General features: G+C 42.5%; 5 protein-coding genes and 1 long non-coding RNA gene across 9 annotated transcripts; 2 read left to right on the forward strand and 4 right to left on the reverse strand.

Annotated features, from left to right (window-relative positions):
* Positions 1 to 10,352: 10,352 nt before the first annotated feature.
* Positions 10,353 to 56,541, reverse strand: hmcn2 (hemicentin 2). The gene is made up of 81 exons (XM_020093847.2): positions 55,531 to 56,541; positions 53,835 to 53,905; positions 52,769 to 52,927; positions 52,206 to 52,328; positions 48,614 to 48,785; positions 48,347 to 48,453; positions 48,136 to 48,256; positions 47,777 to 48,040; positions 47,513 to 47,657; positions 47,009 to 47,130; positions 46,501 to 46,773; positions 45,958 to 46,099; positions 45,557 to 45,684; positions 44,823 to 44,936; positions 44,572 to 44,730; positions 44,284 to 44,478; positions 43,317 to 43,412; positions 43,069 to 43,196; positions 42,836 to 42,980; positions 41,407 to 41,519; positions 39,762 to 39,921; positions 39,440 to 39,599; positions 37,052 to 37,179; positions 36,632 to 36,880; positions 35,273 to 35,356; positions 33,290 to 33,481; positions 33,068 to 33,198; positions 32,795 to 32,939; positions 32,238 to 32,364; positions 31,991 to 32,148; positions 31,024 to 31,302; positions 30,802 to 30,944; positions 30,187 to 30,337; positions 29,844 to 30,065; positions 29,627 to 29,740; positions 29,091 to 29,278; positions 28,897 to 28,993; positions 27,992 to 28,153; positions 27,767 to 27,880; positions 27,375 to 27,571; positions 26,497 to 26,578; positions 26,280 to 26,411; positions 26,051 to 26,194; positions 25,794 to 25,953; positions 25,189 to 25,313; positions 24,928 to 25,111; positions 24,727 to 24,824; positions 24,350 to 24,628; positions 24,074 to 24,261; positions 23,653 to 23,734; positions 23,031 to 23,167; positions 22,798 to 22,939; positions 22,560 to 22,704; positions 22,327 to 22,451; positions 22,005 to 22,161; positions 21,777 to 21,898; positions 21,530 to 21,694; positions 21,317 to 21,424; positions 21,068 to 21,202; positions 20,811 to 20,945; positions 20,365 to 20,634; positions 20,098 to 20,288; positions 19,799 to 20,012; positions 18,478 to 18,612; positions 18,183 to 18,373; positions 17,429 to 17,510; positions 17,128 to 17,298; positions 16,073 to 16,225; positions 15,632 to 15,769; positions 15,339 to 15,460; positions 15,001 to 15,241; positions 14,836 to 14,895; positions 14,606 to 14,725; positions 14,336 to 14,470; positions 14,032 to 14,151; positions 13,742 to 13,867; positions 13,111 to 13,239; positions 12,719 to 13,012; positions 12,164 to 12,283; positions 11,945 to 12,071; positions 10,353 to 11,847 (listed from the first exon to the last, which is right to left on the reverse strand). The coding sequence occupies exons 1-81, from the start codon at positions 55,784 to 55,786 to the stop codon at positions 11,469 to 11,471; spliced, it is 12,597 nt and encodes a 4,198-aa protein (XP_019949406.2). The 5' UTR covers positions 55,787 to 56,541; the 3' UTR covers positions 10,353 to 11,468.
* Positions 29,148 to 44,513, forward strand: LOC109633778 (uncharacterized). Of its 2 annotated transcripts, none has more exons than XR_002203017.2 (8): positions 29,148 to 29,288; positions 29,631 to 29,875; positions 30,229 to 30,375; positions 34,652 to 34,814; positions 35,235 to 35,428; positions 36,403 to 36,468; positions 36,591 to 36,692; positions 44,376 to 44,513. It is a non-coding gene; the product is annotated as an uncharacterized lncRNA (long non-coding RNA). The 2 variants fall into 2 exon arrangements; XR_011240938.1 differs by having other exon boundaries at positions 35,235 to 35,335.
* A 648-nt stretch (positions 56,542 to 57,189) lies between the features above and the next one.
* Positions 57,190 to 72,899, reverse strand: ncs1b (neuronal calcium sensor 1b). Of its 3 annotated transcripts, none has more exons than XM_020093845.2 (10): positions 72,711 to 72,899; positions 71,946 to 72,075; positions 70,815 to 70,954; positions 67,136 to 67,160; positions 63,435 to 63,573; positions 60,780 to 60,858; positions 60,146 to 60,234; positions 59,976 to 60,053; positions 58,925 to 59,032; positions 57,190 to 58,447 (listed from the first exon to the last, which is right to left on the reverse strand). In XM_020093845.2, the coding sequence occupies exons 3-9, from the start codon at positions 70,876 to 70,878 to the stop codon at positions 58,934 to 58,936; spliced, it is 573 nt and encodes a 190-aa protein (XP_019949404.1). In that variant the 5' UTR covers positions 70,879 to 70,954; positions 71,946 to 72,075; positions 72,711 to 72,899; the 3' UTR covers positions 57,190 to 58,447; positions 58,925 to 58,933. The 3 variants fall into 3 exon arrangements, with proteins under 3 accessions (XP_019949404.1, XP_019949405.1, XP_069380209.1); XM_020093846.2 differs by having other exon boundaries at positions 71,953 to 72,075; positions 72,711 to 72,879; XM_069524108.1 differs by lacking the exons at positions 71,946 to 72,075; positions 72,711 to 72,899 and having other exon boundaries at positions 70,815 to 71,829.
* A 190-nt stretch (positions 72,900 to 73,089) lies between these two features.
* Positions 73,090 to 88,048, forward strand: adamts13 (ADAM metallopeptidase with thrombospondin type 1 motif, 13). The gene is made up of 29 exons (XM_020094018.2): positions 73,090 to 78,018; positions 78,299 to 78,359; positions 78,496 to 78,629; positions 78,902 to 78,985; positions 79,216 to 79,340; positions 79,440 to 79,586; positions 79,689 to 79,823; positions 80,402 to 80,552; positions 80,636 to 80,740; positions 80,856 to 81,007; positions 81,101 to 81,164; positions 81,502 to 81,628; positions 81,725 to 81,873; positions 81,964 to 82,084; positions 82,878 to 82,958; positions 83,056 to 83,237; positions 83,369 to 83,525; positions 84,083 to 84,212; positions 84,307 to 84,486; positions 84,605 to 84,803; positions 84,873 to 84,975; positions 85,063 to 85,192; positions 85,286 to 85,474; positions 85,585 to 85,789; positions 86,206 to 86,488; positions 86,570 to 86,713; positions 86,807 to 86,986; positions 87,431 to 87,606; positions 87,723 to 88,048. Exons 1-29 carry the CDS (start codon positions 77,893 to 77,895, stop codon positions 87,882 to 87,884), a joined length of 4,182 nt encoding a protein of 1,393 aa, XP_019949577.2. The 5' UTR covers positions 73,090 to 77,892; the 3' UTR covers positions 87,885 to 88,048.
* A 64-nt stretch (positions 88,049 to 88,112) lies between these two features.
* On the reverse strand, positions 88,113 to 93,910 carry LOC109633867 (carnitine O-acetyltransferase). The gene is made up of 14 exons (XM_020094022.2): positions 93,717 to 93,910; positions 91,982 to 92,251; positions 91,719 to 91,837; positions 91,180 to 91,233; positions 90,929 to 91,094; positions 90,607 to 90,781; positions 89,890 to 90,068; positions 89,709 to 89,809; positions 89,513 to 89,632; positions 89,305 to 89,427; positions 89,091 to 89,226; positions 88,939 to 89,001; positions 88,713 to 88,850; positions 88,113 to 88,601 (listed from the first exon to the last, which is right to left on the reverse strand). The coding sequence occupies exons 1-14, from the start codon at positions 93,741 to 93,743 to the stop codon at positions 88,386 to 88,388; spliced, it is 1,887 nt and encodes a 628-aa protein (XP_019949581.1). The 5' UTR covers positions 93,744 to 93,910; the 3' UTR covers positions 88,113 to 88,385.
* Positions 93,911 to 94,252: 342 nt separating this feature from the next.
* On the reverse strand, positions 94,253 to 95,720 carry LOC109633676 (immediate early response gene 5-like protein). Its single transcript, XM_020093696.2, has one exon. The coding sequence runs from the start codon at positions 95,563 to 95,565 to the stop codon at positions 94,696 to 94,698; it is 870 nt and encodes a 289-aa protein (XP_019949255.1). The 5' UTR covers positions 95,566 to 95,720; the 3' UTR covers positions 94,253 to 94,695.
* Between the last annotated feature and the right edge of the window lie 13,362 nt (positions 95,721 to 109,082).

Consider the following 109,082-nt stretch of genomic DNA (forward strand, 5'->3'; position numbering starts at 1 on the left):
GCCAAAAAATCCCTTTCACCTTAATATTATACACTGAACCTTTAAAGTACAGTGTGTAGAATTTTGTGATATCTAGTGTTGAAATTGCATGTTGTAGCTGAACACCCCTCACCTCACCCTCTCCTTCCAAACATGAAAAATAATCTGAGGTAGCTTCAGTTGTCATAAACTCAAAAGGTGTCTAGTTTGTCCAGTCTGGGCTAATGTCAAAAATATGGCAGCCTCCGTAGAGAGGGTCCCCTCGATGCAAATATAAAGTATTTAAATATAAAGGGCCTTTTCAACAGTAAATAAAACTACAATTCATACAATTTACATGAAATGAACTAGTGAAAACAGCATGAGGATTATTTTACATTAAATTTGTGCCAATAGTTCGCTTTAACCTAAATCTTACACACTGGACCTTTAAGGAAAGGGAGCATACCATCTAAAAATCATCTTTTTGTCTTTCTGAAGTGAGAAAGAATGTTCTGGAATGGCATGAAAGCTTGAGTCCAGCTCTATGTATAGCAAGTAATGTGTAAAAGGAGTTCAACCTGTGTCATATGTGACTTAACGACATTCTCACCTTACTGTGGTGCTGGTTTTACTGTGTTGGTTTAATGCTTCCTTGAACCTACCTCTAATACCCTACGTGACTGACTTTATGGTCACATCCACACTACTATGTTTAGGTTTAAAATGCATCACCATTGCTACGTTGATGCCACCTGTCCACAGTAATCCAGAGTTTTCAAGGAGAAGTTTGTAAAGTCACCAATAGTTGCTGACAATCTGCTTCCTGGTTACACCGGCACACACATACCCAGTGTATGTGAATGGTCATGTGATTTACTTTTTAAGGTGTGTTGTATGGACGGTGGATTATCTTATCCTATATAATTATGGACGAATCTAAACTCTTTTGTAGACTTGTTTTAGTTTTAAGATGCAGTTTCAAAGGGAAAACATATTAGCATGGATGTAGACTATGTTCTAAACCTGCTCATTTGTGTTACTTGCTTTTATGGAGTGATGTCACTGACACATGACAGTTCAGATTTTATCAGTACATGTGAACAGTCTGGTAGACACCAAATGTTTTGCTATTGTTGTAGAGTGTTTGATCTTCAGCTGCTTCAGTGTCTGCTGAATTAGCAAAGGAAAAGATAGGATGGGAATGTGCACAGTCATATCTATGAGAGATGCCTTGTGTGAGCATACATATGCTCATTGTAGAACAGAGCGCTTCTCTGTTTTCAGGAGATATTCTTGGGCTTGCAACTAGTGCGATGACCTTGAAATATGATAGTGGATGAAAGGTTCTGGGCATGAGCTAAAACTGGTTCTTTAAAAGTATGAAACTCCTCCAACATCATTGCCAAAGTGTCATGATTTATCATCCACAGCTGACTTTCATTTCATCCATATCATTTAATTTTATTTGTTCATCTCTGTGGTCTCTGAGCACTACGTGTTCTTTGCAACAACAAAAAAGAGTAAAGCGGTTTTAGTTTATTGCTGTGGTCCATCGTATTTCATACATCGGCCACAAATTGTTAAGTTTCATACTGAAATCTTGGGTATTTGTTGGCGCGGTCTCTGTTGTAAAATGTGAAGGGGACAAGCTAAATATACACGTGTATTAGATTTCAAGAAGCGTGGAATGGTCAGTGCTGAGAGGAAAGCCAGAGAGCACGGTGTAGCCGTGCTCCACAGCGTGTCCCAGGGCACCAGCTGTGATGGATGGCTGTCAGCCCCTCCGGCACCACCCCATTTTCTTGGGGTCACACCGCTGGAAGTCGCGTCCCCTGAAAGTCAACCGCCAGCCCTCTCAGTTCCAGGAAGAAAAACTCTGATGCGATACATCCTAGACACTCATAAACTGTCAAGTGGAGCCGAAGCAGAAAGTGTGGATGTTGGAGTGGCGATAACTAAATGATGAGTGTGCCAAGACAAACGGACTTCGTAGCGTGGGACACTGTCTTCTGGTTTCACCCCAAACCCTCTGCTAAAAAATATACTGCAGTGAATAAGTCTTAGAAGTGGTAGTTCATGTCTTTATTGGACTCTTTTGTGTCTCGTTGTTGAGGCTCATTCTTTTCTCATGAGGTAATTCTGTGTTTGCAGTTGTGTATGTGGGGGTGGGGGCAGTGATGTCAGCCTGCAATTTGCTCACTGTTCTCTAGATTTTTTTGATGATCTGTGTAGTGTTGAACGTCTCCTCAGAGCCTGGAAATAAGCAGTTGCTGCAATAACTTTTTGTTGCTTCTGAAACATTTGTCTAAGTCTCTGTTTAAAGGTAAAACTGCTGCTACATGTATATCAGTTGTTACTTTTTAATGACCTCTTCCCTCCTGCCAACAATAACAGATTCGTCCTTATTTGTATTAACACCATAGTAGCTTCCTGATAATCACTTGACTATTTAACAACATCTCATTCAAAGCTCTGACGCAGTTACTCCAGAGCCAGTGTGTGGGAGGATCAGGACAGTTGTAGAGGGGCTGCTTTTGGCTTTCTCTTTTACCTCTGCCTTCTGCAAAGGTATTTATGACCATGATATTTCCATCTCATCTCATTCCAGGCTTGTGAATAAGTGTTAGGAGTGTTGTGCTCAGCCGGTTTCGCCTTGATAGTACCAATGCATCTAAGATGCTTGTGTATTAAAACTTATCTTGAAGTTGGGAAACACAAGTCTCGCAAATGTCTGAGAATACGAGAACAGCTGTTGAAAGCACTTAAAACGAACAACTTGAACTTTAAAAAGTTATTTTACAATGTGTGTGATTACAGACGTAGGCTGGTGGGGCATCTGGTTGAAAACAGGGAACACAACTGTGGTTTGGTTTGACTGTTTTCAAGTTCAGAGTTCTCACTCTTTTCACACACATGGTCTAAGACTGTTCTTTTGAAGCAGGGTAAGGAAGATTCTGAAATCAAGCATAATACAAGTATTAGCTCAGTATTTTAACAATTTATGCCGTTACCTGGCAAGTTATCCTTGATTTGCATTCTTATACTATATATTTAGATATAGTTTACCTGCTACAAAGCATGGCTTCATTTTATCTTGTGGTAGAGCACCTAACTAGTTGCCTCAGTGGTATTTTTGTTGATGCCCTCAGGTTCTTACCTTGTGGTTACTGCCTCTACAGTAGCTCTGGCGTGAGAAAGTACTTCTTTATCACTAGTGTTACACAGTATGGGTTGTGTGTGAGTGTAATCACTGGAGCAGGATTGACAATTACCTGTCCAACGGGGCAGTAAATCCCAGCAGAGTGAGAAGTGAAACAACTGTGTGTCTGGAAAATGGAGGCTTTGGCTGCACTAATGGAGCAGACGCAAAATGTCCTGAGGGGGCAGCAAACTTGTTAAGACAAATGTTGAGCGTGGTGGTGGAGGGGCTGATGTAATCGTCAAATTATCAGGAGCCTGTTGATTTACTTTTACTGCTCTTTTGTGGCCATGCGAGGACAGCAGACAGTCAGTATCTGTGTGCTGTTTGGTGCTATGATGCAGTAAGAGTGAACCCAAATGCTCATGTTCTGCTTTAAAGATCAAAACAATGAGCTGAAAGATACTGTCAGGGGAGTTTTGATAATCATCTGGAGGTTCATAACTATTAGCAACACATTACACTTTTTATGTCAGGCATTAAAAACATTTATTATAGAAGTTTTAATATAAAGTTTTATTTATCTTGAATGTTATTATGATACTTATCCTATTATTCTCAGAGTTTAACATTTTTAAACACTTAAAGCAATTGAATTCACTTTTCACTATTCCAGGTACAAGTCATCTGTCTAGGTGAAAATAGACAATAACTAACACAACTTTCACTGTGTCTGTTATTGCAGAATTCAGACATATAAAAGTTGAGTGTGAAATTTATGGACAAAATTCCTCAGCACACCCCAGATGCAGAGCCTGTATTTATAAAAGAGGAATGTGAAATGTTTGCACCACAGGCATACTACAGATTGTCATGTGTACACAGATTATAAGAGTTATTTGTGCATGATGTGAGGTGGAACGTATAAAACTATAATGTTACCTATAAGGTGAGCAATCTTGTTACAAAACTTGCTTTGTTAAGATTATTTGTTTGAAGGATTTTGCCACAGCACTGAGCCTTCATTTTGGGTCAAAGCAAATGATTCAGTGATAGGTTATTATTTAGGACGGTTAGCTCACATTATTCTTTAAGTATATAGGAAAGTATAAAGTGTAAATTGCTCAGCTGCCAAAGCTAAGTTGCGTCAGGTCAATGCTGCAGAACATCACCTCTCTGTACTCAAATTCATCTCTGCAGTTGTTGAGAACTTGTTGCTCTCTTTGCCTTTATGTGGAGCCATAAGTAAGATCACTGCCACTGTTCCTCTGCGGTAACATGTTTGAACTGTGAGAGGAATATTGGGATCAACTCAATCAAAGCAGTGATTGAAAAAGGAGCAGTTGGATATATTATGGGGAAATAATGCATATGTTTCAAATCAGTATTCTCAACATAACATTAATTTAACTGAAGAGCTGAGAGATGATAGCAAGGAGACATGTTTGTTTATGACTTATTTCCATTCACTTGTCTTGCAAAAAATCTGCTTGCCTTGGAGCCCTGATTATTTCATTTTAATTTGCTTGGAACTTTACTGTAAACGCTTATATAATAGTTGTTATTCATTTGAGCCTGGAGAGCCCCTGTACTTGGAAAAAATGTGAATGTGAGGAACAAGAAAACCTGGCGTCTGTAATCGGGCTGTAATGCCTGGGCTGATGTGAATGATATAAACTGTAGAGCCGAACCCAAAACAGTAGCTTTGAGACTGTGTGGAATCCAACCAAGGAACTTTTTTTTCCAGCAGGTGGTCATTTTACCTCTTTCCATCTGAAGCTACAAAATGTTTGAATTTGATGCAAGTCTTTTTTTTTTTTCCTCCTCCTCATCTGCAGTCCCCCGGTGTAATGGTAGGAAGCAGGGTTTGGCTGGCAGATTGGGAAGCAGGATGGATGGAACTACTGTGGTAAGCGTACTGCCGATGAAGTCAGCGTCTGGGCCACATTGAAAACTCAACCAGGCGCATGCACTCACACAACAGTCACATTCCAGCCAACATGTTCCGAACACATGGACGTGTTATCGTTAAAGAGGGTGTCCTTTTGCATTTCCTGTAGGCAGATATGATAATGAGGGAGCATTGCATCGTGGGTGGTTGGCAGAGTATGACTGTCTCTGTGACGTCATCACCGGCTGCATATTCTACAGACGGCCATGTGAAGCCTCACATAAGGCTGTAAAGGGTAAACACCAGTCCAACACTCACTGATGTTCTTGGCAAGCTGTAACCTCATGTGTGCAGGAAATATTGTCAAGCAGGCGGAGAAGAATGATGTCAAGGAGTATACCACACGATGTGCTTGTGTTTTTATTGCCCCTCTGAGAGCGGTGATAGCTGGGGGCTGCGCTTCATATTGGTACGGATGTGTGTAATGCAAGTCTCCATGAGCTCATGCAAGCTCTGACTCCTCTGCATCAAGTGTCAGCCTCTATTGATGTTTAGGATTTTTCATTTTTTTAAAAAAGCACAAATGCAATAGTGCAACACAAATGTAAAACGTCAGTGCCCATGCATTATAAATGACCAGCTCTTTAATACACAAATGACCCCATATTATTGTCTGTGTGCTATGCTTATGTTATTCCTAACTTTGCTTTTTTTTCACTGGCCTACTTTTTAAAAGATTTTTATAAATGTATGTTTTCACTGCTACTATGGCAACAAGTAAATATTATCATCACACCCCTTTTCATCTGTGCACAAGTAATTTCCAGCAGGGCACAGGGTAACGCTCTGTAAGAGTTTACTGCACACGGATGTTGATTATCACATTTATTGGCGGCACGGCCAGATGAAGAGAGAAACCCGATATGTCATCTGGAAAGTATACACACGTTTCATAAATTAGTCTCCAGTCCTCGAGTGTGATGTGGACAAACTGTGTGCTAGCAGATTCTGTTAATGGTTTTAAAACATGTTGCCAGCATCTTTTACATTCATACACAGTCACTCCAGTGTGCACCCTGATTACATTTGCATTTTTGGCACGAGGGAACCCTCATCTTGTGTGAATTAACAAGGAGGTAGAGGTCTGGCCCGCTGGAGCACATAGAGGGTTGTTGAAGGTGATTAGATCAGTCGAACTATTACTCAAAGCTTCCTTATCTTCAGTTATTGATTCTGTGCCAAACCATTCAGAACACTTTTCTAACAATGAAGTATATTTGTACAACATTGTCCAGTATTAACTTATTACCTTACTCATGGAGTCCTGACTGGCTCTCCACATCCTCATTAGTTCACCATCACCACATCACAGTATTACTCAACCTCCCCACACTTATTTACAGACAGTAGAGTTATGACCGTCTGACGCTGCAGCATTACTCATGTTCATTACTGGTTCGAATTCCAGTTTGTGTTGTTCCATCCCAGTGACTCTGTGTTTGTGCAGTGTCAAAGAGTTTTCTGCGAAATTTAATACAGCTTTTTGGATGAGCGATGCATGATCTCATGTAAAGTTTTTTTTAATAACATGTTGTTATGTTAGTGACGTAACTTGGCAAATCAGGGAATCTGCTCTTTCGCAGCTTGACAGATATGTAAAGGTCAAAACACAGAAGATTAAATTAGATTTTAAAAAACAGTGTACCTTGATTGATCCCAAAGGCAAAATTCAATTTCATACAGCAGAACTAAAATTGAGTAGCCTGGGGGGAAATGTAGTAAGAAATAAATAAGGAATAGAAACAGAATCCAAACTAAATAATGTAAAAATAGAAGTAGTATTTACAATAACAATAGACTTATTCTACATGTGCATTGTGTGAAATACAGAATGTTAATTTATTTGTGCAATCTTGAGGAATTGTACAAGCGCACATTAGCAACTGGACTTTCTTGTACCTCCTCGCTTTTTTATATACACTTGACCTGGATGACAGAGTGTCCCTTAAATCCAGATTCTGTACAAATGCAATATGTGCATAGCAATGATTCTACTGTGATTCTTGGCTTTACTCCTTAGACCGTAGTAACATTGTGCACACTGATGGATGATGGCATGAGGAGATCCCCAAGCTCTTTGAGGCGTGTGGCTGGTTGAGTCTGTGTTGTGTCAACTCGGCACAGAGAGGTATAAAAGGGGTTGTCTGTGATAACTGGCAGCTTTTCTCTCATCCACTGCCCTGTCACTGTCTCACTTGCAACATGCCACAACAACTCTTACAAATGTGTTTTCTAATACAGTGACAACAATAGACATTAACGTTTGAAGCTGCATTAGTAAATTGGCCATTTGTGGGCCGAATATTTTTTTTTATCAAAACCAAATAGAATGTAGATACACATATACATGCATACATATAAATACAATATTCTCATAACTATGTGCAAACTTTACATTTTACACATTTATTTTACACAGATACAAAAGTGAATTAAAAGGAGTTTAAAATTATTTGTGAACACTTTACACGTTAAAATGAATTTTAACTAATTTGACAAAAGTTAGGTGTCACTTGACCTGATAAATCTGATGAATCGAGTCATGTCAAGCAGAAGTCAACCCTGTGTGAATGACACAATGCTGGTACTTTTACAGCTTTACAATGTTCGATATGGATTTATTCAGACTTCTGAGACGGTAACAGAAAGAGTCATGGTATGTGTGTGGTTTTTGTCATCTGACATGTGAAATTAGACATCACTGGAAGTTATACATAACAGGTTCCTCTTAAGCTGCTTGGTTATTGTGTCTTCAGCGCAGATGGAGAACAGGTTTGTGATCATACCATTGACCAATTTCCAGCTGTTTTTGCTAAGTATGTTATATTATGTTGTCATTCAAAAAACTCAAAACAGCTCCTCTTTGCAGTCAGCCCTGCCGCTGAACAATGTCTGGAGTTAGGTTGCAGCTTTTTGAGCTTCACTTTCTAGACTGCTGTGATTTGTAGACAGATAATTTGACTATACTTTGTCATTTAGTATGCACCATTGTTGTGACTGAATTTGTCTCGACTTGTAACAGAAAGGGGTACACGTCCGATATATCATTTTTCTTCTCCTTTAATTTCAAAGGATAAATATGGCCACATCACTGCTTTTACCAACTACTTGCTAACTGTGTCTTGTCCGTATTTGGTGCTTAACAGGTGTCAGTAGTGACAAAAGAGCTTTTTGCTTTGAAGAGCTACGAGACTGGACTGAACTGGAAAATGTTGGGCTGGAAAACCAAAGTAGATTAGATTGAGATTAATTACAGACTCAGAGCTGAAGGGAAGCTGACATCTGGAGATAGTTGTCTGTGAGTTCATCGATAGGAGCGACACCTTTCGAGGTGCATAAAATAATACGTTCCAGTGTTCATATAAAAATGTTGCTTAGCAGCTGTACATATTCCTATGAAAGTGTTTATGGCCTATGAAGGGCCACAGATCTCAGACAGACTGGAGGACAAATAAAAATGTTTGCCAGGACTTTGACTTGAAGAATTCTTTTGTTTGTAGGTAGAATTTTTGAATGATTGTTCCGCTCTGATCTCCATTGCTTGTACTTACTAATAGGCAGCAGTGTTTTGCTCATTAGTGAGTGGAGCACAGCGAGTCCCCATTTCTCCTGACATCCTGACTGTGTAAAGCAGTAGGGGAGTTGGTAGTGGGAGCCATCACGCAGCCATAAGCATTCATTCCCACTTATACTTAGTGTTTTATAGAAGAGAGGAGAAGGCCCCCGGTCTGCCTTACAGTACACACACATGTTGCAGGGAGTCTGCAAAGCTTTATAAAGCCTTAATGAATGAGCAGCTTCCAGTTTGGTGAGCAGTCCTGCTGTTTTTCTCAGAAAGTAACATTTGTACCTATTTCCCTTCCTTTAATGCAATTTTTAGTTATTCGTGGTCACTGATCTCTCCATTTACATCCATGCATCTCTTATAGTCCTGACAGCTGAGCTGCTTTAGATATAGATGTAGATCACAGTGTTTTAATTAACGTCACATGTAGCATCAGCCAGAATAATTCAGTTTAATGGCTGTATGTTTAGAAACACCATTATCAGGAAGTGGCTTTGGGATACTTTCTGTGAAACTTAAAACACATCTGTCTGTGTCTGTCTGTCCTTACTTCCACTAACAGTGGAGCATGTGGATACTACTGTAGATTGAGCAACAGTTGTTGACTAACAGCAATAATAATAGTAATTGATAACATCCATGCTGAGCTAATAACCACATTACAGAAACAAAACTAAACAACTCCAGGCAGCCTGAAGCATCAGCAGACAGCCTCTCCTGACCCTTCTCTATTACTGACTTCAAAATGAGGAGGAAATGAGGAGCAAATACATATTTAACATTTATAACAGATGGGAAACAGTTTAGTTCTTCAGCCTTTATCAGTCACAAAAATGACCTAATTCCATTTAACAGTGTTTCAGTTGGTTTTTAGTTTCGTTGTGAAGCCACTCACTCACAGCCATGTGTCTCTATAGAAAAATGGGGAATGTTAGAATTCCGTCCTATAGAGATTGAGCTGTTAAATATTGTTTGTGTTGTTCTCCTCCAACAGTTATTACGACCAGCAGCCAAACACATGTCAGTGATGACAATACTGGAGGAAAAACTAAAAGCCAGACCATATTTTTTCTACATTAAACAAAGTCCAGTGATGGATATGACGTTCTGTCTTTGAGGATGAGTCTAAAATAGTCTTGATTTATGGAACATTATGAACAAGACCAGCTCAGTCCTGTTCTAGGTAGAAACACATTTACTGTAGTAACACTTCATATTAAAACAGCAGGTTTGTACTGATGTAAGACAGTGGTGATGAATATATTTCAGTTGGTTGTTGTTTGGATCACTTCTTGTCTTATGTTGATGAGAAATCTTTAGAGTACATTTGAATGGAAGAACATTCTCACCAGTCAAAGGAAAACACTGGGCTCTGATCAGATACAGACATAAAAAAAATAGAATTACCTTTGGTTAGTCACAACAGTGCGACCTGACTCACCCTTACCACACCTTAGTGTAAATAGCATACATCCTCTTTAAGTTGTATGACAGTTTACTGAATGTGCAGCAACAAGTCTGTTTTACTAGAGGTTAGTGTCAAAGTACGCAAAGGTAAAAATGATCTAAAAGCATCTGGTTGGGGTTAAAAATCAGTTCATGAATGTAGCTCCCACCCATGGTTAATAGGACATTGGCAGCAATATTGTCAGCTGCAAAATGCTGCCTGTGAATGTTTAGTCAGGGTTTACCCAAGACTGACCCAGACTATTGCATAAGAATACATTACACAAAAACAAAAGTGTTGTTCATTTTATTTCTACAAATATTTGACACTCAACGGAGAAATATTTGTTTAATCAGCAAACGTCATCTAACTGCAGCTGTGAGCGTGACATGGTTTTCAGATAACTTCCCTTCTCAGATTTGTACATTGATGACACATTGAGTTTGATTACTGAACAGCAGCTCTTCCAAATGTTATGTGTATCATCACGAATGCAGAGAAGCCGCCCTGCAGAATCTGTAAAGTCCAACTCTGTGGTCTTTCTTATTAACTGTGTGTTCTCTCTGTAACACTAGCACCACTCTAAGCAGTTGAGTACATTCAGAATAGCACTTTAAAAATGTTTTTCCACATGATTAAAAAAAACCTTAGAAAATAGTACAAAAACACATATGATAGATTAAACACTGTTGCTAACTCGACCGCTACAAGCCACTGTTACAACGTGCCACTGAAGGGTTGTCTGGTATAAGATCACACCGTCTGTGTCAGGAGGCAGTAATGTGTTCAAATGACTTCAATAAATTAAAACAAAAGGGGAAACATCAAGCAATATAATAGGCTTGTATTTCCAAGTGTGGGCAACAATCATACTTTCATATGAGAAGAAATCTGCCCCGGTATTATTTATTCAACATTTGAAACTAACATACAAAATGACAGAAGCAGAATCCTGATGGAAACTAAATAACGTCAGTGCTCGGTTGATATCATTTTTTTTTTTGGTTTTGTGCATTTTCAGATATTGATTTAGAGTTAGAGCATATGGTCAATAAAAAATGAACAAATAAAAATGTTCATCCAGCATGTTTGTCAGTTCAGATAGATGTCTTCAGGTGAGAATGATCTGCTCTATAATTTATTCACTTTTCCCACTGAAGGCCACTTTAAAAAAAAAAAAAAAGAAAAAAGGATGGTCTTTTCATTTACTTTTTCCATTGACTTTTTTGTCACAGAACAGGGGGTTACTCATCTTCATGAAATCCTCTATGTCCACCTAGTCTATATGTTTCCTCTTTCTTCGCGTGGCCTAATGTGTCCAAGGCACTGGGATTTCGGGGGGGGGGGGGGGAACTGCCTTGTGTGACAGTGGGTGGCAGAGTCATCTGTAAAGCAGCACAGAGGCTCAGTAGGGGTACGTTGAGATGGAGATGTAAATGATGAAGATGCTCTGGTAGGTGATGCGGCCCTGCAGCGAGATGGTGGTGGCCTGCACCTTCAGCCGCACAAGTCCTGCTCGTTCCAGAGCCCGCATGGTGAAGATGATCCCCCTGCCGGCCTCGTCTCTAATGCCAAACACCCGGCCCATTACACCCGTCTCTGATTGTTGCTCAAGTATGGTGAAAGCCGTGCGCTCTTGCAGGACGCCTGACTCAGAGAAAGCCGACAGTCGTACCACATTGTGATTAGCTGGAATGCCAGAGGGCAGTGTGAGCAGCTTGTATTGCAGGAGCAGAGGAGAGCCTCCTGTGGCACAGTCCAGAGAGCAGGGCCTGTAACATGTCCTTTAAAAAAGTCAACAGGAAAGAGCAAGTTGTCACTGACAGGTCAGGATTGGAGTGTTATGTCAACACTATAATACACTACAGTCATGCAATTTACCCAGGGCTTGCACCACTCTGAAAGGAAGCAGGGCAGGGTGTATCCAGGCACTGGTGTCCTCCTCTGGTGTTAAAACACATCTGATTGTGTCCACACTGGATGCCTTGTTCTTCACACTCATCAATGTCTAACAGTAGAGACAGAGGAGAAGTTTGCTGTAATTATGTAAATTAAGAAACTTAAGTACTTGGTTTGGAAAGAGTTTCAGTACGCTCTTACCTTTACAGCTCCTGCCATTGGGTAAGAGCTGATAACCCGGGGGACACTGGCACTGGAAACTGCCAATGGTGTTCCGACACTCGTGTTGGCATGGCTTCCTGAGCAGACACTCATCCACATCTGCACAGAGAGTGATGTGTTTGAGACTTAGTATCAACTTCTGTTGTGATTCGATGACAAGTGGTCAGTCTGAAATTAGTACATTCACACCTTGTATTGAAATATCTCCTGTGACCCCCTTTGATTGGATCTCACTTACCCACACTATATGCAAATAATCACAACTGTCATTTGTGTTTGTGTTTGTAAAGACCAGTGAAGAGTATACAAATCACTCAGACCACCTCAGCGTGTGGTCTGAGTGATCGGATCTCAAGACTCCTATGGGTGCGTTCACACACACTTAGCACTGACCACTTGTGATCTGATCAACCGGGACAGATGTTAATACCACATCTGTACGGGGTCAAAGAAGCTGACCAGACAGTATGATGTGGACATGCTGTTCTTTGTTTTGAATACTGTACATGTGAACTAGTGTTGATGCACACTCACCAACACACGTTCCGTCTCTGTTGGTGTACCCTGCAGGACAGCTCTGTCTGGTGATGCGAGATGCTCCGTGAGAACGCGAGAGGATTGGCCTCCCCAGAGATGACACTAGCTGCGGGCGGACTCTTGCCCTGACTCTGGTCCCATTGGTGAAGGTCTGCCCTCTCTCCAGCCCTGCACAGGAGCGTCCATCCCCAAGCAGCACAGTACCGGGTGGGCACAGGCACCTGAAGCTGCCAGGCACATTGCGGCACTGGAAGGCACAAGGGTTCGGTGTCTGCAGGCATTCGTCAATGTCTGGAAGGTAAAAAAAAAAAACACTCATGTTGGTTGTGCTCTTCCTCAGAGCATCATCAATGAGTTGTATAACAAAACACACGCAGCAGATATCATACCCAGACATGGAAGTCCTACTCCTTGTGTTCGATAACCTCTGGAACATACACATCCGTAACCGCCGATTGTGTTCTGACAGATCTGAGTGTAGCGACACATGTGACTTCCATCCTGGCACTCGTCAATATCTGAAAAATAGTTAGTTGATTACTTTTAAGCCAATCTTAAACAAAAAACAAAAAAAGCAGTTGAGACCATTGTGGAGATAACTGAGGACGACAGTTTCCTAAATGTGTTGCCTCCTGTTATAAAGAGGATCTTTGTTTCTTCCGTCAGAAGCTTTCTCTCATTAACAACTAGCTGACTTTTCAAAGCCTAGTGAGGGATCAGTAGTGACCTCTTGCTGTTTCATGTGCTTAAACAATCTTGTGAAATCTGATCAGGTGCTACATAACCTAAAAAACAGTTGGACGTTGTTAGAAGCTTCCAGTTTAAATCACCAATGGTCTTGTTGGCTTTTGCTGATTATGTCAATGAAAGACAAAGGCAGGGATTTTTTGAGGGCGAAGCTAAATGATCTTCAGAGGTGTGCTGCTGTCTCAGAATGGATGTAGAGATGGTTTATGTATGGTGGAACAGTACATTTAGCAGCCTGTATGAAAACAAAGCGGATGTATGAAAGCCATTTACCCATGCAGGCTCCATTGTCTGCTTTGGTCATGCCTGCCGGACAGCTGTCGAAACACTGGTATCCTCCCTCTGTGTTTCGGCACTGCTGGTGAGCCGGGCAAACATTTCTCATGCACTCATTGATATCTGTAAAAGCGCAACCAACAATAAAGTTCTAATTGTCAGAGATAATTTTGGATAAAAAATACTCCTTATTAGAACAAGTGTGGATTGGAAAGTTTGAATTGCATTTCCATGACAATTGTAACATCACTTTAACTTGGGAAAGTTTGAATACTGAGCTGACTGACCAATGCAGCGATGTCCCGACAGCTGATATCCAGGGTGGCAGATACAGCGGAAGGAGCCCAGAGTATTGAGGCACTGATGCTGGCATGGTGAGAGAGCAGACTCCTGGCACTCGTCCACATCTGAAACATACAATTCACACGTCTGGCTTAATAAATCTAAACTGGTACATTTATAAGAAGTGACATTTTTCTATAAATATTATAGGACAATAACAGTGTACAACACCCACAGTAGGAGATAAGTGGTTGTGCCTCCATCTGCAGTGTTGAGCAGACGCTTTAACAGTGATTAGCAGTGACTTGCCTTCACAGCTGGTTCCTGTGATGCTGGGCTTAAATCCTGGGCCACACTTGGCCTGACAGCGATACGTGCCCACCGTGTTGACACACTGCTGGTTGTAGTGACACATGTGTGAGCCCTGGGAACACTCATCGATATCTGTATGTTGGTACAGAAACAGGAAGTCAAATGTTGAGGTAGAGGATTCTATGAGAGCTAAAACTGGGACAGTGTCATAGAATACCTTGTAATTAATCACAAAACGTCCAGCAGACGAGTATTTTTTTTTCTCACCTTGGCATGTGTTGGTCTCTGTAGAGATGCTAAAACCAGAGGGACAGGCGCAGGTAAAGCCTCCCATGATGTTGTTACAGGAATGAGAGCAGGGAGACTGCAGTGCACACTCATCTTCATCTAATGAGAAAACATTTGATCATAACATAATAAGTGGCACAGTGACAGATGTTCAAAGATAAATGTTGCCAAGAGATAAATGAGGCCTTGAAGAAAGGAAAGCAGCATACCAGCACAGTAGGAGGCTGTGTCAAGAATGAAACCTTTAGGGCATGTGTCTCCATAACCGTCTGCAAACACAGAGTCCATTCAGTGTTAGTCGTATCAGCGTGTTAGATCCAGGATCTCATGTAATGTGGTCATGGTTTGAAATGATTGTAATGTGTTTCACAGACCTGGTATGAGTAGGCTGGCAGTGATGTGGAAGTCCAAAGTGAGAGTAAACATGTTGTAGACACCGTTCATCCCAGAGACCTTTAGCAGCTGGAGCAGAGGGCCCTGGCGCTCCTCCTGGTCCTCGTAAATAATGGTGTGATTACAGCGGAGCACCATGGGGTTTCCTCCTTTCTGGTGGGTCTGCGATGACCACGAGTACAGCTGCCCTTGGCCCGTTTGAATGTATGACTCATCAAATTCCTGCAAGACACGAACAAAATCAGAGTGAGAGGAAATGAGGACAAGTCAACACATTCTCTGGTGAGAAATATCTCAGGTCTTTGAGCAGTGAACAAACCTGGAGGCTCATATGAGACGAGGATAATGAAGGAGGAACAAATCCGTTAACTACGATGTCGATTAGTAAGACTCCCTCAGAATCCACACCCCGGGCCACGTGGGTCAGACGAAGGATCTCACCTGTTTGAAAAGATAAAAAGAAAATAGTAAATAGCTCACTGATTTACCAAGTAGAGGAAACATGGTGAAACTGGGGTACTAGCCTTCATGTGTCAACTCATGCATGTCAGTGGAAGTGTGTGCTGCCATCTGCTGGTTATTTAGCAAATTACAAATAAGTATAAAACTCACCAGTCTCGAACTCCAGCTGGGACTCCTGTCTGAACCGGCCCTGAGTGAAGGAGTAGCCGTTTCTGGCTTCTCCGCTCTGCAGCACAGTCGTCCAGTAGATGGGAGCGAACACAGACACCAGCACCCGCAGCAAAGGACCTGCAATAAAACAGCATCAACTCAGGGTCTTTTACAGCTCATGGGCATACAGAACACTCTAAACAGCTGGAGTATATCCCAAGATATATATAATATACATAATAAATATGCTCTAACTCTAAACTCTCTGCTGCTCACAGAAATCAAAAGTAGAAACAAAATCAAAACATGCTTTAACTTTTACCTGACTGCACGTCTAAGTAGATAGAAAATAAAGAAGAGCTGAAATTACGAAGACTTTTCTCTCTGAAAGTGAAGGATAAGGATATCAACCTCCAGTGGTTATAATGTGCGATCACTCACCCACGCTGGGAGGGATGTTGTCGAGGCGTGCCTGCACAGTACTGCTGGCTTCATCCACATTGTCTGAAATGTTGGCCTCCAGGAAGGACACGCCAAACTCCCTCTCATTCACCATGCCGATCAGGCTGCCTCTGGTCTTGCGAGGCGTCTCTCCTGTCATCATCAAACACACCAAGCAGAGAAGTAGTGAGTTTAAAGGCACTGACGTCAGTCATGTAATTCTTTCCAGTTTAGCAAGTTTAGCTCAGTCCATGTGTATTAATTACCACATATCTTCACAACAGGGTTTCGGTGGGGTCTTAAAAAGTCTGAAATTTAATAATCTGAATTTTAGGGAGTAAAACATCTTAAATATGATAAAATATTACATAATGGGCCTTAATACCTTTCTGTAGGTCTTAATTATGCTAGTGTTCCTTTAACGCTATTTGTGTTGTCCTTTCAAATTTTCTTTTTCTGTAAATTTTGTTATGTGTCTGTTTTGTTGTTATTCCTCAACAACGAAAATATTAGCGCACTCAGTATTGTTGTGTATAAGTTATACATTGGTTGTAGTTTTATTATAAAGACCCTGATCAAATTTATCTCAGTACACACTCGGTTTAGCTGTGAGAAAGACCCTGGATAACTCTACCTGGAGTTTATAAAATAATGTTTCATGGATTATTTTGTCTTGGGTACTTCACCTTATCTTCATGTTTGGGGTAAGTGTAAATCATTTTGGGACAGTGATATTCTTTCCCATTTGCTGTACTTGATATAGGTCTTATACTTTTAATATATTATACTATTAATTATGCTCTTAAAATGTCCTAAATTTAACTTATTGAAACCTGCACTTATGAATTATTAATAGCCATGGCTCACATATGGTAATGAACCTTTGGTGTGTATTCTGTATGTAAGGTCGCCTTCATAATGAATTATTATTTCATCCATACACACAAAAACATTCAGTAGGATGATGTCCTCACAGGATATGGATATGACCTGGACAGTTAAATAATATTATGTAGGTATATATTAAACTTAAAGAAGACAAAAATAATTTGCACCTGGACAGAGACCAGCATGACATTTCCTAGAATCGATACTGGGACCACTGCATGATCGGCCCCCATTGGCTGGTTCTGGGTTGTTGCATAATCTGATTCGTTCTTGGAAACCTTGTCCACAGGTGATGCTACATGGACTCCACTCCTGCCAGTTAGAGTAGCCTCCATTGACTGTGGAAGAGAGAAGACAGCATAATAGTTATTAGACTCTGTGTGAGGTACCGCCTTGTGTGTATTTTTTTTTTGAATAATTTCATGTTTCGTTAAAGTTGTTGTTTGTAATTAAAAGCTCAGAACTCACTCTGAACCTTGAGAGTAATGGTCCTCTCAACTGTTCCAGCTTCACTCTCGGCCACACACTGATACTCCCCTTCATCTGAAGCCTGTGGATCACACGAGTGAAGGAGAGTTTGGCTTAATTTTCACTCTGAGTGATTATCCTGACAGACACACAAACCTTCAGGACCAAACTGTCTTAGATCATCTATAGTTTTATGGTTAAAACTAGACAGTTAAAATTACAGCAAAAAACCCTGACATTTTCAAAGGAGCAGTTGATACTTTGGTTTCACTGAATTGTTTGTCATAATAGATATTATTGGACCAAGAAGAGGAAATTTCACATTAGAGCGCTCTGTGGGAAGGCCAGTCATCTGTCTGTGAGAAAGTCTTAGCTGCAGGCTATGCAATTACTACAGCTGTTAGAAACCTAACAAGGTTAGAGGCCTAGGTAAGAGGAGCAGAGTCTAGGAATATCCAGCTTTCTGTTCATCTCCTCCCTCTGTTGCTAATGCTGTTAGCCTCTGACTGAACTGAATCTGATTTAGTTGGAAACAGGACGCTGCAGGACAGTCACATGCTGTCCCTCTGCCCGAGGGGACTGCAAGTGAAGCCCAGAAAGGATGAGTGCTGCTCCGTTGTTCCCCAAGACATGAAAAGTAACAGTGTGAGTAGTGTCCTCAGTGAAACTTAATCATTCAAACTTGAATGACTTGGTTGAATAAAACTTGAGCTCTGCTGTATAATGTAGGAAGGAAAAGAGATTTTATATTTACTGTGATTCTGTAAATGACCAAAGATCCATTGAGAAGTGCCTGCATTCGGAGGGAACGCAGCAAGGGTTTTCCATCCCGCAGCCAGCGTAGCACAGGGCTGGGGTCTCCCTGGACTGGACAGTCGAGCATGGCCGAGCCACCCTGTACGGCTGTCTGAGACATGTGGGCTTCACCCTTCAGCACCGGAGGCTCTGCAGGAACAGTGCACATAAGAGTAGCACGCATATAATTAAGATGATATCATCTGTTGGAAGCTAAATGAGTAGCCTGGACTGATCCTTGACAAGTAGCTCACCTCTAATGCGGACAAATGACAGCGCTCGGATTGAGCCCACGCTGTTTTCTGCAATGCACACATAGGTCCCAGCATCACTTGTAGTCACGTTGTCGATGATGATGGAGCTCCTGCCGGCCTCATCCACAGTGGCACCTGGAACATTTTCAATCAGTAGTGTCAGAGGAATGTGGGCATCTACAACTATGCTTGTGATGACATTTGAATTCAGTCAACACAACCCCACAGTGCTGGGGTACATTAAATTCCAGTATTCTAGTCCAATGTGGTCCCTTGCTTTGTAAATGTGGGTTTGTAAATGAATGGCACTTCGAAAAACCTTTTGAATCAGTCCAGTAGATTTCCTCCATCAGCAGCTGTGGCAACAGTGTAATCTAATGAAGCAACTGTGACCCTCCACAAAGTGTTCACTAAAACTAAAAGTACTTTTTAACCACTGAAAGGCTGACATTGTTATTCTGGGTCTTTGTTAAGAGTCTGGCAACATTACAAATATCTCGCTCAATGGGAAGTCTCACTCTCAAGTCTCACTCTCAAGTCCCTGCTTGTTGTCTCTCTCTGTCTCTTTGTCCTCATTAGCTCCCTTGTAGGAGCTTTGTCCCTACACTCTGAATCAGACAAGTCAAGAAAAATGGGGGTGAAAACATGAGAGTGAGTGAGATTTGAAGAAAGTAGTTTGGATTTACTGAGGGAAACTTTCATGGCTAAATCTTCTGATGGTGATGATGAAGTGTAGAAGTGAAAGTTGTTTTCAACATTAGTTATCATTTTACCACATTTATTTCACAATGATCTACGAACACACATCCTCTTTATCTTGTGTTGTCAGAAATTCCAGTAAATCATGATGTAAGTTAAGTTACTTGTGTCAGGCTGACCATGTGTCCATACAAAATCTCTACAAAATTGATGGACCGGACAACAGTCTGCATGGTGTGTGATCAGAGACCAATCGGTTTGAAGTTATTGGCTTCCAGAAAGGCTATATAAGAAATATGTAACTTTCGTTATACGAGACGCTTGACTGACTTAACTGTGGTAAAATTGTCTCCATATATTGAATACACTATATTCTTGTTGAACGAGACATATTTAATGTTGCCAGACTCTTGGCAGAAATCTAGAATAACACCCGTTTTACTGGGGGAAAAAATGCCCTTTTAGTGGACATTTCCTGGACTTTCACACATTTATAAACATGACTCAGTTTGAAAAATACTGTAAATCCCCCTTAAGTGTCTCGGCACCAAGCTTTATTAACATGAAAATGACGAACACTAAAGACGTGGTGCTGTAGAAGTGTAAAATTTGAAAGCAATACCTAAGTAGGGGCTGTTGTTAACAGTCCAGGAGATGACAGTAGACGGTGTTCCCTGGGCGTGGCAGGACAAGGCCAGACTCTGTCCTTTGTTCAGGGTTACGTCACCTGGCAGCTCCTTGAAGGCAGGCCTCATGTTGATGGACAGACGGATGTCTTGTCTCGCTGAGCCTGCTGGGTTTGTGGCCACGCATGTAAACACTCCAGCATCCCCTGGCTGTGTGAAGAAAGTAATCACTGCTGATTCTAAAACCTCAGACTTGGACAGAGATGTTAATGCAGTGAAGAATAATGGGTCATACCTCAGCTCTCTCAATTATCAACTCTCCTGATCGCAGGACAGTGAATTTGCCAGGAAGGTTGGCCATGATGGCACCATCCTTCTTCCATGACACTCGGGGCTCCGGTGAACCCTGAGCAGCACACGGCAGCAGAGCCTGAAATCCCTGCATGACTGACAGCTCTGTCTGTGCAGGAGGAATCAGGGGCGGGACTGAAATGAAATAACATTAATTTATTGATATAACTCTTATAACTCAATATAATCATCTTGAAGAGCCTTCACTCACTTTGAATAACTAGTCTCATGTCCTGGCTGGTTCTGCCGGCAAGGTTTTTGGCAGTACATGTGTAAAGGCCAGCGTCACTGCGCTGCGTTGAAGTAATTGCCAGAGTTCCATTGGCAAAGATACGTATGTGTGTGCTGTCGACCACAGGCCTCCTCTCTTTGTGCCAAGTAACTTCAGGTTGCGGCTGCCCATCAGCTGCACACTCCAGACTGACTGGCTGGCCCAGCACTGCAGTGTACTCCACACGAGGAACGCTTAACACTGGTGGAACTGGAGAAATATGTGGTGAACAGTTATTCATTTCATTTATTAATGTTGAATAATGGCTTTTACGAGAAATAGGAGCAACTGGTTGCAATATTTCCATGAAAATTGGAGTTTTGTTTTTGTGCCTATGCTACTGTGATATATAATTTCACCACTTTCTTCACATCTGTCCATCTTACCTTGAAGGACTAACTTGGTCCTGCCCACAACTACGCCAGCTTCATTCTTTGCCAGGCACTGATAAGTCCCCGCATCACCAAGTGTGACACGAGAAAACTTCAGGGCTCCGTTTGAGAGGACAGCCAGTCTGTGACCTACGATAAAACATAAAGTTGCAAGCACGGGACAGTCTGACAACAGTATCTTCACTTATCAGTTTGATAAAGTATATCTTATATGGAGTAAAAGGCTGTTCTGATATTTTATATATTGTTACCTGCTGCTATGGGAACTCCCTCTCTTTGCCAAGTGATGGATGGTCTCGGGAAGCCTTGAGCCTCACAGGGTAGAACAGTTCCATGATGCAACACCACCTGCACTTCCTCTGCCATTGGCCTGATCTCTGGAGGCTCTACGGGCAAGGAGGAACAAGTACATTGTCATATGGGTTTTCCAATGTTTTGTTATAAGAATTCCGACACACAACATTCGCAGAGTGACCTGCGGCTGGTCTCTAAGAGCCCACCTTGCACTGTGAGAGACATATGTTTGTGTGCCACTCCGGCTGGGTTTCGGGCTGAGCATGTGTATCTGCCAGCATGACTTGGAACTGCAGCTGTAATCTCCAACACTCCTGAATAGAAAATTAGAGATACACAGTTGAGTATAGTCCTTGCACATTAGAACATGATGTATAATAATAAAAGAGCACTAAAGCTGCTCAGACATGTTGTCTTACCTGTGGGAAGGACACGGTATGTTCCTCCTCTGGGGCCCAGTTTGGTGCCTCCTTTCGTCCATGTGATGGTAGGCTGAGGACGTCCTTGTACGTGACAAGGCAACACCACAGGAGACATTTTCACAGCCGTCACAGTCGTGATATCATCTTCAATAGTCGGTGGGACTAAAAGAGAAAATAGAACGTCTATCAATTCAGCCAGCTGAATTGCTTTTCTACAGTCTGCTTAATGTACAAAATTCAATACCTTGTACAATGACCTCAATGACCCTGCGCTCCTCCCCAACATCATTAACAGCAGTGCACTCAAAGTAACCTTCATCCTCAATGGACGGCGACAGAAGAACAAGGGAACCTGAGGACAGACTCCTGGACAAAGAAGATAAACTGTCTCAGTTTTTAGACTTTTTACAGCTGAGAGAGATGTGATGCATGCATGCTGTGTATAAAAAGTGAATCCAGCCATAGTCTTTACCTGTATTCTCCTGGCAGCTGACTGATATCAAGTGGAGAGCCATTCCTCTTCCAGGACACCTTAGGTGGAGGTATACCTGTAATCTCACAGCTCAGCACAGCTCTAATCCCTGTGGTCACTGTCACGTTGAATGGACCTGGACTGATTGAAGGACCCACTGTGAAGAGATAGGACAGCTTTAGCTACAGCTATACAGTGCATATCTGGGTTTGAACATGGCTAACTATACACAAACAAACACAGGGACAGAACCATATCTCTGTTCTGTAAATGTAGAAAGTAAAAACCCCATAGAGTAACTATTTCCCTTTGCTACATTTACCAAACACCCGTAGATCAATCCCCCGGTGATCTGAGCCCGCCTGGTTGGACACGGTACAGTAGTAACGACCAGCATCACTCAGCTGAGCCTCATGTACGTGCAATGAGCCCTCTGATATCATGTATCTGAAACAAATGCACAGACAAGATGCATGAATGGACAGACACCCCAAAGTTTGAAGCTGTGTTTGCTTTCGATATGGCAGGTTGACCTATTGTTAACTTAGGACATACTTTTTGTCATCCAAAGACACAGGAAAGCCATCTTTTCTCCATACGACTGTGGGTGATGAGTCACCTTCAACTTCACAGGGTAAATGGGCATCCTGGCCCACATGGGTTGTCACCAGTGAACTGCTCTCCTTTATTACTGGCGGCACTAGAAGAGTAGAAGGGGACATCCATGTTGTTTTGACCTGGCTTTACCAAGCTGAAAAATGTCTGACTGTCTATTACTGACAGGTTGACTTACACAGAATCTCCACTGTGAAAAGCAGACTGGTGCTTCCAGCCATGTTGGTGACCACACAGCTGTACTGACCACTGTCGTCCGGCCTGACTTCCTGTATCTCCAGGTACTGACCCCCTGCCAACCTCTGGATACGACCCCCTGGCTAATGTCATGAGAGGAGGGTAAGAAGGAAGACAAAGTATGAGTCAGGAGATGGCTTTTGGTTCAATACCTGTGTTTCTACAACTCTGTACCTGCAGCTTGGCCTCATCCTTGTACCACTCTATATCGGGAGGGGGGTCACTATCTGCCAGGCATTCCAAGGTCAGGTGTCCATTAACTGGCACTGTCAATGTTCTCACATCACCAGAGCCAAGGAGGGTAGGGGGGACTGAAACAAACAGATTAAGTGATGAACTTCTCTAAGATGAATTATAAAAGGCTTCTAGTGCGGAAACCAGAAGAAAAAACTAAATATGCTCAATTCTAAATGAGATATGAGACGTGGAACAGATAAACTCAAATTCTTAACTTTACAAATGGAATGCAGAATTTATAAATATGGTTGTGTGTCATTACACAATTCAGTTTACTTTACGTGGAGCATTAATCTCAGCAGTTTAATAGGTCTGAACACCACTATAAAATTTTATTCATAGCAAATTTGCAGATGCGTGACAAGGGGGCTGCATGATGTAAAATAAATTAACTCTGGCGTTAATCAAAATAGAAATAGCTGGAATTTGCTGCCAAACCAAGACTGTTTTTATTTGAGTGCAGACACTTTTACTTCTGAAAGCACAGATCAAACCACAGGTGTTCACAAGCTCAGGAGGAAGAAGTGGGGATGACATTTAAAAGAACAGCTGCTGTCACCTTGGACTCGGACCCAGTGGTTTTTTCCGTCCTCTCCAGCCAGGCTGCTGGCCAAGCAAGTGTACAGACCTGCATCCTGCACCTATAAACACATGGCATTAATCAGTTTGAGTGGGTCTTGCATAACTTTGCTGCATTAACCTGAATTGATGCTGTTAAAATGTTTTTCATTTGTTTGAACATCTAAATTCTGGTTATTCAGACAAATGCTTGTGCCTTTTTTGTGTTTTTAGCATCTAAATCCCAAATCAAACATATTTGTCCTTTTGTCTTTTCTTTGAACAAGATAATCTTTGTATTCTTTATCTTAGCACAAAGTTACACCAGTATCACTTATTCTAAATAATCTGTGTTCAGAGCTACTGTAAACTTATTTGAACAACTTTGCAGTATTATCACGTGTTGTCAGTTTGTAATTTACCTGAACTTTGCTAATCCTGACAAAGTGTCCATCCTGCTGAACAATGTCCGCTCCTTCTAAGGGGAGACCATCTTTGAGCCAACTGAGGGTGGGGGGTGGGACGCCCACAGCCGAGCACTCCAGTTCCAGTGGATTGTCAACTGCTATGGTCAGCTCTGGAGAGTTGGAGCTGGAAATCTTTGGAGGCTCTGGATCAGAGAAATGAATCTGTTACGTCAGTTGTTGGAGGAGTTTAAACTGTGATTTAGATGAAATATTAGATTTTTGGGGGATTACCAAGCACGGTAAGGTTAAAGCTCTTCGTGCTGCTGCCGGCCTGGTTACTGGCCATGCAGCTGTAGAGGCCAGCATCTGAGGGCGCCACGTCGGGCAGCTGCAGCCGCGTCTCCTGCCCATCCAGCAGCAGGTTGCGGTGAAGGGACAGCGGCTGGCTGTCCTTCATCCACGTTAGTGTGGGAGGGGGAACGCCACGTGCCTCGCAGGTTAACGTGACCAAGGATCCTTGGACGACTGTAACTGGCTCCACTGGTTCAACGTGATCAACACCTGGGGGCACTTTGGAGCATACACACAAACATCTGTAGGAAATCATCAGATCCAAAATGCTGTAAAAGCTCTTGAGAAAATCATTGGGTGGTATGTTATGACTGTACCTTGGACCTGGACGTCATAGCTAAGCTCAGCTAGTCCAGCTCGACTGCGTGCCACACATGTGTAAACTCCAGAGTCTGACAGCTGCACAGGAGAGATCCTATTTTATAAGGAAGAGGGGACATTTAGCATTACCTCACCTATAAACATGGAATCTCTTTACAAAACAACGTTTGCTTTCAGCTTTCTTTGTCTAAACTGACCTCAGCACAGAGTCACCAGAGAGGAGGCGTGCACGGGGAGAGAGGAGCAGCGGACGTCCGTTCCTCAGCCAGCTGATTTGAGGCGGTGGATTTCCTGCCGCCTGACACTCCAGAGTCACTGCGCTGTCCTGTGTGACCTGCACCTCCTTGGGGACAGTGGTCTCCCCAGAGATGGATGGTGGGACTGCAGCAGGTCAAATTGAATTAAAAGGAATCACTCAGGACTAACACAAATGCACAAATATGAAAGTTCCAACTAACCTAAAACGAAGAGGGTGTAGATTTTGCTTTCCTGTCCGGCCGGGCTGAAAGCCAAGCAGGTGTACGTCCCAGAATCCTCTGGACTCAGCCTCAGTAATGTTAGCGTGCTGCCGTCAGGAGTCACACTGTCGGGTTTCAAAGACACATCATGTTTTTACATTAATACCATGTGTTGATCAATTCTTCCTGTTTCACCCAGCATCGATAATGTGCCTACCCAAGCCTCTGAATCCCTGAATTACTTTCCCATCATTATCATCATCATCCCACGATTTTCTCACGGTCACACACACACGTGTACATACACATGCACACAGACATTTTTTGTCTCTGGCTGATGTGGTTCTAATGACCAAATAAGCTGACCAGCAGCTGTAAAGCAGCTGCTCTTATGTTCCTCATGATGAAATTAGGCAAAGAACTATAAACGACTCCATCTGTCCACACATCCCTCTGTCATGCACCACATTATCTTTTACGTTGATGCTTAATATTGTAATTTCCTAAACCTCTAGGGGCGGGTGTTGATCGATCGATGCAGAATAATTGTTACACCTATTAATTCACACAGTTTCATGCACTGACAGTAACTGCTAATGACTTACGAGATGTGACGGCTGTCTGATCCCTCTAAAGTCACTCCGTCTTTCAGCCAGCTGAGGCGGGGTGTGGGGGTTCCAGTTGCTCTGCACTCCAGGTCCAGCTCCTCTCCCATGGGTGCACTAACGTCAGATGGGTGGTCAGAGTCCAGGATTGTGGGTGATACTAAGTAGGACAAAGATTCCTCTTAGATGGCTGTTTTATAAATGACATGTACAGTAAGCTCAAGGTTAAGTGTCTCATTTTGCAGAGAGTTCTTTACCCTGCACTTTGATTGTGTAGTCCTTCTGTGTGCGGCCCTCGCTGTTCTTTGCCAAGCAGGTGTATGTTCCAGCATGTGACAAAGTGAGAGGCCCCAGCTCCAGTCGGTTCCCTCGAACAGACCACTGCCACTGCAGACTGCTCTCTGGACAGCAAACATATTCACAAACACAAGCTGTCAGGCACAAGTCTTTATTGTTCCTTGTCATTCTGCATATCTTTTCTCTTACCAATAGGTGCTCCATCTTTGAGCCAGGTGATGCTGGGGGCAGGGACCCCTGTGGCCTCACATATCAGACCCACATGGGAGCCCAGGGTGTAGTTTAGAGATTCCTGGAGTGGCCCAGCAAGGACGGGTGGAACTATGGAAATATATTTGTAGGGTAAGACTAATGCCTTTTAGAGAAAATATTTTTTAGTTTGAGAACACAGCAAATGTACTCTCACCATGAACCATCAGTCTGAATGTCCTGTCCACCTGTCCCGCAATGTTTGACACTTTGCAAGTGTAGGTGCCACCATCTGTCATCTAGAAGCCAAAGAAGAAGGTTATTTTGGTGAGGGAAGCTGCATTTTGAGAACAGGCATTAAAGGGACATGGCTCCTTGCTGATGTGCTCTTTGGTTCGTGCATTGAATCAGGTGAATTAACTTATAACTAGGTTGTGTCTTGTCACATATGCAACTATGTCTCCTGCTCACCCAGTCTTTATTATTCTGTATATTATTTTAGAAATTTGCTTTAAAATACAGTGTTCCACCTGTGGGCCACTTTGGCCTTGGTAGCACTATTTTACTTTAGTTGTTTTGGTCAGTACTGGACTCACGTCTTTATACAACTTTGACAACTTGTTTCAAAGCTCTAAATCTCCTGCAAAAGCATTTTATGATCCCCATATCTCTGCAACAGCTGTTGACACAGAATAGGTTTCAGCTTGCAGCTATGGCCTTTAAATGTTTTCTGTACAAAAGGTACAAGAACAGGTCAACAGTTTTTTTCGTTTTTTCTTTTTTTAAGCCACACAAAAAGGACATGTGATGTTTGTGCTTATGTAACTTTGGTTCAGTATCTTTTATACTAAGTTCTTTTAAATTTGACCTATCACAGGTGACAGTGTTATGGCTGTTAATATTTTTTAAATAAACAGGCCGTTTTTTGTTTTGGGTACATTATTTTCAGGCTTTTGCATGATGTTGTTGCACAAGTAAAGGCTGGAAATCAGATATGACCCCCTTACTCTAACCTTGTCAAAAGCCACTCCCAAAAACTATTTTTATTGTTTTGTTTGCAGCCTCAAACGTGTGTGATGTAACATTTTCCCTGACCTGAACTCCTGTGATCTCCAGCTGGTGACGATCCATCTTCAGTCCGTTCCCTACAGCCAATTGCAGCCCGTTCTTATACCATGTGACCTCAGGCTCGGGAACACCATGGGCTTCGCATCTCAGTGTGACAGAGGAGCCCACCTGAGGGGTAACCAAGTCTGACTCAGCATCAAGTCGGGGCTTCAGGGTGGGCAGGACTGTTGGTTGGCAGATACACAGGGCATGATCTCAGTTTGATTCATTCAGAGTTGGTATGATTCACTCCTGGACTGTGCATGGTCACAGCTGGCCTGGGGTAAACAGATCTTTTGCCCAGACAGTGTTTTGAGATTTGATCATCTGTATATATATGTAGCTGAATTGTGCAGATGTGTCACCGTGTGTTTGCTCACCATAAACACTCAGGAGAATATTCTTCTGGTCTTGGCCTGCCGCATTGGTGGCTGTGCAGACATACTGCCCCGCATCCTCCAGTCTCGCCCGGGTCAACTGGAGCATCTGGCCACCTAACACATGAAAGAACGATATGGAATATAATTTCTCTGCTTGAATTTATTCAAACTAAGGAAACTCTCCTGACATAAAAAAAGAAATTCTGCACGTGGCCGCGGGCTGACCTGGGAGAACGTTGATGCCATTGCCAAACAAGTGGACCTGTCCGTCTCTGGTCCAGGTGATCTCTGGAGGAGGGTATGCTTGGACGTCACACAGCAAAGACACCATGTGGCCATCGATCACGCTAACTTCCTCTTCCTTGCTGCCAATTATTCTCGGAGGCACTGGAAGGGAATGCAACGGTTATGTTTTACAAGTAGAGCGCATGAGTTGTGTACCTCTGCTTCCTCCCACAGTCCAAAGGCCTGCTTATTTTAATGGGGGACTCTAAATCGTTTGTAGGAGGAGGTAATGTGAGTGTGAATGGTTGTTTGTCTCTGACTCTGTCCACGTCTGGGGAGTCAGTAGGGACGGAATGCAGCTATGTTGTGAAGTAAGATTTTACCAATTTAAGAGACGTTTCAATCATTGTGTGGGGATCATTGTTGATATTGGGGGATTGGCCAAAAACAAATCAACGTATGAGCACAGAGAAGAGTAAACATGCTTGATTCATTATGAAACTGGTTGGACGGTGGCCATCAGCTGAGTTCCAGGTCCCACATATGTGACCCAGGACACAGTTGAATTCAAACAGCAAAAAGAATGTGGCCAAATGTGTCCCAGACCACCTCCAAATGTGGTCTGAGTGATCAGATCTCAGGACACATTAAGGAGTGGGTGTGTTCACACCTGTAGTTAGTAGTGACCACTTGTGATCTGATCACTCAGGATGGATGTTAATACCAGGTCTGTGTCAGCCCAACTATATGCTGACAACCTGTCCAGGGTATAACCCACCTCTCGCCCAATGTCAGCTGGGATTGACTCCAGTCCCCCACAACCCTCAAAAGTTAAGTGGTGTAGATAGTGGATGGTTACATGGGAATCAGAATATCCAGAGAAGGTGTTAAAGCTCTTTTCTTACCTTGCACTGTCAGACTGAACAACTTCTCAACTGTTCCAACCTTGTTCTCAGCGACACACAAATACCCGGCCATGTCGGACACCTGAACACTGAGGAGCTGTCAGATGGGATTTGAGAGTTATTCTTCAAGGTCACACATCACAGTTGGATCTGTTTACGCACTGGTCATTGTGTAAAAGTGAACAATAGCTGACCTGGAGCTGAGTCCCATCCTCACTGATGTGGTGCTGTGGATCTGTGTGCACCGGCTGCCCATCTTTCAGCCAGGAGATGACTGGAGCAGGGTGTCCGGTCGCGTCACAGTGGAGGACCACAGTGCTGTTGGCCACTGCTCCCATCTCCTCCATGAACTCCTCCAGTGCTCCCGTGATCACAGGAGGGACTGAGAGGAGGTAAAACATAAAATAATTCTTCAGAAATTAAATTCATTACCACCAGTGTAAAATTTAATTACAAAGAAGATTTACATATTTAACTCTACTTATTTATACATCTTAGACAGTTTTACAGATACAGATCATTTTATTCTATTTTATTTATTTATTTATTCAATTATTTGCAAGTATTTTGTTATTTGTGTTATACTCTCCCCTTTTTACCAGCCTTTGCTGCTGCCACATCATAGTCATATTTATTACGTGGGTGGTTGGTTCTGTAAAGCTCTTTCTTACATTGTTAGAATGAAAAGTGCTGCACAAATGAAGTCTGATTGTTCAATGTACTTTCTTACCCAGAATCTCCAGTTCAAAGTGCATGTGGTCCTCTCCTGCCTCATTCACAGCCTGACAAGTGTATTTTCCAGCATCTTCTGTCTGCACTCGCGGGATTTGTAGCACCTGTCCACCTGACAGGACAAACCCATACGTACATCAGCAGATTCATCCGTGAATATAACTCCTCACTCATACATCACAACCACAGGCTTTAACACAGGAACGAGTTTCTACCTGGAAGTAGCACCACCCCATCTGCAGAGGAGGTGAGTTTTCTTCCATCTTTATACCAGCTGAGCTTTGGTGGGGGGATTGCATTGCTCTCACAGGACAAGCTGATCGGATGACCCAGGACCACCTCCCGCTTCTCTACCATGTCCTCATTGTTATTGTCATCCTCATGTCCCAGACCCCAGGCTGCTTCTCTGTTAGTCACCCGGTGGAAGATCGGAGGAACTGGCGAGACAGTGGAATGTTTGAGTCAGTTAAAGTAACTGAATCAAGAGGACGTTTGCATTGAGTTGAATTTCCCCAACCTGGATAATGAAAATAACTACTCATATTTAACCAAACACACCCTGAATGGTGACATGAAAGTCTCTCTTGTCCTCCCCTGCAGAGTTGGTGACCACACAGGTGTACTGGCCCTCATGGGACAGCAGGGCGTTGTCTATGTGGAGGAAATGGCCGCTCTCCTGGATGCCAGCATGTATGTTTCCATTCAGCAACTGTAGACAAAGAAAATACATCAGATGATAAAGTCGAGGTGAAATACTGTGCAAACTCTATTTCCACATTAGGCATTAAGATTTCCTTCAAAAATGTGTGACATTTGGTATCAGTGCTGATTTAAATGTCTGAATTTATGACACCTTATTTTCTGGCTGGAAGATGCAAACAATAAAACAATAGCTCCTTTCAATCTTACATTTATACAAAAAACCCTGTGATTTTGAGGCCCTGAACATCATGCACTCATACATACTGCACATATGAAAACCAAGGTGCTCAGAGTGATAAAGTAGCTCAGGCACAAAAAACTATTAAAACAGAGGTATTACAGTATTATTACATCATGATGTTTAATCAAAGAGAGTGGGGGGTGGCTTGTGCAAGAGGATGTAAAATCTGTTAAGCTTGATGTAATTTGCACTAGTTGCCAGTAGAGGCTAATAGAGACAAGAAAACCAACCTGTCCGTCTTTGAACCAATTGACCTTGGGCTCAGGGAAACCTTTGGCCAAGCAGGAGAGTCTTAAGCTCCCGTTGATCCGAACTTTCTCCTCCTGACCACCGAACTTCAAAGATGTTGAATCACCCTCTATCTGTGGTGGGACTGAATAAAAGAAGAAACATATTTATTAAAAGTTCTGTCTCAGCCACTTTAATGTGTGAGTGCTGCAGATGTCTCTTACCCAGAACACTGACAGAAATGTGCTTGATGGCTGTGCCCGCTGGATTCGTGGCCCTGCAGGTGTAGAGACCCGTGCTGTCTCCCTGTGCCGAGCCCAGTCGCAGGGCCTGCCCACTGCGGGTGTACGTCTGCTGGGGACTGGATACTATGGGCTGGTTGTCTTTTAGCCAGGTGATGCTGGGCGTTGGTGAACCCTCAACATCACAGGGGAGGACTGTGGGGAAACCCAGAACCACTGACACCTCCAAGGTCTCACTGGGGCCCTTGATGGTCGGGGGAGCTGAGGAGAAACACAGACAATACATGTATGTGTAACAGCCAGTTATATTTTCACTGGCTTGTAGCACAGAATGAACAGATCCACTGGGGATTGACCTGTTTGTGCAGGAGAATTTCTAAAACAGAAATGCAGTGTGATAGTTTTGGAGCTTGGAGCAGACACTCTTTCGCTGACACAAATCTCCACAGATCTGCACAAAGGAAATTCAGTATGTGCTCATGCGCCATGCAGTGTGTCATGCTGTATATGCTTAGTCTCAACATGAATTAAATGTTATGTGATGTCCAGTAATTTTATTATGAAAAGATCACAGCCCCTACGGCCCTGTTCAGATGTGGTATTAACATTTTTCCTGAGATCACAAGTGGTCAGTATTTAGCATGTTTGTTCACATCTGGTATTAAAATGTGACCGGATCTCACTTCCCCACTATATATGCAAATAAATACGTAATTGTGTTTGCAAAGACCAAATGTTGTTTTTACCCAGTGTGAGTTTACAGATGTGTCAGATGTCACAGTGTGTCTGTGTGTCGGCTCTAGTGTGAGAGAGGTTTAGAGAGTCAGGAGGGGCTGAATGAATCACACTGTGCCAAAGGAATGTGGCCACATGCGTCCCAGACCTCCTCCCAATGTGATTTGAATGATCACACCTCAGGATGCATTGTCACATTTGGGTGCGTTCAGACCTTGCACTGTGAGTCTGAACTGGCGCATCTGAGTTCCTGCGTTGTTACTGGCCAGACATTGGTAAAGCCCCTGGTCCCTCAGTCTGACTGACTTCACCTTCAGCACCTGGCCATCTTCCAGAAACTCCACATGGGGGTCTCCATCACGGGACAGGACCCTGGAGGGAGGAAGGATTGGAAGATCAAATCACTGCCATGCATTGTCCATCCTCTGTGTAATCAATAAGTGTGTTCAGGTGATGCTTACTCTCCATCGCGGCTCCATTCCACTCTGGGTGGTGGTTGTCCGCTGACTCTGCACTGAAAATCCACCTCCTGTCCGAGCACCACAGTTAACTCTTGTAGTCGGGACGTTCCTGAAATCACTGGTGGAGCTGGGAGAAAAGGTAGAACTGGTCAAGAAGAAGAAAGGTGGACCACAGATGTACCAACTGGTTTACAGAAAGAAATGTATTACAATGCTCAAATACTAAATGAAATACAGATCAATTTAAATTTATTATTGCAGTTGTGAGGACACAATATCAGTTTAGTGATAAATGAGGACATGAGCACTGATGTTAATGGTTAGTGGTAGCAGATTTGGGATGGCAACTTTCGGAATGTTTGGTACATCGAGTATTAAAGTTTAATCAGAGAGTTTAAGCTCTTTGGGAGCTTTAAACTGCTGTTCCATGAGATTTCAAGACAAATATCCCCTTTAAATCTCTACTTAATGTGGTAAGTATGCTTGCATCTGTCCTTTCCTCTACTCGGTTCTTGTGTCGTTCAAACACTAGTTTGAAAACTGTTGGATGAGCTCACCTTGCACCACTATATTGTACTCTCTCCTGGCCTCTCCTGCCGAGTTTTGAGCCGTGCAGGCAAACTGTCCTGCATGATCAGGCTGAACTCTGTAGATTCTGAGCAGCCTGTTTCCATTCTGCAGATAGACGCCAGGACTGTTCACCTGCACATATACAAAGCAGTCACATTGTAATAACAATGACAACCACTTGGTGGCATTATATAGCTAGATATCAACAAGATACACTGTACTGTGTTACTGTGAATATCAATTTGGAACAACAAACTCACAGGATGACCATCTTTAGACCAGGTGATTGTTGGGGAGGGGATCCCGAAGACATCACAGCCCAGAGTGAGGGGCTGCTTCAAGGTGACAGTGAGGTTCAGAGGCTGGTTATCGTTTTGGATCTCTGGGGGAACTAAAACAGTACAGGAAAATTATCATGATTTGTGTTGTCACTATGCTGCGGTGTAATTGGTTAAAACAACAGAAAACACTAAAATTCTCACCATTTACTTTCAGCCTCGTCTTTCTCTCCACAGAGCCCGCCTCATTGGTTGCCATGCACTTGAAATCCCCGCTGTGGCTGGCAGATGCTGTGCTAATTACAAGCGCTCCATCCCTCGCCACAGAAAACTCTGATTGTTCGGGGTGTATCTCCAGGCCGTTCTTAAACCAGCGCACTTTGGGGCGAGGTGAACCTGCAGGTCATGTGACAAGAAAAGTAATTCTGAGCAAGAGTCAAAGGAACTTTATTAATCACGTGTGACAGAAAGAAAAGGTTACTTCCATCTCTGTCCCTTGTTACAGGAGAACCTTGTAACAAGAACCCAGGCGGCCCAGACGAGAAAAAGCCTGCTCTACATTTATCTGTTGGACAGTGGGACAGCAGGCAGGACCCTGCCAAAACGTTTAGACTCCATGTAACCTGGAAGCTCAAGATTCCATGGTCAGAGTCGCATAAAAAGTAATACACAGTATGCTTCAGAGATGCAAGCTTTAAAATACTGCCATCAAGATTTATTACCAAACACTCAGGTGAGAGTCTTGACTGTTAGGAATGGGAGTGGTTGACGGAGCAGTTCAAAGGCGTGCTCAGGAGCCTGAAACAGATGTGTGCTGTGGATTACTGAGTGGACGATAGCTGGTGGAGAAGGGAAAGGTGGATTGGGGGGAGAAGGTGGAGGATTTGTACCTTACATAACAAGGTCACCCCTCTCTGTCTATTTACAGAGGTGTGACTAACAGAAACACCAAAGAGGAGGTAGGACAATTGAGCACAGCACCCATCCCCCGATTCCAAAAAATACTAAAACTTCAGGACATGCAGCGCAACCAAAGGGGATGGTATCATCTGTTGAGTCTCTTAACACATGTTCAGAGTTAAGAAGCTCTGACGAAAATTCATTATCTCATTTCAGGGAGGAAATATGGACAGATGTTGTGTTTTAGATGTTAACAGATCTCATTAGCAGACTTTTAATTCATTTTCCGGGGCTCACAAGTGGGAGATTATCTCAGTGTGTTTCTCAAATAATTACCTCAATCAAATGCATTGCAGTCAGTAAATTAATAATATCCTTCTGGCAGAGTGCGCTTTATCTCCTACATACAGACAGATCTCGAGAGAACAATGAGGGGGTCCTAGTTTCCTGGTGCCAGCTGCATCTCTATAGCATGGAGAGTGTCATGCATTTCTACATGGTGATCACTGAGGTCTGGTACAGCCTGCCTTCCTGCCGGTGTGACTTAGATGGAAGGAGGGCTTGTGTGGCTTCATCTTCCACTTCCTGTGCTTCATGGTGCACCTTAGACATCTCTGTCCTTTATCTGCAAGCAGCAGCCTGTAATTAGGATTCCTCTCCCAGCAGGCCCTGACGCAGAGGAAAGCAGATGTGGCTCACTGAGGCAGCAGGCGGACTGATGTTGCAGCTGTTGCTCCACATTAGACACAGTCTTCACCTTCTCAAGCCAAGCTTGTTACCATGGCATGGCTCCACACAAACAATACCTGTATGCATGGGCTCTCTGAGGGTGAGTATCCATCGGAGCATGTACAGACACTCACCAGCGCTAACTGTGTTCAGATCAAACGAGTCCTCAACAACCCTCCAGGATGCCACCGTGTTTGCACTCAGATGTTAAAATAGATAGAAAGCAGCATATCTCTAGGTGCTGCCATCAAAAGAGGCGTCCTTTCAAGATGACAAGGATGTTTTTCCCCTTTCGACAACTAAAAGTTTGCAGTGACAAAAAACATTTCTTTGATGGTGCACAAATACACCTCTGTCCTACATTTGAGGCAGAATTTTCTTTTGCTATGTCATGAAAACAAACCTATAAAAAGACTCATCCATTTTCGGCTGTTCTTAAAGCTAAAAAAAAAGAATAGTCACACTGGGTAAATTGCACCTTTTCTAAACACCAAACCTTCCATCGCCCTTTTCTTGTCAGTTTGACTGAGGCTGACTCATCTATGAATCATATCGTACCTTCGACGGGACAGGGGATGATGACCTTGCTGTTTGCTACTTTCTCCATGACGGCATCTCCAGGTTCTGCAAATGATGGGGCCTCTGTGAGGACATAAAAAACCATGTTAAATGCTGGTTCAAAGAGCGAGGACATGCAGCACACTCATCTAAAGTGTAATGAGTATCATTTATTAATAAATGTTCCAGTGTAGGTATTAACTGTGGGTATAAGAACTCAGGACCTGAGGGTCTGTTGTTGGTGTCAGATTTAAGACTTCTCACAGGCACAATTAAAAATCAGTTAATATCAGCCTGAGGCTAAGCATTAGTGAAACAGATCATTTTTGTGATCAGGGAAAATCATTCTTATCTGTCCTCACAAAATTACTTGTGGTTTCACACTGTTCTGCCTCAAATCTCTGATTCAGACTTGCTAAAACCAAATGAAACATTTGAATTTGTCAATATAAATGTATTTGATCTGATGTAAAACAAGTTTATGATGAAGTAGGAATCACAGGAAAGCACCAGAGGCAGCAGGGATCTGGGATACCAGAGCTGCACATGTTTATCATTTCTACAAAAGTGGATGTTGAAATACTGATGAGCAAGAATAATGTTGTTTACAGTTTGTACAGTGTAAATATGAACGGACCAAGAATAGAGGCCTGCAGCATCCCTTAACTGATGTAAGGAAGGTTTGATTCAGCACAGCTTGCCACAACTGTCTCTTATACAAGTTATACAACTTGTAACTGAGGCTTTAAGTGCAGCTTCAGGAGGTAATTACAACTGCTTATCAGATTGTCAAATAGTTTTGGACAATGTCTCCTCCCATGGTGGCTGAACATTTCTTTAATTTACCTAAACTGAAAGAGAGATTCACCCCCATTGCACACTTACCCGATTAGCGAAGGTGAGAAAGGCGCAAGGGTTTGAACTTAGAACACTCTCTAGCTCCCTTTTTTTATTCCCTGTCAAAACTATTTGTGACACTTTTTGGTGAACAGCTATGAATGTCTTCCAGAAGAGACTGTCACTATGTGGGTCACTATCTCTGTTTTGACACAGTATCACATCTGCTTTCCTTTGTGGCTGTCAGAACAAACAGTTATTTTCTAGTATAACTGGCCTTTATCCTCTTGCAGCATGGAGCTACTGTACCTCCAGAGAATTCTCCTCAAGACAGAGAGAGCGTCTAAAACTGGGACACTGTAAGTGAATACACATGTTCAAATGGGCAGTGCTAGATAATGGTTATCCAAATAGATGTTACAGATCATGATTCACAACATACTGTATAATTTACAAAGGTTTGTTCTGCTTATTCTTAAAGGGAACAACCACGATTTGAAGAGCAGAACTGCTGATATTCACCAAGAATTTCCAGCTTGATCTCCAGAGTCTCCTCTCCTGCACTGTTCCTGGCCACACACTGGTAGGTACCCTGGTCAGCGAGTTTGACCTGCTGGATCCTGAAGGGCGTCGTGTTGACCCCAACAGGAAGCCCATTATGAAACCAAGTTACCTCAGGGCTCGGCTCTCCCTGGACCACACATGGCAGAGTCACTGTCTGGCCAATCAGGGCTTTCAGGAGGGAGGGCGCCGGCTGAATCCTTGGCTTAGCTGAGGACAAAAACAAATATCGTAAATGCACCTTTCCACACATCTGTTAAAAGCCTATATATTTACATATCTCACATATTTAACATATGTTAGAAGGGATGTATTTACATGGAGTCAAGCAACATTACATCATTTACGTTTAAAGTTTGTAATAAAGCCCCGCAGAATTACCTTGAATGTGTAAATTGTAGCTTACGGACATGTTGCCCGCTGGGTTTTCTGCAGTGCACATGTAGAGTTTACTATCAATCAGGCGCACATCAGTGATCTTCAGAGAGCCTGAAGGCAAAACAGTGAACCTGGGAAGTGGTTAGGGGTCAAGGGCAAAGAGGTGGAGAAAACACAACAAGCCATGAGTCACTGAAGATTTACAACCGCTGTGTTTTGGAGAAGAGCTGCTCTTGTTTTCAAGCAATATTTTCCCCTAGTCTGCTATTTACATGGTGAAGCATGCTTACCTCTATATGAGAGAATAAAGAGTGAAATATTTACAAAGGCGGTCCTGTGTTTACAGTACTGGGCAGCCAATATTAATGTGTATGTGTCACTGATGTGTATTGTTGTATCAACCCTGACTATGAGGATGAATTTCAAAATGCAATTTTGTTTCTTTAACTATTTGTGGTAGAAGATGAGCTTATGAAACAGAAATATCGGTACAATCTGAGTACCAAAGAGTCATTAATGAAGTGAGTAATTGATTCATTTCCACAAAATGTGAGCATTTCTCAAAGGAAACACTGCCCATTGTGTTATTTGTACATGTGTTGAAATATATTAGAAAGCTGTGAAAGTTGTTAACAGCACTAAGTGGAATCTGGACTTTAGCCAGTGACTTGAAATCTCTTCAATGAGTTTTTACTTTAACAATCACTATTGTGCAAGGTAATTATAGAGTAAAAGAGCAGCCAGAGTTTGGCCTGATGATGTCCGTGTGGGAAAGGTCATAGGCCCAGGAAAATCAATGCGTGTTGTGCTGTTGGGAACAATGATGTTTGCAGAAACTACATGTTTATCACTAAGGAATTACGGATCATTGAAATTGAGCCCCAGTCTTATGGTGTCACAGACGAAAACAGTTAATGCAAAACCAGACATTTGTAATTATATACTTTTGGCTCAGACAGGGACAAGTTAGATGTAGATATGGCCAACACACTGCCGTCGACTCCAGAAACACAGCAGTAAAAAGTAGGGTAAAGTATATAAATGTAGGTCAGCATTGTTAAAGGCCTGCGTGGTAGCCTGAATTGTACCAGAGGCAATCCAGCTGTGTAAATGCATAATATGCAGAAATATAAACACACCTCTACGATTTATCTTAGATAAGTGTGTCTGCTAAGTAACCGAATTATAACAATAACATGTTTGTGTGAGTGGAAATGAACTGGAAGCACAAAGAGCTCTCTATTTCAGCCACACATGTGTAATGTCGCTCCCCCGCTTCCTCAAACAAGTCTTAGGAGGGGCAGCTACATTCAACACCGAAACCACACGACTGAATTTGCCGCGGTCAACCTGCGACGCGGCTACTCCACGGTGAAGACCGTCGCAACAAGCTCGAGCACACGTAACCCCCCCCCTCGGCCATCCATCACTCCCCACTCTGGTGTCAAGTCATCTGTGTACACAGTCTGACACAAGGACTAACTGGGACAAATTGGCCTCATCAGGATTAAGCCTGAGGTGACCCGAGCTCTGTCTCTTTTTGCTATGACTGGGCTAAATGCATGACGATGACAGAAACCTCACCACCCACTGATTTCAGATATTTCAACAATCACTGCCCCCTGGTCACTTCCTCTGACCCACACCCCTCTGAGTGTAGCTGGAGAGAATTAATCTCTCTTTACGCGGCCTGCCTGTATCCGCCCGTCCTGCATATGCAAAGCACAGGGCTTGTGTGGGGGTTGTTCACAGAGATGTGTTATTCTCATCAGACAGGACCAGTAAAGAGTCAGCATGTTGTTTTACTACTGGAGCCCCCCAGGGAATCCAAACATCAGGCAGACGGGGCTTGTATCTCTTCCTCTGTCAGTTCGTTTTCCTCCCCTCTTCCTGGCAACCCCCCCCACCTTTTCGCTGGCCCCGCACTAGTAATGCTTGTATCAGGGTCACCTCAGCTTTAAACCCCCCCTCTGTCTTTCGTCTATCTATCCAGAACCATTCAGTCTGGTGTCTGCCCCAAAAAGTGTGTCTGTCATCCATCCTCTGTGTCTCGACTCAGCCAGCCTGTCTGCACCCACAGTGACCACACATGAAAGCTGGGAGTCAGTGAACCAGGAGGGACCAGATGTTCCTGCTCAGTTTAGGCTGCACACAGCTCTGCGACAGACTGTAGCTGCCTCTGCTTAACTGCCCTTCACAAGGCATCAGCAAATAAACTCAAGCATGGGCAGGAGCTCTGACTTGCAGCCAGCTTCAGTCAGAGGCTCTTGTAAAAGCTGAGTCAGATGTTAGCTAAAGTCAGAGGGAAGGCATGGCGACAGTCTGTTGTTACATGATGTTTCACTCATTTTTACGGCATCGTCGCCAGAGTGACGTAAGACTTCCTCTTACCCAGCTGTGACGGGGGGGATGGGATGCCCGTTTCTGCTCCATGTGACGAGTGGGGATGGACTTCCCTGGGCCTCGCATGGAAGAACAACCTCTGCTCCCACCTCTGCTGTCATCTTCACTGTGTTGTCATGGTCGCTCACACCCATTATCTTGGGCATGGCTAGGGAAGAGGGCAAGAAGTTGTAAGAAAACCACAAAGGCTCTTACGTCAAACTGCTTTGTTTCTCCAAACAGGATTTTTTTGTCTGTGAATATCCACAGACAGAGGTCAGACATTGTTACATCAAGCCATGCTATGTTTGGGGCATTAATACGTCCTTACTGTTGACACTGAGCTGGATCTCACGGCTGGCGTAGCCCACAGGACTGGTGGCGGTGCAGATGTAGATACCTGCATCGTCGGCGGTGGGGTGGGGGATGTGGAGGTATCCATCAGGATCATACTGAAGCGAGGAGTGATCTCTGAGCACAGGCTGCCTACCCTGTAGAGGAACAGCAGAAACAATTATACTGCAGATAAAAGCTGTGCATACAATAACACAGGCACACCAAGTTTAGTTTCCAGTTTACAGCCTGACCTTTTGATGTCTAATGTAATAACTGAGCATCGCTCTGCATCCCTGTTTACATGCACATGAGAATGAAGTCTGATGTACACGCACTGGCTGTGAACATGAAATAGCTTTTACAAATTCCTTTTCCTGACAAGAAAAGAAATGAACTTGACTCTTGAGCATCACTATGAAAATGTTGGGGGGAAAAAAGGAGCAGCAGCGCAATGTTATATAACAAAGTAGCTGTTTATGTCTTTATGGAAAAATATCAAATCACTGCGGTTAATGATTGCAGTGCCTAAATTCATTATGCAGTCTTCTATATATGACCATTTGGAAACTGCTGCTTGCAGAGAAATCATTTGTGTCTAAGAATGATCATATTACTGGTTTATATCTGGTTGCCAGTTTGCCTTTTTTTTTAGCTTCTTATGATGTGACTTTGTTCACTCTGCAAGGGGTTTTAAATAGATTTCTAAGGTACAATAAAACATTGTGTGATTTCTCACAGTCAAGCAACAATATAGTAATGTTGCCATGGTTACACCCTTTCTTTTCAGGGTGATCAAGTCCTGATTGCAACAGTTATTGTTGTGTTCTGAGAAATCTGATCATAGGCCAGGAGGAAAAACTAATTTTATTAATATGCCCTATAGGTAAATAAAAAAACAGTTATGCAAATACTTGTATTCAAAGTGTTACGTACTACTAACAAATGTTTGTTAAAAGTGGAATGCAAAGATAGTCACTGGAGCCTTGTAAATTCAATTAAAATTAAAAAATATCAGAGTTAATTTTCATCAGCCATTTTCCTGTTTCAACATTAACGTTATTATCTTAATGCAATTATGCACATTTGTCAACACAAATCTGTCATATATAAGCAGAGGGTCTTGGTTCTAGACTTGAAATAAAGATGGATGACATGTCTCCATTTCGTCCCTCTACACTAAGAATGAAGCCAGAATATCCATCTGCCATCTCTTGATGTCTTTTCGAGCTAGATTCTTTACAGTAGTGAACATTTAGTTGAGCGAAGGTGTTGATTTCCCACCAATACATTAAATCATTACGAATATCATCACTATGGGTATACACATGCTCATTACATTAATAGCTAACATGAATGGTTTGGCTCAAACTGAACGAAAAAATCTAAATCCCCTCACCAGTACAGGCCTGGACATTGATCTTAGCTTTTGTTTGACCGTTACATGCTTAATATGTTTTTTAACTCAGCAGCTATTCACAAAATGGTAATAATGATTCATGTTAAGATGAACAGATGCCAAATGGGTTCCTCTGTAATGCTGTGGGAATCAGAACTAGCCGTTTAGTCAAGCATGAGTGTCTGGGATTCAGCCAATTTATATCATTTAAATGATGATTTGCACTGCAAGTGTAACATCCTACCTTGGACCAGACAACATTTGGCTTGGGAACGCCACTGGCTTCGCACGACAGTGTGATGTCCACGCCTTTGTTAGCTATGTAGTGGTACGGACCAGCGTTGATCTCGGGGGGCACTGTGGAAGAAGTAGATCACGAAGCACAGCTGCTGTCTGACTGGTCATGAAAAAGCGGACTCACAACATTATCACTGGCCACAGCCGGCCAGCGGTATCTGCGCTCGAGGCATTTCTTCATTACAAACCTGATGATGAACTATAATCTGGCCCGTCTGTCATTACGTGCCTATGAACAAAATGGCCCTTTCATCAAAGCATGCAGTAAATGAACCCTCTCACTATGATGACAGCAGGTGGTCAAGTCATTGACATAGTGTTGTTTTCCAAGCTGAGTCAGCACATAGTTGGCCTGACTGTCCATCGCTGTGGTCCAAACCTGCCAGTGTCTCTTACATATAGAAACTGTATTCAGGGATGGAAACTTTAGGAATTGCTTGACCTTTTTAGAGAGGTTTATTTAATTACCTCCTTTACCTAGAGGAGGTTATGTTTTCACTGTCGGTATGTTGGTTTGTTGTCGGCAGGATTAGGTAAAAACTTACAACAAGAAAGGATGGGACATGGGGAAAGAAAGGACTCATTAAACCCGTCGCAGATCTAGTCAAACAATGTTTTCACTTTCTTTTTAGAGCGTGTGTTTGACATTAACATTTGACTGTTGTGCTTTGGCAGTGTTTGCCCTGTACTTGGCGCCATTCTTGTCTCATTTATAAGCCTATTTAGATGTTAGATGAAAAGAGAGACCACTTTTATGTCAGTGTGAAGACTAAAGGCACATTCACATTATCAGAGCTATTGCATGTGTCTTCTCATTATCGTGTGCGTGGTGTGTTGCGACAGCTGTGTGCGGCTGCCTGTGCTCAAATTCGTCAAACGTTGTCAAACCCCAAGCTGTGATGACGTCTGGGTGCAGCCAAAGTGCTTCAACGGAAAGATGGACGAGAACCACATACGGTTTTGAATTTCCACAATGTGTGTTAGCTTTTACCCACAATAAGCCACATGTTTAGACCAGGCAAAAAATATATTTGCTTGCTGAAATATGAGCATGTAGTCAATGCAGCTGATTTGTGTCACAGATTCTCAGTGAAATATACCAATCTGCTGCTAGCAACATTAGCATTGTACCTTATTAGTTCTGAAGCAGTAAATGCTGAGGGGAGTAACAGACCTATCAGCACGTCTCAAGTTCACTAATATCTTTTGAACCAAAATTAGCGGATAAATGCCGGTTCTTTAAACGAGGGTAAACTTGCTAAAAAAGTGACTGACTCCTTTCCCATTTTTTTCCCCTGGTGTTTGACCTCACTCTCAGCAAGAAAGCATATAAGCTTTCAAAATGTTTTGTCTATTCCTTTAATATCTTCTCTTACCTTGGACCTCCAGGGTGACTGTGATGTTCATGGAGCCTGCTACATTCACCGCAGTGCAGACGTATGTGCCAGTGTCCTCTGGGGTAGTTCTTTCAATGTATAGACTGCCATCACTCCTCAGGAACATCCTCCCATTTAGCTGAACCTGTGCAGAAAGGTAAAAAGACTTTCTGTCACACAGGGAGACAAAGATTCTCTGTGTGATGCACAGTTAAGTTAAATATTAGTCTTACGGGTTTTCCATTTTGGGACCAATGTCTTTCTGGAAGAGGTATTCCGTCCAGCAGCATGCAAGGAATACTCAGGGACTGACCAACACCAGTGGTAATGATTGGTGCACCATGAGCCAAGACAGGGGGCTCTGCATGAAAAGTGAGTGCAAACACATATGTATGTAGTAAACAAGAGCAGGAAAGTATTTAAAGGTGGATGTGGAGTTCATGCCACTGTCTGTAAAATAGAAGAGAGCCTTTAAGCGTACCCAGTCCAGTGACAGTAACTCTGGCCTCAGTTTTGCTGGTTCCAAACTGGTTCTTGGCCTCACAGATGTAGAGCCCCTCATCATCCAGCCAGACACCTGCAGTCAAACACAGTGAAACAGCCCTTACTTCAACATCACTCTCTATATGTCTGAAAGCACGCAGCATGTCTTCACTCACTGACGAAGAAAACACTTAATCTCCCAAAAAATCCATGCTAATGGCAGTTAAGTCCTCTGCTCAATAATAAGTGGTATTATTGGTTTGACTTGGCTATAATTAAGAGTTAAAAATAGAAAAAAAGGGGATTAATGGGTTTGGCTCAGCTGCCGGCCTGCTGACACAAATGTCCCACTCTGTAAATTCCCCCTGGAGATCACATGTTGGAGGATGTACACGATTCAGTTTGTGTGTTTTGATAGTCGGACAGATGTTTTAAGAGGTGATAACAAGACATTATGCATAAAAGTAGAAAAAATTAGCAGAGACATTTTCTAAAACATTTGCAGGTAAAAAAAATAGACATATCCTGCAGATTAAGTTAATTGGGTCATTTGGCAGCCACAAATGGAAACAGTGACAGAATCAGTACATGCAAATATGTATGTTACTCTCCTGTGTAATGTTACACGCTCTGTCAACATTGAGTCTCAGGAGCACAAAGGTTCACCTTCAGATAATTTCGGCTACATTCGTTTTTTGGCAGGCTGAGCGGCCTCACAGTTCACAACTTGCACAGGTGAGATTCCAATCTCACACTGAAGGATACTACAATGGAGGAAGGGACAAGCTACTCTTGCAGGATGATTAATATCTCAAAAGTAAAGTGTCATTTTTGTCTTTCACAGAGCAGATGTGGTGCTTTTAGCAGGATGGATATTTAATGTTTTGAGACATCTACTTTGTAGACATCTACCCCCCAGTTAGACTGAACTTCTTTGCTCTGGCAGTTTTCAATAGATAACTCACTCTGGATTAAAAGATGGCCGTTCTCCAGCTGCATTGTTCTGCTGTGGCTGTCCGTCCTCGTAACAATCTGTCTGCCGTCCTTTCTGTGCCAGGTCACCATTGGCTGCGGGAACCCACGGGCAACGCAGGGGAGGGTGATATTCTCTCCTACGTTAGCTGCCACGTCAACCGGTGCCTCAGAGAACAATGGCCCCGCTGTGGAGGGAATGGTGGTGGAAGATGGATTTTCCTTTGCATATATTTGAGAGAAAAATAAGCTTCATGAGGAACATTGACATGTGGTCTAACCTCCAACCTCCAGAGTGACAGTGCCAGCAGAGCTTCCAGCAGAACTACTGGCCACACAGCTGTACTGGCCGGCGTCAACCTCCTGTACCCCTCGAATGTGCAGGGTGCCACGGTGGATGTCCTGCTCAACAAAAGGAGCAGAGCCCACCTCAAGCTCACCTGGAAACACAAACAGAACAAGCCTGTTGATCTCTAACATGGACATTCCCACAGTCACGTTGATGTGCACACACTCTTTGACCTCAACTAACCTTTGAACCAGTGGAAAAGGGGAGAGGGAACACCAGTGGCTTGACACTCTAGAGTGGCATCACTGCCGACAGACACAAGCACAATCTGCTGTGTCACTGTTACCCTCGGCACCTCTGGATTAAAAAGAAAGACATTTAGCATGAAGTTCAATTTAGTAAGGATTCTTAATTTATAGAAAGTAACCAGTTTTTACTGCAGTGTTACTTTAAAGATATACCCCAGTAATGTGAAAACTTACATTACGTAAACATTTTATGTCGACAGAGATGCTTTTGTAAAAGGCAGACAGCAGAGCTGAGAGAATGGAATTATCTATTTTACAAGGCTCTCGCTGCCTTGGAAGATTAATGTTGTGAGTCAAAAGTGTGTATAATACCAGCATGCCCCAGGAAGAGGCTGCCGCAGTCCATCAGTGTTGAAGTTTATGTCAACCACTAACAGACAGCCGTGACTGAAACTTCAGGCTTACAACTGTCAGCACTCACAAAGCAAGGAGAGAAATATCCTACTGTGTGAGACAAGGCAGCGTGTGGCCACAACTCGCTTGTGCTCTACTCAAAGCCAGAGCTCGACTCACACTGGATACTATTCAGGGATTAATTCAGGACAAATGTTGCTAAGGAATAGTCAACAACAAAGACAAAAAAAATACTATTCAGAACAGAAATCAAAATAAATGAGATTCCAAAACTGTTAATTCAACAAAAGCATTTCATCTGATCGGTTGACTTACCTGCAAAAGTAAGTGACACCGAATGAGAAGCAGTTCCAACCTCATTGGTTGCCAGACAAGTGTAATTCCCAGCATCCTCTGGGAGAGCCCCTCTAATGGTCAGAACTCCGTACTGGTTTATACTCAGCCTGCATTATACAAATGTGAGAACTCCCATTTGTTTCAATTCAATTCTTCTGCTTTACTGGGATATCATGTGAGAAGTTTTTTGAATACATCAGCTTTTACATATTCAGACATATAACATTTGTGGTTTGAGGGAAAAAAGACTTCGGATCAGTAGATGTAAATTTATAGGGTGATGCAAACAAGATGTGGAAGTTGATGTTGTTGAAGTTGAATATAATGACTCTCTGACTCCGCTGCGCCGGAGGTGTTGAGTGGGCTGAGAGTTCCCTTACCTCGGGCGATTAGTGAGGAACAGGTTTCCATGGCTCCAGAAGAGCTGGGGAGGGGGGGAGCCGGACGCCGAGCAGACAAGGCGGATCTCGTCCCCTCGGGAGAAAGCCTGGCTCTGTGGGTGAACCACCACAGAAGGAGCCTCTACAATTGGAGTCAAACAGAGGCAAAAATGTTGACAGTGACTCAGGGTCTCGTCAGTGCTGCATGATGTCATTTACAACTTCCCGATCAAGCGTTAAACTCCTGATGATGTGCGCTTCAATGCAGTTACCAAGCACTCCGTGTTTAACATGTGACTCGTGGATCATAGTGAGGACACGTTTCACATGTATTTGGTTATGTTTGAAATGAAGCCACTCTTTTCAACATGCATCACTTCGTTCTGATGGGAAACATTTTCTGATGAGGAAGTGGCTCGATCTGACTGCGAAGAGGTTGAGCCAATAATGGAAAACAGATGACAGGCGCCTGAGAGAAGCCATGAGGCCCTCAGTGCATTAAGCGTTTAAGCAGATGGCCTGCGGGGTATCATCCGACCGTACCTGGGACGAGAAGCCACACAGTGATTCTGCTGTCTCCGTGGGTGTTGGTGGCCACACAGTGGTACTCCCCAGCATCCTGAGTCCGCACCCCATTGACCTGCAGGGACGAATCCGCCAGCAGCTTCACTCTTCCTGCGTGGGCCCGAATGGTACGACCTGCGTGATGCCAGGTTAAGTTGTGGCGCATGGATCCCTCTACCTGGCAGGACAGCAGGGCGACGCCGCCGACCACGGAAGTCACGTTGACTGCTGGCTTCAGGACCGGAGGAGGCTCTGTTTGAAACATGACCAAAACATCAAACTCATGTTATCAGCTGTGATACAAACAGTACGGATAAAGTTTACTTTACATCCAAATGTTTGTCCTGGCCTGCTTTGTATCACGCCATGAATCAGAGACTTCAGAAAAATGGTTGGAACTGATTTCAAAGCTTTGCTGCAACTGCGATACATTTTTGCAAAACGCTGTGTGTGTGTGCGTGCGTGCATTAGTGTACGAGTGTTATACCTCGAACGGTCAACTGGGTTAAGGCACGTCCCTGTCCTGCGCTGCTTTGCGCAATGCACTCATACAGGCCCTCATCCCCGGCTGAGGCGTGGGCAATCTCCCATGATGCTATGGCAGAGTTCCTGATACAAAGACATGTTTGGTTCGTTGAGAGCCCATTTTACATCACATTCAATTAGTGTCTCTGGCATTCATAAACACACTGGGAATAGTTTTCACTGCACGTCAGCTTAATTTCATGAATGTAATTCAAAGCAGAGTGTCGGCACCAAGAAAGAATAGGCACTTTGTTAATTTTTAAGATGACACAATCAAACATGTAATGTTCACTAAATTTACTCTGTATACCTGTTTCCTGACATATGAGCCAATAAAGCTCGAGTCAAGCAGCACTAATGCTCTACAGACGTGCTCATGAGTGACCTAATTAGTGTTTTTACTGCAGGTAATGGGCTCATGAAGCTGCAGCATCTGGGGGAATCTAAAGAAGAGCGAAAAACTCACTGAAAGAACTTCTCCTCTCCCAGTGTAATCCCACTTCTGCTAAATCTTAGCCTGTAGGGAATGTCACTCTCCACGGAGCAGGCGATCACAGTGGGCTGCATGTAAAACCCCTTCACCACATCAGGCATGCTCACAGCTGGGGGATCTACACAAGCGAGGAAACAAAGGTTAAAGGTCAATGGAGAGATTGATGAGGTGTGAGAGACACTGCGGAGTGGCTTTGGTAAGATGTGTCTGCAGGGAGGTGGGGGGAAGCTGTCTTGCCTGGAACGATGTTGGTGTAAGAGACACTGGACAGCCTCTGGAAGCGGTAGCCCTCCTCGTCTTTGCCTGTCACCTTGATGAAGAAGCTCTGGGAGGGAGTGCGAAACTCCGGGAGACTCCACAGTCCTTGTTGGCCAAGGTCAGAGGGCAGCGGCACGGGGATTGTGCGCAAGGAGCGCCCTGAGCCTGACATCAGCTCCATGTGGCTCAGCTGACCTGGAGGCTTCAGGCCAGTACATTTCAGTAAAACGTGAGCTGGAAGTCCTGGGGTAGATGAAGAAAGATCACCATGACGTCATCTGCTGTGAGAATTCCCAGTGAAATAGGCCTCAAGAAACTAAAATAAATATGTTAGGCACCTTTTACTGGCCTTTCCCTGGTGTGGTTGAACTCAGAAACTGGTACACTGGAAAAGCCAGCCCGGAAGTCAAGATTGCTGACTCCTGTGACCCTCAGAGTATGACGCCCGCTGCAGCTCACCTTTAGAAATAAAGCAAAAGTATTCAATTAGGCAACTGTCATTAAACAGTCAAAGATACAAGATTAATGAATTATTCACCAAAGCAGTACCTTCAGTTTCCAGGCTCCAGGTCTGGGAAACTTCAGGTTGACAATACGTGCAGAGTTGGGAATGTTCAACATCTCTTTAAGGCCCTGCTCCACTCCAACTACACGACCTAGAAGAACAGGAAGATTTCAGTGTGAAATATGTTTTCACTTATTTTATGTAAATTAATTCAGGAACGAGGAAAATGATATATATATATATATATATATATATATATATATATATATATATATATATATATAATGATAATATATAAATATGGTGTCTACCAAATGGATCGCTGAGCTCAATTTGTGGTGCTGGTCCACTGAGTGACACAGTGACCTCTCTCAGGCTGGGGTCAAAGGGCACATCCCACTTGTTCTCTTGGGCACTTTCATGATTGGAGGATAGCAGGTGGACCTTCAAGGTCTGAATTGTCTCCTCAACCCACTTTAAAACCTGGCAGGAGGAGAAAAAAAACGCTGTCACACCCGTAACAGAGAAATATCATGCTGGTGGAAAACACATTTGTCGGTGGGGGAGACTGGAATCTTTCAAATTCAAACTTTCAGGGATCCTCTCTCAACTAAGAAAGATGGAACAAGCACAGGAAGGATGCAGTTAAGGCCTTTGCCTGAACCCCCGTCACCTCCTTCCCTGCCCAAACAGCAGGCTGCTTTTTGTCTTCGGACTATTCTTTCATCGCAGAAGTATCCCTCAGAGGGATTTTGCCTAAACAAAGGAAAAGTGAAACAGCTCAACTGTCAAACTGATAACATACAGTTTTCTGCACTCTCAAGCATGTATTCCCAGAAGAATGTCTCTCGCAGTGGAAGTCTGTCAAGCAGCCATCCCCCCTCCTGCAGCACAGCTTTCATGAATCATGAGGCTTGTTCCTCAGAATAAAAAGCAGTGGTGAATGTGGGAAGATGTGCCTTTGTTTTGGAAATACACTTAAAAGTTCATATTTCACAGCTTCGACCTGACTAATTTTAGGATCAGTTTTGGACAGAAATGGCTGTTTCCCCAATTTTCTGCTGAATCAGTTAAGATTCACAAGCCAGATGAGGTCAGATAGCAACACATTAGGGATGCGGGAGACTTTCATCTTAAATGAGTCCCTTCACCACTCTGGGTAAAGATTACCCTGAGTCTGACATTATATAAAATAATGTTGGACAGTTGTGGTGGTTTTCCAGAGAAATATCAGACGATATAGAATTTCTGTCTTGACAGGTGCTTCACCCTCTGGGTATTATCATCATACTATTGACTGAGAACACAGTTTTCCTTTTGTTTCCTCTAAAATGAAAACAGAAGCAGCAAAAGCTATTGGCATTTCATAGTATCATTTCAGTGGCCACAATGGACCAAACGTCTTCCATCTTCCAAACGCTTAACAAGCAACTGCTGTCTAGTATTTGTTTTGACCTTGTGTGGAGAGGCATTACAGCAGAGCTGCGTCTGCAATGAAACATTTCTTAAGTGGGTGCTAGGAGATGGAGCCAACAGCAACACGTTTTAAGACATTTATGAAAAACTGAAAGGAGGTAAGCCTTTGATAACTTAATTATGAGGCCTCAGCTTTTAGTCTATCAGGTCTGCTGGGTGCTGAGAGCAGCTGGTTCCCCTCGCCCTGTTTTTTTTTTTTTTTATACAATTGGAAACAGCTGTAATGTCTGCCACATGTGCAGCCATCACCAGCAGAGCAGGAAACTGCTCAGGAGTGACATACATCTGCCCCAGGACAATGTCTACTTAAGCAAGAGAGCAGCGGGCATCGCTCTGCCCTTAGACCTCAGATAAAAGGAAGTGCAGCACAGAGGTGGGGACGATGAGCTGTCCAGGCTACGGTGGGTCTCCAGGAGCACGCTGAGTTCTGCAGCCACTCCTTTCCTAAACCACAGGGAATGCAGAGGATCTTAAGTCCTGTGAAACATCATCTGGCGAGTCTTAGCTCAACAGGCTTTCAGGGCAGCTATAGGCAAGAGCCCCCTTTGCTATTTATAGAAGCAGGCATGACAGATGGGCCAGAGAAAGAATGGGGCTGTGGTGATGCTGTATTTTCCCTCACTGGCCCAGGTACGTTGCCAGCAGAACAAATAGATGGTCTGCGGTTAAGCAGAACAGCTTGACTCCAGACCTCCCGGTGGGCAGGGGTCAGCTTAGTCTCTCCCGGGTTTGAACACTGTAACCACTGGCATTTGCAGGAAGATGTCCAACTACAAATCTAGGTTGTTAGAGCAATCAGTCACAGCTGGACGCCCTGCTGCTTCTCAGTGAGAGTTTGGACACACCTGTCGAAGCCTTTCACATTTCGGTCTGTACTTGAAATACGTGGCTACACTTCGAATGGTGCGTTTTGTTTAATACACTCAGGAAGACAACTGAAGTTAAATGTTACCTGTTTCATTTTATGTCTGACAAGCATTACCAGCCCCTTAACTCACGACTGCATCCAGATAATGAGGAAACCATGAGGACGATGTCATAAATGACTCTTCAAGGCATTTGAGCTGAGCGTAGGGAACAACTGGCCGAGAGCCCACAATGCAGAGCTGCATTTTCATTTACATGCTGCTTTAAAAGCATGTTTCTGTCAGTAAGCAGACATCATTGGAAGGCTAAAACATTACAGCCCTTATTTCTGATCAGCGCCTCAGGCTACGGATGACTAAGGATGGCATCAACGCCGTGAAGAGCACAGATCATATTCCAAGTTTGACAGCAAATTCATGTGGTTTTCTCTTCTTGTTAGCAGCCTCTCTGGTTAATCAGAACCAGTCAAACATATAAAGAGTGTAAAGAGTGCGATACGTCAAGGTCACAATGAACTGTTGTGTGAGGCCTTGGAGCCAAACACCACTGGGCAGCTGTGTTGGAAGGAGGGAAGCCATGACAGATCATATCCTGGGATTAGAGAGTAAAATAAGCAGTCTGTTTTCTCTCCACTCTCCCCCTGGAGACTGCAGAAAGACTTTGTATATTTCATTTGGCCCCACTTTATTAAACTGCTATTAAGGGGGAATATTTTGGTTAGATCTGTAGTGCTTCTGAGGTTTTTAAGGATTAAAGGATTTGCATTAATTTGGTAAAAGCACGCCACCCAAGAGCTATAATCACACAGGTCTGAAAATGACTGACACACAGTAATTCAATGTGGATCCAAGAATTTTTTTTGTTCATAAGTATACACATGTTTACATGTAACCATACACCTCGAACACGTCGAAATACTCCAGGCTACTTTAGCACAAAGCCATCTGGGGTCGAGGTGCGACGGCTAGAGTGAGTTTCTCATTCCCTTTATACAGCAAAAACAAAATGACATTCAAACACTCCTTAAACAGCTAGCAGGATTATGGAGTGATAATGAACGGAGCTGCCACACACACAGCCGTCATCTGTTTAGCTACATGCAAGCATGACACAGAACAGTCCCCCCCGCCCTCCACACATACACAGAGTTCAGAGGTTCAGTGGGCCACCAGAGCACAAAGCGGCTCCAGCCTGGTGCTGCCCGGCCTGCATCTCCTGTGTTGACATGCAGGATACCAGTGTCTCTTCCAGAGGAAACTCTGGCTTCTTTTACGTCAGCCTGGGAAGTGAGCCCCTGCTGTCTTTGGCTTCTCAGACATGGCTCCTGTTACACACTGCTTCCGTTATAAAAGAGTCGCTCACCCATATCATATGACCAGGAAGTTTAATATCGGCATTGAAATTATTTGATTACACTAAATGAAACGGCTGTTAGTACATCAGTGGGTTAGACAGTGTTTTCTCACACACCACTGACTTCTGCTGCAGGGGTTATTAAAAAGTCAATGAATGTAACTTTCTCATCATTGTTGCTTTGCAGTGAGACTCTTGTCCTCTCACCTCGTTAACCTGCTGCTTGTCCAGGTGAAAGATTTGTCCAGAGGAAGTGGCCGCGATCTCCTCGTAAGCCCTGTAGCCGGGCTGGGAACGATCCCCACAGTCCCCGGTCAACACAAACACCACCTGGGAATGGAGGGGGCAGGAGAGTTAAGAGGATTACCACTGTGCCGTGTTTGCTTTCCACGGACTCACTTTCAGTTTAGCTCCAAAGTGACGCTAATGCTCATTGTCATGCTTAACGTAGGGGCTGAGACTGAGTTACTTTTGAAGAGACTTTCTCCTGCTCAGCTGACCGTTGGGGGAACTTCATTGGAATGTAGATCTTTCACAGCATGCCACTGTATTTCTTTAACTGCAGCATGTGATAAAGGCAAGATACTCTAAACTCTGGACTTTCAATCTAAACTTTTTCCTACATCAGATAAGAGAGGAATGAAATGTTTACTCTAACATTTTTAACATAATGTATATATGACTGAGGATGAACCCCCGTCGTACGTGATGAATGATACTGATATATTAAAAGGCCGTCAAACTGCCCTGATGCCCTTCTAGGAGCGTACCTGTGACTGACGGAGCTGCACCAGCTGCAGAACATCTCTTTTCAGGCGGTAGTCTTTGGCTCTGGCATCAGTGAAGACATAAATGAATGATCCAGGCAGAGACACCTCCAAGGCTTTCTTTATGGCTCCGATACTCATCTCAGGACAGTCGCCCCCACCCTTAGTGACAGAATCACACATGATCGAACACAGATGGAAGAAATAAACTGTAGATATCTCATCTTACACTTCAATCAGGATGTTTTTTACGCTTGAATAGCTCAAGCATTATTTTACCACTTTAGAATATAATTTACAATATAGTAATGAAACAGGTAAAGTAAAGTTTTGTACAGGAAATATTTAAAATATAATTCTCATATAATATCTCATTATTAAGCTACTGTCTTTTTTTTAAGGGGTAATAAAACAATACACCTTTTTAAAATTAAACTAAACATTAAATTCATACATAAAACCTTGTTCAATTCAGTTCACAACTCACCATTATAACACATTCCTGAGGCAGTTTGCTGACTTAATGATTCCTCTCTACTGTTACACTACATAATAGTGTCTACCATTATCACATAATCATCCCTTGTGGCTACAGTGGCTGCTGCTCAGTAAAAATTACACACCATAGTTTAACGCAACAGCAGTCCACATGGAAATAATCTGAATTCATATGTAACTAGAATGGCACTCAGCAGAGTGCATACCTCTGCCAACGCTAAACCACATTTAAATTTACTAGATCCAGATTTTTATTTGGATCTACACCAAATTGCACACACTCATGGATATGGATTTTTTTTTTTCATCAAGATCCATGAATTATTCTGAGAGATCAAGGAAAATGTTGAAAAGGGTCCAATCTCACAAAGAAGTCCTGGATCCCGCCCCCCTGATCAAGATCTGCACCAACATTTGATGGGTTCTTCCCTGGGTCATGCCCCACCCCTCCACAAATTGGTAGAATAGTTTTGGAGCAACGCTGCTTAATAACTAAGAAACAAATGTTGATGAAAACAATGCAGTGGTTCCTCTCCTATAGAAGAATCATCCCATGTGTCCTGGTTCTCACCTGGACAAACAGCTCTTGTAGATCTTGCTGGAACTTCTTTGGGTCGGTGGTGATGGACACTGGGCCGATCTCTGCAGGTTTACAAATGCAGAATTGTTAAATCCCAAACTGAGACTTCTAAAGTGAACAGTTTAATAAGAGGTGCTGTTGTTCATATTTCCATCACAACCAAAGAATCTGGACCAACATGTCTGGATTCTTCTTCGAACTCAAACAGAACAACTTGATCCACACAAGAGATTTAGTTCTTCTCTCTGAGCCTCTGGGAATGAAGGAAAACGCCTCTAGAGCATCAGAATCAGCCCAAACTAATAGATCAGAACCAGAGTGACGTTCTGCAGCTTTTGTGCAAGAAATGAAAACCCCTCGCACACAACACAAGAGAGGTCAGACCGGTTCACTGACTTAATTAAATTGTTACGCTTTTGTTTTGCACAAATCGTTGAAATCTGCTCAGAGTTTGGATGATGACGGCACAATTATTTTTTGCAGCTGCCGTGACCTCCTCGGGTCTCCGACAGCAGCAGCGGCAGCAGACCCCAGCATGATGGATAAGGGACACTTAGTTGGACGCCTTCTGGGACCAAACGATGGAACAATAAACATTAAGCAATACACAGAGACGATTGTTGTTGCTGTAAAACACTGCTGTGCATAAACTCGAGTTATTACAGCGAGGGCCCCTCATCATCAGGTAGGGCGGACCCGCGTGATCTCTGTGCCCCTGCTTGTTATTCCAACTGTCAGATACCACTTTTTGAAGTATCTCTGTGAGACTAATGATACAGGGCTCTTGGAGACGTGAGTCAGCTGATGACATTTCTGACTCATTTTCAGTCTAATTCTCAACAGCCGAAGCTTTCAAGTCGCCCCCCCTCCTGTAGAACACTGACAGCACTGTCACGCCTCTTTGTCAGCCACTGTGGCCTCTTTGCAGTCTTGGAAGTTTACAAGGTCCCCAGGGGCAGGGCACATTAAACACAAGACAAAATGTGTGGTGTTAGTGCAGACCCACCACCGCCTCACCCCCCCTGGCTGGCTAAAACAGGGGTCTGTGAGGGTTTTTCCGGAGGCTCGGATGGAGGAGAAGGAGGAGCAGGGTGGGGTGAGGAGGGGTGAGTGAGTGAGGGAGGGTGATTGGGGTAATTACACACAAGCAGACAGCATATGCTTCTCATCAGTGCTCAAACACCCTCCCCCCATAGAGCACTCTTATTTTCAAGCTGCAGCTTTCCCATACAGCAGGAGAGATGCAGGGGGTGAGTGAGGATCCTTACCTGTCCCACTCCGACTCTATAGACTCTCATGGTCCAGCTTGGATTTCTTGTATCAGCTTGATTTGGTGCTGTCCCACATCAGTGCAGCTTTAATGAAGCAGCTATATGAGCCACACCATGTGCTGCAGGTTCTCAAATGTGTTTGCACTTTTGTGTTTGTGTGATCTTTGCCAGTTAAATTTTGCAAATGAGAGAAAACTCAAATCACATGAGGGCACTTAACACTTCAATACTGTGGGGTTGAGGCTGTAGTCTGCTGCTTTGCATGGGTCTCAGAAAGTCAGAAACTGAAACTTTGGCTTTGGAGCTGTTAAATGTTTCAATGGATCATAATTACGCACAATTCAGTGAAAATGTTCAAGAGTTCAACCAGTGTCACAGAAGCTGATAACTGCAAAGTGTGTCTGATGAATCAGTACCTGGGTCATGGAAGGGGACCAGCACAAAGTTTTTGATGGGTCTCGTCCTCCGGCTCAGGGTCTTCTCCAGGATCCGCGAGGCGCCCTCGATCACCTGTTTCAGATCGTCGTACATGGAGCCGGTAACATCGAACACAAAGGCCAGAGTCGAGGCGCTGTCACCGGATCCATCATCCTCCTCAACCCGGGGTACTGCCAAGAGCCTGTGCGCGCTGATACAGAGCGCCAACACCAGGCACTTTAACACACCGCTCATGTTTTTAGCTTTTCTTAGGATTTACTGCATCTGTCTGCTGGAGTGCGGCTTTTAAAGTATAAGAACGTTTTTTTTTTGTTTTTTAAGATTTCAAAGGGGAAAAAAACTCTTGGGATTGTTCCAGTCGGCAGAAAAGATCTCTAGAAGAAGACGCCTCGGCTGAAACGCATCGGAATCCAGAGTAAAATCCTTCCACAGGAGAACATCCGTGCGTAAAGTTTGGAGGAGCGTGTGGACTGGCTCCGTGTTTGAAAGCCCCTGGAGAGCTGGTGCTCTGACGCTTCAAACGGGGGCGGAGATGGGTATTAAAAGGTTCCCGGGACCAAACCTGATTTTTTTGTGAGAGAGTGTGTGTGTAACTCGACCCCACTGTGACTTCCAGACTTTAACCCTGTCCAACATTCCCCCTCTCGTTCAATCTCTTTTTTTTTCAATTCAGTTGGGCCCCTGGAGACGCGGTTTTGAGCAGCTTTACGCACATTACCAGTGAGCAGTCTGAACGTCGGACACGGCGATAACATTGTCTCAGTAACAGCCCGGCTCTTATAAATAGCCATCGTTTATATTCAGCTGACACCAAGCTAATTTTACACATAGAAATATCCCCTTGGCATATGAATGGATGCAATGGTGACCTGACGCGCCAGCCAGAAATGTCACTGTCCCTTTTATACTTTGTTGCTGATCCGGATATAAGTGTGTAGTTATTGATCAAACGTTATTTTCAGGGACTAGAAGTTTCTCCATGACACATCTTGTCTAAGGAGATAAGATGTAACAGAGGGAGCCAGCCCCAGATCTTATGAATCTAAATAATTCAGTGTCTCCTTCCAAAGTACAGTGTGTGTGGGATTAAACTTTGATCCTCTGTCTTTTGTGCTTCACTAAGTTTCAGATGCTACATTTGAAATCCATATAAATTACAAAGCTAATCAGGAGATGTACCCCAAAGGACTGACTCGTCCCCGGTCGAAGCTCTGGGCCCTTCCGTCTTCCTACTTCCATCTGTCGCTGATGAGGAGAAAAGGGAGAGCAGGTCTGAGCAGGCCCATGTGAGCACATGCACAGAGCCAGCAGCTTCCACACACTGAGCCTCATTAATCCCCCCCATCAACAGCAAGACATCACAGTTTTATACAGTTCCTTGTTCATTATACAAGTGCACAGTGCAGGCCTATACTGCAGAGCAAGCAGGCATGTACCATTCACTTTCAAAGCAACGTGAAATTCTTCAGGTTTCTTGTAGTGGCTCAGTGAGATATTGGACTGAGATTTCCTGTCAACAGGAAGGGGTCAATTGTAAGTGACAGTCATTCCACAAAGCAGCTTCTTAAATCATCCAAAGAATGGGAAAATATAAACTTAAATACATTTTCATTGACTACAAATAAACAATAGAAAAGTCAGCCACTTAAATGCATTTTATTCTGTGCTCTTATACTGCTAATCAACAGATAAATGACATTTATCATTTCGTAAATTATCATTTGCATAAGGCATAAAATCAGTGAAGCTGATAAAACATCATAATGCTCGAAAATCATCCAAGAATGGAAAAAGAAAAGGCATCATCATCATCATCACATGCTCCGGCCTCACACAGGACAAATACAAAGTGGACGACTACAACCACAGAGCTCGCAAAAAAGCTTTACAGCCAGAGTTGATGTCTGTTTGTGCCTCTCAATGACCGGGGCTTTGTGTTTGCTGAGGGCTGGCCGTGACGCTCACAAAAGAAATAATGAGCCTCAATTCAGATGTAAGCTGCGAGAATTCACTTGTGTTGCTCGGTTGAGTCGTTCAAGATACGGTGGCTGTGCAACGCCGCAGACACTAGACGCTGGTGCTAACGGGGGGTGAAAGCACAATGGGATGCACAGACTGGCAAACATAGTAAAATCCTCCATAGAAAAGCCCCACTGCTCCCAACACCACACAAATAAAAACACTGTTCTCTCAGGAAAAGGAAACTTCCGAATGTGAGAAACCAAAAAAGAAACGATCCCACAATAGTAATAAAAAATACAGTGCAATACATTTCAACACGTTTGATAAAAAATAAAACTTCATTCCATATTTATGAGGAATAAATTCCCATAAATGCAGCAAAGCAGAAAATAAATTACAGTTATATTTACATTATATTATATACACTATACTGCTTTGTAACTATAAGCTAGTGGAATACATTTTTCAAGATTTCCACGGGTTAAGAGTCTCTCCACGTGTTGAAATAGCAGCAGCACGTTCCTCTGAGCTCTTCTCGTGCATCCACTTGACACACACTGACATCTCCGAGCAAAGTCAGTTCCTTGGACTGTCCATGGGGAAAACCACAACACTGTGGCTCGCAGACACGCTCGCACACAGTCCACCACACGCAAGTGTGTACGCAGTGCCACACAGCTGTAGAAACACAGATAAATGAGGATTTTGCTGATATTTTTTGAAATCGGCCATCAGAGGATATTGTTTCATCACAGTCCTCGGTGGAAATGTAGACAAACAGCTACTTGACACAGATGCCATATGGCCGTGCGACAAAAGTTTGCAGTCCACGTCTGGGTGAAGGAGTTTGATGTGGCGTCCTCCTGTTACAGGTGTGATGGTGCAGGACTGGCGTGTGTGGTACTGCGCAGGAGGATGCGGAGTTGGATCCATCTGAGAGGTTAAAAGAGACATTTCCATTTGAATAGAAGACATAAAGCGGCGTCATAACACCTGGGTGAGTTCATGCATGCAAGATAACCAGTGAGCAGAGCTACTGCGTGACTAAAATCTGTCTTCACAAGCTCCTTCACTGTTGACAAAACGCTGAGCAGGATGTCAGCAACAATTGGCAGCGGCTGATGCATTACAAAAGGCAGTGAGTGGAGAGGGCTGTCTCGCTCTTCACTCAGCACTGCAAGACTATTTGATTGCCAGCAAACAAGTGGGCCATTTGAATAATTCATAAGAACAAACTGGCCGCAGCTTCTTCATTTTGCTTACGGCCCACAGACTACATTTCCTGTCTTATTTTCTGCTCTGATGAAAAAGGAATTACAGTTTTATCTTGCAGTTGAAGTGTGACCTGGGATTTGAAAATCACCCATGCAGAGAGGTATGCAGGTAGTAGCTCATTGATACCCCACTCACCTTACACCCCTACACAAGTCCGTCATACAGTGACAACGCCTGAACAATAGAGGGGTCGGCCTTTGAGCCCTCCTGAAACTCCTGCAGCGTCAGCTTCCCATCGGCATTCTGAGACGAGAACATGAGATCCAATGTAACTGAAGGCTGTTGATGCTTTAGCACAGAGCGACCAGAAGGGGGCAAAAGAGTCTCTCACCCTAAAGCCATGCTACTCTCCTACTCTGCTGTTGGACTGATCTTTGGTTCATTGCACTTGGAGGGTGGCCACTCTGCCAATACAAATCACTTAGTGCTGCCGTGCACCTACACCAATGGACTGATCTTGGCAGTAGCGGGTTGACAAACACCCAGTGCAGGCTGCGTCTCATCTTTCACTACAGATGAGAGAGTGTTGGGGGCTGAGGGAGTGGGCATAGCACAGAGGGCTATCAGTAGAGGACACTGCTGTATATGTGATGTTTATAGACTGCGGGCAGTGTTAGTGACGCTGGGATGGCTGCGGCTAACGGCTCTAAACTTAACAGTGTACATGTCAGAGCCCTGAGGGAGGGGAGGAAGGGAGGGAAGGAAGGCAGGGGAGGAAGGAAGACTTTGCCTTGATGGTGAACTAATAATCATAACTGCAACTGTATAAATGTCAGGTCAAGTTTGATGTTAAGCTGCAGAAAGTAACGTGAAATGATTCAACAGCTAGAGCAACTCTAGTGGCAGTTCTAGGACTAGGAGGTCATACATTTACAGAGGCCAATAATATCCATAATATCCATAATTCATCCATGCACATTTCCTGATCAGTAAGGTGCACAATGATTCCTTGTTCACTGTTAGCTCTATAACTTTCAGCAAAGACGCACATCATTGGATATATTTAGAAAATTGTTCCTGTTTCAAGTACAGACAGTACTTGTAAGTACAATGTACTTGAAAGAAAAAATTCTTAGCAAACTGTAATATTCTTTGTTAGTACAATCAGATTTCAGCCCCCCTGGTCCAGCAGCTGGCAATATCACACTTCAGACTTTTAATATTCTTTTTATATTAAACTTCTAACCTTGTCCATCATTGCAAAAATACGGTCCACTCGTTTCTCTGGTGTGTTTTCATCCTCTGGCAGTTCCACAGTGTTGCCCTAAGATAACATCAATATCATTACACATACAAATCATTACACTTTATACAACTAACAACAAAATACAAGTTTCAATCTTTCGTGACACTTACCACCATCTTATATATGGCATCCACGATGTTCAACATCTCATCACGGGTAATGTAGCCGTCGTTATCAAGGTCGTATAATTTAAAAGCCCCTGTGGAGAGAAAGATGTTTAAATATATGGTTATTTTTACTGCGGCAAAAAAAAAAGATTCACAACTGTTTCAGGTAGCTGAGCTCAGGTTGAGATCTAAAAGCTGCTGTCACCTCAAAATGTAAAACAAAAGATTAGAATACAATATATATTTTCATGGATAACAAAGCACGTAGTCTTTCATGCCTTTGAAAACAGTGACAACAGAGTGGAGACAGACTGCAGCCTTTCATGGTTGCTACAGTGGTGAATCTGGATCTAAGTAATCATCATCCTTTGTTGTAGATTAAAAAGTTATGGTTACTGCAAAATTTAAAGTTTTAAAAAATGTAAAACATTTTTTTTTAAAGTGTTTTATTCTTAAGAAAAAGGTTTGGTCACGACACACAGCTTCTTGCAGAAGCCGGCTGTATCTTGCTAATAATCTTTTATTTGCTGTTCTCTCAGAACCCAACAGTCCTCTTTCATATGCAACGCAAGACAATCAATTGTAAATCTTTCAATTTAAATGTCAAGAAATAAGGGAGGAGGGTGCACGATCTTACATCTCAACTTCTCATCCAGAGTTCCCCGAGAGGTCACGGACAAAGCCTGGATGAACTCAGAGAACTCGATGCGTCCATCCTACAGAGTGACCAAAGAGGAAGAGGAAGACATAGAGGACATGGGCCAAAGAAAAGATGAGTATTCTACATCCCACTTGCAGTACCTGTGCTTTCATGAACTCTTCGCTCTCCTTGTCTCTTCATGTCCTTCCTGCATTCTGCTGAAAACAGGGCCAGACGTTTGCTCCAAGTCAGCTGCTATTTTCTGCCCTGCACCTGGCTCTCTCTCTCTCTCTCTCTCTCTCTCTCTCTCTCTCTCTCTCTCGAGGCAGAAATATGTCACCGCAGGTCATTAGTAAGATGGATGCTACTGGCTTATAGTCTTAACAGTTACAGCCCACAAACATACAACCACTGTATATTGAGGATAAAGATGTTTCACTCCTTTCGGACAGATAAATCTGTCCAACAAGGTAGAAACTATTCCTCAGTGACACTTGGTTCTTCTATGCTTTGTTAGAGTCCCATGTACTGGATCGTACCACACAGGTTCAAAAAAATCCAATTAACCTTCCAAAACTCTGGCCTTCAGTGCTCCTCTGTGAGGCCACAGTTTGTACAGCGAAGAGAAACGTTGACAGTCATCGAATATAAAATGAAAAACTCAAAATGTGTTCAAATGGCGATGATTCAGACCAAATTGTCACCTTATGACCTCCAGCCACCAGCGACTGCATGAGACTCACTAAAACCAAACTGCGGCACACTGCATAAAAGAATTGCAATTCATATTCTAGGTGGAAACAACAGCTTGTGGACCACTAACAATGCATACAAATTGGCTGGTAGAGGAGCCTGCAGGTCTTTGGTCAAATTATATTCTCACATGCTACTAGAGGATTATGTTGCATCTCATTCTGCTACAACAGCTGCCTACCTGTAACCTCTGTGTCCAGCCATGTCAGTCAGTAGGAAAACACAAGCACTCTTCATAGCTTGAGGGGCCGCAAACTTTATCTCCATCAGACATCTGAGCAGCCAGACAATGCTCAAGTCATGCATTGCTGATTGCATAAGTCATAAAAACTGTTAAGATCAATGCACTCTCTTAACTGTAGGGTGCAGAACGTTAATGAAGGTCATAGATAAACATCAGACACAGGGGTTTTTCTCATCTTCCCCGACACAAAGCCTCTTAACCGAAGTCAATAAACCTCCCGAGGCTCACCAAGATCCCAGGAGCGGTTCATCCTCAGTTTGTCATCCTCAACACAAAGCGAATAATCTTGTGCAGCTGCAATAAAGTGGATTACTTCAGACAGATCTAGTTTATTACAGTTTACTTTATCAGCCTCGTCTCAAATCCTTAGAGGATAAAACACCACGTAACTATTACAACATCTTTATTCTGAAAAAAAAATACACATACACCTTGTGAAAAAAATATCACTCAGCTAATGGTGTTGTCATAATTACCCTAATTGTTGTAATTAATGACATTATCGAGTATGTCCCTCAGGTATGATAGACTAGTCGGTTACAAGTAATAATAATATAATAATGATAAAAGTCCTATAGCACTTATCTACATGCAGAGTATCAGTATACATGCATGATCACTGCACCACAACTTAAACTAGCAAAGCTGCCAGCAAATGCACGACTTAAGTTAAAATCAATGAAAAAAAAAGAACAGGAGACACCACCAGCCTGTCAGTAGATGTCGTTAGATTTGATTTCCAGCTTAAACGACAGTGAACAGTGTCAGAAATTGCTTGCCGATAAACAAGATCGACAACTAACTTGTTACACCATCTGTGAACCATCTGTGCCTAAACTGTTAGACTCATGTCGCCAAACTTTGTTGCAACAAGCAACAATTAATATTCCAGTAACAAGAGTGAGCCAGTCTAATAAAAGATTTTTATGCAAAACATCATGTACAAAATCCCACATAATATCTAGATATAGTGTTTTATCAGTATCACAGCCCCTTACACTCAACTTTAAAAATGATTTGTGACACAAAACTAAGGGTTCAAATATTTTTGCTATTGATGCCTCAACCGTAGTTCTCCTTAGATCTTGTCATGAAAAACTGTTACTTTTGAGGACAGAATCATTTTTCCTGTTGCAATATCGACTGAAAAAAGGTGCATGTAGTTATGTTGTTATCAAAATCCTCCAATGTGTGCAAAAATATATCAGAATTCTATTTGTACTAACATTAAATTAAATACAAAGATCAATTGTTCAAAATGATCCAATAAATCATTTGTCTGTAGTGTACACTGAAGATACAATTTCTTTGGCATAGAATTGTATTAGATTTTAATTTCTAAATCAAACAGCATTAATTTAAAAGAGCTTTGAATGTACATGTGTAGCTCCCAGCATCTTCTGTATCTGTAGCCTCTAGCAAAATGAAAAGGATTTCCACACCATGCAGCCCTTTTTCTTCTGTGCAACCCCCTGGCTGGCCAGAGAGAAGCAACTGCTCTTCTCACAAACTGACCTGAATAAAGACCCCTCGCTCTCCCCTCTAGCGCATGATGCCTTTAATATAAACTCCCTCACACAACAGGCAGTCAGAAACTATTTATCTGTCATTCTGAAGCAAAAGAGGTAACAGCACCTATAAATCTGAATACAAACCTTATTTTCATCAAAAACATTGAAGACAAAGGAGGCAAACTTTGTGGGGTCTCCGAAAGGGAAGAACTGCTTGTATATCTTCTGAAAGCCCAACGCGTCGAGCTGCCCACTGGGACAATCTTTGATGAAGCCTTTGTACCTGAAACATCAAGCACAGATAGAGATCATTTAAAGAGTTCAATACCATTCATAATGTAATGAGAACACATATTAAAGTGTCAATAATGATGATAGCCTGAGGCCACATCCACAGTCACACAGCCAGCATCACTGACTTGGTCTGAAAGATCAAAAAGGTAAAGTGCAGAGCTATTTGTCTTGTTCACAGATAAGACAATCGCCTAATCCAATAGCAAGCCCAGAGTGGTTAGCTCTAATCAAATTACTCTCTATTCCTCTTTTGATATTATGCATGGCTGATAGATAAGTCTGGGAGCTTCCGCTTGCCCCTGGAAATGACATATCTAGAGAGCGACTTAACATCTCTATTAGCCTAAATATAGAAGCATTTCATAAGCAATTTCAAGCACAGTCACTCAAAGGTAGGTAGTTTCCTTGCATGGCCTCTTAAAGGAACACAGCAGCCTCAGAGACCAACTACACTGTCACATGTCAGGGAGCAAGGGAGAAGGTTAGCCTTTAAAATAAAGGCTAGATAAAGAGTAGGAGAAGGAGGAAATAACGGTGGTTATAAAAGCATTGCAAAAAGCTTTTGCTCTTGATGAACAGCAAAAATGACGCAGGTTCTCACAGGGGAGCACTGCATGTTCATCTTTGATTCATTTAAAGCTGCTCAAAATGAAGCAAGCCTGTAATTAAGGCCAGCGAGTGAGAGTGTGTTCTGATGAAGAATGAAGGTCGGCAAAGATCTTTTCCACTGACGTTCTGGCTCCTCACTCCTCTTAAACACTTTATTTTTAATCTGCCTGGGAGATAATGAAGCCAGCTTCGTCTAGTCAGAGAGACGGGGAGAGGAGCTTTGAGGCGCAGCTGGGAAAAGGTTCAGCAAGTAGAGAAGCAGAGAAGAGAGCAGAAGCATGTAATTCTCACATTTAAATTATCTGGAGATGAGCAGGAAAATGAAAGCCTGGCTCCATATAATGCAGAATACCACCTAATTGGTATTCAAAGTGCAGAACACAATGCATATCGTAATCCAAAGCCGACCCATTTCACCTGAATTTATTCAATCAGTTTTTAATGTGTGACTGTGGAATATCTGGAAACTAATATAAAAGGCTGAACGATACTGTAATATTCTCTATAGCTTCTGTGTGTACTGTATGGTGCAGAAAATATATATTTAAAGATAAGACATCTCTATACAATGTATATGCCTTCGAATAACCACTGTTTATTTTGTTTTGGCATTGAAGACAATTGGTTCTCCATCGACTGTTTACTAGTAATTTACCAATATATTGTTGTTTTTGTATGTGTGGTGTTCTTGGCTCGGTGGAGCAGTGGTTAGCACTGTCGCCACACAGTGTTGTTTCCGTGTTGTTCCTGTGTCTTCATGTGATTTCTATTCGTACTCCAGCACAGTCCAAAGTCATGCAGATTAGGGTTCAGTTAATTGAGCTGTTTTCAGACAGGAACTCTGAAAAATTTATTTTTACGTTTTGCGTCCGTAGCATATTAGAATTGTTGTCAAGGAGCCAACTCACTCGCGGTGAATTCCTGCTACATTCTGACATGGGCTCATTCAAACATTATCCTAAAAACAAACATTTACTAAAACCTTACTGATGCTGAAATGCTCCCTCTTCTATAGTCACTTCATAAGGCATGGACTGCCCATAATAAGAATACATTTGACATGTTACCAGTGCGGTTATATAAACACAACATGCATGCATTGGTACAGTACATGTTTGTGTAGTGTCAGCTGTTCAGCTGTCAGGATCAGAATCTCCTTCATTTGCTGAGAACACATCATGTGTGAGAAGTCTGAGTTGGTGACACTTGGTGCTAAGACACATACACTGTCAGACTGTACTTGAAGCGGTGTAATAATGCAACCACGCACTGTACTTGCGGGGACATAGAAGACGTGACATTGTGCATCAGGCGCTACTAAGGGAGTCAGCATGAAGCTAACGTATTTATTACTGGCACCAGCTCCTGCTCCTTGGCATCTAGCGTGGTGGCTCGCTAAAGACTTGTGCAGGATGTTTCTCCTGCTCCTGCCTGGCTGGCAGGAACATCACTGTGCTATGGCATTTTGTTATTGATTTCAGGTGAGCCTCAAGCATACTAATGATGTTCCCTTAGAGGAGAATTCAAAATGGGGAGCGGATTTAATGCACAACACTGGTATTTATCTAACCCGGCTAATTCTTCTGTGTCTGTGCCTGTGCTCTAATTACACGCCATCTGGCATTTCCCCTGGTAAAATTCCCTCTCATCCCTCACACTCAGCCGTGTTGATTGCTGCTGATCTTCAAGTGAGGACTCATACAAACTTTCCTGTGAACGACAGTGAGAGTGATGGTGAGCTAACTGGCTGCACAGCCGGGAGGGGGTGGTGTGAGGGAAGGTTAAGAGGGACGGGCGAGGGGGGGGTATTCCGCCCCACTGCACTCAAGCAGCCCTAGAGACAGGCCAGCTCGGAGGCTCTGGACCTGCCAATGCCCAGTGATATCTAATGTTGCTGCTTCTATGTGGCTTTGAATGTGCCATGGCTCCTTCCCCTCGTAAAACATCGACCGGCTCTGGAGGCAGGAGCTCTTTTCATGCATGCAGAATTAGGGCGTGAAATGCAAAACCAAAGCAGGAGAACTCAAGTGTGAACACGGAAGAGTGATCACTTTATTACAATGCTCCCTCTTGTGACATACACTATTCCTTTCTGTTTTTCATTTCCAAAGAAACAATAGCCCAACAGCATGCAGCAAGCAAAAGCAGTGACTACCCTTTTGCTTGAGTCATCTCTGTAATGAAGATGAATTGTCTCTTATCTGTTTGCCAGCAGCTATCAAATTGTGGCTTCAGAAAAAACACACCTTAACAGTAATGATCACTCTTACCAAAGCACTGTGGCTTATCCTGGCTCAAGGTGTCTCCTTCATGTGTTTGTTTCATTTTGATATATGTAAGGACATGTTACAATGCTGTGAGAGCAGGCCAGGAGCAGACAATGGCTACAGCTCAACAAGATGATGCAGGTGCAGGTCATGCTGACTAATAGGTACAGAATCTGACAGGAAGGATTACTTATCGCCATCTTCGTGGAGCCTCTGAGGCCATGTAGTCATTAAGAGCCTGAAATTGAAATAACCTTCTGCTGCCGCCATTCTACTGTTATCAAAAATCCCTTTTTGCAGACTAAACAGACTAAAATGGTTGTTAAGGAATGCATCATGGAAATGTTTGTATCAGTGTTATCAGCGTCCAAAGTCACTCAGTCTCTGTAAGACTTCAAAGTCATTCTATTTTCAGAACACTTCTGTCTTCAGGGTAGTGTGAGGGAGATGGCTACAAATTAACTATCAAACCAACTGTAAAGACACTATAGACTTAAAAAATCAATCCTGGGCAAAGTATATTACTATGGCTTATGCAAATAGGCTGAGGTACGTCCCTCTGATTCCTGTGAGCTCCACCAGAAAAGCCTTCACAAAATAAATCAAAAGACAAAACTTAAGAGAAACAATAGGGTCCTTGTAGCATTCACATAAAAAAAAACAGAACTCACTTACCACTGCTGCACCTCTTTCTCCGTAACTGTAAAGTAAATAAAGAGTCACATTAGTTTTAAAAAATAGTTTTCCTTGAAAAAAAGAAGTTTGCCGTTAGGTACAACACAGGAGCCAAGTAGTAGCATTATTCATCTTGGCCCACTCCTTTCTTACACATATCTTTTGACGAAATAATCAACAGTGTCAACATGCCTTAACATTAAGCCAAGAGTTTGGAATTCACCAGTTCAAGCCTACTATGAGATGAATAATCATTTCTCATGGTCAGCACTGTTGAGTGGGAGTAAACCCCAGGGAGCCGCAAAAAGACAAATAAGGCTAAAGGAATGAAGGTCAGCAGCAGACCTAAGAACAAGAACAGTTGAGGAGGTGGGATGTGTTAACATGCCCACACCAGCACCTTTATCTGCCAGTATGTAATCAACCAGTCCTTCATGGCTTCCACTTGTCTCTTTATTTTCTCTCTAATAACCTATGCAATTTTCAGACACCTGGCCCCTGAGGTTACTAATGAAAACAAGGGCTGGAAATCAATAGCATTAGTTTAATCAGAAGGTCCTTTGAGATAGACTTTCAGAATTCATGCTGCTCTATGTCTAAAGACATATGCCAAATTACTACAACTTGTGTTGAGCCTGAGGCAAAACAAGAGGCCTATAAATACAGCAAATAACTAGTTAGTTAATTGAGGATTCCCCCTACTCTAATGTTTAACCTTGGCAGCTCATTGCCATGGCTACTAGAAAATACACAACTAAGGAAAAAAAGTAAACAATGTGTTTCAGGCTCTACACGACTATTTTTGAAAACGACGACTGTCCATAGGAGTGTTATGGTTCTGTATCAGTTTTAATCCTTGTCATACTAACACGCCTGAAAACTACTCATGTGCACTGGGCATGCACCTGCCACTGTAAACAGAAATTGCTTGAGTAATTGTTAGTCTCCTGTGCATCTAATCAGTTGTATCATTGTAAAATGCAGCGTTTAACTGCAGTTAATAAAGACAACAGGGTCACCAGCACTTTAATTGATTATCCATGTTCCAAACTACACTGCTATCCGAGGATCAAGCTGGTTGTTTTCTTCCAGAAGAACGTCCTGCGATAGGAGCTTGACTAATCAGCCAAGGCTACGTTGTGACCAAAAAGACCCAATCAACATGTGGTTGTGTGTCTCGGTCATGGTTTCCAAACATCTCATTTCTGCCCATCCAGACTAAAACGCAGCCCTGGATTTTCAAACTAAAACTTGGACAGCAGTTTCCAAACTTCTTTGTTTTAGTGGCTCAATAGCTCCAGAATTGTGTGGACACCAGATGTACGTACTGTATGTATTATGTAGTATGAGTTTAGCCTCAGGCTTAAACATTCACGTGCCATAAATAAGATGTTTGAATCTACAATTATCCAACTCTCTCACACTCGGAGAGACTGGGTAAAAGGGATTTTGGTGAACATTTTACCATGAGAGTTACACAGATTCCCATAATGAGAGTAATGGAGCAGAATTATACAGAGGAAATTGATAAGGAGGCCAGGTGAGTTAGCTTTCGCCAGCAATACCTTTGCCTCAATTTGTTCTGCTGAGCGTTTCACCAAGATACCCATGATGTGATCCTTTCCAATAAATATAAGGGTCTCACAAAATCTCACAATTTTTGGCCAAGCCACCATTAAATTGGCCTCAAAAGTCAATGCAGTCAGAAATTGTGGCAATTTACCATGGCTATGATTTAATAAAAAATGTATTACATAACTCAGTCAGAGGCAATAGGCAATAAATGCAATCAGCCAACTGCACAGCCCACTCTGCCCTGCAGGGTCTCCTCGAACACATCCAGCTTTTATTCTTTCACCGGGAGCCTCTTCATGGTTTTGACAACTCACAAAATCATTGTGTTATTACATGGGCTTAGCCTACAGCCTGCAGGCATTTTAATAGGGCTGCTGGTCTTTCCATGTGATGGCAGGGTGGATATTTAGGCACGCTGCTCTGGGTTGGGAATCGCTCTCTAAAGTAAAGGTGAGGCTGCCACCGTTTTCCACAGTTTTCACTCAGAAGAGGAAAAACACTGGGCAGCTGAAGCCTTTGCTCAAATTTGGCCATGGAAATGTATAATTAAAATGATGGTCATAGTAGTTTTCATGTGAATAAGCCTACATTTACAAACTGAACAGACCTTAATTCTGGTCCTGGCCTTGCTGGTGGCTTGTCATTATTTACAGTGAGAGAAAACACCCAACTCCTTCTACCATTAGAACAGAAAACATAGGCACATAGGCGCAGAGAAGTTTACCAAGTCCCCAATCTGTCACGAACCAAAGAAAGTGCTGACTAAAATGGCAGACAAAGCTACTCCTGGGACATCACGAGAAAGAGGCAACAGGATGAAGGCAGAAATGATAGAGTCTCAAGTAAAGCAAACAACAGAACAGAGGGAGAACGATCACGCTGGGAGAGAAAGCTCTGTGCCCCTCTCAGCAATGCTAACCAGATAAGATCCTAATTATACTATTCCATTCCCTGCTCAAAGAGGGCAATTAGGGGATGGAGCAGAGGGAGATAGGGTGAAAGGGTAAGGGAGAAAGACAGAGAAAGAGAGGGAGTGAGTAAAGGACAGCAGCAAACAGCCCAGCCCAGCACGAAGCCCAATCTTCCTCCACAGTAATTTCCTGCCACAACAGCCTTCCAAGTTTCTGCTGTGGAGAGATTCGCCACACAAATAACACTGTCATTAAGCAGCCAATGGATGTCGACTCCCACCCACACCTGCACACTGTACTCCTCAAAAAAAAAATAATAATAATAATCACGCTGTGCTCCAGAAATATGCCAGTGATGAATATGGTGTCTTCCAAGCAGACATGATTGTGGCGATTATAAATGTGATCTCTGCTCAAATTTGATGGAAGCTGTGGTGGAAAAATAATAAACATGAGTTGTTCAGCGGGAGATCATCAATAAATAAATAAGCTTGGGGAGTTAATGCTGCAAATCTGCAATGTCCTGATAAGACAGAAACAACTAGAATCCATGTACTTGCAATGTTGTGGACAGGCTTCAAATTTGGGCCATTCACCATTTATGTAAGATTCTATGCAGAAATTCCACTTATAGTTATGGTATGTAAGACAATTAATGAATTGATGTAGTCTATTTATATTTTATCGATCTGTCTATGTATGCATTTATAAATTATTTACATAAATAGAGCATCCATGAACTACATAATAAACCACATGCTCATCTCGAAGCGCCCCCACCCCAACTCCACACAGCCGATACAAACAGCCATCTCCATATTCATAAATCCCTTTAGCATGATATAAAGTCGCTGATTACAACTTTTGCCAGACCTTAACCAATTGCAAACTGAAGCACACCATTTAAATGTAAATTTAAATCAAACAGGGAGCTTACTCCCAGCTGACGTTTGGTTGTAGCTCTGTTGTATCGATAATGAGAAGAGTGATGAAGCATCGTCTCGATACATCCCAACATGCAGGGCTTTTTATAAAGCCTGTATGGAACACAGTGGGCGGAAAATATGATTGAAAACTGTAAAATTAAATAAATGTTAGGAGAGTGGCCAAAATGTCACTAAATTCTTCTAACTGAAAATAAATAATATTTATGTAACAATTGACAAGCCAAAAAAAGGGCTGAAGGTACTCACAGTAGGTTTTCCTTGTCAAGTCCTCCACCACCTCTGGCTTGAGCTTGCTGTTTGATTTACCCATGATCTTCAGCTCTCCTCCGCACCTCCAAATCCACCTTGGCACGAAGCACCTGTTACTACCTCCTCGGTCTGCTCCTCTGCCAAAAGCATACAACAAACGTGTGCCAGTTTAGGTGCAGTAACACCCGTGAAGTAAGAGAAACACACTTTTGTTTTGAAGGAAAAAGAAAATCCCATTCATGCTAAACAAGTCTATCGTCCTGTGCAGTTCATTCTAGCTGTGGCCATGATCTGCTCAGTGATCAGCCCTGACACTCCAGACAGACGAGTCAAACCCCAGGGGGCCCTGTGTGAAGAGAGGTCGGCACGTTGTTGAGCCTATACAAGTGCCACTGAGCGCCTATGTGTCCACCTCATTTCTTCACAGCAGTCCGTGGGCGATGAGTGGCGGTCAGATGCGTTGCTACCTTCATCCTTGGATACAAGAGTCACTCAGTGGCTGGGTTAAGCATGCTCTCTTCCTCACAGTCATTCTCTGTTGTTCTCACTCCTCCCACCCCTTCTTTCCCACCACTATCTCTATTGCTCTTGGTAAGTTACTGTAGAGAAGAATCCTCCCTCTTGACAGCTGAGATAAGGAGGTGTGGAAACTAAAATACAATGAACAGAGCTCGCCTTGGATGCACCCTGCTGCACTTTGCACTCTCTCAAAGCGTTGTATACAGACGTAACCGTCTAAGAAAAAGTAAAAGATTCAGTAATAATTTAAGGAAAGCAAGAAGGAGCCAGGTCTCTATATAGCTCTAGAGTTGTAGATGCCAGCTGAACAGCGAAAGAACCAGAGAGGAACTGGTCTTGCTCTTAAAATAAGTGTGTGTGCGATGTCTACTGAGCTCATGGGTGGATTTGAAGAGTGACAGTTTTCTTTTCTGCTCCTATTCTGACTCATAGCGCTGCCTCCTTGCTGGCCTCACGATTCCCCCCCCCCCTCTCTTTCTCTCTGTCACAGCAGACAGGAGATGAGAGATAATGGAATTTCTTTGTATCACAGGCCCTGGCATTGGCATGCACTGATGCCTCACCACAGCAGCTGTCTGAATGGCACAATAAGAAAACTTGTGTACGTACTGAGCACCTTCACTGGGAACATATGTTCTTCACGTCAATGGCCTGTGATGTCCTTTTGAGAGGTGGCACGCTGGTGATGACCATCCTGTAGTTTGATCACGCCTTGTTGTCCTTGGGTTTTACTTCGACTCTGTGACATTAACAGACAAGAGAGTGGTTATGAAGGAGTTGACAGACATTTTGACATATTTGACACAGTCTGTGTTTAGAGGAGATGGATTGTGATTTCACCTCGAGCCACAGACGCATGAGCACTTGACTGGAAAAACACTCAACAACAGACACCGACCTTTCCTACTGTCTGCCAGGGCTGCTGAGTGCAGCCGGCAGGCAGGAGCTAGTCAGTAGCATGGCTGTAAATTAGCACAAATAAATGTCTGAGCAAATGAACTGAAGCGTTAAGTCAAGTCCAGTCTTATGGAAACAGGTGGCTGAGAGAAAACAACCCAACTAAAACACATAATGACACAATGAAAGAATGACTGGCGGTATAACACACATGGAAGTGCGTTTTGTTTCTTATATTCCTGGTAAACAGACAGAACTGGGCTCAGCAGTGTGGGATGTTGCCTGGCAGCACCATAGCAACACAGTTTATGGCTACAGTGCCGTGGCTACCGCTTTGCTAGTCATTGAAGTAGCAACCACGCTGGTTCTTGTGGTTGACAGATGTAAGAAATAAAAACAGAATGAAACACTTACAAATGAATGAATTTATAACAAATGAACACATGAAGCCGCGTGAAGCTTCTTCGGGGGTTTTACCTGAGCTCCAGAGGCGGACACTCGCTCCTAGAGCCGCTGTCCACTGTTTCTCTTCCTCCGCCGAGTTCCGGAGTGAGCGGCTCGCTGTTCCGCGGTCAGTCCGTCTGCGGAGCTCTGATGCCGCCGTCAGCCGGTGACGTTGCTCCCGTTGCTGCCGGTCCCGACCAACCCTCGCTCAGCGCAGCAGAGACACTGACGTCGCGCCGCTCACACACTAAGTCTTTGTGCTCTGAAGGCGCTCACACGTGTCATGTCGCATCCACTGAAGAGTCCGCTCACATTTTCAGGATGGACTCTGAGGCGTGTGCCTCATTAGAAGTTAACACTAGATAGCTTTGTGTTTGATTCGGTTCTGACTGGAGGTGCTTGACCTCTTTATATTTTATGTAACTAACAATCTAAAGTCTGTACTTTTCTACTTGGGCTATATCTTTAGGCAGTGTGGCCAGTGGCGCCCCTACATTTTTTAATAGGGGGCCAGATGAGCCCCCTGAAAATCTTGTGATGGCACTAGAATGGCACTGGATAGAGTCCATGCTTCTTCTAAAGCCCAGCAGTCCCTTCATGAAACCACATCCTGTATACACTTTAGTATTTCACTTTTATTTTATCAGGGGACTCAAAATGAATGTAGCTTGCTTGTATTTCAAAAACACTATAATTTCCAGAATGCAACCCCATGCTGCTTTTTATTTGTCTAACTCTAGTAAATGTTGATATCTTTCAAATTCCATTCCCAAGGTCTATTTTCTGTTCATAGCTTAATTCAGAAGCACAGTAGACATTATACAGCTGTTCTAATATGGACTGAAAATAACTCATACGTAACAAAGTACTTAACAAGTAAACTGATCTTCATGTTTAAGATTAAAGGGTGACCTTCTAAGTCATTCAAAGCTATTTCAAAGTGTTGCTGTAATGTTTCTTTATAAAAAAAAAAAAAAAGGTCCACCTCTCAGTCTGAGACTAGAAAATAAACCCAGAAGCCTGAGAGTGGGATGTCAAGCTGAGAGTGCGCCAGCAAAAATCAGGTTAAGTCTATCCAAACATAGCCTCCTGTAATTACTGATTTGGAGAGCATAAGGCCAGCTGAGAAGCCATGCAGTGTGGGAATGAAGAAAATGGTTACCATATTTGCTAAAGGAGAAGGGCAGAAATTTAAATTGCTCTGAAGTGTAAGATTCATGTGCTGCAGTCTTCACAGATATTGATTGCTTATTAGGGCTGCAAGTAAGATGCAGAGATGAGTCATTTTTCCCATAAGTCTCAATTTATCACATTCGTTGCTTGCGCATGTTATTTATGTTCGTCGTGCTCAAGTGCAAACTTTGCAGTCAGACTTTTCCATGTGCAGCTTATTAAAAGTCAGCTCCCATCAGCAGCTGCTCACTTACAGGTTATGTCCATTAACAAGTGCCGCACTATCATCCTAAAGCCTACTATAGAAGCTTTCTGCACATTCACGGGAAGCTTGTATCTAAATAGGCTGTCTGAGTTGGCCAGCTTAGTATTCAGTGCCCTTCCCTGCAGTCCCTCATTGCAGTCAACTGCAGTTACAGTAGTCTCGTAGGAATAGAGGGAGCAAGGCACAGGAGAAAGAGGCCAAAGTAAAAGAGTGCAGGGTTTCTCATCTTTTTATGCTGTATATCTGAGAGCAGATGGAGTTTGATCCTTTTTTAAAAACATAATTTATCTTGAGTTGTATAGAGACAGAGGGTGAACCAAACTAAGGTAACTCCCTGTATCTGCAGAGTGCAGTTTATAACCACACATTGAGTCCCACATGGTTTGTAAGTACATCAGTTCTGATTATGTCAGTGTCAAGACTGGAGGTGGTTTGAATGGGAAAGGTCATCAATTAAGCCTGTTCTCAGATGTCATTTACATTTATCCCTCCATTATCTATGCCGCTTATCCTTCTAGAGTCAAGGAGGGCTGGAGCCAATCCCTGGACAGGTCCCCAGCATATTGTAGGGCTGATCTCTGCATGTCTTTGACTGTGGTAGGAAGCCAGAGTACCTTGAGAAAACCCACGGAAACATGGGGAGAACATGTAAACTCCACCCAAGCTAAGCTAGGAGTCAAATCAAGTATCTTCTTGCTTTCAGGCACCAGTGTTAACCAATGCACCACTGTGTTGTGTTTTTTAAAATTATCATTACCTGAGGACATTATCTATATTCCTTTTTGTTTACAGCTATGTCGCTGATAGAAGTCACGGGGGAAACGCATTTTAAGTTTTGTATCAGAGTGTTTCTAGCAGTGGTGGAGGAGATAATCAAACATTTCATTGTCAAAAGAAAACATACTTGGCGAATAAAGCTGTTCCTTAATGCAATGGTCTACTACATCATTATGGCTGAGTCTCAGTGATGACCTGTACCTTTCTTCAGCAGTAGGTGCTGCTGCTGCAGGAGGTCGGGTCTAATGTTACCTGCCCACTCTCCTGTGGAGAAATTCCCTTCTCATTATTGATAAACATGTAGTGGGGTAAGTACAGATATTTACTAATATACAGAGTGAAGTAAAAGTGAAAAGTACCTGGAACTGGAACTAAATGTAAAGTACATATACATTAACTTAAGCATATGTTATTTGTTAAATTCCACTACTCGACTAAAATATACCATCCAACTCTCATTCTTCTTTGCTTGGTACGTTAGTCATTTCCTTTATAATGTGTGGGATTGCAGACTGATGCAGAGCATGAATCATGCACAGTAATTTCTACTTTTCCTTCATCATTTAATAGCACAGAACAGAAACACCTCCCCTGAAAACAATTCTGTTTAATTACTCGCAGATATTTGTCCATTTACGAGAAACCTCACACGACGCTCATTAAATGATCATCGTCGGTGCAGGGGCACAATTACAAGCCCCTGCAGCATCTTCACATCACTGTGATCTGCTGGCATATGCAAAAACAGCTGGGGGACGACTGACAGGAAAACCACTACCTGGAAAATATTTGTATAATCTTGCCTGTGACTTTCACCACATTCACTATTGCGTTACATGAATGATTTACCATCAACAGTATATTTGTCTTAATTAGCAGAAAAACTCCATCAGCAGGAGGTAATATCCTTCAGTTTACAGATTTTCTCACATTAGAGCTTGAAGACAGAGCTGCTCATAAACAAAGAGCACAGTGATTGATAGGAGACATATATTTGAAAAGTGGATGATATGAGGCCATTTGGTGGTGATAATTTTATGCATGGCTGTAACTTTGATTCAACAGCTGATCCATCACTCTGGCAGTTTTATAAATAGTCACGCACCGAACTTTGAACAGAAATGCAGCTTCAGTGAGTCACACATGAAAGGTGCGCTGGATTTAACCCAGACTGTCTGGTTATAATAACTTGATATTGATATTGAAATTGATAATTCTTCATGAAAAAAATAAACAATCGTGGTCTCAGGTGAAGGATTCAATTATTTTATCGCTCAGTGTTTCATATATGCAAGTTACAGCTCCAGAAATTAACATCCTTGATAATAATAAACTATGATGGTTATCTTTAGGTGATTGGTTGTCATAAAGCAGCAGGTGAAGAATTTATAGTTTTTGTAGACATGAATATTTTACAGTGACAGATGGAGGGAATGACGAGCAAATGGACGAGAGTCTTTTCATGCACAAGCCCCAGCAACTCTGATGCGGAGAGATTGGGCTTTGCAGTACAAAAATCTGCTTCACCAAATCTTTTTCCAGAAGGTAGTAACAAGTTAATAGTTTAGGGGATTTTATTTATAGATTACAACTATGAAATAAGAAGGAATAGAATGACAAAACTGTATCTTTAACAGAATAGCAGAGATTGTGACTTTTCTGTGTCTAACTCTGTTCCTTCCACAAACAACTCCCTCCTTCTCCAGAAACTGCAAGCAAGCAACATTTTCCCTGAGGCGTCATCTGTTGTGCCCACTTGAGTATCCCATATGACTCCGTATATATAATTTAGGACATCATAAATATACAATCCCCCACCAGCTTTCCAACAGACATGGGCAAGAGGATCCAACGACACTTATCACAGTCTGTTGTGCTCGGTAAATCCAGCAGGGCATTGAGGTTTTAGCGGAGTGGCGATGCTGTTGTAATGCCTGTGACACTCAGCTATTAATTCAGACTGACAACGGGCAGATATGTGGCAGACTAATGGCAGATGGGCCTGAATCCTGGCTTTATGGAGATAAACTATACCCCCCTCAGGAGAGGAAGCCAGGGGCGGGGGGCTGTTGTTAAACACTGTCTGAAGTATGTTGAAACCCTTTAGAGTTTATCCAATAAGTGAAATACATTCTTGTTGTTGCTGGACATCTGTGTGATTATCATAGCAGGAGTAAAAGGTTGCCCACTAAGCAGTAGAGATGAATCAATAGAGCAAACCCACGCTGGGTTAGAAGTAGGACACATTCTGTGGGCCCTAGATTGATGCTATTTGTATTATCAGCATATATGGAAATATGGAAAATTGCTTTCTATCATATTAATAGATAATCTATACATATATAATCAGTGCTAATAGTTGAAACGAGAGAAATGTCTATTATCTGACCCAGTTTAAGAAGTAATAGAAAATGATTATGGCCATGATCGACAGGAATAGAGTTGTCAGTTATTGTGTCATTTCTAGTGAATCTCCTAACTTCCAAATAAGACATTTAGCATCAGACAATCTGTTATGTCTGTCATATATATATATATACACACATTTTATAGAGGAATGTGTGAGCATCTGCTCCCTCCCAGTTTTTTTCAGGATTGTGTCTGCCCTCTAATGGCCACATGAAGCAACAGCACTTAATCCTATGTATATCATAATAAGGATTAATTCAGCAGTGACTGCAGCTGTGAGAAGACTAAATGAGAAATGATGGGTACAATCCAAAAAGGTGGGTTTTGATGAAAGCATGCAGCTGCCAACACTGACTCCCTCTCTCGTTTATTGCTCAGTGGTGAAAGACTGTACTGACACAAATTAGTCATAGTGCTAAAAAAAGAAATGAAAAAAGAAAAACAGCCAATGAGAGATGTCCTCTTGGTCCCTAAGTTGAAAAAAAGAACAGCAAATACGTGTGTCACTCATCAACTTTGTCCCCCATGTTTACATAAATACATGTTACACATACTCCTCAGTGGAACTGTCCTGCCAGAGTAAAGGATCACATGTTGTCCTACAGCAGAGCAGGTAGACACACAGGAAGAGGGGGAAACATGGTTTTTACGACCCTGCTCTGTCTGCTGTTACTGCGGCCTGGCCTCAGCGCTCTAATGAGATCTCCATTGGTTGAGGTAGGTGGAAAGCTGCGGGTGAACAGGAGCACAGCGGTTAGTGATTCCACTGCCTGGGACTTCTGCAAAGTACATTGAACTTTCCCACTTTAATCTGTTTATCATCCTGTGGAAGTCCACGGCCTGGAGAGAGGCACGGCTGTGTTTGATAGGAATTACATGACGACCTGTACAAAACAAGTTGTTTTTTGTGTTTTCTTCAGTGGTTCTGGATCTAAATTTAGTGACAGATTTGATGTAACTAAATGATGCAGTAGCTAAAAATGTTTGTTCCCTTTAGAAGCTCTTTCATCACTCCTACAGTCCAAGAGGCACATTTTATTCTTCTCCTGATGCCTCTGGTATGTATTCCTATGGCAGGATGAGACACAATCAAGAATAATTAAAGTGCTGATATTGTTTGCTTTAATAAAAGTAACAATATACATGTGAAATGTGCTGGTTTATGTTTCTACTGTGTCCTCTTCTTGTTCTCAGAGGGCGTGCGGCTGCGTCGCTCAGCAGCGATGCCTGATATCACCCACCTAGAGCTGCTGGTGGTGGTTGGACCCGATGTCCAGCAGGTCCACAAGCAGGATACAGAGAAATACATCCTCACCAATCTCAATATTGTAAGTCTGAGCAAGGGAAGGAAGCCTCTGTTATATTGATTACAATGTAAGCTCTTTAAAACAACAGACTTTTACACTATTTACTACACTGTAAGGCAAAAAGAAGGTGATGTCAATAAATTATGAAGACAAGTGAAAATTCGGTTCAGATTTTAGTTTGTTGAAATGTTTTCATATCCAGCTCTAGAGAGTGTGCTGCAACACTATAGTCCCATAACACTGTGAACATCCTGAAATATATTAAACTGACTTATGGACCAATATCCACCCAGGCGTCAGAGCTGCTGAGAGACATGACCCTGGGCGCCAACATGCGCGTGCACCTGGTCCGCATGATCATCCTGTCGGAGCCCGAGGTAAGTTACATCTCGAGTTCACGTTAGAGTCAAGTTCACAAGTGAGCAGAGTGTAATGGTGGTATATATATGGTGTAATCCAAAAGTTCAGTAGCTGTACATGAAATCTTGAAATTCGGACTTAATGTTTGTGCAAAGATTAGAGCCAAAAGGGAAGAGGAGAAGAGTCATCGGCCACTTTTGTTTTGTTTGGAGTATTTCCTCTCTTGTAACTTTCCACCTTCTTCTAGCCAGAGATCCAAATGTCTACCAACATCATGTCATCTCTCAGAAGTGTGTGCGACTGGAGCAGGAGGATAAACCCCTCCAACGACACAGACCCACTTCATGCTGACCTGTTGTTATACATCACAAGGCATGTTGGCGGTATCTAGCCGGCTGTGTTACAAGTAGATGTTTCATTACTTATGTCTGAACATTCCATGTTTTACTGTGGATCTTGTATCACAAACAGGTACGACCTGGTGTTGCCTGATGGGAACAAGCTGGTCAGAGGAGTAACACAGCTGGGCGGGGCTTGCTCCAGTGAATGGAGCTGTGTGATTACAGAAGATACAGGCTTTGACCTGGGCATAACCATTGCTCATGAAATCGGCCACAGGTATAACAGACTGAAAAACATATTAGACCAATGTCTTTTTAGAAATGTGCATTACAACTTATTTAACTTAGTATGTAAAATTCTGCATGTCACTCCTCCCAGTTTGGGTATCAACCACGATGGAGTGGGGAACACCTGCAGCAGGAGTGGCTTCATGATGGCCTCTGATGGAGGCTACAACAGTGTGGATCTGACCTGGTCTCCCTGCAGCAGACAGCAGCTGCTCTCGTTCTTCAGGTGGGTCAACCTGTTCACTGCAGCTGTGCATGAAAATGTCTCTCATTCATCATGCAGACATGGAATTGTTGAGTTTTTTAATTTTAATCTTTCTTTTTTTTCACCTTAGGCTGATGGAAGTTTTCACATTTCAAGGATGTTTGATCTGATTTTATTGTGAAATTCTTATTCATGTTTTGAATTAGATTTGATTGGAATATGTTAGTTTAGGTTAGGTTGGATTAGATTAGATATATTTAGAATAGGTTAGGTTAGTTTAGAATAAGCTAGATCTGTAAAAATTGTCTTTGGCTTCAAAGAAAAACAACATAGATAACAAATATAATCTGTACATATGCAGAGCTCAAAGTTTGATCATAGTAAAATACAGTTGAACAGACTTATTACAAAAATGATATAAATTAAAGTAGCTTATACTTTATGATTCAACAATTCAATTGATTGTGACAGTTTAATCAATGGTCTGCTCGTGCCATAAACCACTCTTAACAGTTTTGTTTTATACTTAACATCCAACTGTTCATACCAAGCAACGAATAGTTTATGAATGAGATGTGATTTGCATTGGTATTCCCCAGTGAAGGGAAGGCTACATGTGTGACAGACCTGCCTGCAATGGGAGGCTCCCTACAAGACTGGAAGCCTGGTCTGTACTATGGAGTTGATGACCAGTGCAGAATAGCCTTTGGTAGCACTGCCAGAGCCTGCTCTTTCACCAATCCTGACCTGGTGAGTCCCTGTAATAACAACATGGCACCATCAGGTGTCGCTTAACATGAAAAAACACGTGTCTAAAATTTCTTTCCCATCAGCCAGCCTGTCGTGTTCTGTCCTGTCACATCAACCCTGATGATAACAGCTCCTGCAAACGTCTCCTGGTCCCACTGTTGGACGGGACAGAGTGTGCACCAAGCCAGGTACTGCTCTGTGATCACTGAGTCATTTTGGTGCTTTCTTTTTTTCCTCCCAAAGTATCAACATCTACCAGAAGTATGTAAGAAGTTTTTTATGAGGTGCAATCCTCTGCTGCAGTGGTGTCTGAAGGGCCGCTGTGTGTCCCCCGATGAGCTCAGCTCCTCTGTGGTGGTGCATGGCTCCTGGTCCAGCTGGTCCCAGTTCTCCCGCTGTTCACGGACATGTGGTGGGGGAGTCACTCATCGCACACGGCAATGCAACAACCCCAGGTGACAACTATGTTGCAAGCATCAGCCAAACATAGTCCCATCATTCTTTAATATTCCTGTAAAATCAAACATCTGTGATGCCTGTTTTTTCAGACCTGCTTTTGGAGGGAGTGACTGTCAGGGTCTGGATATCGAGGCTGAACTTTGTCACCAGCAGGTGAGTTCTGACTGGTTGTGTTTACAGTGGGTCTCCATACAGTAGGTCAGTACTGTTTGCTGAGTGCATCGTTCTACCAAGAATCGTCCCCAGTTTTAATGATTACTTGCTGGTAGTTTGCAGCCTGTGCTTCTCCAGAAATATAAGCAGTGATGGGATGATTCAGATAGTTGAGGAGGCAAAGAGGTTAAGAATAGAGCTGTGCTTTCAATCAATTTTAGATAAAGAGAAATGTATTCTGAAGCCTCTGCAGTGGTTTTTTGTCAAACCTGACACTAATTTAAAAGCTGGAAAAGTTAAAAATGCCTCGTTTTTCATACCACCGCTGTTGCTGAAGCCATGTAAGGGCACCCAGCTAGATTTCATGGCAGAACAGTGTTCGATGACAGACCTCCAGCCGCTCTACCTGCTCCCAAACACTGCCTCCTTCTACACATGGATCCCTGCTGTAGGCTTTGCACAAGGTGGGCCTACAGAAAATCTTTTATTTCTATGACTTAAATGAAAGTAACTACATCTGCTACATTTTCTTTAAATGTTGTCCTTATTGTCAAAACCAGGGGATGAGCAGTGCAGATTCATGTGCCAGTCAGACGGAGAGAACTTCATGGTGAGCCGTGGCTCTCAGTTTGTGGATGGGACTCGCTGTGAGTCAGACAGTCCGCCTCCCTTCGGCTCTACGGCTGCTTGTCTGAGAGGGAAATGCCAGGTAACAATGACTCAGCAAAACATGCTGGAGAGCAGATGCAGTTTTACTTTTCTCTTTTTTTTTAAAAATTCACTGTTTGTCTCTGATCAGCTGTTTGGCTGTGACGGTGCGCTGCATTCTGGGAAAGTGTGGGATGTGTGCGGGGTGTGCGGTGGAAATGGATCATCCTGCACTTTGACCTTGGACTCCTACAATGCTGGTCAGGCCAGAGGTAACATTGAGTCACAGGAAATGACCTGATTAATTGATTTAAATCATTGAAAGTGACACTGTGAAACTTATTTACATTAAAATAGCAGTTTCAGAATATTTTTGATGGCACACTGACTTGAAATAAGAACTTCAAGAGTAATGCAGATCAGTTAAAAAGATTTAGAAGTCAAAACTAGTGATTATCTCCAATATTTAGCCAGGAAACTTTAACTATCAGCAATTCTAAACAGAGTTTGGTGGATTAGTTCAGCAGCAGCTCTTCTGGTCCAAGAAGCTGGGGATCGTGGGTGATATCCACAGTTGTGTTTTAGTTCAGTGACTACACAGTCAGAGCTCTGGTCAATACACTGATAGATTAAACTTTTTCTCTCCATGAAAACCATTTTATCACTCGGACATAGAGCCCAACAGAATGAATCACCGCATGTGTAGCTGCAGAGGGCGCTGTTGCTCTGATTCCTACTCTCTAGTTCTCTTCACATTATACATGAATGTATATACATACACTGTTCAAACAGTTTGTCCACTGGTGTGATGCTCACTACCTTCTCGTGAACCTTACTCGTCAAATGTTTCAGTCATCTGTTGATGGATTATATTTTGGGTTGCAATTTCAAGGTTTTCCCGTTTGGATCTGAGCACTTTTTTCTTTGCTATTTTCAAACATTCACTAGACACAATACTTTGTCAGTTCATTACAAAACTAATCAATGATTAATTGATAATCATAGTTATAGCTCATATATCTGTACTGATTTCATTGAGTTATAATTCAGTGCTTTCTGTTTCAGATTACACCACCTTCCTCTCTGTGCCAGTGAACGCCACACAGGTTCATATTGTAAACAGGGCACCGCTCTTCACTCACATGGGTGAGCGTCATCCCTTTAGAAAATGTTTATGTTTCAACAACAGGTGTCACAGGACAAACTGAAACATGGAGTTGTTCTTTGACGTTTGTGTCCTCAGCTGTAAAGGTTGGGGGTCGGTACGTTGTCTCTGGATCCGGCAGCATTGCACTGAATACGACCCACCCCTCCCCAGTGGATGACAACCACCTAGAATACCGTCTTCACCTGACCCCTGACTTTTTGCCTGTGACAGAGGAGCTGCTGCTGCCTGGTCCGCTGCAACAGGAGATAATCGTACAGGTCAGGAATACACACGATCAGAATAAATCTTAAAGTGAAGGTTGTAGCTTTCACTTATACAGTGTGAACAAAAATACTCCAAAAACTGAAATGGAAAATCCCAACTTTTACACTGATTTTTCCCTTTTCAGGTCTATCGCAAATATGGAAAAGAATATGGTGAGAGGACAAATCCAAACATTAGTTACCAGTTCTATCTTCCCACCACAAACAGTTACTCGACAGGCGTCACACCTAAAGGCAAATGGGTTGTCTTTACAACACCCTGCTCTGTCTCCTGTGGATCTGGTAAGTCACTGTTTATCAAAAGTCAAAATGAAAAACACAAAATAAGAATATACACGTTACAGTAACATTTTCTGTGGCTGGTGGCTCTATAAATTCACAGACTGGCTTTTTTATTTTAGGAGTCAGTGGTTTTGCCTGGAAGGAGACATTTGTGTAATAGTGTGTAGCAATAATGACCTTTTTGAACTTGTTTTATCCCATTATCAGTGGCCATCTGTTACAAAAGCTGAAGTGTTAAATATTTTGCCATTGTTCTGATCTCTGGTGTTTTCAGGAGGAAAATGACACAAAATCCACTGAGCTGATTAACTGAAGGGTCATACACACTACAACAAATATAATTAAACTGTTGTTTAATATGCTGTAGGTTGTTTTCTTATTTCCATGTCCATACATGCTGTTCTCTTGTAAATTTCCTGCACTGCAATTTAAAACCATTAAAATTTAAATATTGCGATTCAGTCTTGTAAACTTGTGAAAATGTAACCACCTGCCCTGGAACAAAAATCATGCATTGTATCATTGAAGTTGTTCTACACATATTCTTTTTTCAACAGGTGTACAGACACATGTATATGTCTGTGCAGATGAAGATAGCAACAGCCATTTGGAGGAACACAACTGTGAGACGCCTACGTCACCTGTACCACTCCAGACAATCTGTCAGCTCTCACCCTGTCCCCCCTGGTACGCTCATGTCCTCTCTGTTTGTTTTTATTTGGGCTGACATACAATTACAGCTCAGCACAAATAGGGTCACAGAAAATGTCCTGCTTCACAGGTGGGATACAGGGAAATTTGGGCCCTGTAGTGCCTCTTGTGGTGGAGGAGAGAGGGTGCGTCTTCTGAGATGTGTTCAGAAACAAGGAGCTGATGTGATGACTGTTCCAGATTCTGAATGTTCCCCTGACACAGCGCCACCTGCTGTGGAAAGATGTAACCGACAATACTGTCCTGCCAGGTATGAAGTCCACACTGCAGTGTTGATCATTGGGAGTAGTGGGTCAAATAACTTTCCATGACCACAGAATATGAAGGAGTTCAGGTATTATCCATATAATCCTGACACATGTCGACAGATGGCGTGTGTCCGAACCAGGGGAATGTTCAGCAGTGTGCGGCCCTGGAGAAGCCAAACTGGCCGTGTCATGCGTCCGTCCAGAAGCTGGTCAGGATGTTGAAGTGGATCACAGCTTCTGTTCAAAGCAGATCAAACCTCCTGATTCTGTGCCATGTGTGGTGGACGTTTGTCCCATCGGGTGGGAAAGTGAGGGAGAGGTAAAGTTAAAAATGACTCAAATATTATTTTTAAATGAATCATCTTTAAACACGGCTTCACTTTTCCAGGCCCAGCCCGTGCTGAAGTCTGGTTTGCTGCCCCGCTCCAGACAAGCTCCTGTGTATGTTTGGAGCCCTTCAGTCAGCCAGTGCTCAAAGACCTGTGGCAATGGTAAGAGAAAATAATGTATAATCGCCTTTATTTCAAGATGGCATGTCCTCATCAGATAAGGCCAATCAAAGCCTTGTGCTCATGTAGGAACCCTGCAGGTGTGGTTTTCCTGTCTGGACCACCAGAGCAGACTGGGGGTGCCTGACTTCCACTGTGATGCTTCTTCCCAACCTTCTCCCCAGTCTGAGATCTGCAGCTCCTCTCCCTGCCCTCCCATGTGAGAAACCAGAGTCTCATATTTACTTGTAGTATAAATTCTATAAGTGAATTTTACCAAATGCCAGCAGTGAAATATTTTTTTCACTACCAGGTGGCGCTCTAAGCAAGGAGTCTGCAGTGTAACATGTGGAGGAGGGGTGGCCAACAGGGTGCAGTACTGTGCTCTGGAAACAGGAGGAGGGGAGGAGGAGGAGGAGGAGGTAGTGGAAGATTCAGAGTGTAGTGAGTCTCTCAAACCCACAGCAGTGGTTTCATGTAACACCCACAGCTGCCCGGCAAGGTACAACACACACACACACACACACACACACACACACACACACACACACACACACACACACACGTCCACCTCTGTAAGAAATGATCTCACTACCACTTTCACTTGTCCAGGTGGAAGGTGTTCGGGAGGTCCCCCTGCTCTGTGACCTGCGGTTTGGGTGTAGCTCAGAGGACTGTGTCCTGTGTCCAGTTTGTCGACGGCAAGGAGAGTGTGGTGCCAGAGGAAAACTGCCATGAGGTGGTCAAACCAGCCACCATGGTGCCCTGCCTGGTGCAAATCTGCATCCTTAGGTGGGAGGTGAAGTCTTGGAGCCAGGTACTTTTAACAGGACAGGGAATGGTCTGAAAATGTGAAGATTAAATTAGATTAGATGAATCTGATAATAGCTGAGAGGATTTGCTGGATTTAGTCAACTGGCAGAACATTTTAATCACTTGTATATCATTATGTGGTTCCTGCTTCTCAGATAGGGAGACTTATTGCCTTTTATATCACTCTAGATTAAATAACTTTGTTTTGAGCCATCGGTCAGGGAAAATATAACTTTTGCGTCTGCACGCGACATCACAAGGAGTAATTGGTTGTTAGATAAGAAAAAGAACTAACAACAGCTCTTAGGCATTCCCCCTATACCACCTATTACCACCTCTCCACCTGAAAAAAATGCTTGTTATATGATATGATGCATGATTTCTTCCCAAGTTTACTTCCTGTGTTGCATTACTCCCCAGTGTTCAGTACCTTGCGGATATGGGATCCAGTCTCGAGCTGTGTCCTGCCTGGGTCCTTCCACGCCCGAGCCCCTCAGCCCTCTGCTTTGCATGCATATGCCCAAACCCATCACCATCCAGGGCTGCAACATGGGCAGCTGCAGAGATGTGCTGCCCACCGCCGCTGCAACGCAGGCTGTCCCGATGGTTGACCTCACAGAGGGGCCTCTGCTGTCTCCCACATATCCAACAGAGGCCATAGCTTTCCCACACACCACCACAGCAGCCACCCCAACACCTAGAGGCATAAGCTCTTTGACTCCTGACCCATTTGAAGTGCAAGTTAGTTACAGATGCAGGGTTAACAGTGTGTGCTCTATTCCAGGTGCATGTGGACAGCTTCTCCTGGAGGAATCAGGCACAGTGGATTTGAAAAACGTAACTGCCCGCTGCACAGTGTCCATAGGTCGACCTCTGGATGAGGTTATTCACATTAGAGTGGAATCTAGCTCCCTGAATTGCAGAAAAAGTATGTTTTTTTAAATATGCAAAAGATGCTACTTCCTGTGCTATGACCATTGTACCAAAATAACTCCCTGTTCCTCTGTATGTGTTCCTGCAGAGGAGTATGTGGCATTTTATGACCGATTGGCATTTGTGAGGAAGTGTGCGCAGGTTGCAGGTAGTGAGCTGACTACTAGAACCAACGTCCTGCTGGTTCGTCAAAATATGCTCACTCCTGGAGGTGGAATTGTGTTCAGCTACACCTCAAAGAAAAACCTGAAGAGGAGCCACCATCAGGGTGAGACAGCGTGTTTGGTCACTGTGTGCAGAGCTGGGCTAAAGCAAGATACCTGGGATAGAATGTCAAAATACAGCATGTTTAATGAAAGAGGATGTTTCACTGGCTATTTGAATGGATGTAACTTTAAGTAAAAATGCAATCAATGTGGGAGCCTGCAACAAAAAGGTTAAAAACTGACAGTAGAGAAATATATGTAATAACAAGAACATGTGCACTCTTATGTACAGTGAAGCTGAAAATACTGAAAAGCTTACACTGTGACAAACTCCACAAACACCATAGAACTGAATCTGATGCTAATACTGTTTCTAAAAATGTTCATGTTTGGATCTTTATGTAAAATACTCATTGCACTGTTTGACTAATACAGGTGTTCATATGTATTTTGTTTACACCTTCGTATTTACCAAAGGTTAAGTACACATGGTCTTTGCCCCACAGACTGTGACATTCAGCTGTTCTCCCCCAGCGGTGACTTTGAGAACCCGACGACGTCCAGCACCAACCACACCTGTCGAGTGCTCATCAACGCCCCTCCCTCTGTGAAGATCAGAGTCCAAGCACTGCACATAGGATTAGCATTCAACGCCACCAACTCGCAGTCTACATACATTATGGTGCGGGCTAGCTCTTTAAACTTGTGTTGTTCTTTCAGAGTGCTCCACAGTGCAAAGGAAAAAAGTGAGAGTGTATTAACTACAGGGATATTTTGTCTTTTGTTGTTTTTGTTCAGATCCGGGACATGGACATCTTAAAGACCAACGTGTTTAAAGGTCAACAGCTGTTTCTGTGGCATTCCTCTGGAAATATGGCAGAGATTGAGTTCCATGGAGACTACCTGCATTCTAAGGGAAGCTTTAGAGCGGAATATTCCTTTATAAGTCCCAAATATTAATTTATAATAAATACCTGGAGGAACGTTTGATTTGTATGTTTCAAATATCTTTGGCTTAAAATAGGTATTCAAATTTATATGTTTAGAGAACAAGATCCTTTCACTTGATTTTCATATTTCTGTGCTAATTATTTTGACATGAATAAATGAAAACAAAATTGTCATTCTGGAAACTGGTTAACTATAAACAAAGGAGGACAAAAAAAGAATACAATTACAATAAGCAAATTGTGTCCATTTAAATTTTAAATGTATATAACACAATATATTAAAATATAGAATTCCCATCATAAAGATTGAATTCTCCTTTCAAAAGCAGTGTATAACAGTCACACATTCCCACTGTCTTCCCACAATCCTTCGTTAACAGGTTTCCCCCTCAGCTCCAACACACTCAGTACATTGTGAGTTGATGCCAGTGCGGCGCTCTGCCAGCGACTCAGTTCGAGCTCCTCTATGCCGCAGTGAGACACAAACACCACGGCAGGCTCCCGTGCGGGATCACTGCTCGGTTTTCGCCGTGTCTTCCAGCAGTGCCCTCATGTCCAAAAGAGCCTCCTCTACAGCCTGGGCAAACTTGGCAGCGTTTGTCTCCTCACAGCTGTTGAAGGCTGTGATGGCGATGTTGATGTGCTCATCCATGGGATTGTAACACACTCCATAGCCATCTGGCACCACTGGACCAAAGCACATCACGCAGTCTGTCTTGGAGCCAACCTGGACACGCAGGAGAGAGATGAGGGCAAATTCTTCGATAAACAAATATGACGGCAGATAATCATTTGCTCAGTAATAATAAACTGTTGGTTTTCTTTGATGCAAATTTACCTGGCTGGTGGAGAGATTATAATGCTGAGCCACAGCAAAAGATGTGTCCATGAATATCTCAGGCATGGAGGTCAGGTCTTCGATACCCTGGATCTTCAGCCCAAGGAGGTGTCTGTCTGTGGCTTGTCCATGAATCGCCTAAAAAAAATTTGAATTTGTGGAACTGAAATTAATCCGATGATTTCAGGAAAAAACAAACATAATATGGATGAAGTCCAACTCTCACTTTGTACGTGTTGTCCTTGTGTGTCTGAACAGCCTTCCGCAGCAGCTCCAGCGTCTCTGTGTTCTGTTGACATGGTATTTACTGTTCAGTCAGAGAGCGTGCATCGTTTTAACTGGACAGTTATTGAGAAAAGTCTTGTGGTTCAACAGCACCTGTTTAGCTGGTTCTTGCATTGCCTGGACAAATTTAAACGACTCAACAGTGGTTGAACGGATGGCATCCGTTCGGCCATATTTAAACATTCGTAGCGATGCACTCTCATATGTGGAGCAGCAGGTATTATACATCCTGGAATTCAAAAATAACAGGATATAGAATGCAGTGTATCTCATGCCTGGATTATCTTCAACTTTGAAAATGTCTTACCTGAAGTAGGCAAGCTGAAGAGCCATTTGCACAAAAGCATCTGGACTCAGCTTATGTTGCTTTGGCACATTTTTTCCAAAATGAGAAAACATAAGCACCTTCACATCTAAGTCGTGCACCATTCTAGTAAAACAAAGAAATATAGGTAAGTTGCACAAAATCCTAAAAGCTGAGATGCTAATTATTATCATGCCGGCACTTTACATACATGTTCATATTTTGTTTGGCTTTCTCAATGTCTCTCTTGACTTCAGGTGTGATGTTAAAACGCAGCTTCTGAGGCATCTGCAGGGGAACCATGGGGGAGCGGACAATTTCAGTCTTCTGCCTGTTGGGAAAACGTCAAACTGTGAGTTAATTTGTAAAGGAACAAAACGTTTATCTAAAAACTGAATGAAACTCACATGTATTTAACAACGTAGTCCACGAGGAACACGATGGGTGGACCCTCAGCGGGTGCATGTTCGTACACCAGTCCACACGTACCGTCTTCACCAACTATGAACTGTGGATTATACAAGTGCCTTTAAATTCTCAACCACCATCATACTCATATATATTTTATATTTGAAGTCTCTATCTGACCTGCAATGTTTTATCAAACCAGCGGTTGCCGCTGTTCCATCGAGCTCCTCCTCCATGTAGCATCTGCGCCGCCACACGGCTCTGATACAGCTCATCTGATACGCGCGGCATTGGGGCGTCCAAGCAAACGGTGAAGATACTTTTCTGGATGGCACGCACTGACTCCTTATTCGTCTTATCTGAGGGTGAATAAAATGGCTTTAAAGATCTAAATAATATCTTCTCTGACATGTGCTTTCAAATTAGAAAAATGAGAAAAGCAGCTCTAGTATCAGCTCGATACTAGAGCTGCGAACGCAAATGTTGCTCTGCACATTTTTCAGATATTTTGATGTTCGTCCCCAAGTAAAATGTCTGGAAAATGTGAGCCCATTAGAGGCTAATTTAAAAATATACAAGAATACAAATATCTCAGGATGGAAAAGAGGAGCTATACACAAAGTAGACAAATATGTTGACTTGGAAAGACAAGATTCGAGAGCTCCTTGTGATAAGGGTCAACGTGGGTGTTGATGTGCTGTAAACAAAAACATTTCCACAGCAGAATTTAAACATAATGTCCCGCCTCCTGCAGGTTCTACTCAGATGCCACACCTCGCCAGAATGTTCCAGACATTTTCCTGTTGTTGTGTACGTGTCTGACCGGGACAATCTTCTGCTGACATTTTCCAGAGTTCATGTCTGAAAAAGCTTAAGATGTATCCCTCCTCTGCTCACCCTTGATCAGGTTGTTGTAGGCTTTTCCCCAGGTGTTGCGGTGCTGTGATGTAAGGATGCCAATCGGCTCTTTGTTTGTTTGCAAAGACGAGTTCCAGATCTTCTCCAGCTGCATGTAGATCTGGTCTACTGTCAGTGTCGTGCCATCGCTGTTGTAAACGTCCAAGACAAAGAACTAAAGGAGACGAGAGCAATGTCAGGGTGATGCAGCCACAGAGCCAGTGTTTCTTTAACCACTGCACCAATGATAATGACAATCAAATTAGCTTATGATGAAATGCTTATATAAAAGAAGAAGCAGACCATCTGCCAGCTAGAGTACCTGGAAGTTGTGGACCACAGTGATGTGAGTGGGAGGTGTTTTCCCGATGGTGTGGTTTACAACAGTGTCTCTCTTTGGGCCGGGGACACGACAGGAGGACAATATCTGGTAGTACTGATCCATGCACAGCGGCTTGCCACTCAGGTACTCCACAGGCAGGGTGTCACTGTGACACAGCACCTCAAATCATCCATTTGTAGTTTTTAATACATCAATGAAAAACAGTTTATTTTAGTTTCAGACAAACTCACGTGTCAATCATTTTTTTAAAGTCCAGAACTCCTGTGATCAGTCTGGCAGCAAATCTGCAGGAGAGATATTTGTCACTGTCAGCCACCTTCTCTTTATTGTTTGTACATTCAAAACTGTGTCACTAGCTGAGAATGATGAGGCTATTGTACCCTGCATACTTCAAATTCAATCCTTGGCTTCACCGCAGTATTTTTCTATGGGGCCGACGTATTCACCATATGCAACAGGTCACAGAAGTCAAAAACAGCAGCCACTTTAAATAGCCAGCGTGTGGAGGGAAGCCTGTGCAAAGGTCAGCTTGAACATCCAGCCTCATATGAGCTTGTTTATACTGTGCTTCAGTGTGAAGTAAATCACTTTTGGAAACAACTTAATGACTGGTGCTTATTATTAGATTTCACTGTAATATCCGACATTCAGGGATCACCACAAATTGATGGCACGCCTTAAAAGTACTGGCTATTTTTTGGTGTGTTTTGTTTGGTAAGAGCTTAGCAACTGTGGTGGCTGGTCCTCAATATGGATGCTGCTTTCTCACCTCATCTGTCCTTGGCGATCATGGAAGCGCATTCGTGGCAGGACAACCCCGGGGCTGGTGTAGACCGCCACCGGCATACGGCAGTCCAGATAGGCCGACTGCATCCACCATTCTGAGAGCTACATAAACACAGCAGTGGTAAGAAAGCTGAATATATGATGTCTGATACAATGACTACTTCCTTAAGAAGAGTTTACATAAACTCATCATTAACAAAACTGTAACAGAAGCATCAGCAAAGCTTAATAACTCCAGATATCTACCCAGTTTTCTGTCTTGCGTGCCCGTCGCTCCAGGCCTTTCTGCAGCCTTTCTCCCACACCACCCTTTAGGAACTCCGCCACCAGCTCCTGGGTGTGTTCCAGCTCCTCCTGGCTGACAATGGGCTCCAGAGAGGCCAGGTAGTGCTCGCATGTCTGCTTCAAGGGCGGCACGGGCAGTTTGGGCAAATTCTCCTGGTGCACCAGGGACCTTTCTGGGACCTGTGTCACCGATCTGAGCAGGCGACACGGCTTCACCACACCTGACCGGAACTGGCACACAAAAACTGGATGAGCACAAACTAAACTAAAACCTATGCAGATGGTCAAAACCTATAAACTGAATGTAGAGTGGTAGTACAGTAAGACAGCAACATGGATGCATAAAGGCTTTGTCTGCTTTAATTTTGATTATCTGCTCTCGCTGAGTATTGAATGTTTATGTTTGCTGATTGTGATTGAGCTGTTTTTAATGCAAGATGGAATATTGCAGCATTTCACGAAATGTAATTTGAAAAAAAAAGGATAGGACTCAATAAGTATTCACTTCTTTCTGCTCCTTTTCAGACATGTTTTATTCATTTTGAACATTTGTTCTTGAAGTTCACTTGTTTGCTGCACCTTTTTCTTACCTACTTATATAGATATTTCCATCTTTATTTCAAACATGTTTGAAATAAAACATAACCTAACCTCATCTGCCCTTACAGATTACATAAAAAAATATTACACAAATAAAATACTATCACTACTCTTTGGCAAAACCTGGCTCACTGCATTGATATAAAAGAGTAATAACTGACATTTAATCTGAGTGATGACTGCTCTAGTTGAGCCAGAAGATTAATGGGACTGTTGCCTCACAAATCCAGGTGTCAACATGTCGTTAAATGTTGCGTGTACACGATTGAAGCGTCAAATAGCAAATGGCTTCAAGTGAGGACTGGACTCAGTTATTTACTTTAATATTAAGCAGTAAGATGAGTCGATCAAGTGAAATGTGACACAGTCACAGTCGAACACACTGCTGTGGACTGGGCCTTCTTAAAAATAGCAGGTTGACACAGCTGAACCTTTGGAATGAAAACAACAACAAACACATGAAACCAGAAATATATCTGTGCTGTCATGATCACTGCTGCTCACCAACACTAACTAGATAGATGTGTAAGATTAGGATTTATATAAAGGAGCAGGAGGGATTTCACACTTATAAACTGATTAACAGTGGGAGTTCAAATTCATTTCCAAATGGTTCACATGAGTGGGCATATTTTTTTGTCAAGTTTCCAGGTATTAAAAAACTTCCTGTGCACGTTTTCAAAATAAAACTTATTTAAACCTTAGGCTGTGTAAATGCCACAATCACTACTATAAAAACAAAAGCAGCTCTGAGTGGAGCTGTGGAGCCGACCATGCTAACACTGTAGCACTGTTTCCCATGTCCTCTGTGCAGCATGCGCATTAAGCTAGCGTTAAGCTAACGGCTAGGCTAACATTAGGTCAAATATCACACAGAGATGCAGAGAAAACAATCGAAAAATAAAACTCTGCCTTTGCAAACATGGCACCAGATATAAAACCAGGCTGCAGCTGTGGAAACATTCATTAACGTGAACCTGGACATCGGCACATTGTTGTTGTCCTGTTGGTGCGCCCCACCCCCTTCAGTCGGCCTGGTGCCACCATGAAGCTAAACACAAGCTCTCAACGATTCAGTCACTACCATCACACTCACCCCGGCTCGGACTAGCACGGCCCACATGCTGGCGGACAGACGGGCTAAGGTCTCGGACTGTCCCGGGCTGTGTGGACGCTGAAGCCTCGGGCTGACATGTCTCAAGGACAAACTCAGTCACCGTCTATTCTCAGCTGAGAGGGACTGCACCCCCCCCCAGACCCACCGACAGCTCCTCTTAAACTCACGCTTTTATCTGTGGAGTCTGGTCCATGTGCGACTGCTGCTTTAAACTGGTGATCACAACATGTCCCTGCTCTGTGAAAGCCTCGATTCATTTCCCTAAAGGAATAATACATCTCGTTGATAAAGATTAATGAACTTAAACTATATTTAAATATTTATTAGTCTTGATTGTGTCCTAGATTGTGTCGCAGAGTTTATATTATATTATTATAAGTATGATCCATTTCAAAATAAAGTGCAAGGTCACTATATACCCCATTCATGTGGCCTATCTATTATAAAGCCAATATAAATAATATTAGAGGTTTGCAATAATTCATCACATTAATTTAAAGCCAACACATCAGCAGTGTTTTTAAATGATGTTCATTTTTATTGAAAGATAAAATAATACATTTACAGACTGGTGATAATCTGTGTTGGTTGGTTTGGTGCATGAGCCTGCACAGCTCACTGTCGGCCACATGGTGGCGCTCGTCAAACATCTTTCCACAGAAACAGCGGCAAACTCATTCCTTCAGGAAATGTACAAACCAAAGACAGACTCCTCCAGCCCCTGCAACTACCCACCACACACATCAGTTTAAATGAAAGGTGCATTTAATCTGAAATCATATGAATGGACACCTGGAGCGTTAATGCGTAAAAGTAATTCACAATGATTGTGATTGCTCTGTACATCAACATTTTGTCCACAATAACAGAAGACAGAGAGAGAGAGGATTGCAGTCGTGTCATGGTTTATTTGAAAGCAATAAAATAAAGCGATACAAAGAAAAATCAGTCATACAAATCAAAACGCCTCGATTGCTCTGGTCCAGCCGCTGCCTGTCAACAGTGTGTGTTTTATACAGATTGTTTGCGCGGCGAATATTTGCTCAAGGTCCGTCTGCTGCCAACTCACAAAGTCAGAGAGTCCACCTGAGCCCAGCACTGAGATCAGGTTGGAGATGTTCGTGCTGTCCGAGTCTGAATAAGAGTCATCGTCAGTCCTCATCCTCTTACATGGCACCGGCCCAAAGTCGGGTAAATAAAACTCTGGATCAACAATATGATAACTTGTGTCCATCTTTCGCTTCTTGGTGTAGCAGTGCGCGCCCTGCGGCTGTTTTGGCTGCGCGCAACAGTCTGAGTGGAAGTATCCATTCGTGACAGTAGTCACCACATGCGTGTCCAGGTCCAGCACAGTCTTCTGGTTGGCCTGTGTGTTGGGGACAGGTAAGTCCCAGGATGATTTGTCCGCGCAACTCCAACAGGCTTCAGAAACCATGAGCTCAGAGTCATTCGGTGGAACCATTGCGCACGCTGATGCGTCTTGGTGCGCCACCTCTGCAGGCTGGCCGCCGGGCTGGTGCGCTCCGCAGTGCCAAGTGTCCGACTCAACCCCAGTAAAGTTGCAGTAGAAGTCATCGGCCAACTCCGTAAAGCTCCCGGTCAATTCGAGGTATTCTTGCCTGTCACGGACTGCGGCCACGTCCTCATAGTGATGCGTCCTCTGCGTCTGCGACAAGTTTTTGCTCATGTAAAACTGCCTGGCGTTTCTCAGAACGTAGGTTACCAGCAAGTTCTTGTGGAGCTTGATGCCTCCTCTCTGCGTCCTGGAGCTTTGGATTTTCCTCAGTGAAATGGAGATCAGATTCTGTGCGTCAAATGCACACTCCATCCTCAACCGGGCCGCCCGATCTCTCCTCGAACTCTCTCAAATCGTGGGTTCCCTCGCTGGAGAAATATTCATGTGTTTAGTGGAGATTCCTACTGGATTCGTGTAGACTGTGTCCATAGCGCTCCATGTCTTCCCAGTAAGGGCATGGACTTGCAACTCTCATCTTTCCTTGCCACGCCCTCACGCAGACATTGTCCAATGGGAGGGAGGCGGTGCTTCTGTTATACGCAAATATCACTACGAGCCTCATTCAGGATGCACGCAGGAGCGGGCATGCTGCATTTCACTAAATATGTCCTGGGCTTTTAAAATCTCAGTGCGGACAAAAATCATTAGACTTCACTGTCCGTGCACAAGTAGAATAGAATGGAATAAAGTGAAGGGTACAAGACAAACTGAGAATAGAATAGAATAGGCAGTAATAACACAGACCAGTATAGACTGAGCCACAGTAATACAGTAAAATAGAGAGTCACAGAGTAGACTAGGACAGACTAACATAATATAACTGAACAGAAAGTAAAATAACAGATGAGAAAAGAGAGTAATAGATGGAGGTAAAAAAGGAAAGAAAAAAAGAAAAGTAGGAGTTGAAAAGAACAGAATTGATTTGAATAGCCAGTAGTACCAATAGAAGAAAAATAGTAGAGTGAACAGTTCAGTATAGTAATAGAATAAACAATAGAATAGAACAGATTAACAGAATAGAACCAAACAGAACAAAGTAATAGAATAGAATAGAACAGAGAGTAATAGAGTAGAATAGAACAGAAAGTAATGGAATAGAAGATAACACAGAGTAATAGTATGGAGAGTAATTGAACAGGATAGAAAAATAATAGAATAGAATAAAGCAGAACAGAGAGTAATACAATTGAATAAAACTGAGTAGTCGAATAGAATAGAAAATAGTAATACAACACAGAGTAACTTAGTAAAACAGAACAGAGAGTGATAGAATAGAATAGAACAGAGAGTAATAGAATGGAATAGAACAGAGAGTAATAGAATGGAACAGAACAGAGAGTAATATAATGGAATAGAACAGAGAGTGATAGAGTAGAATAGAACAGACAGTAATAGAGTATAATAGAACAGAGAGTATTAGAATAGAATAGAACAGAGAGTAATAGAATGGAATATAACAGAGAGTGATAGAGTAGAATAGAACAGAGAGTAATAGAGTATAATAGAACAGAGAGTATTAGAATAGAATAGAACAGAGAGTAATAGAATGGAATATAACAGAGAGTGATAGAGTAGAATAGAACAGACAGTAATAGAGTATAATAGAACAGAGAGTATTAGAATAGAATAGAACAGAGAGTAATAGAATGGAATATAACAGAGAGTGATAGAGTAGAATAGAACAGAGAGTAATATAATAGAATAGAACAGAGAGTAATAGAATGGAACAGAACAGAGAGTAATAGAATGGAACAGAACAGAGAGTAATGGAATGGAACAGAACAGAGAGTAATGGAATGGAATAGAACAGAGAGTAATAGAATGGAATAGAACAGAGAGTGATAGAGTATAATAGAACAGAGAGTATTAGAATAGAATAGAACAGAGAGTAATAGAATGGAATATAACAGAGAGTGATAGAGTAGAATAGAACAGAGAGTATTAGAATAGAATAGAACAGAGAGTAATAGAATGGAATATAACAGAGAGTGATAGAGTAGAATAGAACAGAGAGTAATAGAATAGAATAGAACAGAGAGTAATAGAATGGAACAGAACAGAGAGTAATAGAATGGAATAGAACAGAGAGTGATAGAAGGGAATAGAACAGAGAGGAATAGAATAGGGAGTAGTAGAGTGAAATAGAAGAGAGAGTAATAGAATGGAATAGAACAGAGAGTAATAGAGTAGAATAGAACAGAGTTCTAGAATGGAATAGAATAGAGAGGAATAGAATAGAGAGTAGTAGAGTGAAATAGAAGAGATAGTAATAGAATGGAATAGAACAGAGTTATAGAATAGAATAGAGAGTAATAGAATGGAATAGAACATAGTTATAGAATAGAATAGAGAGGAATAGAATAGAGAGTAGTAGAGTGAAATAGAAGAGAGAGTGATAGAATGGAATAGAAGAGAGAGTAATAGAGTAGAAAAGAACAGAGAGTGATAGAATAGAATAGAACAGAGAGTAATGGAATGGAATAGAACAGAGTTATAGAATAGAACAGAATAGAGAGGAATAGAGAGTAGTAGAGTGAAATAGAAGAGAGAGAGTAATAGAATGGAATAGAACAGAGAGTAATAGAGTAGAATAGAACAGATTTATAGAATAGAACAGATAATAATAGAATGGAATAGAACAGAGAGTAATGGGATGGAATAGAACAGAGAGTAATGGGATGGAATAGAACAGAGAGTAATAGAATAGAATAGAACAGAGAGTGATGGAATAGAATAGAATAGAGAGTAGGAATAGAGTAAAAGAATGGAATAGAAAAGAGTCATAGAATAGAACAAAGGGTAGTAGCATGGAATAGACAGTAAAAGAACGGAACAGAACAGAACAGAGAGTAATAGAATAGAATGGAATAGAACAGAGTTATAGAATAGAACAGAGTAATAGGATACAACAGAGAGTAATAGAATAGAACAGAGCAATACAATACAATAGTGTAGAACTGGGTAATAGAATAGAGTAGAACAGAGAGTAATAGCATAGAACAGAACAGGGTAATAGAATAGGACAGGGTAACAAAATAGAACAGAACAAATAGTAATGGATTAGAATATGACAAAAGAGGAGGATAGAACAGAGAGTAGCAGAAACGCAGAGAACATATAGTGACATATTAGAATAGACTCAGAGAGTAACAGAGTACAATAAACTAGATATAACAAGATGCTGAACCCCAAATTGTCCCTTCTCATAGAGAAAAGTGCTGCACATAGATGCACTGTATGAATGTGTGTGAATGGGTAAATGCTTAATAAATAAGGACCATTTACCATTTACAATACAATGAAATAGGACTGGGTAATATAGAGTAATAGCATAGAATAGAACCTAGTAATAGAATAGAACAGAAAGTAATAGCATAGAATACAACAGGGTAACAAAAAAGAACAGAACAAATAGTAATGGAGTAGAACATGACAAAAAAAGAGAATAGAACAAAAGCAGAAAAGCAGAGAACAAATAGTAACATATTATAATAGACTCAGAGAGTGATAGAGTAAAATACAACAGAGAGTAACAGAGTAGAATAAACTAGAGAATAACTGAATATAATAGAACATTAGATTGATAGAATAGATAGAACAGAGAAAATAGAATTTAACAGAGTAATTAAATTGAACAGAACAGTAAGTAATAGAATAGAATAGAACTGAGTAATATAATACAATAAAGCAGGGTAATATAATAGATCAGAACAGAGAGTAATGGAATAGAACTGAGTCACAGAGTAGACTAGAACAGATCAATGGAATAAAATAGAACAGAGAGTTATAGAATACAAAAGAATAGAACAGATAGTTATAGACGGGAATAGAAAGTAATAGAACAGAAGAGAACAAAGAGTAATAGAATAGAACAGGGAGTAATAGAATAAAATAAAACAGTGTAATAGAATAGAACAGAACAAGGAGTAATTGAATAGAATAGAATAGAATAGAATAGAATAGAATAGAATAGATTAGACTCAGAGAGTAATAGAATAGGACAGAGTCATAGAATTGAATAGAACAGCAATATAACAGAATAGAATAGAGCAGAGCAGATATTGCTATAATCAAACAGAGAATAATAGAAGATAAAACACATCTGCAGAGCTAAGAGTAAAGAACTAATTCCAGCAGTTTACTGGAGCCATGTATGACGAGGAGAAATGAAAACACGTTAGCATGTTAGGAGCACCTAACTAAAACTGATGCAGTCTAAATACAACTGTCCTGCTGTGTTGTATTATACACAGAGGTGGGTCTGTTATGTACAGATGTGTTTGTTGATGCAGATGAGGTGAAAACAAAAAATAGACACAGCATCCTGCAAATTGACCACACGGTTTAATCAGCTCCTCTCTGAAACACTTCATGAGGGTAGGATCTATTGTATTACAGGGCTGTTGTCCAGGCCTCCATTCATTTTTGTCTGTTAGTTGTACCTAATAAACTGCAACGTAGGTTTATAATAATAAATAATGAAGACAAATAAGAAGAAACCAGGGTAAAACAGATGGGCAATAGAGGCAAATCTGGATAGAACATTTGAAAATGCTAAAATGTTCCACTTTCCTCCACTGCTTTGCTGCTCTGGAAGACTGAAGCAGGGCCACAGCTTCTGGAGGCAGCTTTGCCAAGAGGCAAACACAAAGAACATAAGGGGAGAGCAGAGGAGAGGAGTATTCAGTGATATTCAATGCCATATTATATTATAAAATGTATTAATACATACACTATATTGTAATATGTACATATACTATACCATACTATACATACATGTGTGTATATGAACATTACATGTACGTATAGTAGAGTAAATTATTGTATAATATAGCATATTATAGCAAAGTACAGTACAGTAAAGTGTAATAATAATAATAACTTTATTTGTAAAGCACTCATCTAAACAAGATTACAAAGTGCTTCACACAAATAAACCATGGCAAATGCACATTGAATTATAATAAAAGGTATTCAGTGCAGTTCAATTCTAAGGGCCAAATCATAACATAATAAGGTCAAGATCTTAAATGTATAGAGAAACCAACAGTTCCCACACAGTGCAAACACTTTGACGACTGTGGAGAGAAACAACTCCCTCATGTGAAGTAGATTATAGTGGAGTAAACCATACATAAATACACTGTGTATATTGAAATTCCATTTATGTTTAGGCTACTATACTATACCATACTATACTATACTATACTATACTATACTATACTATACTATACTATACTATACTATACTATACTATACTGTACTATACTGTACTATACTATGCTAGAATAGACTGGACTATACATAACTGCACTATGTCTGAATAGTAACATTACACTATCCATTAGTATAAAATACTGTACACAGACATACAGTAAAGTGTGAAGTCTGATCCTGACAATGATAGCATGAGGACTGCCCCCCCGGTAATAGAAATATTGCCAGTGCTCTCAGATGTGTGACGTAAAAAAGCTCTTTGTAGAGAGATTATCTGTCATTCGTGCCCCACATCTGTTTGTGTGTACACACACAGATGGCTGACATCATACCCAGCACCTGGATATGACTTTGATTTCCTGCCAAATAGGTGAATCAGGAGGACAGCCACTATTATGGTTATCATGCTCTGGTAATGGTCTAAATTGGAGTCTGACATGTGTGTCCTCTCAGGAATTTAGTTGAAATCACAGTAAGCAGGTTGACATCATGTTTCATGGTGCAGTGTGGTGGCACTGCATAAGTAATAAAGTACTATCATGGTACTGTACCTAATAAACTGCTAAGTCAGGATATACATATAAATAAGAGAGCAGTTATAAACTGCTCCATGAAACAGGGCCATAGCTCCACAAACACCTTCCAGAAAACAGTTCTATACTTAATAATTTAATGAAATATGTTGGGGGTTTTTTCACCATGGAGCATTTTTAATGGAATATTTAGTTATAACTGAAACAAATATGTAAGTTGAATCTGATGGTAACTAAATATAATGACGTTCTTGTGTCTTAACCTGATATTGATGTTGTTATACAGCACTATTATACTACAACCACTGTAGTCAAGTAACAAGAAACAATATGTCTATGTACACAACATAGCATTCAAGCCAAATGCTGTTTGGGATAGTATATGTATAATGTAATATTATTACAGTAACATATTGAGTAACTGTTCGTCAGAAGTCCCTCCATACAAAAAAAGTCTTCAATATACAATGCGCAAAGATATACAATTATCAGAATTAATACTAAGGATGCCTGTTTTTTATGTTTAACTTTAAATATGAATACATCTTTTGGGGGAATGGTATAGTATAGTAGCAGACTGTGATTTATTAAATCTGATATTCACACGGAAAAATTTGGGAAGATTAACTATGATGTGATGTTCTTATTATGTATGTGTGTATAAAACAGAGTTGATTCAACACACAAACAACCCAAGAATACATCTAAACAAAAACCTGATGGTATCACTCTACATCATAATTACATTGCACAGGCTTTTACTACTTTACTGGTCATTACAATCCACATTATTAGAGATGTAAAATATATAGTTCAGTTTCTTATTTGATGGATTAATCTGTTGGTAAGGTTGACTCTATCTGAACTTTAGAATTCTATCCAAGCACCTTTTTGTAGGCTGATGAAATTAGGTCTGCTCTGAGTTCCTAGCTGTGCATTTTTGATAAATGAAGAAAATAATCTGTAGCAAAGACTTTTTGTTTTATCACAAGAGACTTAAAAAGAACTTATCAGTTAAAAGTTTTTTGAGAAATATTTTACTACAACTTTAACTTACAAGTTACAAATGAACTTACAACAAATTCCTCTGATCCTTCTTGTTATGAAGGTTATTACATTCTGTTTCATGAAACAGAATGTAATAACCTCATTAACACAGCTGCTCCCATCGAACCCTTTTTACATTTAAACTGTGTAGTCACATTAGTATTCATCTAAAAAATTACACATCAGAATCTCTTTCAGTGTAATCTTCCACACAGACTCATCCTCGACAGTAACAAACTCCTTCTTAACTAAGAACCTGAAACAGAGACATACAAGATTGTACTCGCAGTGACTTTCTTATCACTGAATCTACTTTTAGAGTTTGAGTCCAAACAGAAAAGAATCATTGCCAAACACAGAAAATTCAGTCTTTCCATAGTGTGTCCTCTTAAACGCAGTGCCGAGATATGCAGCTCCGTAGAAGATGCACACAATTACTTCAGAGGCGAGGTGCTTTATTTACATATGCAATATGCATAAGCAAGGTTACTGTGAGGGTGAAATAACCGCCTGATAGAAGGAGAGAGAGAAGGAGGGGTTTGGTATGTGTGTGTGTGTGTGTGTGTTTATATGTGTGTGTGTGTGTGTGTGTGTGTTTGTGTGTGCTGGTGATGGAGAGGGGGGGGGGGCAGAAAATTGGTGTTATCAATATTTAACCAACCCTTCCAGCATATTTATGGCAGACAATAGAGCAGACATGCAACTGTCTCGTGTGAGTGGAGGTGTATTTATTACACACTGAAATAGAGGCTGTAAATAGGATGTTCATTGATACATCCTCACCACACTCACATGGAATCAGTGAGGAGCCCAGCGCCGGCTAAACCACCCTCACAGTCGATTCTTACCAAAATACAGCATTAACATATCTTCTAATTACATGTCACAATCCCCGGGTGCAGGATGGATATTCATTAGGGAGATATTTCCACATGTGGCAAGCAGATGTACAGTATGAAATTCAATCGGCTTGAAAAAATAAAGGGGACCTAAAAAGCTATGAAAAGAGGGAGAAGAAATAAAATGTCTGGAGCGTTCTTTTTTTCTTTTCTTTTTTTCTTCACAGACCCATGGCCTCTCAGAAAATGTTTCCATGTGTTGTGTCTGAGCACACTGCGAGCAAAGAAGGAAAACATTCTCTCCTCCAAACCACATGCAACAGATTCTTTCTGAAGCCAAATAAATCTACCCTGTGTTTCAGATCATGTGACACTTTTTTGTGCTTTGTGTTATTCCCAACATATCCTGTTTCAAACCCCCCCCATCTCCCTACGACCCACCCGCAACCCCTTCTCCCCCTACACACTATTCCAGCGACGCACACATTAGTGCTGCACACACACACACTTACAGCACACCTATAGGCAACACAGCACACGCACATTCAGAGTTTCCATTTCCTGTGCGTAAGATCACCTGTACAGACAGACTGGCGTGCTTTAATGCGACATGCTCGGGCAGGAAAACAGGAAAGGGAGTTCAAGGGTGTCTAACATGAAATACTCACAGAGTTAGGGGAAACCCAGAGCTCAGGGCGGCGCTCCAGCTTCTGGAGTCAGTGAGTGAAGTTTCACCAGTGCACTTTTTTGTTTGAGCACTGCCATCATGTGCTCTACTTTTGCTTGTGCAAAAATGTTCTAGAGGTGTTGAACATCTATCTGTTGAGGACAATACAGATCTACAGAACCTTTCAGTGATCATGTAGAATACATTCACTACAGGAACGATTTCACATCTTAGTAAATAACTTTTTTGTGTATTGCTAATAGTTAGATGAGATTTATACAATGTGGCTGCAGCCAACTGACAGTTAGCATAGCTTAGCATAAAGTCCAGAAACGGGCAAACACTTACTAACATCTGGCTTTGTCCTTAGTGGGAAAGGGTACAATTGGTATTTATCGACTCCAGCTCCAATCGGCAGTGATAGAAAGATGACACCGAGTGGACACGCAGTAACATCATGACGAACATCATGGAGGCATGATGAGCTTATGGCCTCTGTTGAGACATTTTCAGACATGGCCTGCGGGTAAAATTGAGAATTGGCTATAGAGTTAGTTTGCCTTTTACACATACACAACACAGTGGGAGGTTCTCTGCACAGACGCGTTCACAACCAACAAATCCTCTGCATTATTCAGGCGAGAGGGGGAGCAGCCTGCTGCTGCAGTCAGACGCAGGAAGTGACAAGGAACTCTGCTGCAGAGATCACGTGATTTCCTTGACAACACAGACGTTACACTTGGAGACCAGCTGGAGAAACAGGCTTCCTCTGGAGAGAATATGGAGGAACTGCGGAGTTCAGTGCGTGTCTGAAAGCAGCACTGGTAACTTCTGCAACCCTTTGCTACCTCCACCACAAATTCCATCTGTATCTATTGAAAGAGGACCTTCAGAGGGTGTATTTGTGTGGGCGTGTTGTTTACAATGCTGGAACAGATGAATATGTACAAACACTTATTAGATGCCAAAACATAATAGTTTGTAATTCGAAAACACAGGATTTTACTTCTTAAAGCGGCAACTGTTTTGTCTCACAGTAACATTGAGGTCAACAGCAGGAATACAGCATGTTTAAAGGGATGTGCACCTTTTCTGATGACTGTTGCATTGCAGCAACAGCTAAACTTGTGTTACAGGCTGAACCTATAGAATGATTATAAAGACGGATGATCCGTCTTCACTCCGTCCTGCTGTGCAAAAGTTAAGCTAGAATATCCCAGATATGGGTGCCGCCATCTTACATTGTCACAGCATTTGGAGCCAGAGTCTGTGCTGTAGTTATCGTGACGTGGACCCACTGATACACGCACTTGAGCAATTGATTTAGATGTCATTCAGACATTTCACCCCTTTTTATAGCATTAAATAACTACTTAAAAACAAATCTTCTAGAAAAGTAAATACTTGAACTTTCATCAGTGGCATAAGAACTTCCTTTAAATGACAGACACCCTCTTTGAGAAAAATGTATTTAACATGTTCTTTAGTTTTGTCATTGCAACTGCAAGGTTTATGACTTATGCAGCTAGCCACCAGAGGGCGATCAAGATCATTTGGCTTCACTTTTAAGGAGTTGTCATGTCATCCATCTTTATACAGTCTCTGGCTGAACCAGATTCATCATTTTTGATACACAATGCAATGGTGTTTTGGACGACACCACACCCTAACCTAACCCTAACCCTCAATGGCCTCTCAACTCCACCAACGAACTTCCACTGTTTCATTCATTAAGGAGGATTTAGGATTGCAGCATTTTTCCAAATAGAATAAATGTTTGTGAGTGTGTGACTTTGTAGCTAACAGTCAGCAGCAGGATACAAAACGCTCACAGCTACAATGCCAACATACCTTTGTTTAGTAAATGCAATCTTTGTATCAAAGTTTAGTCACACCTTATCCTTTAGTCTTATTTGTCTAACAACGAATCTCTAACTGGTTATGAAGCGGTCTAATTTTAATATTGCTGCTTCTTTCTGATCTATAACAGCAAAGGTTGGACCATCGGCAATGTCAGACGAAACGATTTATGGCAGTCAGGCCGGAATAGCCTATGTTTACATTTCTGCCAGCAAAATTTCCCAGTGCATGCTAGCTGGTTGAAAGATTTTTATTTTTCATTTTGCAGTAATGGCTGATGCTGGGGCAGGCTCAGCAAAGCAACAAGAAGAGAAAAGAAGAAGAAGAAGACAGAGTCAACCTTGCTCGGGCATTACCACCTAACCCTAAAAGATGAAGTGAATTACATGATCAGAAAGGATTCAAAACTGATCCTGAATTGCTTTTCATCCTTTTAAACAGGTATGTCTTATATTCATTTTATTTGTGAATTGCAAGATTATTACATTATCACAAGCAAACTTTTTCACACTCCAAAAATAAATACACATGCTGGCCAGACCGAGGTTTTTGGACATGAGACAGTGGAAACACTACTGCCTTTGTCCACAGAGGCGCCAAAATCAATGCCCCTTATTGGGGCTTAAAGTAATTTTCAGACATGCACTCTGGACATTTTCCTGAAATTTCCTGGAGGGGCTGTATGAGAGAGTGTAAATGTTCAAGTTGGTTGTCCTGTGCATTTTCTAGAACTTTTCCTGCCAGCCCCCTAACGTTTAAAGAATTTAAATCTATGCTTAATTACTTTCTTGCTGGTGGTGAATCAATATGATAGATGTCACTTTCACTGATGGAAAATATGACGCTGGAGCCAGCAACTGGTTATCCTAAGCATAAACATGGTAAACAACAGTTGCTAGCTCTGTCGATAGATAACATGTTGTGCCCACCAGCACCTCTACAATTCCCTAATTATCAAGTTGTACTTTGTCTGTTTAGTCTGCATGAACACAACAACAAAAATCCTTTTTGCCCAAATTGTTGAACTGTTCCTTTAAGCATTCCATATTTTCTGGAATTACGTGATCGTCTATTGCTCGTTTTCTTTTTCCTCTAATTTCAACCATAGGTTTTCTTTAGCATGTAGTATTGTTTCCTTGTAGTTGTTGCTATATGTGACATGCCATACTGATCAATCGCCCCTGTTCTCTGTGGGGTAACGCCGTGCTCCCCTGTGCATCTGACAGCCATCCCTAGCCCATTTACTGTCAAATGGGCTCCGCTCTCTTTGCCTGAGCTCAGATGCAGATTTATGCCAGAGCAATGCCGGTTCTTGCATATTAGATGAAAGCCTTGTTTGCATATACCCGCTCCCCCCTCATACCCTTCCCTCGTCCCCCTCTTTCTCTCTCTTCCTTTTTTCTGAGGCGTCACTTTAATATGTATGCAAATGGGCTGCGCTCCACGGGCAGATATGTGTGGAGTCCTGTCCTGCAGTCAGGAGGTGTAGGAGAGATTGTGTTTGTATTTATGAGGCATGGGCCTTGCCGCTCTTGGGAGAGAAAATGCTGCGAGTAGTGTGGTGGAGGCTCTGCAGTGCAGGCAGAATGCAGATATGCCAATAACAGAGGTCATGGTTGTCACTAATGATAAGAGGAGACAATTAGACAATAGCATAGCTGTAATGTAACCCCCCCTTACAACCTCTTATACACACTCAGAAACACACAATCCCTCGTATCCATGCTCTAGTGAGCTAACCCACGGGAGGAGATGTTTCTTCTGGAATGTTCTATACTGTATATTTTTCCATATCCCGACCTGGATGGGGAGTTCTCAGTGATTGGTGCGGGTAAAATACCAATCTATTGATCCCTGCTTCCCTCCGGGGGGTGAGGATCACTGTCAGGGGCTGAGACGGAGGAGACAAGGTCAGGTCACCTATGAGAGAGGCACCCTTAACCCATTTCATCAGTCTGATGCTTCCCAGACAGGCCTCAAAAGCCTGTGATCAATAATGTCTCGGTAACAGCAGAAACAGAAATAAATATAAGGCTTCCTACTCTGTGGATCTTATTATCTGTATCTTAGCATTTGTTGTGAAAAAAAATCCTGTTACATGTATGTATAACAAAAAACACATCTAGTTTCAACTAAAAAGAATTTATTTCAGATGTGTGTTGTAAAATCATACAGGGAGGAAAATGGAAAAAAAGAACAATGAATGCCTGATATTATGTTCAAGACGTAATAATATCTTGGCTTGGTGCCAATCAGTGATCTACTAAGGCAACACACACACATGCGCACACACACATGCACACACACACATGCACAGAGCAAGAGAGAGAGAGCGGTGTGCAAATCAAATGTCTGTTTCCTCTGTCTCTCTCTTTCTCTCTCTCTCTCACACACACACACACACACACACACTCTCTCTCTTTCTCTCTCCCTCTCTCACACACACACAGACACACGCACACACACATCCCCTTCCTCCATCATGAATAAACCATACTGTGTCTATGAGTCATATACCACCCCCACATCCCTCTCTAACCCACTCCCCCTATTTGCCGCTGCTAGAGTAAAAACGCTAATTAACGTGATGGCTAGCTGCAGCTCCTGTCAGCAGCTTGTGGGGGCCTCTCAGCCAGCTAGGCTCCACTGGTCTCTGGTTTTAGCAGCTCTCTCCCCAGCCGCCATCTCTGGAGAACCGGGGCCCCTCATTCATATTCAGCCCCAGTCACAGGCACCTGGAAGCAGCCAGCACCATCAGCACCACCCCACAACCCCCATAGTGTCTATCACCAGCCCCCCAGTGGAGCCCACCTCCTGTCAATGCTGGATCCCCCCACTGCTGATAAAAGACACCCACAAAACCCACCCATTTACCCCACCCACACACAGATGCACGTACACACACAATTATTCAATTTATCCTCAAACTAGAATCCAATTGGTAGACAGGCCCGAACTGAAAATACTCCCTTTAGGAGATGTGGGAGCTAGAAACTCCATCTAGGAGATGACACAACCCAACTGATGGGTTGAATCACCCAACGGTGGAGAGAGAGAGAGAGGGAGAGAGAAAGAGAGAGAGAGAGTGAGAGAGAGAGGCTGCGTGCCTTGGTGAACTAGCTCGGTAACCATGACAACACAGCCGGGAGAGCAAGAAACAGGAACATACAGAATCTGTTTCTGCTGAGACTTGCACATGTGGCACAGTGCTGCTTTTCCTCTGAGAAGAAATTGAAGGGGAGGCGTGTGTGTGTGTGTGTGTGTGTGTGTGTGTGTGTGTGTGTGTGTGCGTGTGTGCGTGTGTGCGTGTGTGTGTGTGTGTGTGTGTGTGCATGTGTGCGTGTCTCTCTATCTATGTGTGTGTGTGAAGGCCCTTATGAAACATACATGCCTGCTGCTGCCTCTCCTACCAAACTCACTCGCCTGCTCCAGTCACTCAGTGAGTCACAGCACTAAAAGACATAATGGTGAAAAACTGAAGCAGACAACCTCAGACTTGAACGTCAGGCTTTGTAAGTATTTTTCCCAACTGCTGAAAATGGTGCAGCAGAGGTTGGCGTGCAGCTTGAAGAGAAAGAGATAAAATAGGAAGTTTAAAGGCAAGAAAGGGAGAAATGTTCCCTCTGCAGCCGTTGTTTTTGCCTATTTTCCTTCCCTGTGCCTCTC

Source organism: Paralichthys olivaceus, chromosome 4 (genome assembly GCF_024713975.1).
Source record: "Paralichthys olivaceus isolate ysfri-2021 chromosome 4, ASM2471397v2, whole genome shotgun sequence".
Lineage (NCBI taxonomy): Eukaryota > Metazoa > Chordata > Actinopteri > Pleuronectiformes > Paralichthyidae > Paralichthys > Paralichthys olivaceus.

Bases quoted from the DNA above. Each gene is read 5' to 3' on its own strand.
- hmcn2 (XM_020093847.2), bottom strand. From the start codon at position 55,786: ATGAGCGGTGTGTTAAAGTGCCTGGTGTTGGCGCTCTGTATCAGCGCG. The intron at 47,658-47,776 runs GCAAGACAGCTT...TCGCTTGTGTAG, and splicing joins TTACACCAACATCGTTCCAG to ATCCCCCAGCTGTGAGCATG. The intron at 11,848-11,944 runs GTAAATTGCATG...ACTTTTTTAAAG, and splicing joins CAGAGTGGTGCAAGCCCTGG to GACATGTTACAGGCCCTGCT.
- ncs1b (XM_020093845.2), bottom strand. From the start codon at position 70,878: ATGGGTAAATCAAACAGCAAGCTCAAGCCAGAGGTGGTGGAGGACTTG. The intron at 60,235-60,779 runs GTAAGATCGTGC...TTCTCTCCACAG, and splicing joins TCTGGATGAGAAGTTGAGAT to GGGCTTTTAAATTATACGAC. The intron at 59,033-59,975 runs GTTAGAAGTTTA...TTCTCGTCTCAG, and splicing joins TTTTTGCAATGATGGACAAG to AATGCCGATGGGAAGCTGAC.
- adamts13 (XM_020094018.2), top strand. From the start codon at position 77,893: ATGTTGTCCTACAGCAGAGCAGGTAGACACACAGGAAGAGGGGGAAAC. The intron at 79,341-79,439 runs GCATGTTGGCGG...TATCACAAACAG, and splicing joins CTGTTGTTATACATCACAAG to GTACGACCTGGTGTTGCCTG. The intron at 82,959-83,055 runs GTGAGCGTCATC...TTGTGTCCTCAG, and splicing joins ACCGCTCTTCACTCACATGG to CTGTAAAGGTTGGGGGTCGG.
- LOC109633867 (XM_020094022.2), bottom strand. From the start codon at position 93,743: ATGTGGGCCGTGCTAGTCCGAGCCGGG. The intron at 89,428-89,512 runs GTATGTAAAGTG...TTGTTTTACTAG, and splicing joins GCCAAACAAAATATGAACAT to AATGGTGCACGACTTAGATG. The intron at 89,227-89,304 runs GTAAGACATTTT...TTTGAATTCCAG, and splicing joins CTTCAGCTTGCCTACTTCAG to GATGTATAATACCTGCTGCT.
- LOC109633676 (XM_020093696.2), bottom strand. From the start codon at position 95,565: ATGGAGTGTGCATTTGACGCACAGAATCTGATCTCCATTTCACTGAGG.